The sequence below is a fragment of the Scyliorhinus canicula genome, chromosome 21 (assembly GCF_902713615.1).
Source record: "Scyliorhinus canicula chromosome 21, sScyCan1.1, whole genome shotgun sequence".
NCBI lineage: Eukaryota > Metazoa > Chordata > Chondrichthyes > Carcharhiniformes > Scyliorhinidae > Scyliorhinus > Scyliorhinus canicula.
The window spans coordinates 11,662,027-11,784,639 of NC_052166.1; the positions used below are offsets into that span (position 1 = coordinate 11,662,027).

General features: G+C 47.8%; 3 protein-coding genes across 6 annotated transcripts; 2 read left to right on the forward strand and 1 right to left on the reverse strand.

The window, feature by feature from the left end:
- Nucleotides 1–13,654: 13,654 nt before the first annotated feature.
- LOC119955653 (tubulin alpha chain-like) lies at nucleotides 13,655–17,948 on the reverse strand. The gene is made up of 5 exons (XM_038782082.1): nucleotides 17,851–17,948; nucleotides 15,954–16,176; nucleotides 15,674–15,822; nucleotides 14,549–15,229; nucleotides 13,655–14,043 (listed from the first exon to the last, which is right to left on the reverse strand). Exons 1-5 carry the CDS (start codon nucleotides 17,851–17,853, stop codon nucleotides 13,747–13,749), a joined length of 1,353 nt encoding a protein of 450 aa, XP_038638010.1. The 5' UTR covers nucleotides 17,854–17,948; the 3' UTR covers nucleotides 13,655–13,746.
- A 7,915-nt stretch (nucleotides 17,949–25,863) lies between these two features.
- Nucleotides 25,864–31,440, forward strand: LOC119955466 (tubulin alpha chain-like). The gene is made up of 5 exons (XM_038781669.1): nucleotides 25,864–25,930; nucleotides 28,096–28,318; nucleotides 28,787–28,935; nucleotides 29,862–30,542; nucleotides 31,052–31,440. The coding sequence occupies exons 1-5, from the start codon at nucleotides 25,928–25,930 to the stop codon at nucleotides 31,346–31,348; spliced, it is 1,353 nt and encodes a 450-aa protein (XP_038637597.1). The 5' UTR covers nucleotides 25,864–25,927; the 3' UTR covers nucleotides 31,349–31,440.
- A 5,055-nt stretch (nucleotides 31,441–36,495) lies between these two features.
- LOC119955465 (5-aminolevulinate synthase, erythroid-specific, mitochondrial-like) lies at nucleotides 36,496–107,569 on the forward strand. Of its 4 annotated transcripts, XM_038781665.1 has the most exons (12): nucleotides 36,576–36,633; nucleotides 38,702–38,810; nucleotides 45,799–45,978; nucleotides 48,859–49,062; nucleotides 63,324–63,452; nucleotides 64,644–64,863; nucleotides 75,404–75,588; nucleotides 85,607–85,786; nucleotides 94,317–94,481; nucleotides 102,515–102,783; nucleotides 104,011–104,173; nucleotides 107,308–107,569. In XM_038781665.1, exons 3-12 carry the CDS (start codon nucleotides 45,810–45,812, stop codon nucleotides 107,469–107,471), a joined length of 1,848 nt encoding a protein of 615 aa, XP_038637593.1. In that variant the 5' UTR covers nucleotides 36,576–36,633; nucleotides 38,702–38,810; nucleotides 45,799–45,809; the 3' UTR covers nucleotides 107,472–107,569. The 4 variants fall into 4 exon arrangements, with proteins under 4 accessions (XP_038637592.1, XP_038637594.1, XP_038637596.1 ...); XM_038781664.1 differs by lacking the exon at nucleotides 38,702–38,810 and having other exon boundaries at nucleotides 36,496–36,633; XM_038781666.1 differs by lacking the exons at nucleotides 38,702–38,810; nucleotides 94,317–94,481 and having other exon boundaries at nucleotides 36,496–36,633.
- The last annotated feature ends 15,044 nt before the right edge of the window (nucleotides 107,570–122,613 follow it).

Genomic DNA, 122,613 nt, shown 5'->3' on the forward strand with positions numbered 1-122,613 from the left:
CAATGTTTGCTATTTACCCAGTTTTTTTTTGGGAAAGAGACATTACTGGATGTTTATTATTTCTTTTTATTTCAAATGAACTAAACCACCGCCGAGTCTATCTGGACGGCCTGAAACGATCTGAAGTTATTTTAGAAAAGAATCCATTGTTAAGTTCCTAACCGTAATCTTGTTTTGACTTTGCTCCCCTTTTTTTTCATTTTGGGAGATTTGTTATCCTGATTAGATCCTGGGAGATTATATTCCTGAACAAAAACTAATGGAGTGTTTTAGCAACTTTCTAATCAAGATGGATAGCCTAACTTGGTTCTTTTCCATATGCGCATTCCGTTTTCAAGACTTGTCAATTCTATACTCAATTTTTATTCTTTATCCTGCCAGCTGGCTAACAAGGAAGCATCCTTCAATTTTGGACAATATTCCCTCCATAGAGCAACTAACTTTTTAGCAGTTGACGCCCTATTATTTTCCTAAATCACTTGTTGAGCTTCTATTACTGATGATAGGCCTTGAGTTGTTCACACAGCGTTTGCAGTACGCTGCCATTTTAAAAAGTTGTATCTAAAGTTTTACCCATTGCACACTTTGTCTGATGCCAGATGGTCCTTCCGATTACAATTTTAACAATTGATTAAGGAAATTACGTGTGTGATGTTTTATGTCAGGGTCCGCACGCTTTTTGCCCTGTTTATGTGTTATTAAGCAGAGTTATCCGCATCTGCAGGAGATTATAATTTAAATCACGGAGTAATCGCGCTCCGTACAAACCAATTAACAGCTCGAAGGTGACACTGTAAAGATTCTATGCCACTCGCCTTACAAAGTTAACGGGAACCTTTTATCGCGAAGGTTTCAGGTAATAACAAGGACCATGTTGGCATCGATATCTCTTTACCTCTTTCAAATAATCACAGCTTGAAACATAATTTTTAAAGTCAAAGTCTGAAAAATGAAATATGACTTCTTTCCCTCTCTCTCTTATCTATCTCTCTCCCTCTCTACATAACTCTGTCTGTCTTTGGAACTCTTGTTGCTCTTTCTCTTTATCTGCCTACCTCTCCATCTCTGCCTCTCCCTGACTCGCTCTCTTTCACTCTCTCTAACAGTTCCTGTCTCTTGTCGCTGGCTCTCTCTCCTTCAATCTCTTCCTCTCTCTCTCTTTCTCTCTCCTGGATTCAGCCCTTGTCCTTGCGGACAAATTTTGAACAAAAATTTTTCATTCTCCTTCGAAAACTTTATCTGTGTTATTCCATTTAAGTCAATTTGCACTGATTAATTTTAGAGGCATTAGCTATTCTTTGAGATGTATTTCTTCGTTTGTCAATTCAGAAAAGACCAACTGTCTGCTGAAATGGTTAATGTTTCCTGTAGAATCTAAGGGCGGAGAACTTGGCGTGATGCCATTTACGTCTTTTCACGCAATCTAAAAACTTATTCATATTTCAGTTACTCTTATTTGTTCATTAGAATTAGAACAGTACAGCACAGAACAGGCCCTTCGGCCCTCGATGTTGTGCCGAGCAATGATCACCCTACTTAAACCCACGTAACCCGTATACCCGTAACCCAACAATCCCCCCATTAACCTTACACTACGGGCAATTTAGCATGGCCAATCCACCTAACCCGCACATCTTTGGACTGTGGGAGGAAACCGGAGCACCCGGAGGAAACCCACGCACACACGGGGAGGACGTGCAGACTCCACACAGACAGTGACCCAGCCGGGAATCGAACCTGGGACCCTGGAGCTGTGAAGCATTGATGCTAACCACCATGCTACCGTGAGGCCCCTGTAATGTTACTTTCTTTTAAACTGATATAGTGTGAACTGAACAACTTTGGAAACATTTGCAAGAGGAATTATGAATGTTTTGCCATTAGTTTAAAAACAATTCGAATATGCATTTTGTTGTCCTTCAGAAGAACCACTTGTTATCATAATAAGGCCAGTACAACATTCCAAGCAGTAGTTAGTTAACATCATCTGATCTACTAAATTTCATTCAAAAGCAACGTTAAACTTTAGTCATTATTGCCAGCATGTTTCTAAATTGATAACTTATTAACTTCACTTCTATAATTTCCTTATTGTGGGTCTTTTAATCAATACCTTTTAGTCAATTATCATGTCTTCCGTAAAGAAGGGTTGTTCGATATTTACGGCTTGCGTCTGTGACCGAGTGCGTGTCGCTAAGGGGGATACGTTAGCAGGAGTTTCATTGGTAATGGGATCAGAAGTGGGAGTCAGGACTTGGGAAAGTGGAATTGTAAGACCGGGGAGCGCAAAATGAGGGTGGAGTCCAGGGTTCAAATTCTCCTCGTCTTCCGTATCGCTTGAATATGAGAACATCGGCATGCCAGAGCAACTGGGAGGATCCTCCTTTCCTATAATCTGATTGGCCAGTCCTACTTTTCTGCCGGCAGGAGATTTGTTATTGCCGAATTGCTTTTTTTAGTGTTTTGATTGTTTTCTATCCCAAAGCTCACATTACAATTTTAAAGTCTCCCAATTTTTCAATTTACCGTTCACACACTCATTAATGTCTCTTTTGCGGGCTTTATCTCTCCAACTCATTGTGATTGTTCGTTGCGTTAAGTGGACGTTTCTTTCCACTGTAAAATTAAACAATTTGAAACCGGCATTTTTTTTTCCAGATTGCTTTTTTTTCCTGCATAAATGCTATTGTCAAAGTTCCAAGATCCCTGTGTAACCTAGTGGCCAGATATCGTTACCTAATTTATTGTTTAAAGCAGCGCTGCAGCCAATCTTCGAATATTACATTCTTGAGAAGGGGTTTCTAAACACATGAAAAATAGAGGGGAGTTGCCGCTAGTTTTGTCTAAAGTTTGTCGCATAATGTCAGTAAAATGTGCCCCAGGCAAAAAAACGAGGGGGTCGCATGGTCAGCTGGGAACGCGGTAAGGCTCTGAAATGCTACCTCCAGAGAGGTGGCTAACATTACCGTGTTGCCTCACCTCGCCTTTTCGAGCAGGCGTTGTCTCACATAATTTGACCGGACTCCAGCCACGTAGACGTCTCGGACGGCGAGTTCCATGTGCTGAGTGGCCATAACTGCCTGGTAATTACAATTGCATGCGCGGGCTTTGAGGTCGCGTAGGTAGTCATCTAGCGACTCCCCGGGGCGCTGGCGGCGAGTGAAGATGTGTCGCGCGTAGACCTCGTTCACGGGCCGTACGTAGAGGCATTCGAGCATCGTGAGGGCATCTGCCTATGAGGAGGCCTCGTCAAGCTGAAGTATGAGGAGGTGAAAATACCCATCTTAGGTGCATATGAACTAGTGCCTGAAGTCTACAGACAAAGGTTTAGAAATTTCAGGAACGAACCTTGTCAAACATGAATAGAGTTTGAAAGGATCAAAGAGAGTAATTTTGTTAGGTGGATAAGGGTTTTGAAAATAGGCCAAACGTATGAAGCTCTGAGAGAAATACTAATTTTGGAGGAGTTTAAAAATTCAATTCCTGATGTAGTGAGAACTCACGTGGAAGAACAGAGGGTGAAAACTGTGAGATGAGCAGCAGAAATGGCAGATGATTATGAATTGGTTCAGAAATCAAAGTTTGGTTTCCGATATCAGTTTCAGCCTGTGTGTGATAGAAACTGGGGAAAAGAGAAATACTCAAGTGGTAAAGGTAAAGGTGATCTGATGGGAGACAATAAAGAGCGTGTTCCTCAAATTAAAAAAGAAATCCGGGATGATGGAAGATAAATGAAAAGTTTCAGATGTTTTTACTGGAATAAACTAGGCCATTTAAAGTCACAGCGTTGGGGGTTTAAGAAAAGCACTGGGAAGGCTGATGTAGTAAAACAGGATAAACCAGTGGGGTTTTATAAAGTGGGAAAGGAAAGCTCAAAGGAAAGCGAAGGAGCTGCAAAAGAATGTACAGCCTGATCAAGTGGTGATAGATAAGATGGTGCCAGATCTCTTCAAAGAATTTACTTGTGAGGGTAGAGTTTATTCATGTGTACCAGGAAGAGTAGGTAATGAAGTCAAAATTTGAAAAGATAGGGGAGCAAGTTGAGAGATGAGGAGTTATGTAATTTGGGAGGAATATTGACAGAAAAGGTGATGGTTGGAAAGTCCAGTGAAGAGTGGTGAAATGGTTGTAGGAGTAATAGAGAAATTATCTTGTGCAGGAATACAGTTTATCTTGGGTAATGATATAGATGGATCGCAGGTGGGAGTGATGCCTACTTTGGTTGATACACCTGAATTGTTGAAGCACGAATATCCTGGGATTTTTCCTGATTGTGTAGTGACAAGGTCACAAAGTCACATATTAAGACAAGAGGAGAAATCAAAGAGTGAAGATAAAGCTGAAGTTCAATTTTCAGAAACTGTTTTTGATCAGCTGGTTGGAAAATAACAAGAACAGGTGGAGAATGAGGTGGATATTTTTAACAATAAATTTAGAAAACCCAATTTTTTTCCAATTAATGGGCAATCCACCTATCCTACACATCTTTGAGTGTGGGGGTGAAACCCATGCAGGCACAGGAAGAATGTGCAAACTACATACGGACAGTGACACAGGACCACGATTCAAACCCGGGTCCTCAGCGCCATAGGCAGCAGTGCTAACTACGGTGCTATCGCACTGGCCTGCCACCATGCTGCCCCCGAGGAGGATATTTTTAGTTCAGGAAAGATGCCAGAGTTACAACAGAAAGATATAGAAATAAAACAGATGTATCGGAAAGCATACACGGAAGAGGAATCGGAGTGTATACCAGAAGGTTATTACCTTAAAAATGATATCTTAATGAGAAAAGATAGACTTTTACATATGCAGGCGGAGGAAAAGTGGGCAAATGTTCATCAAGCAGTATTGCCAGTAGGGTACAGAAAGCAGGTGTTGCGAGTAGAACACGAGGTACCAGTGGGAGGTCATTTGGGAGTAAGGAAAGCTCAAGCTAAAATACAAAAACATTTTTATTGGCCTGGACTACATAAAGATGTAGTTAAAGTTTGTCGATCATGTCACACATGTTAAGAGAAGAAAGAACAAAGAACAATACAGCACAGGAACAGGCCCTTTGGCCCTCCAAGCCTGCACAAACCATTATACCTGCCTCAACTAAAACTGTATGCACTTACGGAGTCAGTATTCTTCCTTTCCCACCATATTCACATATTAGTTTAGATGCCCTTAAATGCCGCTATCGTACCTGGTCCCACCACCTCCCCAGGCAGCCTGTTCCATATATTTACCACTCTCTGTGTAAAAAAACTTGCCTCGCACATCGGTTCTGAACTTTTCCCGGTGCACTTTAAAGCTATGTCCCCTAGTACTTGACTCTCCTATCCTAGGAAAGAGCATCTGACTATCCACTCTGTCCATGCCACTCATAATCCTGTAGACCTCTATCATGTCGCCTCTCAACCTCTTTCATTCCAGTGAGAACAGACCGAGTTTATTTAATCTCTCCTCATAGCTAATGCCCTCCATATCAGGCAACATCCTAGTAAACCGCTTGTGTACCCTCTCCAAAGCATCCACATCCTTTTGGCAGTTTGGTGATCAGAATTGTGCACAATTTTCCGAATGAGGCCTAACTAAGGTCCTGTAAAGCTGCAACATGACTTGCCAATTTTTATATTCAATGCCCCGGCCGATGAAGGCCACCATGCCTTCTTGACCACCTCATCCACATGCGTTGCCACTTTCAGTGATTGGTAGACATGCATGCCCAGATCTCTCTGCCTGTCAGTACTCGCAAGAGTTCTACCATTTACTGTGTAATTCTTATATGCATTGGACCTTCCAAAGTGCATTACCTCACACTTCCGTTTTAGAACATAGAACATAGGACAGTACAGCACAGTACAGGTTCTTCGGCCCATGATGTTGTGCCGACCATTTATCCTAATCTAAGATCAACCTAACCTACACCCCTTCAATTTACTGCTGTCCATGTACCTGTCCAAAAGATGCTTAAATGTCCCTAATGACGCTGGCTCCGCCACCTCTGCTGGCAGTGCATTACATGCATCCACCACCCTTTATGTCAAGAACCTCCCTTTGACATCTCCCCTGTACCTTCCTCCAATCACCTTAAAATTAAACTCCATCTGCTATTTCTCCGCCCAAGACTCCAACCAGTTTATATTCTGATGTATCATCTGACAATCCTCTTCACTATCCGCAACTCTAGCAATTTTTGTATTGTCTGCAAACTTACTAATCAGACCAGCTGCATTTTCTTCCAAATAATTTATATACACCATGAACAATAACGGCCCCAGAACTGATCCCTGTGGAATGCCGCTAGTCACGGCCTTCCATTCAGAAAAGCACCCTTCTACTGCTACTCTCCGTCTTCTGTGCCCAAGCCAGTATTGTGTCCAACTTACCAGCTTCCATTGATCCTATGTGACTTCACCTTTTGTACCAGTTTATTAGGTTTAGAAGGTTAACCCTAACCTTCTAAAAGCCTTTACTGAAGTCCATGTATACAACATCTACAGCCTTTTCCACATCTATCATATTTGTCACTTCCTCGAAAAATTCAATCAAATTAGTGAGGCACGAGCTCCCCTTCACAAAATAATGCTGGTCATCACTAATAAGTCCATTTGTTTCCAAATTCTGGCTACCCTCTTGTGCTTTACATATGTATAAAATGCTTCAGGATTATGCTTAATCCTGCTTGCCAACAACATTTCATGATCCCCTTTAGCCTTCCTAACTCCTACCTTAAGTTCCTTCCTACTTGCTTTACATTCTTCAAGGGCTTCATACGTCCTTAGCCTTTTAGACCTTACGAATGCTTCATAGAACAGTACAGCACAGAACAGGCCCTTCGGCCCTCGATGTTGTGCCGAGCAATGATCACCCTACTCAAACCCACGTATCCACCCTATACCCGTAACCCAACAACCCCCCCCCTTAACCTTACTTTTTAGGACACTGTGGGCAATTTAGCATGGCCAATCCACCTAACCCGCACATCTTTGGACTGTGGGAGGAAACCGGAGCACCCGGAGGAAACCCACGCACACACGGGGAGGACGTGCAGACTCCACACAGACAGTGACCAAGCCGGGAATCGAACCTGGGACCCTGGATCTGTGAAGCATTTATGCTAACCACCATGCTACCGTGCTTCCTTTTTCTTTTTGTCAAGGTTCATAATATCCCTTGTTATCCAGGGTTCCCGATACTTAGCACCCTTATCTTTCGCCCTCACAGGTACATGCCGGCCCTGAATTCTCATCAACTGACATTGAAAGCCTCCCACATGCCGGATGTTGATTTTCCCCTCAAACAGCCTCGCCCATTCCATTCCCTCAAACAGCCTTGCCCATTCCAACGCTCTCCAGATCCGGCCTAATGCTGTTGTAATTAGCCTTCCCCCAAGCAGCTTAAAACTTACAGAATTATGATCACTGTTTCTGAAATGATCTCCGACTGAAACTTTGACCACCTGGCTGGGCGCATTTCCCAGCACCAGGTCTAATGTGGCCTTTCCCGAGTTCTGCTATTTACATATTGTTTCAAGAAACTCTCCTGGACACTCGTTACAAATTTTGTTCCATCCATGCCTCCAGCAGTAAATGTGTCCCAGTCAATATGGGGAAAGTTATCTCAATCTCCCGCTGGCTGTTGGGAGGTAAAACCCTAACATTGTGACAGCACCCTTCCTATTCCTAAACTCTACCCATATTGCCTCGCTGCCTGAACCCTCCAATGTGTCCTCCCTCAGCTCAACTGTGATAATCTCCTAAACCAATAATGTAACTCCCGCACCCCTTTTGCATCCCCCTCTATCCTACCTGAAGCATCTAAATCCTGGAATGTTTAGTTGCCAATCCTGTCCCTCTTCAACCAATTTTCTGGAATAGCAACAATATCATAATTCCACAGACTAATCCAAGCTGTGTTGACCAACCACTCCATGCCTGTTCTTCCTCTTTATCTTAGTAGCCTTAGGCTGTAGCTCTACCTCAGTTATTTCTCACGCTGACCTACTGCTTTGTTTCCCACCCCCGCCATACTAGGCAGTTCAATCTGTTTCTCTGCCTTCCTACTTTTCTCCTTACCAGCTTTTGTTCCTGTCCCCGCTTTACTACCCTCTGACTTCCTGCATTGGTTCTCATCCCCATGCCACATTAGTTTAAACCCTCCCCAATAGCACTAGCAAACAACCCCCAGAAAACATTGGTTCCAGTCCTGCCAGGTGTAGACCATCCGATTTGTAATGGTCCCACCTCTCCCAGAACAGGTTCCAATGTCCCAAAAATCTGAATCCCTCCATTTCTCAAGCCACACATTCATCCTGTCTATTCTGTCAGTCCTACTCTGACTAGCACGTGGCACTGGTAGCAATCTCGAGATTACTACCTTTGAAGTCCTACTTTTTAGTTTATCTCCTAACTCCCTAAATTCAGAATGTAGGACCTCATCCTGTTTTTACTGATATCGTTGGTGCCTATATGCACCACAACAGCTGACTGTTCATCCCCTTCCCCCCTTTAGAATGCCCTGCAGCCGCTCTGACACACCCAGGACCATTGCACCCAGGAGGCAACATGCCTTCCTAGAGTCTCGCTTGTGTTGGCAGAAACGCCTGTCTACTTCGCTTACAATCGGGAACATAAAGACTGACACTAAGAGTTTCTATAGATTTGTGATGAGAAAGAGATTGGTAAAGACAAATGTAGGTCCCCGACAGACAGAAACAGGGGAATTCATAATAAGGGACAACGAGATGGCTGAGCAATTGAATACATACTTTGGTTCTGTCTTCACAAAAGAGGACACAAATCAGATGCCAGAAATTTTGGAGAACGAAAGGTTTAGTGAGAGGGAAGAACTGAGGGAGATAAATATTCGTAGAGAAATGGTGCTGGGAAAATTGATGGGATTCAAGGGGGATACATTTCCAGGGCCTGATAATCTGCATCCCAGAGAGCTGGCGCTGGAAATTGTGGGTGTATTGGTGGTCATCTTCCGGGATTCTATAGACTCTGGAACGGTCCCTGCAGATTGGAGGGTAGATAATGTCAATCCAATATTCAAAAGGGAGGTAGAGAGAAAACAGGGAATTATAGACCAGTAAGCCTAACATCGGTTGTGGGAAAAAATTCTTGAATCCATTCTCAAGAACTTTATAGCGGAACATTTAGAAAGCAGTGGCAGGATCAGTCAGAGTCAGCATGGATTTATGAAGTGGAAATCATGCTTGACAAATCTGTTGGAATTCTTTGATGATGTAACCAGTGCAGTTGATAAGGGGGAGCCAGTTGATGTGGTATATTTGAACTTTCAGAAGGCGGTTGACAAAGTCTTCCCGCATAAGAGATTATTGTGCAGGATTAAAGCGCATAGGATTGGGGGAAATGTATTGAGGTGGATAGAAAACTGATTGGCAGAGATGAACTAAAGTGCAGGAATTAATGTGCCCTTTTCAAATTGGCAGGCAGTAACTAGTGGGGTGCCACAGGGATCAGTGCTGGGACCCCAGCTCTTCATAATTTGTATTAATTATTTGCTTGAGAGAACAAAATGTATCATCTCAAAGTTTGCAGATGATACCAAGTTGGGTGGTAGGGTGACGAGGATGCAGGGATCCTACAGCAAGATGTGGACAGGTTGGGTGAGTGCGCAAATCAGTGGAAAATTCAGTATAATTTGGATAGCGTGAAGCTATTCACTTTGGAAGCAAAAACAGAAAGGTAGATTACTACTTGAATGAATGTAAATTGGGAGAGGGGAGTGCACAGCGGGACCTGTGTGTCCTTGTGCGCCATTCACTGAAGGTAGGCATGCAGGTGCAGCAGGCGGTAAAGAAGGCTAATGGTATGTTGGCCTTCATTGCGAGAAGTTTCAAGTACAGAAGCAGGGATGTGTTGCTGCAATTATACAGGGCCACACCTAGAATATTGTTTGCAGTTTTGGTCTCCTTTTCTGAGGAAGGATGTTGTTGCTGTCGAGGGAGTGCAGCGAAGGTTTACCAGACTGATTCCAGGGATGGTGGGACTGTCATTTGAGGAGAGATTGACTAGGTTAGGATTGTTTTCGATGGAGTTCAGAAGAATGACGGGGGATCTCATAGAGATTTATAAAATTCTAACCAGACTAGACAGGGTAGATGCAGGGAAGATGTTACCAATGATGGGTGTGTCCAGAACCAGGGGTCACAGTCTGAGGATTCAGGGCAAACCATTTCGGACAGAGATAAGGAAACACTTCTTCACACAAAGAGTGGTGAGCCTGTGGAATTCATTACCACAGGAAGTAATTGATGCTAAAACATTGAATATATTTAAGAGGTGGCTGGATATAGCATTTGGGGCGAATGGAATCAAAGGCTTTGGGGAGAAAGCAGGATCAGCCTATTGAGTTGGACGATCAGCCATGATCGTGATGAATGGTGGAGCAGGCTCGAAGGGCCAAAAGGCCTCCTCCTGCTCTTATCTTCAATGTTTCTCTGAATTCCCTATCTCTATAGCTCTACCATTCTTTTTCCTGCCCTCCTGCGCAGCACGTGCCATGAACCTGGCTACAGTTGCCTTCCCCTGGTGAGTCATCTCCCCCAACAGTATACAAAATGATATACCTGTTTTGGAGGGAGAAATGAAATGAAATGAAAATCGCTTATTGTCACAAGTAGGCTTCAAATGAGGTTACTGTGAAAAGCCCTTAGTCGTCACATTCCGGCGCCTGTTCGGGGAGGCTGGTATGAGAATTGAACCGTGCTGCTGGCCTGCCTTGGTCTGCTTTCAAAGCCAGCGATATTAACCCTGTACTAAATAGCAGGAGATCCCTGCACAGCCTTCCTACTCTTCCTCTGTCTGGTGGTCACCCATTTGCTATCTCCTTCAGTACTCTTCATCTGCGGTGTGACCAACTCACTAAACGTGTTGTTCACAACTTCCTCAGCGTCATGGATGCTCCAAAGTGCATCCATCCGCAGCTCCAGAGCCGTCAAGTGGTCGAACAGGAGTAGCAGTTGGATACACTTGTGAATGTGCCAGAGACAGTGGACAGTGAACTCTCATATTGCACAAGAGGAGCATGACATGGGTCTGGAATCTCCTGCCATGTCTAAAACCTTAAGTTAACTTACAACATCAACTACAATGCCAAGAGAAAAGGAGAAAAATGATAGGAAAAACTATTTACCAATCACTTGCTGGCTTGCTACCCCCTAGTAAGTGTGAGAGAAAAAAAATCTCAAAACAAACTCTTACCTTACAAAATTTAGGTCAGAATCTACTCTGGTGCATAGCTCAGAATCTACTCCGGTGAGCCTAGGAATGAACGGGTTCAGGGCACGATTCACCTGATTTCTAGAGAACCACTCACCTTCTCTGATTGGAATCCGGATTTCTCCTGTTCAGCTCTGCTTTCAATATGAAGGGCTTACCTGCTGGTCACCAATTAGCACTCTCCCTTGTAGTCACCTGCAGCAGGGCAAGGACACTCACTAGAAATTTGGCTGTGACAAATCAAGCACCTCCTCCGACGCAGCCTCGAATTCCCACCTTCAAATTCCCAGCTCCCAAACTCACTCTTTTGATGTGTCTGCATCTGGCTGTGTGTTCTCTAGCTGACTGGGTGTGCTCACTGGGAGAGAGTTTCACATCACTCATTTAAATAGGACTCAGATGACTCACCTACCTAGTAACGTTTGATCAAACCAGTTCCAATCAGTACCTCCTGATGGGGCTTTCCGTGACTGACAGTTAACTGCCACTCAGTTATGTGTGTTGGTGGGGCAGCCCCTTATTAACCTTTACTGCACAAGTGATAGGGAAACCTCAAGCGGTGATTAATATCTGTTCAAGCTCTTGAGGAACCTTTTACAAGAGCCTTAATTGATTGCGTAGGACCGCTTCCTAAAATGTGGTGGTTCCTTTACTAGGTTTTCAGAGGCCATCCCATGACACAATATTACAGCTAAATAAAATGTTACTTAAATTTTTTACTATGTGCTATCCACAAATACAATCGGATCAAGGATCAAATTTTACCTTGAGGTTATTCAAGGAGGTTACGGATAGCTTTGGACTAAAACAATTTAAATCAACTGTGTAACATCCAGAATTGAAGGGAGCATTAGAACGGCGGCATCAAACATTAAAGACAATGTTGAAGGCTTATTGTCAAGATTATCCAGAGGATTGGGATAAAGGAATTCCATTCATATTGTTTGTAATTAGTGATGCACCTAATGAGTCAACCAAACTCAGTCCCTTTAAAGTGATTTTTAGTCATGAGGTAAGAGGACCACTTAAATTGATTAAGGAGAAATTGGTAAATGACCATTCTGAAACTGTATTCTTGGATTACGTGTCAAATTTTAGGCAAAGGTTAAATAGAGCAGGTGAATTGGCTAGACAACATTTAAAAGTTGCACAACATGTGATAAAACATGTAGCGGACAGAAAGCAAACATTCTTGATTTTGCCAGTGGAGATAAAGTTTTAGTATTGTTACCAATAGTAGGTAAACCTTTAAAACCCAGGTTTTGTGGACCTTATCAGATTGAAAGGAAATCGAGTGAGATGTTAAGGGCAGTCACTCTCACCTCCCCTCTGGCATTCAGCTCTTTTGTCCATGTTTGAACCAAGGCTGTAATGAGGTCAGGAGCTGAATGACGCTGGAAGAATGCAAACTGAGCATCTGTGACCAGGTTATTGCTGAGTAAGTGTCACTTGATTGCACTGTTGATGACTCCTTCCAGCACTTCGCTGATGGAGAGTTGACTGATGGAGCAATAATTGGCCTGGTTGGATATATCACGTTTTTTGTGTACAGGACACACCTGGGCTATTTTCCACATTGCTGGGTACATACCAGTGTTGTAGCTGCGCTGGAAAAACTTGGTAGGGATGTGGCAAATTCTGGAGCACGTCTTCAGTACTATTGCAGGTGGTAATGTCCTCTTTTGACTCCTGCAAGCTTTGGTTAAATAGTTCAGACTAGCTTTAGATAGTGACTGTCAGAGATCTTTACATAAGGTGGGCTTGATTTAAATGATGCAGAGTAGCATTAAATAGCAAATGCTCGGTTTAAGTTGTGCAGAAAAAGGACAAGATTAATTAAATTGGGTAGGCCAACTTTAAATGGTGTATGCTAGCTTTCAATAGTACAGGTCAGATTTAAACTGTAAGGCCAGCTTTAAATTGTAGTGGCTAACTTTAATCTGCATAGGCCATATTTAAACGATATATCATATTTAAACTGTACATTTCAGCTTTAAGAGAACTGGGTAGACAGTTTTACATTCTACGGTACAGTTTTAAGTGGTGCTTACCCATGTCCTCCAGTTCGATCAATCTAAACTTTGGCTAGCAGTCTATTGATCTGTGAGGCTCTTTATCCAATTGGTGGATAATTTTCTGGTTTCCCTCTGTAACTCGTCTCCAATCTATCAAACCTCCATTTAGAAGATCCCCCTCAGAGACCCAAATTAATCAGGCTCTTACCTATTAAACCATTATCAATCAGAGACCATGATCATTGCTTTAGAAATTAAGAATTGAAATGTTCTGTGATATCTGGACCGTGATCCCGGCGACTTTGATTTACCAACTTTCAGGGTCCATGGATCCTCTTCAATCTTTTTCCTTTATGTCTGTCTTAATCCTTTGTGGCTATTAAATTGACACACACACGCAAAACCATTTAAAAATAAATTTATTGTATTAAATAAAGATTCTCAAATCAATGGGAAATAAAGTTATAATCTTTTAAAATCTGTATTAATAAATATTATTCTTCCTCCTCTGCCTTTCTGTCCAGTGACGAAGAATCGACGGCCACTTCTTCATAATCCTTCTCGAGTGAGGCCATGTCCTCACGTGCATCCTGGAACTCCCCTTCCTCCAGCCCCTCCCCCACATACCAGTGGACAAAGGCCCGCTTGGCGTACATCTTATCAAATTTGAGGTTCAGTCGGGTCCAAGCCAAGGCAATGGCAGTGGTGTTGCTCAGCATACAGAGGGCCCGTTGTACCTTTGCCAGATCACCCCCTGGCACCACCGTCGGGGGCTGGTAGTTGATGCCAACCTACAGAGGGAAAGGAAAATATATTAGAGCTTCAAAATCAGATCTGTTGGTTGCCATGGAATTGGCATAAACATTAAATTTAGGAACTGTATTGCAGTAAATGTACAGGAAGCCAGCTCTGGTTGTTGATTGGACTTTTAATCTTTGTGTCAAGCTTAGTTTCTGATGGAAGATATAGTGAAGCTGCATTCAGGAGCTAATTAAATTATTTATCACATCTTTTCCAATGTGGCTTTGATCCTCATTCTTCTTATTTTAAGTGAACATTCTCGTGGTACATTCCCAGCTACAATCGAAGATTGAAACTGAGAGACTTCAACTGAAAGCCTCAGTGGGAGCTCCTGTTTGAACCAGAATTAGGGAACATTTGTTACTCTATGTTCCAAAACGGAGTTTCAGATTTTGACCCGGATGGTAGAGATGTCCTGTGTGCATGTGAGGTGAGATTGGTACAGTCCAATATTTTCCAAAAGTTCCATGTATTGATTACAAAGGCAACACTTACCTTGAACCCAGTCGGACACCAGTCAACAAACGAGATTGAGCGCTTGGTCTTGATGGTGGCGATGGAAGCGTTGACATCCTTGGGCACCACGTCTCCTCGGTACAGCATGCAGCACGCCATGTACTTGCCCTGGCGGGGATCACATTTCACCATCTGGTTGGCTGGTTCAAAGCAGGAGTTGGTGATCTCCGACACTGAGAGTTGCTCGTGGTAAGCTTTCTCAGCTGATATAAGGGGCGCGTAGGTTAACAATGGAAAGTGAATGCGGGGATAGGGGACCAGGTTGGTTTGGAACTCAGTCAGGTCCACATTGAGGGCACCGTCGAACCGGAGTGAGGCTGTGATGGATGACACTATCTGTGCCATGAGACGGTTGAGGTTGGTGTAAGTTGGTCTCTCAATGTCAAGGTTACGCCGACAGACATCGTAAATGGCCTCATTGTCCACCATGAAGGCACAGTCAGAGTGCTCAAGGGTGCAGTGGGTGACCAGCACAGCATTATATGGCTCGACCACCGCAGTGGCAATCTGAGGAGCAGGGTAAATGGAAAACTCCAGCTTGGATTTCTTCCCATAGTCGACGGAAAGTCTCTCCATCAGGAGGGAAGTAAAACCTGAGCCAGTGCCACCCCCAAAACTGTGGAAGATGAGGAAACCCTGGAGTCCGGTGCATTGATCAGCCTGTGGGTAAACAAAGGAGAAAATATTTAAAATGGAGCAAGGAATTACAACCAGCATCAAAGAACAGTCATCAACTGTCGGCAAAGGGCAGCAAGAGGTGGTGAGGTGGATGATTGGTGTCTGGCGGGAGAGAGTATTTAGTGTCGGGGGAGGGAGAGTGGATCTCAGGGTGGAAAATCAGTGGTGGTGTCGAGAGTAAGGTTCAGTCTTGGGAAGCCATGTCCCAGCTGCCTTTTGTGCATGTTACTGATCAGGGGAATAGTGGAGTGAAATCAATATGTGATAGAGGAGAGACTGAGTGGGATTTGTACACATGGCCATGAATAAGATTTCATTTCCACCAAGGCATTGGGACAGTGTGATGGTGAAATGAGACAGTTGTAAATGATGATATGGGTATTATGTGCAGCTGGGATTTGTCAATGTCCCTGTTACACAACTTACCACCTTCCGTATGCGATCCAAGACCAGATCCACAATTTCCTTTCCGATGGAGCAGTGGCCCCGGGCGTAGTTATTCGCTGCATCCTCCTTGCCTGTGATGAGCTGCTCCGGGTGAAAGAGCTGTCGGTAGGTGCCGGTGCGGACCTCATCTGTGGACAGGAACAGAAATGAAAAAACAGGGACATCGAACCTTCCAGCACATTTGATGCCTACAGACTGTATTTCACTGAGATTTGAAGCAAAACTGGCTGACTGAAATACCAAAAAACTGTCACCTTACCAATCACGGTGGGCTCTAGATCTACAAACACAGCTCGTGGGATGTGTTTCCCCGCTCCTGTCTCACTGAAGAAGGTGTTGAAAGAGTCGTCACCACCTCCGATGGTCTTGTCACTGGGCATCTGCCCATCCGGCTGGATCCCATGTTCCAGACAATACAGTTCCCAGCAAGCGTTACCGAGCTGCACACCTGCCTGGCCAAGGTGGATTGAAAGACACTCACGCTGATGAGAGGAGAAAGAAGATGCAAATATTGTTGCAGGACAATGCTTTGTAAAGTCAATATAGCTAGAAGTAGAGAGATGTGTGCGAGGCGAGATGGTGGACTAGTAATCCAGAGACCCTGCATAATAATATGGGGACCTGGGTTCGAATGCCACCATGGCGGGTGATGGAATTTCAACTCAAGAAAATAATAGTAATTAAAAGCCCAATGATGACCATGAAGCCATTGTGGATTGTCGTAAAAACCCATCTAGTTTACTAATGTCTTTCAGGGAAGGAAATCTGCCATTCTTACCTGGTTCGGCCTACATGTGACTCCAGACCCACAGCAATGTGGTTGCCTCTTAATGCCCTCTGAAATGGCCCAGAAAGTTACAAAAACACCAATAAGGAATGAAACTGGACGGACCACCCGGCATTGAATGAAGCACCAAAAATGGCAACAGCAAACCCAGACCTTGCAAAGTCCTTACTAGCATACAGCACAAGCACTGTAGCAGTTCAAGAAGGCAACTCACCACCTTCTGTAGGGCAACTAGGATAGGGCAATAAATGCTGGCCTAACTGGTGACGTCCACATTCTGTAAATGAATAAAATAGAATAAAATGTTTTTAAAAAACACAGTACGGATTCCCTGCATTCTTACTTGGTCCTTCTGATTGGTCCCTCTACTTTCTGCAGGGTTTTATTCCTCCCTGAATTAAAGTCTTGTTTCATTGTCGATCACTCCATAATTTCTGCAGATTGTTCTCGTCTCTCCTCTGTGGAAAGAGACTTCCCCTGTGGATTTATTTTCCTCATGCATGTCCATTTCCTGTGGAGCCTTGTTTTCTCTATGGGTGCCATGTCTCCCTCCATATTCCCTCTGCCACATTTGGATGCCCCTCATGATGTTGTTTCCTTTTCTTGCGGATTACCTCTCTCCGACTCAGTTAAGATTTCTATTCACCTCCCATTGCTACTCCTCCTGTGCATTTCCCTTTTCTCCCAGCTGATTTCCCTTTTCAAATGAATTCCCATTCTCCTGACGTATCCACCATCCCAGGAACTTCTCACTCTCACATTGTGCATCTTGCCTTTCCTGTGGATTCCTTTGAACAAAGAAGAATACAGCACATGGACAGGTCTTCGGCCCTCCAAACTGTACTGTAATAATACCAACCCTGGCCAAAATCTATGTGGCACTTTCTTGTGTCATATCCCTCTGTACCTATCCTATCCATGTATTTGTCAAGATGCCCTTTGAACATCGTTAATGTATCTGCTTCCACAACCTCCCCTGGCAACGTGTTCCAGGTGCTCACCACATTCTACGTAAAAAAACCTGCCTCACACATCTCTTCTAAACTTTGCCCCATGGACCTTAAACCTATGCCCCCTGGTAACTGACCCCTCCACCCTGGGAAAGAGTGCCTGCCCATTCACTCTATCCATGCCCCTCATAATCTTGTAGACCTCTATCAGGTCACCCTTCAACCTCCATCTTTCTAATGAAAACAGTCTGAGTCTATTCAGCCTCTCCAAATAGCTAACACTCTCCAGACCAGGCAACATCCTTGTAAACCTCCGCTGGACCCTCTCCACAACTTCCACATCCTACTGATAGCGTAGTGACCACAATTGTGCACAATAAATCTCCAACAGCCAATGGGCTTCTGCTGCAATCACTCACCATGATCTCCTCCTGCTCTCACAGCTCCTGAGAATGTGCCGTGCGTTTACGTTGCCGCTATTTATACCGCGCTCATTGGAGCATTTTAATCAACCGAACTGCACTCTGATTGGTCCCTGAGAACAAAACATGATAGTTGCTCAGGGAAACCATAATAAAGAAAACTGTATGATGCTCAGCGCTGATTGGTTCTTTGCGCAAACGATGGAACAAACGGTTCGCGACATTCTGTTATTGGAGAAGTTCCAGGGTCAAGGCCATCTTTGCTGAACAAATATTTTTCAATCAAACTGCAATTAATAAAGATCCATTGATCAGAGCCAAACAAATCAAAGGCCCCAGTCAACCCCACAATAACACCCCATCAATCAGAGTCACATCAATCACACCCCATCAATCAGTCACATCAATAACACCTCGTCCAGCGACAACGGCAACATGTCCCATCTTTTAAACTCCTCCATTTGCTCCACCAGCCTTGTAAGGTTAAGTTAGTGTAGGGCCCCCCAGCTCCTGGCCACCTGGATTCCCAGGTACCTAAAGCTCCTCTCCGCCCTTTTTAGTGGGAGCCTACCAATCCCCTCCTCCTGATCCCCCGGGTGCACGACGAACAGCTCGCTCTTACCCAGGTTGAGCTTGTACCCCGCGAAGTCCCCAAATTCCCTGAGAATCTTCATCCCCTCCGGCATTCCCCCCACTGGGTCCGCCACATAAAGCAATAAATCATCCACATAAAGCGACACTCGGTGCTCCTCCCCCCCCTCCCCCCGCACCAGTCCCCTCCAGTTCCTCGACTCCCTCAACGCCATGGCCAGGGGTTCGATTGCCAACACAAAGAGCAAGGGGGACAAGGTCTCGTCCCTTGGTATAACCAAAAGTACTCCGATCTTCTCCTATTCGTGGCCACGCTCGCCATCGGGGCCTCATATAACAACCTCAACCATCTGACAAACCCCTCCCCAAACCCAAACCTTTCCAGCACCTCCCACAAGTACCCCCACTCAACCCTATCAAAGGCCTTCTCCGCGTCTGGCGCCACCACTATCTCCGCTTCCCCCGCTACCGCCGGCATCATGACAACATTCAAGAGCCTCCGTATGTTGATGTTCAGCTGCCTTCCCATCACGAACCCCGTCTGGTCCTCATGGATGACCCACGCCACACAGTCCTCTATTCCTGTGGCCAAGATCTTCGCCAACAGCTTGGCGTCCACATTTAACAGCGAGATCGGCCTGTATGACCCACACTGCAGGGGGTCCTTGTCCCGCTTAAGGATCAAGGAAATCAGCGCCCAGGACATAGTCGGGGGCAAAGCCCCCCCCCCCACCCCCCCCCCCCCCCACCCCACCCACCCCACCTCCTCCCTTTCCTCGTTAAAGGTCCGAATCAACAGGGGGCCCAACAGGTCTGCATACATTTTTTAGAATTCGACCGGGAACCCATCCGGTCCCGGCGCCTTCCCCGACTGCATGCTCTCTATCCCCTTGACCAGCTCCTCCAGCTCAATCGACGCCCCCCCCAGTCCCTCCACCTGCCCCTCCTCCACCTTGAGGAATCTCAGCCGGTCCAAGAAGCGCCCCATTCCTCCCCCCTCCGCTGGGGGTTGAGACCGATACAATTCCCCGTAGAAGTCCCTGAAGACCCCATTGATATCTACCCCACTTCGCACCACATTCCCTCCCCTATCCTTAATAGAACATAGAACAGTACAGCACAGAACAGGCCCTTCGGCCCTCAATGTTGTGCCGAGCCATGATCACCCTACCCAAACCCACGTATCCACCCTATACCCGTAACCCAACAACCCCCCCCCATTAACCTTACTTTTTTACGAATAGGAGAAACCGGAGCACCCGGAGTAAACCCACGCACACAGGGGGAGGACGTGCAGACTCCACACAGACAGTGACCCAGCCGGGAATCGAACCTGGGACCCTGGAGCTGTGAAGCATTTATGCTAACCACCATGCTACCCTGCTGCCCCGAATCGTAACTCCACCAATCTCCCTGGCTGCATCCCGCTTACGAAGCTGATGCGCCAGCATCCTACTCGCCTTCTCCCCATATTCATAGACCGCTTCCTGTGCCTTCCTCCACTGAGCTTCCGCCTTTCTGGTGGTCAGTAAGTCAAACTTGGCCTGAAGACTACGCCGCTCCCCCAGCAATCCCTCCTCCTGAGCCTCTGCGTTTCTCCTATCCACCCTCACCAACTCCCCCACCAGCCTCTCCCTCTCTCTCTGCTCTCTCCTCTCCCTATGGGCTCGGATGGAGATCAACTCCCCTCTAATCACCGCCTTCAATGCCTCCCAGACTGTCCCCACTCAGACCACCCCATTATCATTGGCCTCAGGTACCTCTCGATACAACCACGAACCCGCCCGCCCACCTCCTCGTCTGCCAGCAGCCCCACTTCCAAGCGCCAGAACGGGCGCTGGTCTCTCTCCTCCCCCAGCTCGAGGTCCACCCAATGCGGGGCATGATCCAAAATGACAATCGCCGAATATTCGGCATCCTCCACCCTCAAAACCAGCCCCCTGCTCATAATAAAAAAGTCGATCCGGGAATAGGCCTTATGCACATGGGAGAAGAATGAAAACTCCCTGGCCCTCGGCCTCGCAAACCTCCAAGGATCCACCTCTCCCATCTGATCCATAAACCCCCTCAACACCTTAGCTGCCGCTGGCCTCCTACCCGAACTGGACGTGTGAGATACGCGCAATCACGACACAGGAGAGAATGATTCAAAGGATTTAATCATCTGAGAACTGTACAGCAGCCGAGAAGTGTGCTCATCACATTTTGCCTGAGTGAGCCTTATCTTATATATCATTTCCTGGGTGCGGAGCCGGAGGCGGAGTCCCCCAGGGTTCCAAGCCCGGTCTTAAAGGGCCAATGCATTAAAGGTAAGGTACCATTAAATCAGCTACTGATAACATTCATCACATTCACCCCCTGTTTAAAAAAACCACATAGTCCGTCGGGGGTGAAGTGGAGTTACAAGTTCAGTCTTGCAGGTGGTTTGACCGTCCGTGCTGACTTTTCCTGCTCCGGTGATGGTGCTGTGGATACGGTCGGTATTGATGATGGTATATCCAGGAGCACGGTTGACTGAGCCTTTGCCCACCTTGGAGCAGGGTGGGGGGGGGGGGGGGGGAGGTATCCGGGATGACTAGGGTGATCGGTGCCGGCGACGGCTGGGGAGTCAGGGGGCGCTATGGGGGGGGGGGGCGCTGTCGAGGTTGGCGGTCGGTGCAGGGAGGGGAGCGTCAGTAGGAGGGGGGGGTCGATGAGGATAGCGTCGGGGTCGGTGGGTGAGCTGGCGGGGTCGGTGGGAGAGCCAGCGGGTGCCAGGTCTCGCAGGGAGACGGTGTCCTGCCTGCCGTCGGGGTACTCGACGTAGGCGTATTGAGGGTTTGCGTGTAGCAGTTGGACCCTCTCGACTACGGGATCGGATTTATGGCTCCTCACGTGCCTCCGGAGTAGAACTGGTCCCGGAGACGTAGCCAATGTGGAAGCGAGACCCCAGAGGTGGACTTCCTGGGGAAGACAAACAAACGATTGTGAGGGGTCTCGTTCGTGGCCGTACAGAGGAGCGACCTAATGGAATGTAGGGCATCGGGTAGGACCTCCTGCCAGCGGGCAATTGGGAGACTCCTTGACCGTAGTGCTAGGAGGACGGCCTTCCAAACTGTCGCGTTCTCCCTCTCCACTTGCTATAACCCCACGGGTTTTAGCTCGTCATTCTGCTCGAGACGATGCCCTTGCCGAGCAGGTATCGACGCAGCTCATCGCTCATGAACGATGTACCCCGGTCGCTGTGGATATAGGCAGAGAAACCAAACAGTGTGAAGATACTGTGCAGTGCCTTGATCATGGAGGCCGAGGTCATATCGTGACAGGGGACAGCAAAAGGGAAGCGGGAGAACTTATCGATCACGGTGAGGAAATAGATGTTGCGGTTGGTGGACGGGAGGGGCCCTTTGAAGTCCACACTTAGTCGCTCAAAGAGCCCAGAGGCCTTTATCAGGCGGGCCCTGTCTGGGCGATAGAATTGCGGATTGCATTCCGCACAGATCTGGCATGCCTTAGTCATGGCCTTGACCTCCTCTGTGGAGTAGGGACGGTTGCGGGACTTGATGAAGTGGGCAAGCTGGGTGACCCCCGGGTGGCAGAGGTCATCTTGGATGGCTCTCAGGCGGTCTTTGGGCGCGTTGGCGCACGTGCCGCGGGACAGGGCAGCTGAGTGCTCGTTGAGCTTCCCCGGGCGATATTTAATATCGTACGTGTAGGTGGAGTGCTCTATCCTCCACCTCAGAATCTTGTCGTTCTTTATTTTGCCCCATTGTGCGTTATCGAACATAAAGGCGACCGACCGTTGGTCGGTGACGAGGGTGAACCTCCTACCGGCTAGGTAGTGCCTCCAGTGCCGCACGACCTCCACTATGGCTTGTGCTTCCTTCTCAACTGCAGAGTGCCGAATTTCCGAGGCGGTGAGGGTTCGGGAGAAGAACGCTTCTCTCTCTCCTTATTTTTCACTTCGCTAGCACATGGCATGGGTAACAACCCAGAGATAACAACTCTGTTTGTTCTAGCTCTCAGCTTACACCCTAGCTCCCTGAATTTCTGTCTCAAATCCCCATCTCTCTTCCTACCTATGTCGTTGGTACCTATGTGGACCACGACTTGGGGCTGCTCCCCCTCCCCCTTAAGGATCCCAAAAACACGATCATGTAACACAGTCGAATGGAGGTCCTTGAATGTACGTTCCCTTGGCTGCAGAAAAATACTTTTCACAGTACTTCGGTATGCGTGACAATGAATCAAATCAAATTAAATCAAATCAAATCATTGAGGTACTGGAGCGGTTTGGACTGGGGATAGCGTTCATCTCATGGGTGAAACTCCTGTACAATGCCCACAAGGCAAGCATTCAGACCAAGCCCACCAGCTGTTCCAGTTACACAGAGGCACAAGGCAGTTATGCCTGCTGTCCCCGCTCCTGTTCGCCCTGGCAATTGAGCTGCTGGTGATCGCCCTGCAAGACGCGAGAGGCTGGGGCGGAATTCGGAGGAGGCAGAGAGCACAGAGTCTCACTCCATGTGGATGAACTGCTCCTCCACATCTCAGACCTTCAAAACTGCATGAACGAAATCACAAAGCTTCTGGGAGAGTTCGGAGCCTTCTCAGGCTACAAACTCAACCTGTGCAAAAGTGAAATTTTCCCGGTGAACCCCAGGGGAGGAGGGGCAGAGATGGAGGGTCGACCATTTAAAATAGCCTGAAACAAATTCCGCTACCTGGGGATCCAGATAGCCCATGACTGGACATGGATCCACAAGAAAACCTGTCCAGTCTGGCAGCGGAAGTTAAAAAGGACCTACAAATGGGATGCACTCCCACTTTTCCTGGCAGGGAGGGTGCAGACAATCAAGATGAGTGTTCCTCTTCCTGTTCAGATCCAGACCGATCTACATCCCCAAGGCCTTTTTCCAAGCAATAGACAAAATGATTATGGCGTTTGTGTTTCGGGGCGCAGGTGGGTGGGGGGTGGGGAGAGAAGAATCCAAGAACCTCTAAAACAACACTGCAAAGTAGAACAAAGAACAAAGAAAGATATAGCACAGGAACAGGCTCTGCGGCCCTCCACGCCCGTGACGATTATGATGCCCGAACTAAAAAATATCCTTCTACCCATAGTTGATCCGTGTCCCTCTATTTCCTCCTTATTCATGTATCCATCCAGATGCCTCTTAAATGTTGCTATTGTGAAAGAACAAAAAAAAGAACGAAGATGATTGAGGTCTGGCCCTCCCAAACTTGCAACATTACCACTGGGAAGCTGTGGCCAAGAGAGGGAGAGTATGGGTGAAGGAACCAAATACGGAATGGATGAGGATGGAGGAGTCCTCCTGTACAGGAACGACCCTCCGAGCCCTCGCCATAACAGTACTCCCATCCCCACCAACAAACATTCATCCAGCCCAGTGGTAGTAGCAACACTGAGAATCTGGAACCAGATGAGGCAGCACTTCGGTCTGACCGAGGCGTCTGCTATGGCCCCCATCTCTGGCAACCACAGGTTTCCACCAGCCATGCTAGACGCCACCTGTAAGAGATGGGGACAGGAGGGGGGGGGGACACTGACGGTTTGGACTTTTACACGGGGGGGACAGACTAGAGAAGCTGAAAGGGAGATTGGAACTACTGAACAGACAGGAACTCCGACATCTGTAAATGAAAAACTAGGTTGGGAACTCTGGAACAAAGCACTGAACAAGTTCAACTGCACCTCCTCCTGTGCAAGGCTAAGCCCAATGCAGCTAAAAGTGGTGCACAGAGCACACCTGACAAGAACCCGAATGAGCAGGTTCTTCCCGAGGTGGAGGACAAATGTCAATGGTGCCAAGGAGGTCCAGCCAACTACACCCACATGTTCTGGGCATGCCATAGACGTGTTGGGTTCTGGACAGCCTTCTTCGAGGCAATATCCAAAGTTGTGGGGTTGAGGATGGAGCTGTGTCTGAGAGTGGCAGTCTTCGGGGTATCGGACCAGTCAGAACTATAGATGGGGAATGACACCTTTGGCTTTGCTTCCCTAATCGCTTGCCGGAGAATCCTGCTCGGCCAGCGATAAGCAGCACCACCCACAGCTGCAGACTGGCTGGCAGACCTATCGGAATTTATTCACCTGGAGAAGATCAAGAACATCTGAGGGTCTGAAGATGGCTTTCATTTAGTGTGGGGGCCATTCACCAACCTGTTACAAGACCTATTCAAAGCCAACAACTGGTAGAGCTGGGGGCAGGGAAGCGGGGATTCCGAGTGGATGCACGGGGGCCACCAGGACCACAGAAAGCAGACAGGAACGAGAGGGGGGGGAGGAAACAGCGGGAGAAACACTGAAGGAAGCACCAAGGGGGAGGCCAAGGAGAGACCACATGGGAACCAGAGGGCTTAACACAAGGCCACACGAAAAAGAACCCTCAAAAAGCAAGCAGACAACAACTAGGGAAGAGCGGAAAAGAAAGTAGGGGACGCCAAGCGACATGGAAGAAGGGAAAAAGACTGCCCACAGACAAACACCGAACTACCCACGGTGAAGCAAAGGGCCTAGGATAAGACCCAGAAACAGCAGCAGGTGGAAAGAGTGGGAGGGATGGGGGGGGATGGGGAGGGGATGGGGAGAGGATGGGGTGGGTGCCGAAAAGGAACATGTAAACTGCAACTGTCTCATTTATCTTTACTTGCAGTGTAAAAATGTAAAATTTTAATAAACAATATTTCAAAAAATAAGCTAACCACCAGTTTTGAAAGCTAGCCTGCAGTGTTTAAAGATGGTCTGCTCATGGCGCTGAGGTCCCAGGTTCAATCCCGGCTCTGGATCACTGTCCATGTGGAGTTTACACATTCTCCCCATGTTTGCATGGGTCTCACTTCCACAACCCAAAGATGTGTCGGGTAGGTGGATTGGCCATGCTAAATTGCCCCTTAATTGGAAAAAATTAATTGGGTACTCTAAATTTATTTTTAAAAAGATGGTCTGCAGTATTTAAAAATGGTCTGCAGTATTTAAAACTAACCTGCATTATTCAAATCTAGCCTGTACACTGTAACACTAGTCTGTACGATATATTTGTGATTTTTAAGTCTCGCATCAATTTAACAGTAACAACAATAGATTCAATGTAGAGGATGAGAGGATGCTTGAAAGAAGAATGTAATTGTTGGGAAGCCTGATGGAGTGTGATTGATCAATAGGGTTGACTTAGTTTGATAAATGTTTTACTAATTGCAGGTTGATTGCAGGACATTCGATGAAGAAAGATGGCGTCGTTGCCTAGATCTTCGCTGATAACAGAATGTCTTGAAACATTTGTTCCACCATTTGCGCAAAGAACCAATCAGCGCTGAGCATCATCCAGCCTTCGTTATTATGGTTTCCCTAAGCAACCATCGTGTTTTGTTCTCAGGAACCAATCAGAGTGCGGTTCAGTTGATTGGAATGCTCCAAGTGCGCAGTATAAATAGCGACAATGTCAACACGGCACATTCTCAGGAGCTACAAAAGAAGGAGATCATGGTGAGTGGCTGCAGGGGAACTCCATTGGTTAACGGATTTTTATCAAGACAAAGGAATCCACAGGGATGGCTAGATACACAGAATGAAATGAAAATCGCTTATTGTCACGAGTAGGCTTCAATGAAGTTACTGTGAAAAGCCCCTAATCGCCACATTCTGGCGCCTGTCCAGGGAGGCTGGTACGGGAATCGAACCGTGCTGCTGGCCTGCTTGGTCTGCTTTAAAAGCCAGCGATTTAGCCTGGTGAGCTAAACCAGTGAGAAGTTGCTGGAATGGTGGATAGATCAAGAGGTTGGGAATTCACTGGGAAATGAAAATCAGCTGGGAGAAAAGGGAAATTCACAGAAAGAATAGCAATGAGAGTTTTGTAAGGGCCATGCAGAATCCAGCACATGTTTGTAATGTCAAAAGTAGCTTTATTTACAACTATATATACACAGCAGCAGTAGTACACCACTGCTTCCTACTTTAGCCAGTACCACACTGGTCAGCTCTATTTCTACAGGTATAAGTGATAATGATTTCCCCCACCCCTCATTGTGGGAGCTCACACTCCACCCAAGTAGTTCACACTCTGAGGTGTTGGAGGGGAATCTGCCTCTGCGCTCCAACTGCTTCTGTCTGTAACCCTCCTCCCTGACCTGGTGTGTTATTCTGTGTACTGGCTGCCTTTTCTGGATCTTGAAGCCTGGACTATGGCATGGGTGAATGGTGCTACAACCAGTAGGATGGAGGAGAAGTTGCTTGCAGGGGAAAGAAAGGATGGCGTTGCCTGCCTGCAGTTGCCACGCCTGAGACTCGTACCTGTTGCTAGCTGCCTTTCTGCTTACCGGCAGAGAGTGGAGCATGGGATGGATTTTGGTTGGCCTGCTACTGGGTTGAAAGTGGAGGAAAACAGACTTGTTTTTGCAGTTTTGGACTGGATGGTATCGAGAGACTGGATACCAGAACTGTGAGAGCAGCAGGGCAGTGGCCCAATTTGGTATGTGTACTGTCTGTACTGATGTTGGTTGTGTTTTTTTGTTGGGGAATGTATGGTTATCATTGTATTTTTGTTGTGTCTTGTTACTTTGGGCCTAGCAGCTGGGTGCTCACCAGTTGCGGTCCTCCTGCTTCTGTGAACTGGTGTTGAGGGGTCCTTCCTGGTGCTAGTGAGGGGAGAGGTGTTTTCTCTCTCTCTCTCCTCCACCGCACACTGCCTGTCCTTTTCCAGTGGATTGAGCTGCTTGCAGGCTCCTCTTCACTGACGTGGGGCTGTTGCTAGAGTGTTGGGGGCTTTGCCTTGTGCTTAATTGTTTGTGGAGTTTCTTGTGGTTGCTCTGTCTTTTGTCTTGTTTTGTTTTTGTAAAGAGAGTTCTCTTCCTCTGTCTTCTGCCATGCCCCGTATCGGTGTGACCTTTTCCAGTGGGTCTGCGCTGCTCATTTGGGAGCCTTTCCACAAATGTGGGGCTACCTTTGGGGCCGGGGAGTGGGGGCGGAGTGAGAGCTGGTGAGTTTGCAATTTTGTTTGGTGCCTTTTCGCATATTACTGATTTTCGGGATTGTTGTTGATTCTTTTGTATTCTTGAATTGTTAATAAACTTCAAATATTTCATGAGATAATGAATAGTCCCCAGCCAATAGGATTCAGGCAGGTTAACAGAGAGGTGAAGGAGAAACCATAACTCACTAGTAATCCGCAAGCAAAGAAAACTCACCATCACGAGGGATATCCTAATGTGGGAGAGGGAATATGCAAGGAGATATGACACCCATAGGCAAAACAAGGCTCCACAGGGAAAGTATATGCATGAGGAAAAGGGATCCACAGAGAAGAGACCAGGACAATCTGTGGAAGTTTTGGAGAGCTTTCATTGAGTGTGGCCTTCTCAATCTTGTTTCTCGCGTGAGATGTGGGGAGCCCCAGTTAAATCATCACCAGTCAGTTCTCTCTCTGAAATGGGAGAGCAGCCTGTAGTCCGAAGGGACAATGGCAACTTTCATTTTCATTGAAGTTGTGCAAAAAGTACAGGGACCAATCAATTACTAGGTTGGATTCACAGTGAATGCAGGGAATCCATACTGTGTGACTTTATTACCTCACACACCTCTCTCCTACCAGCTATATTGACTCCAGCAAACATTGTCTTCATAAAATAATTGGATCTCCTTTCTTCTCTCTTTAGCGTGAGTGTCTTTCAATCCACCTTGGCCAGGCAGGTGTGCAGCTCGGTAACGCTTGCTGGGAGCTGTATTGTCTGGAGCATGGAATCCAGCCGGATGGGCAGATGCCCAGTGACAAGACCATCGGAGGTGGTGACGACTCCTTCAACACCTTCTTCAGTGAGACAGGGGCGGGGAAACACATTCCCCGGGCCGTGTTCGTAGATCTAGAGCCCACCGTGATTGGTAAGGTGATAGATTTTTGGTATTTCAGTCAGCTAATCTTCTTTCAAAACTCAGTGAAATGCGGCCTAAAGGCATCAAATGTGCTGGAAAGGTCTGTGTCCCTGTTCATAGAATCATATAATTCACAGTGCAGAAGGAGGCCATTCGGCCCACTGAGCCTGTGCGGGCCCTTGGAAAGGGCATCCCACTTAAGCCCACGCTCTACCCTATCCCTGTAGCCCAGTAACCTTTTGGACACGAAGAGGCAATTTAGCATGGCCAATTCACCTAACCCGCACATATTTGGACTGTGGGAGGAAACCAGAGCACCTAGAGGAAACCCATGCAGACACGAGGAGGAAGTGCAAACTCCACACAGTAACCGCTCCACACGGAGCTGAAACCGGGTCCCTGGACTGTGATGGAGCAGTGATACCCACTGTACCACTGTGTAACCCTGTGTTGTTTATCTCTGTTGCCTCTTCACAGATGAGGTTCGCACAGGCACCTACCGACAGCTCTTTCACCCGGAGCAGCTCATCACTGGTAAGGAGGATGCGGCGAATAACTATGCACGGGGCCACTGCTCCATCGGAAAGGAAATTGTGGATCTGGTCTTGGATCGCATACGGAAGGTGGTAAGTTGTGTGACAGGGACATTGACAAATCCCAGCTGCACAGAATACCCATATCATCATTTTGGGAGTAGTGGATGAGGTGGAGCGCTGTTGTAGGCTGCAAAGAGGCAGAGCTGGGCCGAAAAATGGCAGATGGAGTTTAACCCTGATAAGTGCGAGGTGATTCATTTTGGTAGGAATAATTTGAATGCGGATTACAGGGTCAATGGCAGGGTTCTGAGGAATCTGGTGGAACAGAGATCTTGGGGTTTGTGTCCACAGATCTCTGAAGGTTGCCACTCAATTGGATAGAGCCGTGAAGAAGGCCTATCGTGTGTTAGCGTTTATTAACAGGGGGCTTGAGTTTAAGAGCCGTGTGGTTATGCTGCAACTGTATATGACCCTGGTGAGACCACATTTGGAGCATTGTGTGCAGTTCTGGTCACCTCACTATCGGAAGGATGTGGAAGCATTGGAAAGGGTGCAAAGGAGATTTACCAGGATGCTGCCTGTTTTGGAGGATAGGTCATATGAGAAAAGGTTGAGGGATCTAGGGCTTTTCTCTTTGGAGCGGAGGAGGATGAGAGGCGACTTAATAGAGGTTTATAAGATGATGAGGGGGATAGATAGAGTGGACGTTCAGAGACTATTTCCTCGGGTGGATGTAGCTGTTACAAGGGGCATAAGTATAAGGTTCAGGGTGGGAGATATAGAAGGGATATCTGAGGTAGGTTCTTTACTCAGAGAGTGGTTAGGGTGTAGAATGGACTGCCTGCTGTGATAGTAGAGTCGGACACTTTAGGAACTTTCAAGCGGTTATTGGATAGGCACATTGAGCACACCAGAATGACAGGGAGTGGGACAGCTTGATCTTGGTTTCGGACAAGGCTTGGCACAACATCAATTCCTTGCTCCATTTTAATCTTTTCTCCTTTGTTTTCCCACAGGCTGATCAATGCACCGGACTCCAGGGTTTCCTCATCTTCCACAGTTTTGGGGGGGGCACAGGCTCAGGTTTTACTTCCCTCCTGATGGAGAGACTCTCTGTCGACTATGGGAAGAAATCCAAGCTGGAGTTTTCCATTTATCCTGCTCCCCAGATTGCCACTGCGGTGGTCGAGCCATATAATGCTGTGCTGGTCACCCACTGCACCCTTGAGCACTCTGACTGTGCCTTCATGGTGGACAATGAGGCTATTTACGATGTCTGTCGGCGTAACCTTGACATCGAGAGACCAACTTACACCAACCTCAACCGTCTCATGGCACAGATAGTGTCATCCATCACGGCCTCACTCCGGTTCGACGGTGCCCTCAATGTGGACTTGACTGAGTTTCAAACCAACCTGGTCCCCTATCCCCGCATTCACTTTCCATTGTTAACCTATGCGCCCCTTATATCAGCTGAGAAAGCTTACCACGAGCAACTCTCGGTGTCGGAGATCACCAACTCCTGCTTTGAACCAGCCAACCAGATGGTGAAATGTGATCCCCGCCAGGGCAAGTACATGGCGTGCTGCATGCTGTACCGAGGAGACGTGGTGCCAAAGGATGTCAACGCTTCCATCGCCACCATCAAGACCAAGCGCTCAATCTCGTTTGTTGACTGGTGTCCGACTGGGTTCAAGGTAAGTGTTGCCTTTGTAATCAATACATGACATTTTTGGAAAACATTGGATTGTACCAATCTCACCTCACATGCACACAGGACATCTCTACCATCCGGGTCAAAATCTGAATCTCCGTTTTGGAACATAAAGTAACAAAGGTTCCCTAATTCTGGTTCAAACGGGAGCTCCCACTGCGGCTTTTAGTTGAAGTCTCTCAGTTTTCAATCTTCGATTGTTGCTGGGAATGTACCACGAGAATGTTCCCTTAAAACAAGAAGAATGAGAATCAAAGCCACATTGGAAAAGATGTGAGAAATAATTTAATTAGCTCCTGAATGTAGCTTCACTATATCTTCCATCAGAAACTAAGCTTGACACAAAGATTAAAAGTCCAATCAACAACCAGAGCTGGCTTCCTGTACATTTACAGGCTCAATACAGTTCCTAAATTTAATGTTTATGCCAATTCCATGGCAACCAACAGATCTGATTTTGAAGCTCTAATATATTTTCCTTTCCCTCTGTAGGTTGGCATCAACTACCAGCCCCCGACGGTGGTGCCAGGGGGTGACCTGGCAAAGGTACAACGGGCCCTCTGTATGCTGAGCAACACCACTGCCATTGCCTTGGCTTGGACCCGACTGAACCTCAAATTTGATAAGATGTACGCCAAGCGGGCCTTTGTCCACTGGTATGTGGGGGAGGGGCTGGAGGAAGGGGAGTTCCAGGATGCACGTGAGGACATGGCCTCACTCGAGAAGGATTATGAAGAAGTGGCCGTCGATTCTTCGTCACTGGACAGAAAGGCAGAGGAGGAAGAATAATATTTATTAATACAGATTTTAAAAGATTATAACTTTATTTCCCATTGATTTGAGAATCTTTATTTAATACAATAAATTTATTTTTAAATGGTTTTGTGTGTGTGTGTCAATTTAATAGCCACAAGGGACTAAAACAGACATAAAGGAAGAAGATTGAAGATCTATGGCCCCTGAAAGTGGGTTAATCAAACTTGACAGGATTACAGTCTCGATATCGCAGAGCATTTAAACTTTAAACTCGAAAACAATGATCATGGTCTCTCTGATTGATAATGGTTTGATGGGTAAGAAACTGATTAATTTGGGTCTCACAGAGAGGAGTCTGATGGATTGGAGGCGAGTGATAGAAGGAAACCAGAGAATTATCCACCAGATGTAAAAGTCCCTCACAATAGACTGAGCTAAAATTTAGGTTGGTGAAATTGGAGGACATGGGCAAGCAGCACTTAAAGCTAAACTGCCGAATGTAAAACTATCCAGTTCTCTTAAAGCTAGACTGTACATTTTAAAATCTGGCCTGTACAGTGGAAAGTTTAAAGTTAGCCTGTACAGTTTAGCTGGTGCATGCTAGCTTTAAATACTACAGGCCAGATTTAAAGTAGTTTTAAATAACACTGCACTATTTAACTCGAGAATGTGCTATTTATTGCTACCCTGCATGAGGTTATACATGAAGGCCCCACCTCGCAACCTTGCCCCTTGCCTGATGTGTGGCGACCCTCAGGTTAAATCACCACCAGTCAGCTCTCCGCCACCCCCCCCCCCCCCCCCCACCCCCTCCGCCCCCAAGGGGAAAGCAGCCTATGGTCATCTGGGACTGGAGACATATAGCATGATTCAGTGACCTTGTTGTGCTCTCGCTCGAGGGGGGGTGGTGTGGGGTGGGATGGGGTGGGGTGGGGGGGATTTAACCGCACACGGGTCCTCCATGCCAAAACCTGGATCATGTGTATCCGTTCCAGGGAAAACCCTAGTCCCTGCCTGTCTACCCCACCAACAACCCATTACGCCCACTGAATGCGGAGGGCTCTAGCTGTGTGGCTGAAGGCAATTGCCAATAGGGAATTGGCAATCTCAGTTCAGTGAGCATTCACACATCCCAAGTGAATTCCCATGAGTAGGCGTGCCATGTAGCATGTGGGAATTATTGCCTAGCATTCCAATAGACTATGATGCCTGGACACTGTGCCTGAACAGTGAGCGAGGCAAAGCCACACACACAGCAGCCAACATCCAAACTCCTGGAGGATGGGTGAGTGCAAGGGGGAGGGGACATGCTACCGATCCAGGAAACATTATGTTCGAGTTTCTGGGGTGCAAGGTGTGGGGACAGTGAGCAGAGGGTGATCATTGCTCGGCACAACATCGAGGGCCGAAGGGCCTGTTCTGTGCTGTACTGTTCTATGATCTATGATCTATGCAGCCAGGTGTGTTTGGGCAGGGCATGCCAGATGGGGAGGGGGGGGGAAGAGCAGCAATGGGGGAATGGAGGGTCCCAAGGTGTAAGGCAACACTCTTCAGTCTGAGACTCTGTCAGTCTCACACCCTCTCCCAATTCCTTACAGATGTTGAACAGTTTGGACGATATTTCGGCCCCATGGTGCTGCTGGTAGGCTGGGTGACCAGGCACCGGACACGGTGGCAGCAGCAGCATCATCAGAGACTCGAGGTGGTGGCCCATGTGCAGGGCCCCGTTCCACACCCTGAGTCCCAGCCACTCATCAGGACAGGGCGAGACCCAGAGCAGGAGGCCCGCGATGGCCCAAGGTGTATAAACATCACTGATCTTTCGAATAGATGACAGACAACACCACTCTGGATGGGCCAACATCATCAGCTGTAGGTCCTGTGGGTGAATGGACATGTGGTCAGTGGAAAGGATGGATCAGTCTAGATGGTATTAACAACTCATGTTTGATAGTCCATCTGGTCGGGGTCCGGTGGATCCTCACCTCTGCGACTTGTTGATTGACTGCTCTATCTTCGCGCCTCCCCCCCGGTAACTTCCAGGGCCCATTCCTTGAAGGTGGTGAGGATTCTGATGTCCACCTGTCTGGCCCTCTTCTAATGTGGGGCAACTTCTCCTGCAGAGTCATAGAGAAGGCATCGTTAGCCGCACGTGTGGTTCACTGCGGGAGTGGTGGAATGTTTTGGGGTGGGTAGTTATCGGGGGGGGAGCGAAGAGAAGATTTCAGTGGGGGGCGGGGTTGTGTTGGGGCATTGTGGACAGCATGGATGGGCAAGGGCACAGCTCGGTGCTGGGTAGGGGCAGTTCCAGGCGTATTCCCTCCCCCTTGCACTCACCCATCCTCCAGGAATTTGGATGTTGGCTGCTGTGTCTGTGGCTTTGCCTCCCTCAGTGTTCAGGCACAGTGTCCAGGCATCGTAGTCTATAGGAATGCCTACTCACCCACCTGGCCCGGCGTAGGTCATTAACCCTCTTGTGGAACTGGGTGGCGGACCTCCTGGTCACGCTGCGCGAGCTGATGGCCACTGCAATTTCCTCCCAGGCGGCACTGTTGCCCTGTGGCTTACCCTCCAGGACCGTCGGGATACCAAGACATCTTTTCTGGCATTGACCACTTCTAGGGGCCTCCCAAGGTTAGCATCCCTGAATCGTGGGGCCAGTCATCATGGCACCATGGCTGCAAGCTGTGTGGGGTTGGCTATGCAAGAGCAGTTTAAGAGGGGGGCTGGCAAGCATGGTCCTGGCGAATCCCCTGACGACTCTCGATTTGTGACGTGAAGCCCATGGGACCTCCTATTTATAAAATAACTTTTAAGTACCCAATTCTTTTTTTTTTCCAATTAAGGGCCAAGTTAGCGTGACCAATCCACCTACTCTGCACACCTTTGGTTGTGGGGTTGAGACCCATGCAGACACGGGGTAAATCTGCAAACTCCACAATCACTATCAGCAGCTTCTTTACACAGAGAATGACTGAAACAGGGAATGAACTCCATGGCAGAGGGTGGAAAAGGAAAAAGCATCGGGTCATTTTGGATAGAAGAACCAAGATGGACCGAATGGCCTTTCGAAGCGGTAATTCTAGCGGGAAAGTGAGCTTATCCATTTTGGTAGAAAGAATAGAAAAATAGAACAGTTTTTCAAATTTGAGAGACAAGTAAATGTCAGTATTCTGATGGGTTCGGCTGCTCTTTCACATGAATTGGGGTAAGTTAGCACACAGGTACAACAAGCAATTAGAAAGGCAAATCGAGTATGAGACACTGTTGCAAGGAAATTGGGGTGTAACTGCAGCAACACTTGCTTACATCAAAGGCTTTAATGAGACTGTAGTTTTGGTCTTGCTACCTAAGGAAGGAAAAACTTAGAGGATTTAATGAGGACTTGTTAGATTTTTAAAAAATTAATTTAGTGTGCCCAATTAATTTTTTTTCCAATTAGGGGGCAATTTAGCGTGTTCAATCCACCAACCCTGCACATCTTTGAGTTGTGGGGGCAAAACCCATGCAAACACGGGGAGAGTATGCAAATTCCACACGGACAGTGACACAGAGCCGGGATCGAACCTGGGATCTCGGTGCCATGAGAGGACAGTGCTATGAGGAGAAATTGATTAGAATGGATCTATATTTTGTGGACTTAATAGAACAAGAGGCAATCTCATTGAAACAAATACATTTCTCGCTGGGTATGACAGGGCAGATGCTGAGAGATTGTTTCACCTGATTACAGAGTCTAAAACTAGAAGTCATACCTCAGTTTAAGGCCATTTAGAAGCACTGTGAATCTTAGGAAGTCAATGCCACAGAGAGCTCTGGACGCACAGTACTTCAAGAGTCAGTACATTAGGTTTTTAGACATTAAGGGAATTGGGTAATACTGTCTTTTTGTGGTATATATTGTCAACTTGAATGTAAATATGGGGGGTAGGAATGATCATGAGGTTTGCAGACAACACAGAAATTGACCACAAGATTGATAGCGAGGAGGATAGTTGCAGACTGCAGGAAGATATCAATGGACTGGTTGGGGGGAGCAGAAAAGTAGCAAGTCAAAATCAACCCAGAGAAGGGCAAGGTGAGGATTGGGGAGGTCAGACAAGGGAAAGGATTATACAAAGGAGAGAATACTGGGAGGTGTAGAGGACATGAGGAACCTTGGAGTGAATGTACACAGATCCCTGAAGGTAGCAGGACAGGTCAATAAGGAGAAGTATGGAATCCTTTATTATCCGAGGTATAGAATATAAGAGCAAGGAGGTGATGCTGGGACTGGACAAATCATTCATTCAGCTACAACTTGAGTAGTGAGCACAGTTCTGGTCACCAATCTTTTCTCATTGCTGCAACTTTTCAGTCCTCACAACATCCTCATAAATATTCTTTGTACCCTCTCTAACATCCTATGTATAATGGACTGAAATTCTGCCCGCAGATTTTATTTTCTTACTTTCTCATAGAATGTGGGTGCTGTTGGCTCGGTCAGCATTTTTTGCCCATCTCTAATTGTCTTTAAGAAAGTGGTGAGCACCACAGACTAGCTGAGGGGTTTGCTAGGCTTTTTCAGAGAGCAGTTAAGGCATTGCTGAGGACTGGACTCACATGTTGAACACTAACCAATTAAGGACGGCTGGTTTCTTTCCCTAAAGGACATTAGTGAAAGAGATGAAAACAGAAAATGCTGGAAATATCAGCAGATCTGACAGTATGTGTGGAGAGAGAACGGAGCTGACATTTCAAGTCTCAATGTCTCTTTGTCAAAGCCGAAAGCTTTGAAAGAGATGGCTATTTGTGACAATGGTAGTTTCATGGCCACCGTCACCAGAGACTAATTTTCAATCCCAGATATATTAATTAATTGAACTGATTAACCAATTGAATTTACATTTAACCAGCTACCATTGTGCAATTGAACCCGTTTCTGCAAGGCATTATCCTGGTTCAGTGACTAACACTACACCTCTATCTCCCCACCTTCTTGAGCAGTGATGTTCTCCCCACCATTTTAGAATTTGTTCATAAAGCACTGCTCCCAACCAGTCCCCACTCCCCAGTCTTATCCACTTTCTAGCAGGTCCCTGTCGGCTTCTATCAGGCACCCCGTGCATGCACCCAACTCCTTATCTGGGCTGCCCCAGCACTTTGCAGGGAACCAATCCCTGCCCAAGCAAGAAACCACACCCCATGCCCCAGCAATAGCTTGTCGGTTTAAAAAGTTTTGTTCCTAATTCCCTGAGCGTTCAATGTTCGTTCTCAGTGCAGGACAACAGGTAACTGACTGGAAGTGATCGGAACTGAATCTGTGAATCTTGTGACAGGTAGGAGTCTAAATTATTCAAGGTTTCTGTATAATGTTATAAAGATGAATTGAGAATGGTTATTGAAATCAGACGGTCATCATACCCTTTATAACCAGTGGCATAGTGGTATAGTCAGTAGACTAGTAATCCAGAAGCCCAGGTTAATCTGGACATTATCGATTCCCGGCTGGGTCACTGTCTGTGCGGAGTCTGCACATCCTCCCCGTGTGTGCGTGGGTTTCCTCCGGGTGCTCCGGTTTCCTCCCACAGTCCAAAGATGTGCGGGTGAGGTGGATTGGCCAGGCTAAATTGCCCTTAGTGTCCTAAAAAAAAATAAGGTTAATGGGGGTTGTTGGGTTACTGGGATAGGTATACGTGGGTTTGAGTAGGGTGATCATTGCTCGGCACAACATCGAGGGCCGAAGGGCCTGTTCTGTGCTGTACTGTTCTAATTCTAATTTTTATTTTTAAACAGTACAGCACAGAACAGGCCCTTCGGCCCTCGATGTTGTGCCGAGCAATGATCACCCTACTCAAACCCACGTATCCACCCTATACCCGTAACCCAACAACCCCCCCTTAACCTTACTTTTTAGGACACTACGGGCAATTTAGCATGGCCAATCCACCTAACCTGCACATCTTTGGACTGTGGGAGGAAACCGGAGCACCCGGACGAAACCCACGCACACACGGGGAGGACGTGCAGACTCCGCACAGACAGTGACCCAGCCGGGAATCGAACCTGGGACCCTGGAGCTGTGAAGCATTTATGCTAACCACCATGCTACCGTGCTACCAATAATCCTAATGGAGACACAGGTTCAAATCCTGCCAGGCAACTGGTGGGGTTTAAATTCCACGAATAATTCCATAAATTCCGTGAGTAATGAAAAACTAGTTTCAGTAATGGTGACCATGAAGCCATTATCGATTGTCTGCTTCACTAATGTCCTTTAAAGAAAGAAATCTGCCGTCCTCACCTGGTCTCAACCTACCTATGACTCCAGAATCACCGCAATCCGGTTGGCTGTTAACTGTTCTCTGAAATAGCATGGCAAGCCACTCAGTTCAAGGGCAATTAGGGATGGGCAACAAATGTGGATTGCCATATCCCATGAGTCTACCAGGAAAATTAGATTTTGTCTATTAAATATTCACAAGTACAGTAAGTGTCTCCAGCTTGTCCTGACGGGGTGGACATGGTTGTATGAAAGCCTTCTCTCACTGCTGGGCAGGAACTTGCTCAGCGTTCAGTAAAACTCAGAAGCTGGGTAAAGGTCCCGTCACGCTGCAGTGAATAAACTGCAGGAGCACAGGACTCGGAAAAAGACAGCTTTCTGAGTGGCCACTTGTTGTGGCATTTAAATTATTGTGGCAGGATGACGCTGAGATACCAGACAAACAGGCTTTAATTTAATAAAAGCAAAAAGGATGGTGGATGCTCAAAATCTGAAATACAAACAGAGAATCCTGGAAAAGCTGAGCACTTATGGTTGCGTCTGTGGAGAGAGAAGCAAAGCTAACAATTTGAGTTTGTGATACTCTTCTTCTCAGCATTTTCAGGTTTACATTTAAGCCAGGAAAAGAATTGGGACTCTCACTGAGATGGTATAGGGCTGAATCCCTTTGTGGTCTACACTAAGGATTGGTATATAGTAGAACCAGTTCTCACTCACTCAGATGACAAAGGACTAATCCTCATTTATTTACATGGAGCAGCACTAGTCCTTCCTCACTGCTATGTATTATCCTATCCAGTACACACTAGCACGAGTATGCATTCACTGTCCCTGGCTGGTGCACTTTTGTTGCACCCACACTAAAACTGGAGTTCCGTTCTTGTAGTCTTACCTCTCGGGCAGGATTCTCCAGTCTTCTCCATGGCAGGACCTGCTGCCAGTGAGAATGGAAAATTAGGCTTTCCAACCAAAATTCCATTCACTGTCAGTGGCACGGGAGAATCCCAGCCACAAATACGCATGGAAAGTTTCAGCCCCACTTTCATTACATGTTCATGAGTAATTTCTGAACCCTCGCTCAGATTTAGATTGTGCTCCCTCACTGCACGCTCTGTCTTATTCAGGACTTGAATGTGTGAGAAGGATGACATGTCAGTGCTGGAGCCTGTCTAAAATGGTTTACAGCTTCTGGGGATGAGTGTGCACGAGCTGGTTTTAGCTACCTCCATACAGGTAATTTTTTTAAAAATGGCTAATAGGATGTGGATGTCGCTGACTAGACCATAATTTGTTGCCAATCCCTAATTGACCTTGAAGGTGACAGTGAGCCACCTTCTTGAATAGTTGCAGCCCATGTGACGTAGGAACATCCTCATAAGACCACAAGAAATAGGAGAGGGATTAAATCATACAGCCTATCTAACATTCTCTGCCATTCAATATCAGGCAAGGCTGATCCCTGGCTTCATCTCTAGTCTCCTGTCCCCTCATATCCCCCCCCCCCACATGTCCCTTGATTCCCCAAGACCCTAAAAATCTGGCTATCTCAGCCTTAAATACATTCAACGATGGAGCATCCACAACCTCCTGGGTAGAGGATTCCAAAGATTCGCACCCTTGTGGTGAAGGAATTTTCCCTCATTGTAACATGGTTAGGAAGGAAGCCCAAATGTTAGTAAAGGGATGATGTGGGACTTTGAGGGGGGCATTCAGGTGATGCGCCCATGTGTCTGATACCCTTGTTCTTCGTTGTGGCAGAGGTCACAGGTTTAAAGGCTGTTCCCTCACCAACTAGCTTATCAGGGACTGCATAGAAACCCTGAGGTTGAGGTAGGAGTGGGGCTCAAAGGGAAAGGTGGTGGGAATTGTGGAACCTGGTGTCACACAAACCTTGGGCACGGAAATCACTTGCAAGCATCGTATAGCCACAGAGAAGCCCAGGACTCCAGCAAACAGTGAGGGTTCCTCTACATGTTGTGGCGGATTGAGAATGTCTGGAGGCAGGGTCCCAAATAGCTGAGTATTCTGCAGCAACTGATTCATTTCCCAGAGTCTTTCCGCCATTCATAAAAATACAAGTCATGGGGAAGGTGATGGCTAACAACCAGATGCCCTCGGCACAACATCGAAGGCCGAAGGGCCTGTTCTGTGCTGTACTGTTCTATGTTCTATGCCCAGGTTAATGCTCTAGAGAGATAACCTAACCATCTCCCCATGACATTCAATGGCATTACCGCCATTGAATTCCCCTGCTATCAACATGCTTGGGGCTACCATTGACCAGAAACTGAACTGAACTAGCATATAAATACTTTGACTACAAGAGCAGGTCAAAGGCTGGGAATTCTGCTAAAAGTAACTCACCTCCTGACTCACCAAAGTCTGTACACCATCGTCAAGCCTCAAGCCAGGAGCATAATGGAATATTCTCCACTTGACTGGATGAGTACAGCGCCAACACTCAAGAAGCTTGACATCATCCACTTGATCGACATTCCATCCATGTTAAACATTCACTCACCCCACCACTGTTTAACAATGGCAGCCATGTGTACCATCTACAAGATGCACTGCGGGAACTCACCAAGGCTCTTTCGAGAATACCTTCCAAACCTCTACTTTTGCCAGCGAGGCCCACATACAGAGGCATAAGCAAAAAGAAAAATCACAGCTCATGGACAAGCAGGCACCACAAAGCCAACAATTAATCACAACTTATTTTCCTTAGAGATGCCTTATCTTTCCGAAACCCTACTATCCTCTCAATAGTAGCTTAGAACCTCACTCAAATGCCCGTTCCTCACTCACTGATGTTCATTCTCTTCTTTCTCTCATTGACTCAAATATTCAGCATATTGTGGGTGTGATCAAACTGGTGCTCTGGGTGTTGCAGTACCTCCCTAGCTTATCTGAACAATACACATTCAACATTCAAGGGCAGACTGGGACCCGGACCGTTTATTAACAACATTGCTCAATGCAGCAAGTTCATCTAGTCAGTCTGGGACCAACACAAACCAGGCAAACTGCAGTTAGATTAATTGGATTTAGACAAACGACAGTCAGAAAGATCAGGTATAAACTAATGGGAGTTGGGTAATTAAGTCTTTATTAACTGGAATAAAGTCAGAAAATGCAGGAAAAACTCAGCAGGTCTGGCAGGGTCTGTGGGGAGGGAATCGGAGTGAATATTTTGCTATCAAAACATTGTCATTGGGCACAGTTCTCCGGCCTCGTTACGCTCTCGCTCAACCGAAACGAGGCCGGTGAATAGCAGGAGACGCATGTGTGATGTTGCCTCCCGCAGTGTTCAGGCACAGTGTCCAGGCATCAAGGTTCGATTGGGATGTTAGGCAATGACTCCCACATGCTGCATGGCCCGCCCACCCACGGGAATCCACTTGGGTTGTGTGAAGAGCTCACTTAACTATGATTGCCAATTCCCTATTAGCAATAGCCTTCAGCCGCACGGCCAGAGGCCAGAGGCCTTGGTAATCGGTGGGGGATTATGGGTGGTCAGTGGGGCAGACAGGCAGGGACAAAGGTTGCCCACGATCCAGGGGTTAGCATGGTGATGTTGGGAATAGTTGCTCCCCCCAACCCCTCCTCAACCTCCCATGGTGGCCCACCCCCACCAAGCACTGGGGCAGCAAGCCCAGCACCCCCGGGCTCTTTGCCTGTGAATAAAGCTGGCTACTCCCCTCCTCAGCTCCTCATAGAAGCCCTTCCGCCAGGTTCACGTGTTTCGAAAGGGTTGCTAATTGGCGCCAGTGTGACGACTCGCTGGGGAGGCCGCTGAATTCGAGAGTCCGGTGATGTGGGGTGGCTCTTGTTAAGTGTATGGAAATGGGGCTTAAGTGTGATAACTGGTTCATCACCACGCTACGGCGAGATCCTTATTTTGCCTGTGGGAGCAGGCCAGTTGCATCGCAAACTGTTTGGCACCTGCCCTGGTTCCCCATGGTCCGCACCATCACGTTGACACCCTCGGTGAATCTCCTCAGTGACTGGGATATGCTCTGCAGCGCCTCAACAATGCCCACCTACTACTGGGACAAGCACTGCAGCCACTGAGTGTGGGACATGCCCTGCAGAACCTTATCGAGGTCAGCCTGGTACTGGGTGACGTCCGCCAGTGAGGCGGTGATTCTGACGAGACCCTCAGCCACGGCCGTCACCAACAGGGTGCTGCCTTGGACACCTTCACTAATGGTGCCTACATAATGCACCATGCTCCCAAAGCAGTCACCACCCTAGCAGTGTTGGCCTCAGTGCCACACGTTGCCGGTGACATCTCCTGCACCCATTGCCTCTGGGATTCCTCCTAGCGGCTATGGACCTGCTGGGGTGTCATTGACATTTCCCTCCCAACCGCTCTCTAACGTCTCCATCTGCTCCAGGTCACCTTGTTCCACAGGCTCAGCATCATGCTAGGACCCAACTGGGTCCTGAGATCCAGCAGACCTCCGGCTGCTGACTTACCCGTGACTTCCTGCCTCCACCTGATGTACATCAGCTGCAGTGTGGTGCACACCAGGTTGCGCCCCAGAATCCTGACCACTAACATTTCCCACCGAGGTATGTGTCTCTGCGCTGGTGGAGGGTGGGGATGACAGCTGGGCTGTGACTATTACGGAGTCTTCCTCAGAGCTCTCCTCCAAGGTGGTATCCTGGGTGGCTGGTGAGGGTGTCACCTGGGGTGGGCCGGCGCTGTTGGCTGCAGCACCTGCAGGAGAATGGACATGCGGACAGTGGGAGTGTTGCTTAGGTCAGTAAGGCAATAACTCACATTTGGCAGGTCCTTTGGGTGAGACCCAGTGGTTCTTCACCTCTGCGGCATCCGCCAGCCTTCACGTTGGTGACTGCCCTGTCCTCGGCCACACTGGTCACCTCCAGGGCACACTCCTCGAAGGTGGTGAGGATTCTTATGTCTGGCGCGCCACCAACAGTGGCCTCTCACGGCGATTGTGGGAGAACTTTCCCTGAGGAGACACACGTGTGATCACAGTGGTGGGGAGGGGGCGAAGGAGGGATTCGGGTGGGACTGAAGGGGGAAGGGGTGGAAGAAGGGTTGGGGTATTGAAGGGGAGGGGGGTAGTCGCTCCTGTGGGGTGGAAAGGTCTCGGGGGGGGGGGGGGGGGGGGGGGTTGGTGTTGCTGTCTATTCACTCCTGCTGCCCGGTTTAGGTTATCGAACTTCTTTCTGTACTGGAGGCCAGTCCTTCTGGTCACGCTCCCTGAGCTCACTGCTGCCGCCATCCCGTCCCAGGCACTACTGGCTACCCTATGGCTAACCCTTCTGGAACCTCAGGAGAATAGAGCATTCCTCCTGGCCTCCATTGCGTCTAGCACCCTCCCCAGGTCAGCGCCCCCGAATCTTGGAGCTGATCTCCTCGGTGCCGTTGTTGCGAGCTGCCTGGGGTTGGCTGAGCAAGTGGTGCTTTACGTGCTGCTCGACCTGGTTAGCGGGGGGGGCGAGCACGGTGGCAGCAAATCAGCTGGTGAGCCTTTATTTGCAGTGAGATGCCCGTGAGGCCTTCTTAAGTCGACGAATTAACGTTGAATAGCGTTGCCAGCCTCGCTAGGCCAAGCGGCAGGTAGCTTGTGGCAATTCCTGCTCGCTACAGCACTTATATCGGCTTCTCTTTCCAAAGGTGAACAGGCCTGCTGAGATTTTCCAGCATTTGCAGTTTTTATTTCAAATTTCCAGCATTCGCAGCATTGTATTACAGGAATTTGAGAATATGACAAACTACAGAGATTCATTAAGGGAAATGGGCTTAACTGCAGTTAAATTAACTGGAGTTAGGCAAATCTTTGTTATTTGCCTTTCCTCATCCTTTTCTATTTAGTCCATGTTATTTCGTCCTGGATTTCTGACAGATGGCCTCTATCTCTCTCCCCTGGATTCCTACACCCAGCTTCCCTCCCTCTCCCTCCCTGGGTTTCTGCACCCGGCCTCCCTCCCTCTCCCTCCCTGGATTCCTGCACCTGGCCTCTGTCCCTCTCTCTCTCTCTGGATTCCTACACCTGGTCTATCTCCCTGGATTTCTACACCCGGCCTCTCCCTCTCGCTCCCTGGATTTCTACATCTGGCCTCTCTCTCGCTCCCTGGATTCCTCCACCAGGCCTCTCTCTCTCTCTCTCTCTCTCTCTCTTTTTCGCCCCCTGGATTTCTACACCCAGCCTCTCTCCTTCGCCCTCCCTGGATTCTTACACCAGGCCTCTCGCCCTGGATTCCTACACCAGGTCTCTCGCCCTGGATTCTTACATCAGTCCGCTCGCCCTGGATTCTTACACCAGGCCTCTCACCCTGGATTCTTAGACAGGCCGCCCGCCCTGGATTTCTACACCCAGCCTCTCTCTCACCCTCGATTTCTACACACGGCCTCTATCTCGATCCCTGGATTCCTACACCAGACCTCTCTCTCTCTCCCTCTCTGGATTTCTACACCCGGCCGCTCTCTCTCTCTCTCCCTGGATTTCTACACCTGGTCTCTCTCTCTCTCTTTGTCCCTGGATTCCCACAAGAGGCCTCTCACCCTGGATTCTTACAGCAGGCCTCTCTCCCTGGATTTCTACACCCAGCCTCTCTCTCTCTCTCTCTCTCTCTCCCCCTGGATTCCTACACCAGACCTCTCTCTCCCTGGATTTCTCCACCAGGCTTCTCTCTCTCTCTCTGTCCCTGGATTCTTACACTTGGCCTCTCTCCCTCAATTCCTACACCAGGCCTCTCTCCCTGGATTCCTACACTAGGCCTTTCGCCTTGGATTCCTACACCAGACCTCTCTCTCTCTCCCTGGTTTCCTACACCAGACCTCTCTCTCTCCCTGGATTTCTCCACCTGGCCTCTCTCTCTCTCTCTGTCCCTGGATTCTCACACCAGGCCTCTCGCCCTGGATTCCTACACCAGGCCTCTCGCCCTGGATTCTTACACCAGGCCTCTCGCCCTGGATTCCTACACCAGGCCTCTCTCCCTGGATTCCTACACCAGGCCTCTCTCCCTAGATTTCTACACCAGGCCTCTCGCCCTGGATTCTTACACCAGGCCTCTCGCCCTGGATTCTTACACCAGGCCTCGCTCCCTGGATTCCTGCATCAGGCCTCTCGCCCTGGATTCTTACACCAGGCCTCGCTCCCTGGATTCCTGCATCAGGCCTCTCGCCCTGGATTCTTACACCAGGCCTCGCTCCCTGGATTCCTGCATCAGACCTCTCTCTCTCTCCCTGAATTTCTACACCTGGCCTCTCTCTCTCTCTGTTCCTGGATTCCCACACCAGGCCTATCACCCTGGATTCTTACACCAGGCCTCTCGCCCTGGATTCCTACACGTCCTATCTCCCTGAATTCCTGTACCCTTCTTCTCTCTATCACTCCCTGGATTCTTACATCAGGCCTCTCTCCCTTGATTCCTACACCAGACCTCTCGCCCTGGATTCCTGTACCCAGCCTCTCTCTCTCCCCTTGGTTTCCTACACCCGGTCTCTCTCTCTCTGCCTGGATTCCTGCATCCGGTTTCTTTCTCTTTCTCTCCACGGCTTCCTATACCCGGCCTCTCCCCCTCTCTCTCTCTGGATTCCTGCACCGGGTTTCTTTCTATCTCACTCTCTTTGGGTTCTTGCACCAGACCTCACTCCCTGGATTCCTGTACCCAGCCTCTCTCTCTCTCTCCCCTTGGATTCCTACACCCGGCCTCTCTCTCTCTGCCTGGATGCCTGCACCCGGTTTCTTTCTATCTCACTCTCTTTGGGTTCCAAAACCGGGCCTCTCTCTCTCTCCCTCTCACACACAGTGAATTCCTACACCGGCCTCTCTCTCTCTTTGGATTCCTACATCCTGCCGCTCACTCTCACCCCTTGGATTCCTGCAGCCAGCCTCTTTCAAGTGGGTTTTTGAGCAAAGAGATTGTTCCAAATATAAAAGCAAATTACTGCAGATGCTGGAATCTGAAACAAAAATACAAAATACTGGACAATCTCAGCAGGACTAACAGCATCTGTGGAGAGAAAAGGGAGTTACCATTTCGAGCTTTGATGACTCATTGCCGAAGCTAGGGGGAGTGGAAGTGGGGTCAGATTTATACTGCAGGCAGGGAGGGGGCTATATCGGGCTGGAATGGGGGGGGCAGCGATATGTGGACATTGACAAAGATGTCGAGGACTGAAGACAAAAGGAATGTATGAGGTTAAGAAAGGTTCCAAATATACTGTTTTCTTTTGCAGAGGAAAGGAAAATGGGAATCTTTATGCACAGCTGTCCATTTCTGTTGCGAGTCCCTCATATCTTCATTCAGAAAGCAGGTCCTTCGCTGGCCATCTATGCTCAGCGCTGCCCCGTGATTTCCCGCAGTCTGGTAACCAGTGGCATCAACTTGCAGTGGGTGAAGAAGAAAGGTCCATCTGGTAAGTTGGGTGCAAAGGACCATCTGGCTACTGTACTGGGTGTATATAATATGGTGATCTATTTCTTGCCAATTCTTAATCTAATTGATTTCTGCAGATTGATTAAACCACAAACACTCCCAGGACAGGTACAGAATGGGGTTAGATACAAAGCTCTCTCTACATTGTCCCCATCAAACACTCCCAGGACTGGTACAGCATGGGGTTAGATACAGAGCAAAGCTCCCAACACACGGCTCCCATTAAACACTCTGAGGAAGATACAGCACGGGATTAGATACAGACTACAAACTGATTTTTAAACTTTTTTTCCCAGGACTCACTTTTGCCAACTGGCCGACATCTGCGACCCATGCCAGCTGACCTTTGCGACACCTTTAATGCAAAAGGGGAACCAGCCTGGTCCTCATGATCTCACTCCAATCAGGTTCACATGAGGAGGGCAATAACAGATGCAGACTTCAGCCAGTTCCTTTGTGCTGACATCAGTTTTGTGATAATGGAAAATCCAACCTCGCATATGTAGGCCATAGTGAAGTGCAAAGCAACAAAATACTTGTTTACTCAGCACTGGATAATCTTTGGAGATGCTACTCCAGAATGCTGACAGCCTTATAGATATTTGGCATGTTTTAATGTGCTGTCACAAGTCGTACGGCAGTTTAGTCTTTTCATTTGGAGTCAGCTGTAAGTTAATAACAGAATCTGGCGTCTCAACCTCTAAATGAAGCTTTCACCGAACACTTCTCTTTCAAAATCCGTAACTTCTCCTCTCATTTGTCAGAACTTCCCTGCATAAAACACACATGGGCTTTGCATCCTTATTTGCATTGACAAACCCATACTTCAATAAATGATCTTTATACTGCTTTGTTCCCGGTTAGGCTTCTTATTCCTCGGCTGTTCACCAGAAGCCCGGGAGCTCTGGACACAGCTAACACTAGCACTGCTCTGTCCTGTCGTGGGCTCTCCTGAACAGCTCTCTCAGTTGTGACTCAGCAGATTCAGATGCGAGATCCTGGACAGTCGGTACACGGCCTATGCGTGTCTATGGCCGTCTCTTACTTGAAAGAAAACAATCCATCTTCACAGTTCTCTTGCCTCGCTTGTTAGCAGCTGGAAAATAGATGAAGCTCTCTTCTATGATTTAGCGCCAAAAGCATGTACATTTGGGTCTTGATATCAAATGCATGTGCAGGACGTGTGACCTGCTAACTGCTGCTGCTTATGATCAGAAGACTGCACGCCATTTTTCGGTTCGAACAGGAAACCATTAAACGTTGGCAATTGGCCCAGCAACATCCGGCACACCCATACATATCTTCACAGCTTCCAGAGTTATATCAGCCTTCTTGAAAGTGAACCCTCGAGTGAAGCGACGGGTCCTGATGGGGTGCCTGGTCGTGCATTCAGGTCCTGGCAGATGTGTACGCGGACCTTTTACCTCTCCCTACTCCGTTTCGAGCTTCTCACCTGCTTCAAGAAGACCAGTGTCAAAAAAGAACCAGGCAACGTGCTTCAATGACTATCATCCGGTGGCCTTGACATCGATCATTATGAAATGCTTCGAGAGGTTGGTCATGATGCACATCAACTCCAGACTCCCAGAATGCCTAGATCCATTGCAATTCGCAAACCGCCACAACCGGTCCACAGCAGACGGCAACTCCCTGGCCCTACACTCATTCCTGGAGCATCTCAACAACAAGGACTCCTACGTCAGACTACATTCATTGACTACAGTTTAGCCTTCAACACTATAATCCCAGCCAAGCTCATATCAAAGCTCGAAAACCTAGGGCTTGGCTCCTCACTCTGCAATTGCACACTTTCTGACCCATAGACCACAATCAGTCATAATAAACAACACCTCCTCCACGATAGTCCTCAATACCGGGGTCCTGCAAGGCTGCATACTTAGTCCCCTACCACACTCCCAATATACACTGGACTGTGTGGCAACATTTGGCTCCAACTCCATCTACAAGTTTGCTGAGGAGACGACTGTAGTGGATCTGATCTTGAACAATGATACTGCAGAATACAGGAGGTAGTTAGACAACATAGTGGAGCAGTGTAATGACAATAATCTCTCCCTCAATATCAGAAAAATTAAAGAGCTGGTCATTGACTTCAGGAAGCAAAGTATTGTACACACACCTGTCTGCATCAATGGTGCCGAGGTGGAGATGAAATGAGCAGATTTGATCTCTTCACACATCTTATCCACTGAGTAGTACAGTACTACACTCCTGTATTCTTCACCCGATGCCTGTGTCTATTTAGTTCCATAGTATATTTATATTTGCCCTATGTTCTTTTTTTCATGTATGGAATGATCTGTCTGGGTTGTACGCAAAGCAACACTTTTCACTATACCTTGGTACATGTGACAATAAACAAATCCAAATCCAGCGCTTCTGTTGCGATCGGAACTAGTCCAGTGGGAATGCCATGATCGATCACTCCAAGATTCACCCGACACCCACCCACTACTCAACTGCAGGTCACACTTGAAAACTTTGAAAACTACACTGTCTTCATCAAGGACTCCAAGGACTGGTACAGCATGGGGTTAGATACGGAGTAATATCCCTTTTTCATTGTGCAATTCACCACTTTTTATTGTGGAGTACAACAAAGAATTCTCATTTTGCACTAACTGTAGGTAGCTTCTATTACCTTTTCACAGCGCTACAACTTAAAAGTTGTGCTGCGTGAACCAGCAATGATTGTGTTCAATATTGTGTTCTGTAAAATCAGACAATGCTGATAAACTCTGTGCTCTAAAGCTGCGATGAAATATGAAGTAAGAGTCTTGCCCTGTCCCTGTTCAACATGCATACAGTCCCTGGCTGTCCATTTGTGTTTGTCTTTCAGGTCCAGCTGCCTTGATCTCAGCATGGCTTTCCCCGATTACAGCAATGGTTCAACCTTTCAGCCAGGCTGCTGCACCCATTACTGCGAACTTTAATGCCGACTGCCCTTTTGTGGAATCTGAGATGAAAAAGGGTATCAGCACAGTCATTCTCAAAGCAAGTTTGTCGGTGCAAGAGGATGTGGCATATATGAGTCCTCAGCAAGGTGAGAGTGGCGGTGGTAGCCGATGAAAGTGGGAATCAGAGGGTTCAAAATTAATTATTGCACTCGTGCAACTTCACGGTGCCCTAAAGCACTTCACAGTTGATGAATGTTCTGAAAATATAATATATTTCAGTGAGGTGGGGGGAGGAAAGAGTGGCAGCTGATTTACGCACAGCAAGACTTCATAAATATGATCATGATTAGATATTCAGATTTATTTGCCAGGGCGAGTTACCCGAGTCCTCTTCAAATTATTCCATGTGAAGCACTATCAATTACGACGAAGTCCCCTCCTCAATCTCCTCCCCCAGCTCCTCTTCCCTCTTCCCCTTCAGTTCCTCCACCGAGGCCTCGTCTACCTCCTGCATTACCCGATATATGTCCGAGATCCTCCCTCCTCCGACCCACACCCCCGAGAGCACCCTATCCCGCACCTCACGTGGGGGCAGCAAGGGGAACCCCTCCACCTGCTGCCTGGCAAACGCCCTCACCTGGATGTACCTAAACATGTTCCCCGAGGGAGCCCAAACTTCCCCTCTAACTCCCCCAAGCTCGCGAACCTCCCCTCCACAAACAGGTTCCTCAACCGCCTAACCCCTGCCCTGTGCCAGCCCAGAAATCCGGCATCAATGCTCCCTGGGACGAACCGATGGTTCCCCCATATCGGGGCCTCCATCAAGCCCCCCATTTCTCCCCTGTGCCGTCTCCATTGCCCCCAAATTTTGAGGGTAGCCGCCACCACCGGGCTCGTGGTATACCTCGTTGGAGGGAGCGTCAACGGCGCCGTTACTAGCGCTTCCAGGCTCGTGCCCACACAAGACGCCGCCTCCATCCTCTTCCACGCTGCCCCCTCCTCGTCCATTACCCACTTACGCACCATCGCTGCATTGGCCGCCCAGTAGTACCCACAGAGGTTGGGCAACGCCAGCCCCCCCCCCATCCCTGCCTCGTTCCAGGAACACTCTTCGAACCCTTGGAGTCCCATGCGCTCACACAAAACCCATGATATTGCTGTTGACCCTCCTGAAAAAGGCCTTTGGGATAAAGATGGGGAGGCACTGGAACAAGAACAAAAACCTCGGGAGCACCGTCATCTTAACGGACTGCATCCTCCCCGCCAGTGACAGCGGTAACATATCCCAGCTCTTAAACTCCTCCTCCACCTGCTCCACCAACCTTGTGAGGTTGAGCTTGTGCAGGGCCCCCCAACTCCCAGCCACCTGGGCCCCTAGGTACCTGAAGCTCTTCCCTACCTGCTTCAGTGGGAGCCTACCAATCCCCTCCTCTTGATCCCCCGGATGCACCACAAACACCTCGCTCTTGTCCAGGTTCAGCTTATACCCCGAGAAACCCCCAAATTCCCCAAGGATCCTCATCACCTCCGGCATCCCCCCCACCGGGTCCGCCACATACAGCAGCAGGTCGTCCGCGTACAGTGACACTCAATGCTCCTCCCCACCACGCATCATGCCCCTCCAGTTCCCTGACTCCCTCAATGCCATGGCCAGGGGCTCAATTGCCAACGCGAAGAGCAAGGGGGACAGGGGGCACCCCTGTCTCGTCCCCCGATGCAGCCAAAAGTACTCCGACCTCCTCCTATTCGTGGCTACACTTGCCATCGGGGCCTCGTAGAGCAGCCTCACCCACCGAATAAACCCCTCCCCAAACCCAACCTCTCCAACACCTCCCACAAGTACTCCCACTCCACCCTATCGAAGGCCTTCTCCGCGTCCAACGCCACCACTATCTCCGCCTCCCCTTCCACCGCCGGCATCATAATGACATTGAGGAGTCTTCGCACATTTGTGTTCAGCTGCTTTTCCTTCACAAACCCCGTCTGGTCCTCATGTATGACCCCCGGCACACAATCCTCTATTCTAGTGGCCAGGATCTTTGCCAGCAGCTTGGCATCGGCGTTCAGCAACGAAATCGGCCTATATGATCCACACTGCAGAGGGTCCTTGTCCCGCTTCAGGATCAAGGAAATCAGAGCCCGCGACATAATTGGGGGCAAAGCCCCCCCCCTCCCATGCCTCGTTAAAGGTCCGAACCAACAGGGGACCCAACAGGTCCAAATACTTTTTATAAAATTCCGCCGGAAACCCGTCCGGCACCGGCGCCTTCCCCGACTGCATGCTCCCTATCCCTTTGACAACCTCCTCCAACTCAATCGGTGCCCCTAGTCCCTCCACCCGCTCCTCTTCCACCCTCGGGAAACGCAACCTGTCCAGGAAGCGCCCCATTCCCCCCTCCTCCACCGGGGGCCAGAGCGGTACAGTTCCCCATAAAAGTCCCTGAAGACCCCATTGACCTCTACCCCCCTCCGCACCACCTTCCCAGCGCTATCCCTCACTCCCCCAATCTCCCTGGCCGCGTCTCGCTTCCGGAGCTGGTGCGCCAGCATCCTGCTCGCCTTCTCCCCATGTTCATACACGGCCCCCTGTGCTTTCCTCCACTGGGCTTCCGCCTTTCTGGTCGTCAGTAGGTCAAATCTGGCCTGTAGGCTACGCCTCTCCCCCAGCAATCCCTCCTCCGGGGCCTCCGCATATCTCCTATCCACCTGCACCATCTCCCCTATCAGTCTTTCCCTTTCCCTCTGCTCCCCCCTCTCCCTATGGGCTCGGATGGAGATCAATTCCCCCCTCATCACCGCCGTCAATGCCTCCCAGACCGTCCCCACCCGAACCTCCCCATTATCATTGGCCTCGAGGTATCTCAATACACCCCCGGACCCACCCGGCCACCTCGTCCTCTGCCAGCAGCCCCACCTCCATGCGCCAGAGCGGACGTTGGTCCCTCTCTTCCCCCAGCCCGAGGTCCATCCAGTGCGGGGCATGGTCCGAAATGGCAATGGCGGAGTATTCCACTTCCTCCACCCTCGGCACCAGCCCCCTGCTCAGGACAAAAAAGTCAATCCTCGAGTAGGCCTTATGTACATGCGAGAAAAATGGGTATTCCCTGGCCCTTGGCCTCTCAAACCTCCAAGGGTCCACCCCCCCATCTGGTCCATAAATCCCCTCAGCACCTTAGCCGCCGCCGACCTCCTACCCGTCCGGAACTTGGATCGATCCAATGGGGATCCAGCACAGTGTTAAAGTCTCCCCCCATGATCAGGCCCCCCACCTCCAGGTCCGGAATGCGGCCCAGCATACGCCGCATGAACCCCGCATCGTCCCAATTTGGGGCATAAACATTCACCAACACTACCCGCTCCCCCTGCAGCTTGCCACTCACCATCACGTACCTCCCGCCACTGTCAGCCACCACCTTCAACGCCTCAAACGACACCTTCTTCCCCACCAGGATCGCCACCCCTTTACTCTTCTCGTCCAGCACTGAGTGGAATACCTGGCCCACCCACCCCTTTCTCAGCCGGACCTGGTCCACCACTCTCAGGTGTGTCTCCTGGAGCATGGCCACATCCGCCTTCAGTCCCTTCAGGTGCGCAACTACTCGGGCCTTTTTGACCGGCCCATTCAGCCCCCTCACATTCCAGGTTATCAGCCGGATCCGAGGGCTCCCTGCCCCCTTCCCCTGCCGATTAGCCATACCCCATCCCTTGCCCACCCCCGGCCAGCGTCCCACGCTCTGCCAGTGTCCCACAGCGGCACCTCCCCCCCTCCAGCACTCCCTGCGTCCTCCAGCTCCTTCCTGACCGTTTCAGCAGCAACCCGGTAACCCTCCCCCCCTCCCCAGGCTAGGACCCCTCCTAGCCGCGCCCCTCCCCCACAGCACTCCCGTGAGCCAGCTATCTTGTGCTGACCCCGGCGGCTCCCGCCCTACTTTCGGCTCCTCCCAACGTGGGACTGCCCCTCCCCCATAGTGCCCATCAACCAGTCCACCCTCCCCCGCTCCTGCGCGGGAAAAGAAAACCCCGCCCCTCCCTCTCCCAGGGCTGGGACCCTGCAGAAAGCCCGCGCTTTCGCCCTGCCGGGCCCCGCCTCCTCCAGGGCCACTCCCATTGTCAGTCCCCCCCACCAGCTCCCCAAACACCCCGTTTACCCCTCAGTCCAAACCCGTCCACCCAACTCCTGCTAGAAAACCCATAAAGAAAACACCCGTACGGCATCACCCCACCCACCCTACGGCCACCCCACATCATACCCTAAACCCCGCAGATACACATACAGTATAAATAAATACAGTATTCCACAGCATCCCCCATCCGGGGGACCCTCAGTTTGTGTCCAGTTTCTCGGCTTGCACGAAGGCCCACGCCTCCTCCGGGGACTCAAAATAGTGGTGCCGATCCTGGTAGGTGACCCACAGACACGCCGGCTGCAGCATTCCAAACTTTACCTTCCGTCTGTGGAGCACCGCCTTCGTCCGGTTAAACCCGGCCCTCCGCCTCGCCACCTCTGCACTCCAGTCCTGGAAGATCCGCACCTCCGTGTTCTCCCATTTGCTGCTCCGCTCCTTCTTGGCCCACCGGAGCACACACTCACGATCCACAAACCGGTGGAACCTTACCAACACCGCCCGCAGCGGCTCGTTCGGCTTGGGCCTCTTAGCCAGAATTCTGTGGGCCTCCTCCAACTCCAGGGGCCCCTGGAAGGACCCAGCCCCCATCAGCGTGTTCAGCATCATCACCACATAGGCCGCTAGGTCCGACCCCTCCAGCCCCTCCGTGAGGCCCAGGATCCGTAAATTCTTCCTCCTCGACTGGTTGTCCAACTCCTCGAACCGCTCCTGCCATCTTTTATGGAGCGCCTCGTGTACCTCCACCTTCCCCACCACGGCCACGACCTCGTCCTCCCTCTCGGCGGCTTGCTGCTGCAGCTCCCGGATCGCAGCCCCCTGGGCTGTCTGGGTCTCCATCAGTTCCCTGTTGGTTACCTTGATGGACTCCACTTTCAGCTCCTGGAAGAGGCTCAGCAGAGTCGTCTGGACCCACTTCTTCAGTTCTTCAAAACTTTCGCCGGCCGCCATTTCGTCCTGCGGGTCCCGATTTTTTTCAGAAGTTTTTCCTTCCGATTCTCTCCCTGCTCCGCTCCTGGTCTGCACCATGGGACCTCTGGGGAAACTCCTGGCCTCTACCCCCGTCGGGATTTGCCTCTTAAGCTCCGTTGGGGGCCTTTAAAAAAGCCCCGAAGTCCGTTTTTTTTCGGGAGCCTCCGAACGTGCGGCTCAGCTGGTCATTGCCGCTACTGGAAGTGGTTCTTTACAATTTTTACAGGTGCACCATAGAAAGCATCCTATCTGGCTGCATCACAGCTTAGTACGGCAAATGCTCGGCCCAAGAACGGAAAAAACTACAGAGAGTCCTGGACACAACTCAGTCCATCACACAAACCCGGCTCCCATCCATTGGATGGGTCTGCACCACCCACAGCCTTGGGAAAGTGGGCAGCGTAATCAAAGACCCCCTCCCACCCAGGTTATTCCCTCTTCCATCGGACAAAAGATACAAAAGTCTGAAAACATGCACTAACAGATTCAAAAACAAACATGTTGGACTTTAACCTGGTGTTGTAAGACTTCTTACTGTCCACACTGGGTTGACCTGCAGGTTAGTATGGATAGAAAGCAGCGCCCACAATGGAGGTAGATGTAGGGCGATTGGCAGACGAAGCGGTGTGCGAGAGGCTGAGGAATTGCATGTTGAACTACCTGCAGGTGAATGATACGGGGGAGGTCTCAGCAGCGGTAGTCTGGGAAGCGCTGAAGGCAGTGGTGAGAGGAGAGCTTATTTTGATCCGTACTCACAGGGACAGGATGGATTGGGCAGAGACGGACCGACTGGTAAAAGAGATTCTACAAGTTGACAGGAGGTATGCAGAGACTCCAGAGGCAGGACTTTTAAGGGAACATCGGAGGCGACAGGCAGAATTTGGCTTGTTAACCACAGGGAGGCAGTGGATAGATAGATAGAGAAATACAGCACAGAACAGGCCCTTCGGCCCACAATGTTGCGCCGAACTTTTGTCCTAGCTTAATCATAGAATTTTGGACAATTTTTCATGGCCAATCCACCCAACCTGCACATCTTTGGACTGTGGAAGGAAACCGGAGTACCCGGAGGAAACCCACGCACACACGGGGAGGATGTGCAGACTCCACACAGACAGCGACCCAAGTCGAAATCGAACTTGGAACCCTGGAGCTGTGAAGCAATTGTGCTATCCACAATGCTACCGTGCTGCCCTTAAGAAGTTAACCTACACTCCATTATTCTACCCTAATCCATGTACCTATCCAATAGCCGCTTGAAGGTCCCTAACTTTTCCGACTCAACTACTTCCACAGGCAGTGCATTCCATGCCCCCACTACTCTGGGTAAAGAACCTACCTCTGACATCCCCTCTATATCTTCCACCATTTATCTTAAATTTATGTCCCCTTGTAATGGTGTGTTCCACCCGGGGAAAAAGTCTCTGACTGTCTACTCTATCTATTCCCCTAATCATCTTATAAACCTCTATCAAGTCGCCCCTCATCCTTCTCTGTTCTAATGAGAAAAGGCCTAGCACCCTCAACCTTTCCTCGTATGACCTACTCTCCATTCCAGGCAACATCCTGGTAAATCTCCTTTGCACCTTTTCCAAAGCTTCCACATCCTTCCTAAAATGAGGTGACCAGAACTGCACACAGTACTCCAAATGTGGCCTGACCAAGGTTTTGTACAGCTGCATCATCACCTCACGGCTCTTAAATTCAATCCCTCTGCTAATGAACGCTAGCACACCATCGGCCTTCTTCACAGCTCTATCCACTTGAGTGGCAACTTTCAAAGATCTATGAACATAGACCCCAAGATCTCTCTGCTCCTCCACATTGCCAAGAACCCTACCATTAACCCTGGATTCCGCATTCATATTTGTCCTTCCAAAATGGACAACCTCACACTTGTCAGGGTTAAACTCCATCTGCCACTTCTCAGCCCAGCTCTGCATTCTATCTATGTCTCTTTGAAGCCGACAACAGCCCTCCTCACTACCCACAACTCCACCAATCTTCGTATCATCTGCAAATTTACTGACCCACACTTCAACTCCCTCATCCAAGTCGTTAATGAAAATCACAAACAGCAGAGGACCCAGAACTGATCCCTGCGGTACACCACTGATAACTGGGCTCCAGGCTGAATATTTGCCATCCACCACCACTCTCTGTCTTCTATCGGTTAGCCAGTTTGTTATCCAACTGGCCAAATTTCCCACTATCCCATGCCTCCTTACTTTCTGCATAAGCCTACCATGGGGAACCTTATCAAATGCCTTACTAAAATCCATGTACACTACATCCACTGCTTTACCTTCATCCACATGCTTGGTCACCTCCTCAAAGAAGTCAATAAGACTTGTAAAGCAAGACCTACCCCTTACAAATCCGTGCTGACTATCCTAATCAAGCAGTGTCTTTCCAGATGCTCAGAAATCCTATCCCTCAGTACCCTTTCCATTACTTTGCCTACCACCGAAGTAAGACTAACTGGCCTGTAATTCCCAGGGTTATCCCTATTCCCTTTTTTGAACAGGGGCACGACATTCGCCACTCTCCAATCCTCTGGTACCACCCCTGTTGACAGCGAGGACGAAAAGATCATTGCCAACGGCTCTGCAATTTCATTTCTTGCTTCCCATAGAATCCTTGGATATATCCCGTCATGCCCGGGGGACTTGTCTATCCTCAAGTTTTTCAAAACGCGCAACACATCTTCCTTCCTGACAAGTATCTCCTCAAGCTTATCAGTCGGCTTCACGCTGTCCTCTCCAACAATATGGCCCCTCTCGTTTGTAAATACTGAAGAAAAATACTTGTTCAAGACCTCTCCTATCTCTTCAGACTCAATACACAATCTCTCGCTACTGTCCTTAATCGGACCTACCCTCGCTCTAGTCATTCTCATATTTCTCACATATGTGTAAAAGGCCTTGGGGTTTTCCTTGATCCTACCCGCCAAAGATTTTTCATGCCCTCTCTTAGCTCTCCTAATCCCTTTCTTCAGTTCCCTTCTGGCTATCTTGTATCCCTCCAGCGCCCTGTCTGAACCTTGTTTCTTCAGCCTTACATAAGTCTCCTTCTTCCTCTTAACAAGACATTCAACCTCTCTTGTCAACCATGGTTCCCTCACTCGACCATCTCTTCCCTGCCTGACAGGGACATACATATCAAAGACACGCAGTACCTGTTCCTTGAACAAGTTCCACATTTCACTTGTGTCCTTCCCTGACAGCCTATGTTCCCAACTTCTGCACTTCAATTCTTGTCTGACAGCATTGTATTTACCCTTCCCCCAATTATAAACCTTGCCCTGTTGCACGCACCTATCCCTCTCCATAACTAAAGTGAAAGTCACAGAATTGTGGTCACTACCTCTAAAATGCTCCCCCACTAACAAATCTATCACCTGCCCTGGTTCATTACCAAGTACTAAATCCAATATGGCCTCCCCTCTGGTCGGACAATCTACATACTGTGTTAGAAAAGCTTCCTGGACACACTGCACAAACACCACCCCATCCAAACTATTTGATCTAAAGAGTTTCCACTCAATGTTTGGGAAGTTGAAGTCACCCATGACTACTACTCTGTGACTTCTGCACCTTTCCAAAATCTGTTTCCCAATCTGTTCCTCCACATCTCTGCTGCTATTGGGGGGCCTATAGAAAACTCCCAACAAGGTGACTGCTCCTTTCCTATTTCTAACTTCAACCCATATTACCTCAGTAGGCAGATCCCCCTCGAACTGCCTTTCTGCGGCGGTTATACTATCTCTAATTAACAATGCCACCCCCCCCCCCCCCACCTCTTTTACCATCCTCCCTAATCTTGTTGAAACATCTATAACCAGGGACCTCCAACAACCATTTCTTCTATCCAAGTTTCCGTGATGGCCACCACATCGTAGTCCCAAGTACCGATCCATGCCTTATGTTCACCCACCTTATTCCTGATGCTTCTTGCATTAAAGTGTACACACTTCAATCCATCTCCTTGCCTGCAAGTACTCTCCTTTGTCATTGTTACCTTCCCCACTGCATCACTACGTGCTTTGGCGTCCTGACTATCGTCTTCCTTAGTTGCTGGACTACAGATCCGGTTCCCATTCCCCTGCCAAATTAGTTTAAACCCTCCCGAAGAGTACTAGAAAACCTCCCCCCCCCAGGATATTGGTGCCCCTCTGGTTCAGATGCAACCCGTACTGCTTGTACAGGTCCCACCTTCCCCAGAATGCGCTCCAATTATCCAAATACCTGAAGCCCTCCCTCCTACACCATTCCTGCAGCCACGTGTTCAACTGCACTCTCTCCCTATTCCTAGCCTCGCTATCACGTGGCACCGGCAACAAACCAGAGATGACAACTCTGTCTGTCCTGGCCTTTAACTTCCAGCCTAACTCCCTAAACTTGTTTATTACCTCCACACCCTTTTTCCTACCTACATCGTTGGTACCAATGTGCACCACGACTTCTGGCTGCTCACCCTCCCCCTTCAGGATCCTGAAGACACGATCCGAGACATCTCAGAAAGATGAGGGGGGCGATATATGAGCACGGTGAGAAGGCCTGCAGGATGCTTGCACAGCAGCTCAGAAAGAGGGAGGCAGATAGAGAAACAGGGAAAGTTATTGACGGGGATGGGCCTTACTCGGCACGGGTGAGTAAAGCCTTCTGGGACTTTTACAGCAGGTTGTATAAGTCGGAAGCCCCTGCAAGACCGGAGGGGATGAGGCACTTCCTGGAGGGGCTGACGTTCCCGAAGGTGGGCGGGGAGCTGGTAGAAGGGTTGAGGGCCCCCGATCGGGTGGGAAGAGATAGTGGAGGGTTTGAAGGCCATGCAATCGTGTAAGGACCAGATGGGTACCCAGTTGAGTTCCATAAAAAGTTCTCCGGGATGTTGGGACCGGTGCTGTTGAAGGTATTTAATGAGGCTAGGGAAAGAGGGGTTCTCCCCCACGCGGTGGAACAGGCCACGATTTAGCTTATCCTGAAACGGGACAAGGCCCCGGAGTTATGTGGGTTTTACAGGCCGATTTCCCTTTTGAACGTAGACACCAAACTGTTGGCCAAAATGTTATCCCCCAGGATTGACGACTGTACACCGGACGTTATTGTGGAGGATCAGATGGGGTTCGTTCAGGGCAGGCAGCTGGTGGCCAATGTAAGGCGGCTGTTAAATGTGATTATGACGCCCCCCGGAGAGTAGGGAGGTGGAGATAGTGGTCGCGATGGATGTGGGGAAAGCTTTTGACCGGGTTGAGTGGGGTTATTTATGGGAGATGGTGGAGCGGTTTGGATTTGGGAGGGGCTTTATTGACTGGGCTAGGTTGCTGTATCAGGCTCCTATGGCAAGTGTGCGGACGAAAAGGACACCTTCAGACTATTTTAGACTGCACCGGGGGGCCAAGACAGGGATGCCACCTCTCCCCACTGCTGTTTGCGCTGGCAATAGAGCCGCTGGCAATTGCTCGGAGGGCCTCGAGTGGCTGGTCCGGGAGGGGTGGAGCACAGAGTCTCGCTGTATGCTGATGACCTGCTTTTGTACTTTTCAGATCCAATGGAGGGGCTGGAAGTAATTATGGGAATTCGGCTGGTTTTCAGGGTACAAGCTTAATATGGGGAAGAGCGAAATGTTTGTGGTCCAGGGGAGGGGTCAGGAGAGGCGACTGGGGGAACTGTCATTCAGAGTGGTAGGGGACAGTTTCAGGTACCTAAATATCCAAGTGGCGAGGGACTGGGACAGGCTACATAAATTAAACTTGGCCCGGTTGGTGGATCAGCAGAAGGAGGATTTCCAGAGATGGGATGCGCTCCCGTTGTCTCTGGCGGGCAGAGTTCAAACGGTAAAAATTACCGTTGTCCCGAGATTCCTATTTGTTTTCCAATGTCTCCCCATCTCAATAAAGTTATTGCGGGCTTTGTGTGTGTGTGTGTGTGTGTGTGTGTGTGGGGGGGGGGGGGCACGTCACCGCGAGTGAAGAGGGCAATGCTCGAGTGGAGTCAGGTGGATAGTGGGCTGGTGCTGCCGAATTTCAGCAATTATTACTGGGCAGCTAATATAGCCATGGTTAGGAGGTGGTTGAGTAGGGTCAACGCGACCGCAACATGTGCCAGGCTCAGCCTGATCCAATTTAAGATAGTTCACTGGGCTCACTTGACAGTGGCCCCAGATTCTTTGGGGTGGAGGACAGGTGTGCAAAATGTGTGGGGGGCCAGCGAACCATGTCCACATGTTCTGGGCATGTCCAAAGCTGAGGGGATTTTGGCAGGGGTTTGCCGATGTCATGTAGTAGCTGCAGGGTAGCATGGTGGTTAGCATAAATGCTTCACAGCTCCAGGGTCCCAGGTTCGATTCCCGGCTGGTTCACTGTCTGTGTGGAGTCTGCACGTCCTCCCCCTGTGTGCGTGGGTTTCCTCCGGGTGCTCCGGTTTCCTCCCACAGTCCAAAGATGTGCGGGTTAGGTGGATTGGCCATGCTAAATTGCCCGTAGTGTCCTAATAAAAGTAAGGTTAAGGGGGGGGGGTTGTTGGGTTACGGGTATAGGGTGGATACGTGGGTTTGAGTAGGGTGATCATGGCTCGGCACAACATTGAGGGCCTAAGGGCCTGTTCTGTGCTGTACTGTTCTATGTTCTATGTCCAAGGTATTAAATACAAGGGTGGCATTGAATGTAGAAGTGGCGATTTTTGGGGTGCCGCAGGATCCGGGAATCCAGGAGAAAGAGGCAGATGTTCTGGCCTTTGCTTCCCTGCTAGCCCGGAGGCGGATATTACTAGCATGGAGGGACTCGAAGCTCCCGAAATCGGAGATCTGGCTCTCAGACATGGCTGGCTTCCTCTGCCTGGAGAAAATTAAGTTCGCCATGGGAGGGTCATTGTTAGGGTTCGCCCGGAGGCGGCAACCATTCATCAACTTTTTAGCAGAGAATTAATCGTCAGCAGAAGGGGGGGGGGGGGGGGGGGGGTAAGGCTGGCGTACATTAGGGGGTTAAGTAATGGTGGGACCTGTGAGAGAGGGAGGCGGTATATGCACTATGTTAATGTTTTTTTTAATGTACATTGTTTATCTTGTTGCTGTAACAATGCCAAAGAAATACCTCAATAAAAGGTTCATTAAAAAAAAAGAAACTCAAATGGACCAGCAACATTAATAGCGATTTGCGCAGAACAAGAAGCAATTAACCGCAATGTGCTCATGATCAGATTATCTGTTTTAGTGATACAGGTTCAATATAAATTAGCTAGAATTACCAGATCGAAATCAATTGTTTGTCAACTTCTGGCATCTTTTCCACCAATCTGAGATGTTGGATGTAGGCTTTGATTTAATGTCTCATCTGAAAGACAGTTCCGCACTCGCTCAGTACTACATTGTCAAAGAACAAACAAAGAAAATGACAGCACAGGAACAGGCCCTACAGCCCTCAAAACCTGCGTCGACCATGATGCCTGTCTGATCTAAAACCCCCTACCCTTCCAGGGACCATATCCCTTTATTCTCATCCTATTTTTTTATTTGTAAAGACACCGTTTAGAACAAAGAGCAAAGAACAATACAGCACAGGAAGAGGCCCTTCGGCCCTCCAAGCCTGTACCGGTCATGATACCGACCTTTGGCAGCACGGTGGCTCAGTGGGTTAGCCCTGTTGCCTCACGGCGCTGCGGTCCCAGGTTCGATCCCGGCTCTGGGTCACTGTCCGTGTGGAGTTTGCACATTCTCCCCGTGTTTGCGTGGGTTTCGCCCCCACAACCCAAAGATGTGCAGGGTAGGTGGATTGGCCACTCTAAATTGCCCCTTAATTGGAAAAAATGAATTTTTTTTTTTTAAATGAGACCGACCTTTGCCAAAACCCTTAATACTGCCTTGTGCCGTGTGCCTCTATAATCCATCCTATCCATGCGTTTGTCAAGATGCCTTTTGAATGCCGTTAATGTATCCTTCCACAACCTCCCCTGGCAACGCATTCCAGGCACTCACCACCCTCTGCGTAAAAAAATCTGCCTCGCACATCTCCTCTAAACTTTGCCCCACGGGTGGCCTAGTGGTTAGCACAACCGCCTCACGGCGCTGAGGTCCCAGGTTCGATCCCGGCTCTGGGTCACTGTCCGTGTGGAGTTTGCACGTTCTCCCCGTGTCTGCGTGGGTTTCGCCCCCACAACCCAAAAATGTGCAAAGTAGGTGGATTGGCCACGCTAAATTGCCCCTTAATTGGAAAAAAATAATTGGCTAATCTAAATTTATAAAAAAAAAAAAACTTTGCCCCACGGACCTTAAACCTATGCCCCCTGGTGACTGACCCCTCCACCCTGGGAAAGTGTGTCTGCCCATCCACTCTATCCATGCCCCTCATAATCTTATAGACCTATCATCAGGTTACCCCTCAACCTTTGCTAATGAAATCAGTTCGACTCTATTCAGCCTCTCCACATAGCTAACACCCTCCAGACCAGGCAACATCCTGGTAAACCTCCTCTGCACCCTTTCCAAAGCCTCCACATAGTGTGGCTACCAGAGCTGTGCGCAATATTCCAAGTGCGGCCTTACCAAGATTCTATACAACTGTAGTATGACTTGCCAGTTTTTATACTCGATGCCCCGTCCAATGAAGGCAAGCATTCCGTATGCTTTCTTGATTACCTTGTCCACTTGTGTTGCCACCTTCAAAGATCTGTGGACCTGCACTCCCGGATCTCTCTGACTTTCTATATTCCTTAGAGTTTTACCATTTATGGTATATTTCTCCACTTTGTTAGACCTACCAAAATACATTAACTCACATTTGTCTCCATAATGGATTAAACTCCATTTGCCATTTCTCTGTCCAAGTCTCCAACCTATGTCTACTGCTAACTATTGCTGAGAGGGATCAGTTAGCTCAGCTGGCTGGGCAGTTGATTCATGATGCAGAGTGCCACCAACAGCACTGGTTCAATTCCTGTACCAGTTGAGGTTATTCATGAAGGCCTTCTCAAACTCGCTCCTGGTGAGCCTCAGTTTAAAGCACCACCAGTCAGTACTCAAAGGGGAGAACAGCCTCTGGATCTCTGGGACTGTTGCGACATTTGCACTGAGAAGTGTTGCCGTAGATTATAGGTTCTTGTCTCTTGGAGTGGGCTTGAACCTGCAACCTGCTAATTCAAAGATACTAACAACAGAGCAACAATTGAGGAAATGAGAAGATAAAACCATCTGAGAGTGTAAGAATGCTGGAATGAATACAGGCGGATGTGAGTATGCAGAGCTAGTGGTTTAGTTGAGATGAAATGATTTATTGTTGTCAGCTATTATATTATGTAATTTAACTGTTATTTTCGCAGAGTCTGCCGAGTACCCAGCCATTTCTGGCTGGTCGTCTGGTCTGGTTCAGATGTTCCAAGATAGTCTGTCTTCAGTTGGCAATGACAAGTTGACTGTTACCCACCTCCTCCAAGACAATATGACCAAGGGTATGTGTTGGGCTTGTGAATTTTATCGGTTAGATCACACTCAAATTACATTGTTATGAACACGTTAGGAGTGAAACAACTCTCTTATTCTCCCATTCCAGGTCTGACTGTAACATGATTTTTCTTTTGTGAATTTGGAGCTGATGTGCTTTGCCAATGCTTCATCATCCCACTAATTGCATGTTCAGTTTGTAAAGATTAAGTTAGTTTGTAAAGTCAGGCAAGTTAAACAAAGATCTGGACAGGTTTACCAAGAGTTTTGTGTGTTTATTTCAGGGGTGGGATTCTCCGAGCCTCCGTGCCGAAATTGCGATTGGCGCGGGGCGGAGAATGGGCATCAGACCCGAAATCTGGCGCAACACCGTTCCGCAATTCCCGCGCACAGTCTACACAGGTCGGGGGCCATTGACAGAAGCCCCTACAATGATTCTCCAAATGTGACTGGCCGAGTTCCCAATGGCGTGGGTTTCTCATGGTTCCACCCATCGTGAACGCAGCTGGCCGGCTTCAGACTCCATCCGCGTCCGGCTTGGTAGGGGGAGGGGGGATCCTTCACCGGGGGAGGGGGGGCCTCGCAGACAGCCAGGCTATCGATTGAGGGCCACCGATCCGCCACTAATCTGCAGATTTTTGTCTCTGCTCAGCTTGCCTATCTTTTGGTGGGTCTATCTTTTTGGTGCCGGTCTGAGGAGATCCCCGACCGGAAGTGCAGGGACCCATATTGGCAGCCGGAGCTGCGAGACTACTCCGGGGCCCTGCTAGCCCCTCCAGATAGTAGAATCACTCTGGACTTTGTTCAGGAACATCCAGAGTGATTCGCCCACGTTTTGACACTGGAGTGGGTACCATTATTGGAGAATCCCACCCCAGATTTCCCATATCCAGTATTTTGGTTGCAAGGTTAGTTTGATTATGGATCCCAGGTTATACTGTTGGGCATTTAATGGCTTGTTAACTTAGCTGTTTGATTTCTTCATTGTAGTTACTGTAGTTGGTTTGTTTAGTTAGCTGCTTTAGGAGTTTAGTTAGCTGGCTGGATAGTATGATTGATTGGCCAATTCAGTTTACCTTATTGCTTAATTTGGATGCCCGCCACTAGTTTGCTTGGTTAGGTCGGTTGATTGCTAATTAATTTTCCTCACTCTTTGGTTGATTATCTTTTAACAAGTGCTTCGAATTTCTTGTTGGCAGAGCTTCCCATTTTTGATTACGATGAATTCTTCACCCAGAAGATTGAGGAAAAGAAGAATGACCATACTTATCGTGTGTTTAAAACTGTGAACAGAAAAGCAGAGGAGTACCCATTAGCGGAGTACTACGAGCCATTGGCCGAAAAGAAGAATGTATCAGTTTGGTGTAGTAATGATTACCTGGGGATGGGCAGTCACCCCCGTGTCCTGAAAGCCATCATGTAAGTAGATCCATTGGCGTCTTCATACATTTGCACATGCACAGTTCTGCACAGACCCAGGACTGCAAAGAGGGGAATATGGTGAGCCTGTGCTGTAGTGGGTAGCCCACACACCCCCAGCAGGCTATTTCAGAAAGTGCTGGCTATATTGAAAATGGCAAACTCTGCAGACAATTCGTCTTTGGGTTGAAGTTACCATCAGATCAACCACAATCTTATTGAATGGTGGAGCAGGCTTGAGGGTCCGAGTAGTCTCCTCCTGCTCCTAATTCATGTGAATAAGGAAGGTTCAGCCAGAATTGGCTGCCTGGTGTTAGGGAGGGAAATGAGCTGGGACGGTTTGTCTCTGCTCAGCTAGCTTAAAAATAAGCATGAATACAGGAAAGAGTAACATTGGGATTTATTTTTATATAACATGTATATAACTGAACTGACACAATGGCATCCTGTGTGACAGTGGCAAAGGGAAGCTCTGCCAACAAGAAATGCGAAGCGCTTGTTAAAAGATAATCAACCAAACAGTGAGTTACAAGTTAGCCAAATTATCAAAAACAAGTATACCGCTTTGGATACTGTTGGGGGGGACGACTTACCAGGGGTAAGCAATGGGGCACAGGTCTCTGGCACAGAGTCTGCCCCTGTTGCTCAGAAGGGGAGAAGAGGAACAGAGCACTTGTCACTGGGGACTCCATAGTTAGAGGAACAGACAGGAGGTTCTGTGGGAACGAAAAAGACTCACGGCTGGTATATTGCCTCACAGGTGCCAGGGGTCGTGATGTCTCTGATCGTGTTTTTGGGATCCTTAAGGGGGAGGGGGAGCAGCCCCAAGTCGTGGCCCACATAGTTACCAACGACATAGGTAGGAAGAGATATGGGGATTTGAGACAGAAATTCAGGGAGCTAGGGTGGAAGCTGAGAGCTAGAACAAACAGAGTTTTTATCTCTGGGTTGTTACCCATGCCACGTGCTAACGAAGTGAGAAATAAGGAGAGAGAGGTGTTGAACACGTGGCTACAGGGATGGTGCAGGAGGGAGGGTTTTGGTTTCCTGGATAATTGGGGCTCATTCTGGGGTAGGTGGGACCTCTACAAACAGGATGGTCTTCACCTGCACCGGAGAGGTACTAATATCCGGGGGGGGGGGGGGGGGGAAAGAGATATGCTAGTGCTCTTCGGGGGGATTTAAACTAATTCAGCAGGGGGATGGGAACCTAAATTGCAGTCCCAGTGTACAGGATGTTGAGAGCAGCGAGGTCAGGGATAGGGTTAAAAGTTCGAAAGAGGGCACCGGCAAGCAAGATGCTGGTTTGAAGTGTGTCTACTTCAACGCCAGTAGCATCCGGAATAAGGTGGGTGAGCTTGCAGCATGGGTTGGTACCTGGGATCTCGATGTTGTGGCGATTTCGGAGACATGGGTAGAGCAGGGACAGGAATGGTTGTTGCAGGTTCCAGGATTTAGATGTTTCTGTAAGAACAGAGAAGATGGTAAAAGAGGGGGGGGTGTGGCATTGTTAATCAAGGAAAGTATTACGGCGGCAGAAAGGACTTTTGAGGACCCGTCTACTGAGGTAGTATGGGCCGAGGTTAGGAACAGGAGAGGAGAGGTCACCCTGTTGGGAGTTGTCTATAGACCTCCGAATAGTTCCAGAGATGTAGAGGAAAGGATTGCAAACATGATTCTCGACAGGAGCGAGAGTAACAGGGTAGTTGTTATGGGGGACTTTAACTTTCCAAATATTGACTGGAAATACTATAGTTCGAGTACTATAGATGGGTCAGTTTTTGTGCAGTGTGTGCAGGAGGGTTTTCTGACAGTATGTAGACAGGCCAACAAGGGGCGATGCCACGTTGGATTTGGTACTGGGTAATGAACCCGGCCAGGTGTTAGATTTAGATGTAGGTGAGCACTTTGGTGATAGTGATCACAATTCGGTTATGTTTACTTTAGCGATGGGTAGGGATAGGTATATACCGCAAGGCAAGAATTATAGCTTGGGGAAAGGCAATTATGATGCTATTCGGCAAGATTTAGGGATGTATAGGATGGGGAAGGAAACTGCAGGGGATGGGTACAATTGAAATGTGGAGCTTTTTTAAGGAACAGCTACTGCGTGTCCTTGATAAGTATGTACCTGACAGGCAGGGAGGAAGTTGTTGAGCAAGGGAACCGTGGTTTACTAAGGAAGTTGAAGCACTTGTCAAGAGGAAGAAGGCGGCTTATGTTAGGATGAGACATGAAGGCTCCGTTAGGGCACTTGAGAGTTACAAGTTAGCCAGGAAGGACCTAAAGGGAGAGTTAAGAGCGAGGAGAGGACACGAAAAGTCATTGGCGGATAGGATCAAGGAAAACCCGAAGGCTTTCTATAGGTATATCAGGAACAAAAGAATGACTAGAGTAAGATTAGGGCCAATCAAGTATAGTAGGGGAAAGTTGTGTGTGGAATCAGAGGAGATAGGGGAAGCGTTAAATGGATATTTTTCGTCAGTGTTTACACTGGAGAAAGACAATGTTGTCGAGGAGAATACTCAGGTACAGTCGACCAGGCTAGATTGGATTGAGGTTCACAAGGAGGAGGTGTTAACAATTTTGGAAAGTGTAAAAATAGATAAGTCCCCTGGGCCAGATGGGATTTATCCTAGGATTCTCTGGGAAGCCAGGGAGGAGATTGCAGAGCCTTTGTCCTTGATCTTTATGTCGTCTTTGTCAACAGGAATAGTGCCGGAAGACTGGAGGATAGCAAATGTTGTCCCCTTGTTCAAGAAGGGGACTAGAGACAACCCTGGTAATTATAGACCTGTGAGCCTTACTTCGGTTGTGGGTAAAATGTTGGAAAAGGTTATAAGAGATAGGGTTTATAATCATCTTGAAAAGAACAAGTTGATTAGCGATACTCAACACGGTTTTGTGAAGGGTAGGTCATGCCTCACAAACCTTATTGAGTTTTTTGAGAAGGTGACCAAACAGGTGGATGAGGGTAAAGCGGTTGATGTGGTGTATATGGATTTCAGTAAGGCGTTTGATAAGGTTCCCGACGGTAGGCTATTGCAGAAAATACGGAAGTATGGGATTGAAGGTGATTTAGCGGTTTGGATCAGTAATTGGCTAGCTGAAAGAAGACAGAGGGTGGTGGTTGATGGCAAATGTTCATCCTGGAGTTCAGTTACTAGTGGTGCACCGCAAGGATCTGTTTTGGGGCCACTGCTGTTTGTCATTTTTATAAATGACCTGGAAGAACATAGAACATAGAACGTTACAGCGCAGTACGGGCCCTTCGGCCCTCGATGTTGCGCCGACCTGTGAAACCATCTGAAGCCTATCTGACCTACACTATTCCATTTTCATTCATATGTCTATCCAGTGACCACTTAAATGCCCTTAAAGTTGGCGAGTCTACTACTGTTGCAGGCAGGGCTTTCCACACCCCTACTACTACTCTCTGAGTAAAGAAACTGCCTCTGACATCTGTCCTATATCTACCACCCCTCAATTTAAAGCTATGTCCCCTCGTGTTGGTCATCACCATCCAAGGAAAAAGACTCTCACTGTCCACCCTATCTAACCCTCTGACTATCTTATATGTCTCTATTAAATCACCTCTCAGCCTTCTCCTCTCTAACGAAAATAACTTCAAGTCCCTGAGCCTTTCCTCGTAAGACCTTCCCTCCATACCAGGCAACATCCTAGTAAATCTCCTCTGAACCTTTTCCAAAGCTTCCACATCCTTCCTATAATGTGGTGACCAGAACTGCACACAGTACTCCAGGTGCGGCCGCACCAGAGTTATATACAGCTGCAGCATGACCTTGTGGCTCCGAAACTCAATCCCCCTGCTGATAAAGGCTAGCACACCATATGCCTTCTTAACAGCCCTATTAACCTGGGTGGCAATTTTCAGGGATTTATATACATGGATGCCGAGATCTCTCTGTTCATCTACACTACCAAGAATCTTGCCATTAGCCCAGTACTCTGCATTCCTGTTATGCCTTCCAAAGTGAACCACCTCACACTTTTCCCAATTAAACTCCATCTGCCACCTCTCAGCCCAGCTCTGCAGCTTATCTATGTCCCTTTGTAATCTATAACATCCTTCAGCACTATCCACAACTCCACTGACCTTCGTGTCATCTGCAAATTTACTAACCCATCCTTCTACACCCTCTTCCAGGTCATTTATAAAAATGACAAACAGCAGTGGCCCCAAAACAGATCCTTGCGGTACACCACTAGTAACTGAACTCCAGGTTGAACATTTGCCATCAACCACCACCCTCTGTCTTCTTTCAGCTAGCCAATTACTGATCCAAACCGCTAAATCACCTTCAATCCCATACTTCCTTATTTTCTGCAATAGCCTACCGTGGGGAACCTTTTCAAACGCCTTACTGAAATCCATATACACCACATCAACCGCTTTACCCTCATCCACCTGTTTGGTCACCTTCTCAAAAAACTCAATAAGGTTTGTGAGGCATGACCTGCCCTTCACAAAACCGTGTTGACTATCGCTAATCAACTTGTTCTTTTCAAGATGATCATAAACCCTATCTCTTATAACCTTTTCCAACATTTTACCCACAACCGAAGTAAGGCTTACAGGTCTATAATTACCAGGGTTGTCTCTACTCCCCTTCTTGAACAAGGGGACAACATTTGCTATCCTCCAGTCTTCCGGCACTATTCCTGTCGACAAAGACGACATAAAGATCAAGGACAAAGGCTCTGCAATCCCCACCCTGGCTTCCCAGAGAATCCTAGGATAAATCCCATCTGGCCCAGGGGACTTATCTATTTTGACATTTTCCAAAATTGCTAACACCTCCTCCTTTTGAACCCCAATTCCATCTAGCCTGGTCGACTGAACCTGAGTATTCTCCTCGACAACATTGTCTTTCTCCAGTGTAAACACTGACGAAAAATATCCATTTAACGCTTCCCCTATCTCCTCTGATTCCACACACAACTTTCCCCTACTATACTTGATTGGCCCTAATCTTACTCTAGTCATTCTTTTGTTCTTGATATACCTATAGAAAGCCTTAGGGTTTTCCTTGATCCTATCCGCCAACGACTTTTCGTGTCCTCTCCTCGCTCTTCTTAACTCTCCCTTTAGGTCATTCCCTGGCTAACTTGTAACTCTCAAGTGCCCTAACTGAGCCTTCATGTTTCATCCTAACATAAGCCTTCTTCTTCCTCTTGACAAGTGCTTCAACTTCCTTAGTAAACCACGGTTCCCTTGCTCGACAACTTCCTCCCGGCCTGACAGGTACATACATATCAAGGACACGCAGTAGCTGTTCCTTGAAAAAGCTCCACATTTCGATTGTACCCATCCCCTGCAGTTTCCTTCCCCATCCTATACATCCTAAATCTTGCCGAATAGCATCATAATTGCCTTTCCCCAAGCTATAATTCTTGCCTTGCGGTATATACCTATCCCTGCCCATTGCTAAAGTAAACATAACCGAGTTGTGATCACTATCACCAAAGTGCTCACCTACATCTAAATCTAACACCTGGCCGGGTTCATTACCCAGTACCAAATCCAATGTGGCCTCGCCCCTTGTTGGCCTGTCTACATAGTGTGTCAGAAAACCCTCCTGCACACACTGTACAAAAACTGACCCATCTATAGTACTCGAACTATAGTATTTCCAGTCAATATTTGGAAAGTTAAAGTCCCCCATAACAACTACCCTGTTACTCTCGCTCCTGTCGAGAATCATGTTTGCAATCCTTTCCTCTACATCTCTGGAACTATTCGGAGGTCTATAGACAACTCCCAACAGGGTGACCTCTCCTCTCCTGTTCCTAACCTCGGCCCATACTACCTCAGTAGACGAATCCTCAAACGTCCTTTCTACTGAAGTAATACTTTCCTTGATTAACAAAGCCACACCCCCCCCCCCCCCCCCCCCCCTCTTTTACCATCTTCTCTGTTCTTACAGAAACATCTAAATCCTGGAACCTGCAACAACCATTCCTGTCCCTGCTCTACCCATGTCTCCGAAATCGCCACAACATCGAGATCCCAGGTACCAACCCATGCTGCAAGCTCACCCACCTTATTCCGGATGCCCCTGGCGTTGAAGTAGACACACTTCAAACCAGCGTCTTGCTTGCCGGTGCCCTCTTTCGAACTTTTAACCCTATCCCTGACCTCAGTACTCTCAACATCCTGTACACTGGGACTACAATTTAGGTTCCCATCCCCCTGCTGAATTAGTTTAAACCCCCCCGAAGAGCACTAGCAAATCTCCCCCCCAGGATATTGGTACCCCTCTGGTTCAGGTGAAGACCATCCTGTTTGTAGAGGTCCCACCTGCCCCAGAATGAGCCCCAATTATCCAGGAAACCAAAACCCTCCCTCCTGCACCATCCCTGTAGCCACATGTTCAACTCCTCTCTCTCCTTATTTCTCACTTCGCTTGCACGTGGCACGGGTAACAACCCAGAGATAAAAACTCTGTTTGTTCTAGCTCTCAGCTTCCACCCTAGCTCCCTGAATTTCTGTCTCAAATCCCCATCTCTCTTCCTACCTATGTTGTTGGTACCTATGTGGACCACGACTTGGGGCTGCTCCCCCTCCCCCTTAAGGATCTCAAAAACACGATCTGAGACATCACGAACCCTGGCACCTGGGAGGCAACACACCAACCGTGGGTCTCGTTCGTTCCCACAGAACCTCCTGTTTGTTCCTCTAACTATGGAGTCCCCAATGACAAGTGCTCTGTTCCTCTTCTCCCTTCCCTTCTGAGCAACAGGGACAGACTGTGCCAGAGACCTGTGCCCTATTGCTTACCCCTGGTAAGTCGTCCCCCGCAACAGTATCCAAAACGGTATACTTGTTATAGAGGGGAACGACCACAGGGGATCCCTGCACTGCCTGCCGGTTCCCTCTCCCTCCCCTGACGGTAACCCATCTACCTTCTTCTTTTACCCGAGGTGTGACTACCTCCCTCTAACTCCTCTCAATAACCTCCTCCGCCTCCCGAATGATCCGAAGTTCATCCAGCTCCAGGTCCCTAACGCGGTTCTCGAGGAGCTGGAGTTGGGTGCACTTCACGCAGATGTAGTCAGCAGGGACACTAGAGGTGACCCTTTCCTCCCACATTCTGCAGGAGGAACATTCAACTGCCCTAGCCTCCATTCCCACTGAACTAACTTCCCAACTACTGAAAACTAAAAAAAAAAACTTGTTAGTTTAGCAATCCAATGGACAGAACTTTTTTTTGGTTAGAGGAGGAGGAAGGGTGGGAGACACTACGTAAGTAGTGTTTCGGGTAAAGCTGTCACTCGAGAACAGCCCCTTCACAAACCACCTTCAACTTACGCTGACCGCACTGCACGTATGCAAATCTCCCCGGAACAGCCAATCAGAAGCTCTGCTCTGCTGCCCTCTGCTGGATGCTTGCCTTCCGTCGAACTCCTCGGGTCACTTGTGCAGGTACACCTTCAACTTGCGCTGACCGCACTGCACGTATGCAAATCTCCCCAGAACAGCCAATCAGAAGCTCTGCTCTGCTGCCCTCTGCTGGATGCTTTCCTTCCGTCAAACTCCTTTGGTCACTTGTGCAGGTACACCTTCAACTTACGCTGACCGCACTGCACGTATGCAAATCTCCCCGGAACAGCCAATCAGAAGCTCTGCTCTGCTGCCCTCTGCTGCAGAGCAGTGTAGAAGGATGGGTTAGTAAATTTGCAGATGACACAAAGGTCGGTGGATAGTGCTGAAGGATGTTATAGGTTACAGAGGGACATAGATAAGCTGCAGAGCTGGGCTGAGAGGTGGCAGATGGAGTTTAATGCGGAAAAGTGTGAGGTGGTTCACTTTCGAAGGAGTAACAGGAATGCAGAGTACTCGGCTAATGGCAAGATTCTTGGTAGTGTAGATGAACAGAGAGATCTCAGCATCCAGGTACATAAATCTCTGAAAGTTGCCACCCAGGTTAATAGGGCTGTTCAGAAGGCATATGGTGTGCTAGCCTTCATCAGTAGGTGGATTGATTTTCGGAGCTCCGAGGTCATGCTGCAGCTGTACAAAACTCTGGTGCGGCCGCACCTGGAGTACTGCGTGCAGTTCTGGTCACCACATTATAGGAAGGATGTGGAATCTTTGGAAAGGGTTCAGAGGAGATTTACTAGGATGTTGCCTGGTATGGAGGGAAGGTCTTACGAGGAAAGGCTCAGGGACTTGAGGTTGTTTTCATTAGAGAGGAGAAGGCTGAGAAGTGACTTAATAGAGACATAAGATAGTCAGAGGGTTAGATAGGGTGGACAGTGAAAGTCTTTTTCCTTGGATGGTGATGACCAACACGAGGGGACATTGCTTTAAATGGAGGGGTGGTAGATATAGGACAGATGTCAGAGGCAGTTTCTTTACTCAGAGAGTAGTAGTAGGGGTGTGGAACGCCCTGCCTGCAACAGTAGTAGACTCGCCAAATTTAAGGGCATTTAAGTGGTCACTGGATAGACATATGGATGAAAATGGAATAGTGTAGGTTAGATAGGCTTCAGATTGTTTCACGGGTCGGCGCAACATCGAGGGCCGAAGGGCCCGTACTGCGCTGTAATGTTCTATGTTCTATGCCCCCGGGTGCTCTGCAGTTTCAACAGTGAATCTCACAGAGTGCCAGAAAGTACAAAGTGGTTCTTTTCCAGAATCAGTGCTGGGACCACGGTTATTCACAAATTAAAACCACGATTTATACATTGGAATCAAAAGAAAATGTCTGAATTTACACATTACGCCAAATTGCAGGAAATGGTCAACACTGTGGAGGAGTGCAACAAATTATCTGACAAACCTGCTAAATCGTGAAATAACTTGCAACGCAGATAAATATGAAACGTGATGTTTGGGGGAGGGGAGTGATGTGTGTGTGTGTGTGTGTGTGTGTGTGTGGGTGGAGGGGATGCGACATGGAGCTATTCAGTGTCAGAAGGTGCAAAGTGCTGCTTTATCAGTTTCAGTGCTGGGGCCACTATTATTCACAATTTACATTGACAATTTATACATTTGAATCAAAAGAAAATATCTGAATTTACACAGAGGACAGTCAACACTGTGGAGTGCAACAAACAAATAAACTTGTGAACTTGGCCAATAACTTGCAACGCAGATAAATGTGAACTGTTGTATTATCGCAAGAAAAAATGAGAAGGTCACACTACACAGAGAAATTATAACAATCTAAACATAGGGCAGAGAATCTAAGGGATCTGCGAGTACAAAGATACGAAAAGTGACATGCATCAACAAGATGATCACTAAAAGGTAGTCGAACATGAGGGTTCATTTTCAGAGAAATAGAATTGAAAACTAAAGAATGTTTGGCAAACTTGAACAACAAATATTTGTTAAAACTACACCTGGAATGCGCGTACAAGTGTGATCACCATATTATGAGATACAGACTGGAGAGGAACGATTTACAAGATTGAGACTAGGACTGTGGGGTCATATCAATCAGATGAAGAGGTAGGGTCTTTAAGATGGCTGAGGGGCGATCTAAGAGAAAGGTCTGTAAACAATGAAAAGTTTTGAAAGAGTAAATGGCAAAGCACATTTTCCACTTGTAAATAGATCACAACCAGAAATTATCTGTGTAAAATAGTCACCAAGAATTCAAATAGGGAATTGTGAAGCCTTTACCGAGAGAATTTGAAACTCATTGCCAAGATGAGCTATGGAGCCAACAGTAGATTTATTTCCGGGAAGACTAAAGCAACATCGGAGAAGGGAGTTCAGAGTTCAGCTGATGGAGAGCTAGATGGAAAATATGATGGAGGGGGTTTGGAGAGCATCAACACCAACATAGGCTTGGTGGGTTGAATGGATATAAAGCACATAAACCAATTGCATAACTCAGAAGGTGAATCAATTAGACTGAAATATAGATCATTCTTAAAGAGGTTGTGTACACAAATTTAGCAAGTCCAAGGTGAGGGAGGTCTTAGTCTCAGAATTCAGGGGACCAGGGTGAGGAGAAATATGGATCTCTGGATTCAGAGTCATTTTGTATGTTTAAGACAGGAATTGATACATTTTTAGATACTGCGGAATACAGGAATAGTAGAGGAAGGTACATTTGAGGTAGAATTTCAGCCTTGGTTGTATTGGATAGCAGAATAGAACAGGCTAGAGAGGGTGATTGGCCACCTCCAACTTCTAAAGTTCTTATGCCTACAGCCTCATTTCAAGTGTCCCCCCTCCAGCCTCAAATAGTATTTACCAGAATTATGTTCTTGCTCCTGGAAAACCATGGAAAATCAGCTGACACAGCAGAAATGTGAAAATAGCTAGCTGATTACAGGAAGAGTGGGGGTGGGGATGGTGGACCTGTTGTGGCACCACCATCTCCCTCTCAGCCAATTATGTCAAACGAGCTGCTCATCTTGCCGTGATGTTGCCTTTACCATTTGCTCTGTAACAGCGACTCTGCTTCATTGGTTGCAAAGAAGTTAAGCGCATGAGACAGCCACATTGAAATGCAGCTTCTTCATGCCATGTTAACATGACTCACTCTGTTGTCTGCAGGGAAACAGTGCAAGAGTACGGTGCAGGAGCTGGCGGGACGCGGAACATCTCCGGAACCAGCAAATTCCACGTGGATCTGGAATCGGAGTTGGCTAGCCTCCACCAAAAGGACGCGGCACTCCTCTTCACATCCTGTTACGTGGCGAATGACTCAACTCTCTTCACTCTTGCCAAACTGCTCCCAGGTATAGGATAGAGATCACAGAAAATTAACCATTACTTGGTGAGGAAAGGATCTAGGTGTGGGAGAGAGAGATAGAACATAGAACAGTACAGCACAGAACAGGCCCTTCGGCCCTCCATAATGTGCATTGTCCGAAACCAAGATCAAGCTATCCCACTCCCTGTCATTCTGGTGTGCTCCATGTGCCTATCCAATAACCACTTGAAAATTCCTAAAGTGTCCGACTCCAATATCACAGCAGGCAGTCCATTCCACACCCTAACCACTCTCTGAGTAAAGAACCTACCTGGGACATCCCTTCTATATCTCCCACCCCGAACCTTATAGTTATGCCCCCTTGTAACAGCTACATCCGCTGAAAGAAATAGTCTCCGAATGTCAATTCTACCTATCCCCCTCATCATCTTATAAACCTCTATTAAGTTGCCTCTCATCTTCCTCCCCTCCAAAGAGAAAAACCCTAGCTCCCTCAACCTTTCCTCATATGACCTATCCTCCAAACCAGGCAGCATCCTGGTAAATCTCCTTTACACCCTTTCCAATGCTTCCACATCCTTCCTATAGTGAGGTGACCAGAACTGCACACAATACTCCTAATGTGGTCTCACCAGGGTCATGTACAGCTGCAGCATAACCGCAGGGCTCTTGAACTCAAGCCCCCTGTTAATAAACGCTAACACACTATAGGCTTTCTTCATGGCTCTACCACTTCAGTGGCAACCTTCAGAGATCTGTGAACATGAACCCCAAGATCTCTCTGTTCCTCCACATTCCTCAGAACCCTGCAGTTGACTCTGTAATCCGCATTCAAATTATTCCTACCAAGATGAACCACCTCGCACTTATCAGGGTTAAACTACATCTGCCTTTTCGGCCCAGCTCTACATCCTATCAATGTCTCTTTGCAGCCTACAACAGCCCTCCACCTCATCCACTACTCCACCAATCAGCAAATTTACTGACCCACCCTTCAGTCCCCTCCTCCAAGTCATTAATAAAAATCACAAATAGCAGAGGACCCAGCACTGATCCCCGTGATCCCCGTGGTCCACCGCTGGTAACTGGTCTCCAGTCTGAAAATTTTCCATCCACCACCACCTTCTATGTGATAGCCAGTTACTGATCCAATTGGCCAAATTTCCCTCTATCCCACACCTCCTTACTTTCTTCATGAGCCGACCATGGGGAACCTTATCAAACGCCTTACTAAAATCCATGTATACACATCAACTGCTCTACCTTCATCTACATACTTAGTTGCCTCCTTCAGTCAAATGTGTGAGGCAAGACTTACTCTTCACGAATCCATGTTGACTATCCCGGATTAAGCTGCATCTTTCCAAATGGTCATAAATCCTATCCTTCAGGATCTTTTCCGGCTATAATCACCAGGGTCATTCCTATTCCCTTGCTTGAACAGAGCAACAACATTCACCACTCTCCAGTCCTCTGGCACTATCCCCGTGGACAGTGAGGACCCAAAGATCAAAGCCAAAGGCTCTGCAATTTCATCCCTTGCCTCCCAAAGAATCCTAGGATATATGCCATCTGGCCTAGGGGACTTGTCGACCCTAAAGTTTTTCCAAAAATTGCTAATACATCCTCCCTCAGAACATCTACCTCCTCCAGCCTAGCCACCTGTATCACACTCTCATCCTCAAACATGGCCCCTCTCCTTGGTGCACACTGAAGGAAAGTATTCATTCAACGCCTCTCCTATCTCTTCTGACTCCATGCACAAGTTCCCACTACTTTCCTTGACCGGCCCTACCCTCACCCTGGTCATTCTTTTATTTCTCACATAAGAGTAAAAAGCTTTGGGGTTTTCCTTGATCCGACCCGCCAAGGACTTCTCATGATCCCTCCTAGCACTCCTAAGCCCTTTTCTTGAAGCTCATTCCTTGCTACCTTGTAACCCTAAAGCGACCCAACTGAACCTTGTTTTATCATCCTTATAAACGCTTCCTTTTTCCTCTTGACAAGACATTCAACCTCTTTTGTGAACCATGGTTCCCTCACACGGCCATTTCCTCCCTGCCTGACAGGGACATGCCAATCAAGGACCCGCAGTATTTATTCCTTGAACAAGCTCCACTTTTCATTTGTGCCTTTCCCTGACAGTTTCTGTTCCCATCTTATTCTCCCTAATTCCTCCTAATCACATCATAATTACCCCTCCCCCAATTATAAACCTTGCCCTGCCGTATGGCCCTATCCCTGTCCACTGCAATAGTGAAAGACACCAAATTCTGGGCACTATCTCCAAAGTGCTATCAAACAAACAAATCTAACACTTGGCCCGGTTCATTACCCAGTACCAAATCCAATGTGCCCCACCTCTTGTCGGCCTATCCACATATTGTGTCAGGAAACCGTCCTGAACACACTGTACAAAAACTGCCCCATCCGAACTGTTTGACCTGTAGAGGTTCCAATCAATATTTGTAAAGTCAACCATGGCAACTACCCAGAGACCTCCACACCTATCCATAATCTGTTTTGCAATTTCTTCCTCCACATCTCGATTACTATTTGGGGGCCTATAGAAAACTCTGAACAATGTGACCGCTCCTTTCCTGTTTCTAACTTCAGCCCACATTACCTCAGAGGGCAGATCCCCCTCGAACTGCCTTTCTGCAGCCGTTAAACTATCCTTGATTAACAATGCTACTCCTCCACCTCTTTTACCACCTTCCCTACTCTTACTGAAACATCTATGCCCCGGAACGTCCAACAACCATTTCTGTCCCCGTTCTAACCATGTCTCCGTCATGCCCACAACATCGTAGTGCCAGGCACCAATCCACGCTCCAAGTTCACCTACCTTATTCCGGCTGCTCCTTGCATTGAAATAGACACACTTCAACCCACCTTCCTGTCTGCCGGTACATTCCTGCGACCTTGATACCCTCCTCAGGACCTCACAACTCTCAACACTGGCTTCTGGACTACAGCTCGTTTTCCCATCCCCCTGACAAATTAGTTTAAACTCCCCCCGAAGAGCCGTAGCAAATTTCCCTCCCAGGATATTGGTGCCCCTCTGGTTCAGATGCAAACCGTCCTGTCTGTACAGGTCCCACCTTCCCCAGAATGTGCTCCAATTATCCACGTAACTGAAACCCTCCCTCCTACACCATCCCTGCAGCCACGTGTTTATCTGCACTCTCTCCCTGTTCCTCAACTCGGTAGCACGTAGCACTGGCAACAAACCAGAGATGACAACATGGTTTATCCTGGTTCTCAGCTTCCACCTAGATCCCTAAATTACTGTTTTCAATCCCCGTCCCTTCTCTTACCTATGTCGTTGGTACCGATGTGTACCACAACTTGTGACTGTTCCCCCTCCCCCTTAAGGATCCTGAAAACACGGTCCGAGATGTCACAAACCCTGGCACCCAGGAGGCAACATACCATCCGTGAGCCTCTTTCGTTGCCACAGAACCGTCTATCTGTCCCTCTAACTATCGAGTCCCCAAAAACTATTGTTCTCCTGCTCACCCTCCTTCACTTCTGAGCCACAGGGACAGACTCAGTGCTGGAGATCCGTTCACTGTGGCTTACCCCTGGCAGGTCGCCCCCCCCCCCCCCCCCCCCCCCCCCCCCCCCCTCAACAGTATCCAAAGCGGTATACTTGTTACTGAGGGGAACGGCCACAGAGGATCCCTACACTGGCCGTTTCCTCCCAGCCCCTACCCGTCTATCTTGATTCTTCGGAGTAACTACATCCCTGAAGCTACGATCTATGACTACCTCTGCCTCCCAAATGATCCGAAGTTCATCCAGCTCCAGTTCCCTGACGCGGTTTCGGAGGAGCTGGAGATGGGTGCACTTCCCACAGGTGAAATCAGCAGTGACACTGACAGCGTCCCTCACCTCAAACATTCTGCAGGAGGAACATTGCACTGCCTTCCCTGCCATCCCCCCTTGATAACTTGCGGATAAAAACAAAACAAAGAGCTCACCTGATATAGAACATAGAACAGTACAGCACAGAACAGGCCCTTCGGCCCTCAATGTTGTGCCGAGCCATGATCACCCTACTCAAATCCACGTATCCACCCTATACCCATAACCCAACAACCCCCCCCCCCCTTAACCTTACTTTTATTAGGACACTACGAGCAATTTAGCATGGCCAATCCACCTAACCCGCACATCTTTGGACTGTGGGAGGAAACCGGAGCACCCGGAGGAAACCCACGCACACAGGGGGAGGACGTGCAGACTCCACACAGACAGTGACCCAGCCGGGAATCGAACCTGGGACCCTGGAGCTGTGAAGCATTTATGCTAACCACCATGCTACCCTGCTGCCCATGTTACCCTGCTGCCCAAGCCCTTCGGTTAGAGGAGTTGGAAGGGTGGGGGACACTATAAGTGTAGTGTCTCGGGTTTAGGAACCGCCCAACTTACATACAGGTAAAAATAAATCACTTAACCAGCAACCATTGCGCCCCACACGATAACAACAATCAGCTGTTATGGGCCCGCGAAAACAATTTAAATCTTTGCTGCTTACCCAGCAGTCACTCTACTCTCACTCTGACCGGATTCAGCTGGAAACCCTCAACAGTACATTTCTTTAAAAATTTACTCCCCTTCTCAGTAAGCACTCACTCAGATAGAGGGAAAGGGAGAGAAAGAGGACACAGACATGCAGCAAGGCATGTGTTTCTTTTTAAAAAAAATATTTTTATTCGATTGATTCTCACAGTACAAAAACAACCCCAAACAAACAAAAAAAAAAACAACCACCACCCCCCTCAACAGACAACGATAACCAACTCCCAAGAAGTGCATGATGAACAAACCCCAACAATTATGGAACCCTTCCTTTATCCCCCTTTCAGCTTGAACTTCACCTTCTACAGGGTCAAAAACTCCAACAGGTCCCCCGCCATTCCAAGCACAGGGTGGAGAAGCTGACTTCCATCACAACAAGACCCACCTATGAGCGATTGGCTAGGCGAAGGCTAATACATCTGCCCCTGCACCCACAGCTCAGGCTGGTTCAGCACCCAGAATATGGCGTCTCAACCTCACTCAATATCCATAAGCAAGACCCCCTGGGTTGTACTTAACACTGTCCTCCAAAACCTTTCCAGCTTCGGTCAGGAGCAAAACATATCAACATGGTTCACGGGGCCCCTCCCACATCGCTCACAGCCCACACCCACGAACAGCCGGCTCATTCTTGATTTTGTTGAGGTGCGCCCTGTACGCTACCTTCAGCCATATCAGCCCCAACCTCGCACATGAAGTTGAGGCATTCACCCTCTGCAGCACCTCACCCCATAGTCCTCTTCCGGCTCTTCCTCCCATGTCGCCTTAATCCCCTCCATGGACTTCCTACCATCCTCCAGGATCTCCTCTCGTAGATCTCTGTGACAACCTCCCTCTCCATCGGGCTGAGGCAAACCTTCCTTTGCAAAGTTCCGCACCAGCATGTACCTGAACCCTTCTTCCTGCGCCAACCCACACTTTCTCTAAACTCGCTCATCTAACACCCCACCCCCCCCCCCCCCCCCCCCCCCCCCCCCCCCCCCCCCCCCCCCCCCCCACCTCCCAAAAGAAACAAATCCTTCATTTCCTGAATCTTCCTCTTATCCCATCCACCCCTGCTTGAACCCTCGCATCCATCCTCCCTTGCTCGAACTTATGATTCCCCCTAATCGGCATTCCCCCCTGACCCAGCTCCCAGCTTAAAGTGTTGCCTAAACTACTTCCGAATCTTCAGCATGGTCACCACCACCAGACTCACCGAGTACTTTCTGGGGCCACTGGGGTGGCGCCAATGCCAGCATCTGCAACCCCGACCTGAGCCCATCTCGAACGTCCCTCACAGAGCTCCCCCCTGCTTCCTCCAGTTCCGGACCTTCTCGGCATTCGCGCCGCCCAATAATAATACCCAATCCCTCTCCTCTCCCCCCCCCCCCCCCCCCCCCCCCCCCCCCGACTTTCCGGTCCCTCTGCAATAGCCCCACGTAGTCCTCGCCACCTTCTCTACTCCTCCCCCCAAAATGAACGAGATGAACTTGTCCACCTCCATCAAGGACCTGGGTAAAAAGACCGACAGTATTTGAAAAAAAACAGGAATCACGGCAAAACATTCAATTATAGTAATAATAATCTTTGTCACAAGTAGGCTCACATTAACACTGCAATGAAGTTACTGTTAAAAGCCCCTAGGGCAGCACGGTAGCAAGTGGTTAACACTGTTGCCTCACAGCACCAGAGTCTCCGGTTCGTTTCCCTGCTTGGGTCCTATGGAACAAAGAACATTACAGCGCAGTACAGTCCCTTCGGCCCTCGATGTTGCGCCGACCAGCGAAACCCCTCTAAAGCCCATCTACACTATTCCCTTATCGTCCATATGCTTAGCCAATGACGAATGCGTTTAATGTTGGCGAGTCCACTACTGTTGCAGGCAGGGCATTCCACGCCCTTACTACTCTAAGCAAAGAACCTACCTCTGACACCTGTCCAATATCTATCTCCCCTCAATTTAAAGCTATGTCCCCTTGTGCTGGACATCACAATCCGAGGAAAAAGGCTCTCAATGTCCACCCTATCTAATCCTCTGATCATCTTGTATGCCTCAATTTAGTCACCTCCTAACCTTCTTCTAACGAAAACAGCCTAAAGTCCTTCAGCATTTCCTCGTAAGAGCTTCCCTCCATACCAGGCAACATCCTTGTAAATCTCCTCTGTACCCTTTCCAATGCTTCCACATCCTTCCTATAACGCGGCGACCAGAACTGCACGCAATACTCCAAATGCAGCCGCACCAGAGTTTTGTACAACTGTAACATGGCCTCATGGCTCCGAAACTCAATTCCTCTACCAACAAAAGCTAAAACACCGTACACCTTCTTAACAACCCTCTCAACCTGGGTGGCAACTTTCAGGGACCTATGGACATGGACACCGAGATCTCTCTGCTCGTCCACACTACCAAGAATCTTACCATTAGCCCAGTACTCTGTCTTCCTGTTATTCCTTCCAAAATGAATCACCTCAAATTTTTCTGCATTAAACTCCATTTGCCACCTCTCAGCCCAGCTCTGCAGCTTATCTACGTCCCTCTGTAACTTATAGGGGCAGCACGGTAGCATTGTGGATAGCACATATGCTTCACAGCTCCAGGGTCCCAGGTTCGATTCCGGCTTGGGTCACTGTCTGTGTGGAGTCTGCACATCCTCCCCGTGTGTGCGTGTGTTTCCTCCCACAATCCAAGGATGTGCAGGTTATGTGGATTGGCCATGATAAATTGCCCTTAGTGTCCAAAATTGCCCTCAGTGTGGAGTGGGGTTACTGGGTTATGGGGATAGGGTGGAGGTGTTGACCTTGGGTAGGGTGCTCTTTCCAAGAGCAGGTGCAGACTCGATGGGCCGAATGGCCTCCTCTTGCACTGTAAATTCTATGTAATCTATGTAACATCCTTCTGCACTGTCCACAACTCCACCGACTTGTGTCATCTGCAAATTTACTCACCCATCCTTCTACGCCCTCCTCCAGGTCATTTATAAAAATGACAAACAGCAGCGGCCCCAAAACAGATCCTTGTGGTACACCACTAGTAACTGGACACCAGTCTGAATATTTCCCATCAACCACCACCCTTTGTCTTCTATCAGCTAGCCAATTTCTGATCCAAACTGCTAAATCACCCCGAATCCCATGCCTCTGCATTTTCTGCAATAGCCTACCATGGGGAACCTTATCAAACGCTTTACTGAAATCCATATACACCACATCAACTGCTTTACCCTCATCCACCTGTTTGGTCACCTTCTCGAAGAACTCAATAAGGTTTGTGAGGCACAACCTACCCTTCACAAAACCATGTTGACTATCTCGAATCAAATTATTCCTTTCCAGATGATTATACATCCTATCTCTTATAAACCTTTCCAAGACTTTTCCCACAACAGAACTAAGGCTCACTGGTCTATAGTTACCGGGGTTATCTCTACTCCCCTTCTTGTACAAGGGGACAACATTTGCTGTCCTCCAGTCTTCTGGCACTCTTCCTTAGACAAAGATGACTTAAAGATCAAAACCAAAGGCTCAGCAATCTCCTCCCTAGCTTCCCAGAGAATCCTAGGATAAATCCCATCCAGCGCAGGGGACTTATCTATTTTCACACTTTCCAGAATCGCTAACACCTCCTCCTTATGAACCTCAAGCCCTTCTAGTCTAGTCGCCTGTATCTCAGTATTCTCAACAACATTGTCTTTTTCCTGTGTGAATATGGACGGAAAATACTCATTTAGCACCTCTCCTATCTCCTCGGACTCCACACACAACTTCCCACTACTGTCCTTGACTGGCCCTACTCTTACCCTAGTCATTCTTTTATTCCTGACGTATCTATAGAAAGCTTTAGGGTTATCCTTGATCCTACCTGCCAAAGACTTCTCATGTCCTCTCCTGGCTCTTCTCAGCTCTCTTTTTAGAGCCTTCCCAGCTAACTTTCAACTCTCAAGCGTCCTAACTGAACCATCACGTCTTATCTTTACATAAGCCTCCTTCCTCTTGACAAGTGTTTCAACTGCTTTAGTAACCCATGGTTCCCTCGCTCGACCACTTCCTCCCTGCCTAACAGGTACATACTTATCAAGGACACGCAGTAGCTGTTCCTTCAACATTCCCTACATTTCCATTGTGCCCATCCCCTGCAGTTTTCCTCTCCAGCCGGTGCATCCTAAGTCTTGCCTCATCGGATCATAATTGCCTTTCCCCCAGATATGACTCTTGCCTTGCGGTATATACTTATCCCATTCCATCGCTAAAAGTAAACGTAATCGAATTGCGGTCACTATCACCAACCTCCAAATCTAACACCTGTCCTGGTTCATTACCCAGTACCAAATCCAATATGGCCTCGCCTCTCGTTGGCCTATCTACATACTCTGTCAGGAAACCCTCCTGCACACAATGGACAAAAACTGACCCATCTAAAGTACTCGAACTATAGTGTTTCCAGTCAATATTTGGAAAGTTAAAGTCCCCCATAACAACTGCCCTGTTACTTTCACTCCGATCCAGAATCATCTTTGCAATCCTTTCCTCTACATCTCTGGAACTTTTCAGAGGCCTATAGAAAACCTCTAATAGGGTGACCTCTCCTTCCCTGTTTCTTAACTCAGCCCATACTATCCCAGTATTCGAGACCTCATCAAATGTCCTCTCAGCCACCGTAATACTATCCTTGACTATGCCACCCCTCCCCCTCTCTTACCACCTGCCCTGAGCTTACTGAAATATCTAAACCCCGGCACGTGCAACAACCATTCCTCGCCCTGCTCTATCCATGTCTCCGAAATGGCCACAACATCGAAGTCCCAGGTACCGCAAGCTCACCCACCTTATTTCGGATGCTCATGGCATTGAAGTAGACGCACGTTAAACCACCTTCCTTCCTGTTGGTACACTCCTGCAACTTTGAAACCTTACTCATGAACTGTAGAGCCTGTGCAGAGTCTGCACGTTCTCCTTGCATCTGCGTGGGTTTCCTCCGGGTGCTCCGGTTTCCTCCCACAAGTCCCAAAAGACGTGCTCTTAGGTGAATTGGACATTCTGAAGTTCATCGCAGCCATCATCTCCGTCCGCAGTATCTCCATGTGCCCCTCAAATTCTTCGGCCATCACCTCGGTCAGAGTTTCAACAGTGAGGGTGCCGCCCACTCAGCAACTCAACCTCCATCTTTCCTCCCGCCAGACTAATCAACTCACTCGACGGCGGGTTTTCACTCGCCCCCTTCTTTCCAGTGCCCTTCTTCTGGGTCTCCGACATCTCCCATCTGGCTTATCACTTCCTGCACCAGCTCATTAAAAAACTCTCTCTAAAACAGGCATTGAAGTCCAAAAACCAGAGCCTCGAGCAGGAGCCACCTACATGCCGTCACCAGAAGTCCGCGAGAGCGGGTGTTTCTGATCAGCCTAGATTTCCTGTGTGAAATAACACAGCTAATTCCAGAACAAGAAAATGGTTAAAAAACTGTTTGATTCCCACAGGCTGTGAGATTTACTCAGATGCTGGGAACCATGCATCCATGATTCAGGGGATCAGGAACAGCGGAATCCCCAAATTTGTTTTCCGGCACAATGACGTTGAACATCTGGAGCAACTCCTGAGAGAGTCAGACCCAAGGGCCCCCAAAATTGTTGCATTTGAGACAGTGCATTCGATGGATGGTAAGAAATTAGATGAAATATTGCTGTACCAGTCAGAGGGATCATACTACAAGGAGAGGGAGAAGGGAAGAGTGCTCGGTGTAAATTTGTAGCAGCTTTTCATGGTATTATATTTCTTTCAGAATGTAAATGTCTCGTATTTGAGACATGATTTGGTAGCTGTAGTATGCTGGGATGTTGAGGTGACTTTGGGCTCACAGTTCCCAAAATTCCTCATCACTGCGGTTTTCCACAACTCATGATGGCACGGTGGCACAATGGTTACCACTGCTGCACCACCATACCAGGGACCCGGGTTTGATTCCAACCTTGGATAACTGTGTAGAGTTTACATTTTTTCCCAGTGGCTGCGTGGGTTTCCTTCAGGGCTGCAGTTTACTCCTACAGTCAAACGATGTGCAGATTAGGTGTTTTGGCGAATCTAAATTGCCCCTCAGTGTATTATCCACAAGATGTGTAGGGGGTGGACCTAGGTAGGCTTCTCTCTCAGAGACTCGATGCACTCAATGAACCAAACAGCCTCCTTCTGCACGGATTGTAGGTCTGGGTTTGTTGCAGACTAAATGATGAAAATAGATTGGTGCGAATAGTTATCAGCCCCAGTCTCTGATGGAAGTCCCATGGTTCAACCTTCCATGGAAAATCTGTACAACGCTCAATCATTTGAAGAGTACCGGGAAGGTGTGGCTGCTTGCTCCACAAGTGAAACACGAGAAACAGTTCAAACTGTAACTGGCCATCCATGACAGGACATCACTCACACATTGAACCTCTGCCCCAAGAGATTCATTCCTGGTGGCATCACAACCATTTACAAACCGCTGAATAGATTGTTAACCTCAAACACCATCATACCCAAAACCATTCAAATGCAAAAAAACCTCTTATCATCTAGCAATTTGCGTATGTTACAACCAACATAGAACATAGAACAGTACAGCACAGAACAGGCCCTTCAGCCCTCGATGTTGTGCCGAGCAATGATCACCCTACTCAAACCCACGTATCCACCCTATACCCGTAACCCAACAAACCCCCCTTAACCTTACTTTTATTAGGACACTACGGGCAATTTAGCATGGCCAATCCATCTAACCCGCACATCTTTGGACTGTGGGGGGAAACCGGAGCACCCGGAGGAAACCCACGCACACAGGGGGAGGACGTGCAGACTCCACACAGACAGTGACCCAGCTGGGAATCGAACCTGGGACCCTGGAGCTGTGAAGCATTTATGCTAACCACCATGCTACCCTGCTGCCCCTTTAAGGGGCAATTAGGGATGAGCAACAAATGCTCGCCCAGCCAGCGACGCCCACATCCAAAAGAATGACATGTATTCATGATCTCGTCTTGGGTATACAGTATGACTTTCGAAGTTTGCAATATAGTCTGAAATATTATTAACAGTATGGCGTATAGTGACAGACTTCAGGTCAAAACAGACCAGTGAAATGGACAAGACAGAATTAGAACTGCAGAATCCCTGGAGCCGAAGGAGGCCATTCAGCCCATCAAGTCAGCACCAACCCTCTTGACAGTACACCCTAACCTAGGCCCATCTCCCCACCCTATACCCCACAACCCCACCTAACCTGAAAATCTTTGGGCACAAAGGGGCAATTTAGCATGGCCAATCCACCTAATCTTCACATCTTTAGATCTTGGAAGGAAAACCGGAGTAGCCGGAGGAAACCCACCCAAACACAGGGAGAAAGTGTAAACTCCACACAGTCACCCAAAGCTGGAATTGAACTAGGGTTCCTGGCGTTGAGGTTGTAGTGCCACCCATATTGCAGATTAATTTTTAAATATGATTAAAACCTTTTAATAATTTTGATACAAAACCTACAAAAACACAAAACAACAATTAAGCAGTAAGAATCCCCTTCCCTTACAACAGTACAACAGTAAAACTTAGTTTCTAAGTCACCATCCCCCCCACCTCAACAGCGAACAGCTCTTTAATCTACAATATAAACAGCCGCCAGCTGGGGTAAAACCATTCCACTAACCCTCTCACGGTAAACTTAACCTTCTCGAGATGCAAGAACTCCATCAAGTCACCCAGCCAAGCAAAGGGGTGGTGTCATCGACCTCCAGCCCAATAGGATCTGCCTCCTTACCACCAGTGAGGCAATGGTCAGCACTTCTTCCTGCATCCCCTGTTCGGAGTTCTAGCACAACCTTTCACCTTCATTTTGGAGGGGTACAATTTTACAGATCACCTAGCTCAGTGATGGCAAAAGCCGAAGATGTTGGCAGGTTGCTCCTCACCATTCTTCTGAGCTGAAAGTTGTGACACATTTCCTTAATAGGTCGCAGAGCGTTCCAAAACTAATTGGCCCCTTGAGAATCACAAGGAAAAGGAAGAACTTGTATTTCTGTAAAACCTTTTGTGACACTCAACGTGCCAAGGAGTTTCACAGCCAATTAGTTTACGTCAAAGTGCCTCCTAGTCTGGGAACTCCACTAGATTGCAAACGGGTATCATGGAGGATGATGCCGTGACAAAGCATCACACGCACACACACGCACACACAATACAGGAGAATTTGGCTGTCTACATACAGAATTGGCTGGTCAAAAGAAGACAGCGAGTGGTAGTGGATAGAAAGTATTCCGCCTGGAGGTTCGTGACCAGTGGTGTCCCGCAGGGATCTGTTCTAGGACCTCTGCTCTTCGTGGCTTTTATAAATGACTTGGATCATCTCGCTGATACCCAAGAAAGACAAAGACCCAACGGAATGTGGGTCATACAGACCCATATCTCTGCTGAACGCAGACACCAAAATACTGGCCAAAAGGCTAGAAGACTGTGTACCTGAGGTGGTCACAGAGGACCAGACGGGCTTCGTCAAAGGTCGACAGCTCACCTCGAACATCAGGCGCCTGCTGAACGTGATAATGACCGCCTCCGGGGAGAGAACACAAGAGGTGATCGTCTCCCTGGACGCAGAAAAGGCCTTCGACAGAGTCGAATGGAAATACCTCAGAGGTACTGGAGCGGTTCGGGCTTGGAACTGGGTTCACCGCTTGGGTAAAGCTCCTATACAACGCTCCCATGGCGAGTGTACGGACCAACAATACCAACTCCCAATACTTCCAGCTGCACAGGGGCACCAGACAAGGATGCCCACTGTCCCCGCTGCTGTTCGCACTAGCAATCGAACCGCTAGCAATCGCGCCCAGGGCAGCAAAAAATTGGAGGGGGGATCCGAAGGGGAGGCAGAGAGCACAGAGTCTCACTCTATGCAGATGATCTGCTCCTCTATATCTCGGACCCACAAAGCAGCATGGACGGAATAATCGCGCTCCTGAAAGAGTTTGGAGCCTTCTCGGGCTACAAACTCAACATGAGCAAAAGCGAGATCTTCCCAGTACACCCGCAAGGGGGGGTGGGGGGTGGGGGGGGCAGCACTAAAGGGGCTGCCGTTCAAACAAGCCCGACACAAATTCCGCTACCTGGGGATCCAAATAGCCCATGACTGGAAAGGGATCCACAAATGGAACCTCACCAGCCTGACGGAGGAAGTAAAAAAGGACCTGCAAAGATGGAACACACTCCCACTCTCCCTCGCGGGGAGAGTCCAGATGATCAAAATGAACGTACTGCCCAGGTTCTTCTTCCTGTTTAGATCCATTCCGATCTACATCCCCAAGACCTTTTTCAAAGTGCTGGACAAACTTATCATGGCGTTCGTATGGGGGGGGGGGGGGGGGGGGGGGGGGGGAGTAAAAATGCTAGGATCCCAAAGAAGGTCCTACAAAAAACAAAATCCAGGGGGGGCTAGCCCTCCCGAATCTACAATTCTACCACTGGGCGGCAACAGCCGAGCGAGTAAGGGGATGGATCCAGGAGCCAGAAGCCGAGTGGGTGCGTGCGGAGGTGGCCTCCTGCATGGGGACCTCCCTCCGGGCCCTCGCCACGGCAGCACTCCCATCCCCACCCAAAAAACACTCCAGCAGCCCAGTGGTGACAGCCACCCTCCAATCCTGGAACCAACTGCGGCAGCAATTTGGCCTGACCAAAATGTCGGACAAGGCTCCCATCTGCAACAACCATAGGTTCACACCAGCACTGACTGACGCCACCTTCAAAAGGTGGAGGCAGGACGGGGGGGACACTGACAGTCAGGGACCTATACACGGACGACAGGATCGCAACACTGGACGAACTGACAGAGAAATATCGACTAGCTGGGGGGAACGAGCTACGGTACCTGCAACTCAAAAACTTCCTACGAAAGGAGACAAGGACGTACCCACAACCGCCACGACAGACACTACTGGAAGACCTACTGGACGCAAATATCCTAGAGAAGGGAACTGTAGCGACATGTATGACTGACTGGTAGAAAGGGACGACACCGTACTGGACGCAACAAGAATGAAATGGGAGGACGACCTGGGGATGGAGATAGGGTGGGGACTCTGGAGCGAAGCACTGCATAGGGTCAACTCCACCTCCACGTGCGCAAGGCTCGGCCTGACGCAACTAAAAGTGGTACATAGAGCCCACTTAACAAGAAACCGTATGAGTAGGTTCTTCCCGGAGGTGGAGGACAGATGTGAACGGTGCCAAAGAGGCCCAGCCAATCACGCCCATATGTTCTGGTCTTGCCCCAGACTTGTGGAGTACTGGACAGCCTTCTTCGAGGCTATGTCCAAAGTGGTGGGGGTGAGGGTACAGCCATGCCCGATAGTGGCGGTCTTCGGGGTTTCAGACCAGCCAGATCTATTCCTGGGGAGGAGGGCAGACGCCCTTGCCTCCCTGATCGCCCGCCGTAGAATCCTGTTTGGCTGGCGGTCAGCAGCACCGCCCAGAGCTGCAGACTGGCTGTCCGACCTCTCGGAATCTCTCCAAATGGAGAAAATCAAATTCGCCATCAGAGGGTCAGACGACGGCTTCCACAGAACGTGGGAGCCATTCATGCAATTGTTCCGGGACCTGTTTGTGGCCAACGAACAAGAGGAAGAATAGTCGGGTGCCCAAGAATCAGGGGAAAATGGACGGGAATCGGGGGAAGGTAGTCGGGGGGGGTTCGTTATGGGGGTTTGATGGCAAGCTAAGGCCCAAAACCAAACTATAAATAAATGCCTATAAACATGTGCCTCGGCCATATTGGGGAATGTAAAATATGTATGCCGGCTAAAGGGGGCGGCCACAATTGTTATTATGAAGATGCTTACCTGTAAATATACATGTTAATTTTTGCATGTGTTTTTTTTTCTCTAATAATTTGTAATATGTTGTATATAAAATATGAAAACTCAATAAAAAAACATTAAAAAAAAATAAATGACTTGGATGAGGAAGTGGAAGGGTGGGTTCGTAATTTTGCCGATGACATGAAGGTTGGGGGAGTTGTAGATAATGTTGAGGGTTGTTGCAGGTTACAACAGGACATTGACAGGTTGCAGAGCTGGGCTGAGAAGTGGCAGATGGAGTTCAACCTTGATAAACGTGAAATGATTCATTTTGGAAGGTCGAATTTGAATGCTGAATACATGGTTAAAGGCAGGATTCTTGGAAGTGCGGAGGGACAGAGGGAGTTTGCGGTCCATGTATATAGATACCTCAAAGTTGCCACCCAGGTTGATCGGGTTGTTCAGAAGGCATATGGTGTGTTGGCTTTCATTAACAGGGAGATTGAGTTTAAGAGCCGTTAGGTTTTGCTGCAGCATTCTAAAACTCTAGTTAGACCACATTTGGAATATGTGTCCAGTTCTGGTCACTTTATTATAGGAAGAATGTGGATGCGTTGGAGAGGGTACTGAGGAGATCTACCAGGATGCTGCCTGGACTGGAGGGCATGTCTTATGAAGAAAGGGTGAGGAAGGCTTTTCTCACTGGAGCAAAGAAGGAAGAGAGGTGACTTGATAGAGGTGTACAAGGTGATGAGAGGTACAGATAAGAGTGGATGGCCAGAGACTTTTCCCCAGAGTGGAAATGACTGTCACGAGGGGACATAATTTTAAGGTGATTGGAGGAAGGTATAGTGGATATGTCAGAGGTAGGTTCTTTACACAGAAGTGGTGGGTGTGTGAAATGCACTGCCAGCAGAGGTGGTGGAGTCAGAGTCATAAGAACATAAGAACTAGGAGCAGGAGTAGGCCATCTGGCCCCTCGAGCCTGCTCCGCCATTCAATGAGATCATGGCTGATCTTTTGTGGACTCAGCTCCACTTTCCGGCCCGAACACCATAACCCTTAATCCCTTTATTCTTCAAAAAACTATCTATCTTTACCTTAAAAACATGTAATGAAGGAGCCTCAACTGCTTCACTGGGCAAGGAATTCCATAGATTCACAACCCTTTGGGTGAAGAAGTTCCTCCTAAACTCAGTCCTAAATCTACTTCCCCTTATTTTGAGGCTATGCCCCCTAGTTCTGCTGTCACCCGCCAGTGGAAACAACCTGCCCACATCTATCCTATCTATTCCCTTCATAATTTTAAATGTTTCTATAAGATCCCCCCTCATCCTTCTAAATTCCAACGAGTACAGTCCCAGTCTACTCAACCTCTCCTCATAATCCAACCCCTTCAGCTCTGGGATTAACCTAGTGAATCTCCTCTGCACACCCTCCAGCGCCAGTACGTCCTTTCTCAAGTAAGGAGACCAAAACTGAACACAATACTCCAGGTGTGGCCGCACTAACACCTTATACAATTGCAACATAACCTCCCTAGTCTTAAACTCCATCCCTCTAGCAATGAAGGACAAAATTCCATTTGCCTTCTTAATCACCTGTTGCACTTGTAAACCAACCTTCTGAGACTCATGCACTAGCACACCCAAGTCTCTCTGAACAGCGGCATGCTTTAATATTTTATCGTTTAAATAATAATCCCGTTTGCTGTTATTCCTACCAAAATGGATAACCTCACATTTGTCAACATTGTATTCCATCTGCCAGACCCGAGCCCATTCACTTAACCTATCCAAATCCCTCTGCAGACTTCCAGTATCCTCTGCACTTTTCGCTTTACCACTCATCTTAGTGTCATCTGCAAACTTGGACACATTGCCCTTGGTCCCCAACTCCAAATCATCAATGTAAATTGTGAACAATTGTGGGCCCAACACGGATCCCTGAGGGACACCACTAGCTACTGATTGCCAACCAGAGAAACACCCATTTATCCCAACTCTTTGCTTTCTATTAAAGAGTTCATTTCTATTAAAGAGACATTTAAGCGACTCTTAGACAGGCACATGGACCGCAGTAAATTGAAGGGTGTAGGTTCGGTTGATCTCAATTAGGATAAATGGTCAGCACAACATCGTGGGCCAAAGGACCTGTACTGTGCTGTACTGTTCTATGTTCTATGAATGTCAATGGAATTGAAATCATGGAATAGAATCATAGAATCCGACAATGCAGAATGAGGCCATTCGGCTCATTGAGTCTGCACTGACCCTGCGAATTACATTGTGGATCTTGTGTTGCCTTACTACGTATTTTCTTTTCATGTACTAAATTATCCGTTTGAGCTGCATGCAGAAAAATACTTTCCACTGCATCTCGGTACACATGACAATAAACAAATCCAAATACAAATGAGCACTCTGCCTATTTGCAATTGTCCACCTCGCCCTATCCCTGTTATTCCATCAACTAACCTGAACATCCCTGGACATTAACGGGCTATTTAGTAAGGCCAATCCCACACATCTTTTGGACTGTGGTAGGAAACCCATGTAGACATGGAGAGAACGTACAAACTCCACACAGTCACCCAAAGCCGGATTTGAACCTGGGTCCCTGGTGCTGTGATGCAGCAGTGCTAACCACTGTGCTACCCTTTTGTGCTGTTGATTATTCATGTGGAAAGTCATTCACTGGGATGGCACAGTGGTTAGAAATGCTGACTTTGGCACCAAGGACCTGGGTTCGATCCTGGCTCCAGGTCACTGTCCATGTGGAGTTTGCATATTTTCCCCGTGTCTGCATAGGTCTCACCCAACAACCCAAAGGTGTGTAGGGTGGCTTGGCCATGCTAAATTGCCCCTTAAATGGAAAAAAAATGGGTAATTTCAATTTTTAAAAAAGTAATTTCACTGCAACTGTGCAGACCTACTATTCATAATAGGGTTAGATTAGATCTTTTCTTGTAGGAAATGGTCATTGCCTGGCACTTGTGTGGTGTGAATATCACTTGATACTTGTCAGCCCATGCCTGGATATTGTCCAGCTCTTGATGCATTTGGACATGGATTGTCCTGCACATCTTGAACTGTGGGACGAAACCAGAGCACCCGGAGGTAACCCACACAGGCATGGGAGAAGGTGCAAACGCCACACGGTCATCTGAAGCTGGAATCAAAACTGGGTCCCTGGCACTGTGAGGCAGCAGTGCTAACTACTGTGCCACAGTGCCGCCCATTTGTGCTGCCATTTATTCATGCTAAATATCATTCACTGCAACTGCACAGAACTACTATTCATATAAATAGGGGTAATTTACTGTGTGACTGTAGAGTTTTTGAAACCAGCCATTAAATGGTCACTCCCTGTAACCCAGGTGGTATCTGTCCATTGGAGGAGCTGTGTGATGTTGCTCACAAATATGGAGCCATCACCTTTGTCGACGAGGTGCACGCGGTCGGTCTGTATGGAACTCACGGAGCTGGGATTGGAGAGCGGGATGACATCATGCACAAAATAGACATCCTATCAGGAACACTCGGTGAGTCAGCATCACACTTGCATTTGAGGCTCAGGGCTTGTTTTTTAGGTCGGGCAAGAACAAAGCAGATGAAAGGAAGTTTGGTATGTATCTGCTAAAGGCACAGTGCAGTGAATAAGGTTGGCGATGGAACTATGATACGGTAGCACTCATGAACACCTGGCACAAACAAGGAAAGGATTGGGAATTTAATATTCTTGGCTCAAAGTGTTCAGGAAAGGAAGGAAAGAAATGATTTAAGTTGCATTGGAAAGGCAACATATACTTGAAGGTTTAAATTCAGAATCTAACAGTCGTGGGATTATTGCACTGACCAGTGATGGTCATTAAATAGTGAGAAAAATACAGATGTGAAAATCCACAGGAAAATGAAAAGATGATTAGAGCAGTGATGAAATTATTCTAATGGAATAGAAAGTAACATAGGGAAAACAACAGTACAAAAATAAGGAGAGGAATTTATGAAATGTATACAAAATAAGTTTATTGATCAGTATGTTTCCAGCCCAACAATGAAGGAAGAAGCACTGGCGGATTGGAGGATATTTCAGTGGGGGAGTACTTGGGCTAAAGTGATCAAAACATAGTTACATTTCAAATAGTCATGGAAAAGAATATGGTAAAATAATATGAAAACACAACTGCAGAAGCAGTCCAAAGATGTGCAGGTAAGGTGGAGTGGCCATGATCAATGCATGGGGTTACATGCATTGAGCGGGAGAGTCGCCTTCGCTGGAGTACTCTTTCAGAGGGTCGGTGCAATGGCCTCCTTCTGCACTCTAGCGATTCAAAGATTGGTAGGCGAAAGGCAAGATTTCCTTTTTTGAATTTAAACAAAAGCTTGGTGAAATTCCCAGATTCATTTCCCCATGGCAATGCCTCAACTACAGTCCGCTTGCTTTTCTTATGCAATAGAAATTGTATCTTTGAAATCTTGTATTTGTCCTAATAAGCGGAGGACAGAAAGTATCAACAGCCTGACTCTCTCTCTCAGCAATAAAAAGGACAGGAAGCAGAGTGGAGTGATGAATAGTTTGATTGTGTAAAGGACTGGAAGCAGAATGTAGTGATGAATAGTTTGATTGACTAAAGAACAGGAAAGCAGCGTGTTGTGGTGAATAGTTTGATTGACCAAAGGACAGGAAGCAGAGTTTAGTGATGAATAGTTTGATTGTGCAAAGGACTGGAAGCAGAGTGTAGTGGCGAATAGATTGATTGTGTAAAGGACAGGAAGCAGAGTGTAGTGGTGAATAGATTGATTGTGTAAAGGACAGGAAGCAGAGTGTAGTGGTGAATAGTTTGTCTAAAGGACAGATCGTAGAGTATCATGGTGAATAGTTTGATTGTGGGGGCCGGTTTCGCTCATTTTGCTCGGCAGCTGGTTTGTGACGAAGAGTGAGGCTAGCAGTACGGGTTCATATCCCATACCGGCTAAGGTTATTCATGAAGGCCAGTCTTCTCAACCTTGCCCCTCACCTGAGGTGTGGTGATCCTCAGGTTAAATGACCACCAGTCAGCTCTCCCTCCCAAAGGGGAAAGCAGCCTATGCTCATCTGGGACTATGGCAACTACCTTTACCTGGTTTCAAAGCTTGTTTTCAGGCTTTTGGTGGGAGTGGGAGTAATGCAGTGGTGTTTCCCTGGGTGCAGTGTTAGGACCACAGGGTAGGAGGTGATGTTGTGGTATTGTCACTAGACTAGTAATGCAGAGATCCCAGTTAATGCTCTGGGGTCCCGGGTTCGGAATCTTGCCAATGCAGATGGTGAAATTTGAATTCAACAAAAATATGGAATGAAACCATTGTCGTAAAATCAATCTAGTTCACTAATGTACTTCCAAAGAAGGAAATCTGCTGTCCTCACCCGGGTCTGGCTTATGTGACTTCAGACTCACACAGCGATGACCCTCTCTGAAATGGCCTGGTAAGCTAATCAGTTAACATAGAACATAGAACAGTACAGCACAGAACAGGCCCTTCGGCCCTCAATGTTGTGCCGAGCCATGATCACCCTACTCAAACCCACGTATCCACCCTATACCCTTAACCCAACAAACCCCCCTTAACCTTACTTTTATTAGGACACTACGGGCAATTTAGCATGGCCAATCCATCTAACCCGCACATCTTTGGACTGTGGGGGGAAACCGGAGCACCCGGAGGAAACCCACGCACACAGGGGGAGGACGTGCAGACTCCACACAGACAGTGACCCAGCTGGGAATCGAACCTGGGACCCTGGAGCTGTGAAGCATTTATGCTAACCACCATGCTACCCTGCTGCCCCTTTAAGGGGCAATTAGGGATGAGCAACAAATGCTCGCCCAGCCAGCGACGCCCACATCCAAAAGAATGACATGTATTCATGATCTCGTCTTGGGTATACAGTATGACTTTCGAAGTTTGCAATATAGTCTGAAATATTATTAACAGTATGGCGTATAGTGACAGACTTCAGGTCAAAACAGACCAGTGAAATGGACAAGACAGAATTAGAACTGCAGAATCCCTGGAGCCGAAGGAGGCCATTCAGCCCATCAAGTCAGCACCAACCCTCTTGACAGTACACCCTAACCTAGGCCCATCTCCCCACCCTATACCCCACAACCCCACCTAACCTGAAAATCTTTGGGCACAAAGGGGCAATTTAGCATGGCCAATCCACCTAATCTTCACATCTTTAGATCTTGGAAGGAAAACCGGAGTAGCCGGAGGAAACCCACCCAAACACAGGGAGAAAGTGTAAACTCCACACAGTCACCCAAAGCTGGAATTGAACTAGGGTTCCTGGCGTTGAGGTTGTAGTGCCACCCATATTGCAGATTAATTTTTAAATATGATTAAAACCTTTTAATAATTTTGATACAAAACCTACAAAAACACAAAACAACAATTAAGCAGTAAGAATCCCCTTCTCTTACAACAGTACAACAGTAAAACTTAGTTTCTAAGTCACCATCCCCCCCACCTCAACAGCGAACAGCTCTTTAATCTACAATATAAACAGCCGCCAGCTGGGGTAAAACCATTCCACTAACCCTCTCACGGTAAACTTAACCTTCTCGAGATGCAAGAACTCCATCAAGTCACCCAGCCAAGCAAAGGGGTGGTGTCATCGACCTCCAGCCCAATAGGATCTGCCTCCTTACCACCAGTGAGGCAATGGTCAGCACTTCTTCCTGCATCCCCTGTTCGGAGTTCTAGCACAACCGAAACCCCACAAATCACCACCAATGGGAAAGGCTCCAACCCAATGTTCAGGATTGGCGAGAAGAGGGACCCAGAGGTCTGCCAGTTTTGAGCATGACCAGAACATGTGCGCATTGTGTGCCAGGCCCCCAGACACCGATCACATCCACAATCCACCCCTTCAAAAAAATCGACTCATTCTAGCCTTTGTAAGGTGTGCTCGGAACACCACTTTCAGCTGGATGAAACGCAGCCTAGCACAGGATGAGGTTGAATTCACCCTCCTCAATGCCTCACTCCAAACATCCTCCTCCAAGAGCAGACCCTAGCTCCACCATCCACTTTGCCTTCACAACAGAGCCAATCTCATCATCCGGTGGTATATATGCGATGTGCAGGCCACCTCTTAACTGGATCCTCTCGAGCAACGTGGAAAGGATGGAAAGTACTTTTTGACATAGCTGCATGATCTGAACCCATCTGCATCTGTGAGCCCTTATTTTTCTTTCAGTTCCCCTAAGCTAGCGAACTGAGCTTCCAACAATTAATCTCCCACTTCTCTAAACTTTTATCCTTCCATTCCCTAAATTTTTACCATGGCTACGTGGGCAGCACGGTAGCACAAGTGGATAGCACCGTGGCTTCACAGGGCCAGAGTCCCAGGTTCAATTCCCCGCTGGGTCACTGTCTACACGTTCTCCCAGTGTCTGCGTGGGTTTCCTCCGGGTGCTCTGGTTTCCTCCCTCAGTCCAAAGACGTGCGGGTTAGGTGGATTGGCCATGCTAAATTGCCCTTAGTGTCCAAAAAGGTTAGGAGGGGTTATTGGGTTACGAGGATAGGGTGGAAGTGAGGGCTTAATGTGGGTCGGTGCAAACTCAAAGGCCTCCTTCTTCGCTGTATGTTCTATGTTACTACTATCAAGTTAGATGAGTATTTCCTTGGTACCACTGGTAATGGAGCTGATACCAGCACCACTAGGCCTGCTCCCCTCACAGACTCTGCTTCCGTCCGAACCCAAATCTCATCTGAATCTCCAAACCACTCTGGCGTCCACTTTTCAGCTACTAAATAAGGGGAAGTAGATTTAGGACTGAGTTTAGGAGGAACTTCTTCACCCAAAGGGTTGTGAATCTATGGAATTCCTTGCCCAGTGAAGCAGTACAGGCTGCTTCATTAAATGTTTTTAAGATAAAGATAGATAGTTTTTTGAATAATAAAGGGATTAAGGGTTATAGTGTTCAGGCCGGAAAGTGGAGCTGAATCCACAAATGATTAGCCATGATCTCATTGAATGGCGGAGCAGGCTCGAGGGTCCAGATGGCCTACTCCTGCTCCTAGTTCTTATGTTCTTATGTTGTTCTCCACCTGTGTTGCCCCTTTCAGTGACCTGTGGACCTGTACACCTAGATCTCTCTGACTTTCAATACTGTGGAGGGTTCTACCATTCACTGTACATTGCCTACCTGCAATGCAATGACCTTCCAAAATGCATTACCTCACATTTGTCCGGATTAAACTCCATCTGCCATCTCTCCGCCCAAGTCTCCAAACGATCTAAATCCTGCTGTATCCTCTGACAGTCCTCATCGCTATCCGCAGTTCCACCAACCTTTGTGTCGTCTGCAAACTTACTCATCAGACCAGTTATATTTTCCTCCAAATCATTTATACACAATGCGAACAGCAAAACAGCACTGATCCCTGCGGAATACCACTAGTCACAGCCCTCCAATTAGAAAAGCACCCTTGCATTGCTCTCTCTGCCTTCTATGACCTAGCCAGCTCTGTATCCACCTTGCCAGCTCACCCCTGATCCCGTGTGACTTCACCTTTTGTACCAGTCTACCATGAGGGACCTTGTCAAAGGCCTTACTGAAGTCCATATAGACAACATCCACTGCCCTACCTGCATCAATCATTTTTGTGACCTCTTCGAAAAATTCTATCAAGTTAGTGAGACACGACCTCCCCTTCACAAAACCATGCTGCCTCTCATTGATACGTCCATTTAGAACATAGAACATAGAACGATACAGCGCAGTACAGGCCCTTCGGCCTTCGATGTTGCACCGACATGGAAAAAAAAACTAAAGGCCATCTAACCTACACTATGCCCTTATCATCCATATGCTTATCCAATAAACTTTTAAATGCCCTCAATGTTGGCGAGTTCACTACTGTTGCAAGTAGGGCATTCCACGGCCTCACCACTCTTTGCGTAAAAAACCCACCTCTGACCTCTGTCCTATATCTATTACCCCTCAATTTAAGGCTATGTCCCCTCGTGCTAGCCACCCCCATCCGTGGGAGAAGGCTCTCGCTGTCCACCCTATCTAACCCTCTGATCATTTTGTATGCCTCTATTAAGTCACCTCTTAACCTTCTTCTCTCTAACGAAAACAACCTCAAGTCCATCAGCCTTTCCTCATAAGATTTTCCCTCCATACCAGGCAACATCCTGGTAAATCTCCTCTGCACCCGTTCCATTTGCTTACAAATGGGAGTAGATTCTGTCTCGAAGAATTCTCTCCAGTAATTTCCCTACCACTGACGTAAGGCTCACCAGCCTGTAGTTCCCTGGATTATCCTTGCTACCCTTCTTAAACAAAGGAACATCATTGGCTATTCTCCAGTCCTCCAGGACATTACCTGAAGACAATGAGGATCCAAAGATTTCTGTCAAGGCCACAGCAATTTCCTCACTAGCCTCCTTCAGTATTCTGGGGTCAATCCCATCAGGCCCTGGGGACTTATCTACCTTAATCCTTTTCAAGCCGCCCTCGTATTTTTGGATCTCAATGTGACCCAGGCTATCTACACACCCTTCTCCAGACTCAATATCCACAAATTCCTTCTCTTTGGTGAATACTGATGCAAAGTATTCATTTAGTACCTCGTCCATTTCCTCTGGCTCCACACATAGATTCCCTTGCCCAGCCTTCAGTGGGCCAACCCTTTACCTGGCTACCCTCTTGATTTTTATGTACGTGTAAAAAGCCTTGGGGTTTTCCTTAACTCTATTTGCCAATTACTTTTCGTGACCCCTTTTCACCCACCCTCCTGACTCCTTGCTTATGTTCCTTCCTACGTTCCTTATATTCCACACAGGCTTTGTCTGTTCTCAGCCTTCTGGCCCTGACAAATGCCTCCTTTTTCTTTTTGACGAGGCCAACAATATCTCTCGTTATCTAAGGTTCCCGAAATTTGCCGTCTCCTTCTTCCGCACAGGAACATGCCGGTCCTGAATGCCTTTCAACTGACATTTGAAAGCCCCCCACATGTCGGATGTTGATGTACCCTCAAACATCCGCCCCCAATCTAGGTTCTTCAGTTCCCGCCTAATATTGTTATAATTAGCCTTCCCCCGATTTAGCACATTCACCCTCGGACCACTCTTAGCCTTGTCCACCAGCATTTTAAAACTTACTGAATTGTGGTCACTGTTCCCAAAATGCTCCCCTCCTGAAACTTCTACCACCTGGCTGGGCTCATTCCCCAATACCAGGTCCAGTACAGCCCCTTCCCTAGTTGGACTATCTACATATTGTTTTAAGAAGCCCTCCTGGATGCTCCTTACAAACTCTGGCACGTCTAAGCCCCTAGCATAAGTGAATCCCAGTCAATATTGGGAAAATTGAAGTCTCCCATCACAAGAACCCTGTTATTTTTACTCGTTTCCAAAATCTGTCTACCTATCTGCTCCTCTATCTCCCACTGGCTGTTGCGAGGCCTGTAAGCAATATTGAAGGCACTGGAATAAGAATAAGACCATAAGATATAGGAGCACAATTAGGCCACTCGGCCCATCGAGTCTGCTCCGACATGGCTGATATTTTTCTCTTCCCCATTCTCCTGCCTTCTGCCCATAACCCCTGATCCCCTTCTTGATCAAAAAACCTATCTATCTCCGTCTTAAACACAGTGATTTGGCCTCCACAACTTTCTGCTGTTGATCCACAGATTCACCACCCTCTGCATGAAGAAATTCCTCCTCATCTGTGTTTTAAAGGATCGTCCCTTCAGTCTGAAATTGTGTCCTCTGCTTCTAGTTTTTCCTACAAGTGGAAACATCCTCTCCATGTTTCCTGTTTCTTCAGTTGATATGCCAGGAGCCGACTTGATGGAAGATTAAATTTAATGCAGAGCTGTGAAGGGATGCATGTCAATATGAAAAGTGAGTGCCAATAGAAGCTAAATCATGAAATTTTGAAGTAGATACAGGAATATAAATCTTTCTAGGCGACAGAATGAGTTGAGAAGTAAGTTATCAAGGCATACGGGTTCTTTGGTTTTATAAATCAAGGCACAATATAGCAAAGCAAAGTGTTTAGGCTAAACTTTGATACCACACTGGTTTGGACCTATTGAGGTATTGTGCTGCCAGAAAAAGTCTCATGGTTTTGGAAACCGAGTAGAATTGGACCAGGGATACGAGACTTCAGTTACAGGGAATAACTAAAAATGCTGGGATTGTTCTCCTTATAGCAGAGAAAGTAACTCTGACTTGGAAGGGTGGTCAGGTTTCTGTGCCCGATTTTCCCTTGGTTGATGCCTGCTACATGGCCACCAAGGAAAGAACAAAAGCAGTTTGGATGCAATATGATTGAATAGGTTGCTGACGCTCACTGTCCAGACTCACTCATGGTGGTTCACTCCTGGAAACAATATTAATGGGCACTACCCCTACCCACGCACACCCCACAAACATGGCTAAAACTGAGTGTGGAAGGGACGGAACAGTCGCTGAGAAGGGAAGATTGGCTCCAGAGAAAGTAAGTCGAGATGGAAGCTGCTCTCCAGGTCATGTAGGACTGATATTGAATGGTAAATGTTTCATCCTTTCTAGGGAAAGCCTTTGGCTGTGTGGGTGGTTATATTGCCAGCACAGCTGCACTCACTGACACAATACGATCCTATGCGGCTGGCTTCATCTTCACCACAGCACTGCCGCCAATGGTACTGGCTGGCGCCTTGGAGTCTGTACGTACTTTAAAGAGCGAAGAAGGTCAGGCGCTGCGCCGTTCTCACCAACGCAATGTCAAGTACATGCGACAGCTGCTGATGGATGCAGGCCTGCCAGTCATCAATTGCCCCAGCCACATCATCCCCATACGGGTAAGTGATCAATGTGCTGGGCAGCACCACCTGACACTGTATAACCAGTGATACAAAACTGCAACAAGGTAATCTCACTGCATAACATGTATTCTCGGTTTGCCAGGAAAGAAAACTAAATTGTTATATCTAGGAAGCTCGACAGAGTTTACAACTCAGCATGTCGACAACAAATGAATTAAGCGCAGACAAATGCAACATGCTGTGTACTGACAACAGCAGCATGGGGCACATGTACTCCAAGGGTGGGAGCAGAAAGACATCCAAGGTGCTCAGGGTTTTAACTGACTTCTCGTTCACCATTTCCCAACAGTACAAGGCAAAGTGATTCTGGGGCCTACTGATAAGATAGTAAAGTTTGATTCCGACACCGGAAATATCCTTGAATGTCAGGGAAAGTTTCACTTGCCAGAACACAGGGAAACATGACAGGGCAATGAATCCCAGCATGGGAAGGAAGAGCAAGGTTAGAGGGAAAATACTAGAGAAAGATAACATATAAGCAGGGCACACAGGGCGGCACAGTGGCACACTGGTTAGCACTGCTGCCTCAAAGCGCCGAGGACCCGGGTTCGATCCCGGCGCAGGGTCACTATCCATGTGGGGTTTGCACATTCTCCCCATGTCTGCATGTGTCTTGCGCCACAACCCAAATGTGAAAGGTAGGTGGATTGACCACACTAAACTGCCCCTTGATTGGACATATTAAAGGACATGAAAGGACATATTAAAACTGGGAACTACTCCTGTACAGCTCACAGCAGCAAGGAGAAAAGGTTCAAGTATAAAGAGCAATTTTAGGATCGATGGTCTGGTAACTGAGCAAGCGAAAAGTCATCTGGATGGGTATTTTTTCCAAATAAAAACTGTATTCTTTCACAGGATATGACACCCTAGCATTTTTTCCCCATCCCTATTTGCTCTTCAGCGGGGAAATGGCAGATTTCCTTCGCTAAATTGCCTTAGTGAATTTGATGGGTTTGTATGAAAATTGATGATAAGTTTCATGGCCACGAGCCTTGTATCCCAGACCAATTGTTGTGGAGGGACCTGAACCAGTGGACCTCCAATTACCAGCCTGGTGATATTAGCACCACCCACTGGCAGTGGTCTAGAGGCTGGAAAAACACCAAATAGTGTAAATTATGGAAGGGTCACATTGTTGGAAGGATAAGATTCAAGAAAGACATATGAATCAGGTTTGACTGGCTGCTGCTTCTCCTGAAGGTATGCGATGCTGCGAGGAACACGGAGATCAGCAACATCATGATGAGTCGACATGACATCTATGTGCAGGCCATCAACTACCCGACTGTCCCCAGGGGAGAGGAGCTCCTCCGCCTTGCCCCCTCCCCACATCACGAACCCCGGATGATGGAATACTTTGTGGGTGAGTAACAGTGGAGTGGGGAAAGGGAAACCCCTGGGTTGCTTTCTAGTGTCTGATGAGGCACTGACCTCTATGGGAAGTTCAGTAATTAAACTGATGGCAGCGTCCCCAGGCTCCTTTGACGTTCAAATTCCCGGCCACTTTCTCGGGGCTTCTCTGCAGGAGGGCTTGTAACCCTCGGCCATTTACTATGTAGACACGCGTCTCCATTCAGGTAGCCAGAACAGGAATCAGGAGAGCTGGGGCAAGGGAGCCTGAGGAACAAGACCAGACTCCAGCCCTCAAGCATGTTATTAATAAATCAATGCTTGAGATTTTACGGTGCAAGAGGTTGCCTTCTCTGCAAGATCACATTGTCTACCAAAATAGAAAGGGCAATACCATTTGATGCATTTGTTGGCAACTGATGTCATCAGCTGCAGCTCCAGGTCAGGGCTGTACTTCAGACCTGAGAACTTCAATGCACACCTATCGGAGCACTGCACTGTCTCAGGATGTGGATGAGAGGAGGTCCTGCCTGCATATTCAGTTGGATGTCGAAGGTCCCATGGCTGCTATTGGAAGAGGACAGGACAGCTCTGGTGGTGTCAGAGGGCTGGAATTCTTTCCTCAACCATCAGAATACAAGCAGATTGTGTTGCCGGTTATACTCTCCATGGGATCTTGCTGTGCACAAATGGATTGCCTGATTTTCCTGCACCAGCAGTGACTTAAACAATTTGGCAAGTGCTCAGCAGGTGACATGTTCCTGCATTTTTCCACTTTTACTTTAAATGTAACCCTGGCTTTTCCTTTCTTACATCTGGTCAACAATTTCAGTTTAAAAACTGTCAAATAATGCTCTTTTTTGTGATGATCTCAAACTGATCCGAGTTACATACCCACAACAGGGGAAATATTATATTCCAAATTCTGCACGTAAAGAATCCCCATCAGCTCTAAGCCCCCCACCCCCAACTACCCAATCTCCTGTTTGCTGTCACTGTTAGACTGAAAATAGCTCCAGTCTCTCTCACCTCTCCTAATGACAAAAGAGGGAATTTATGCATGGAGTCAGAGGAAATGGGTGAGATTCTTAATGAGTACTTTGCATCTGTATTCACCAAGGAGAGGGACATAACAGATGTTGAGGCTGGGGATGGATGTTTAAATACTCTAGGTCAAGTCGGTATAAGGAAGGTGGAAGCTTTGGGTATTCTAAAAGGCATTAAGGTGGACAAGTCCCCCAGGTTCGGATGGGATCTATCCCAGGTTACTGAGGGAAGCGAGGGATGAAATAGCTGGGGCCTTAACAGATATCTTTGCAGCATCCTTGAGCACGGGTGATGTCCCGGAGGTCCCGGGTGGGCAGCACGGTAACATTGTGGATAGCACAATCGCTTCACAGCTCCAGGGTCCCAGGTTCGATTCCCGGCTTGGGTCACTGTCTGTGCAGAGTCTGCACATCCTCCCCGTGTGTGCATGGATTTCCTCCGGGTGTTCCGATTTCCTCCCACAGTCCAAAGATGTGCAGGTTAGGTGGATTGGCCATGCTAAATTGCCCTTAGTGTCCAAAATTGCCCTTCGTGTTGGGTGGGGTTACTGGGTTATGGGGATAGGGTGGAGGTGTTAACCTTGGGTAGGGTGCTCTTTCCAAGAGCTGGGGCAGACTCGATGGGCCGAATGGCCTCCTTCTGCACTGTAAGATTCTATGATCTATGACTGGAGAATTGCTAATGTTGTCCCTTTGTTTAAAAAAGGGTAGCAGGGATAATCCAGGGAATTATAGACCTGCGAGCTTGACGTCAGTGGTAGGCAAATTGTTGGAGAAGATACTGAGGGATAGGATCTATTCACATTTGGAAGAAAATACACTTATCAGTGATAGGCAGCATGGTTTTGTGCAGGGAAGGTCATGTCTTTGAGGAAGTGACAAAGTTAATTGATGAGGGAAGGGCTGTAGATGTCATATACGTGGACTTCAGTGAGGCGTTTGATAAAGTTTCCCACGGCAGGTTGATGGAAAAAGTGAAGTCGTATGGGGTTCAGGGTGTACTAGCTGGATGGATAAAGAACTGGCGGGGCAACAGGAGACAGAGTAGCGGTGGAAGGGAGTGTCTCAAATTGGAGAAAGGTGGTGTTCCACAGGGATCCGTGCTCGGACCACTGTTGTTTGTGATATACATAAATGATCTGGAGGAAGGTAAGATGGTCTGATTGGCAAGTTTGCAGGTGATACTAAGATTGGTGGAGTTGCAGATAGCAAGGAGGACTGTCAGAGAATACAAGAATACAAGAAAATATAGATAGATTGGAGAGTTGGGCAGAGAAATGGCAGATAGAGTTCAATCCAGGCAAATGCGAGGTGATGCATTTTGGAATTCAAGAGTGGACGATACGGTCAATGGAAGAGTCCTGGGGAAAATTGATGTACTGAGAGATCTGGGAGTTCAGGTCCATTGTACCCTGAAGGTGGCAACGCAGGTCGATAGAGTGGTCAAGAAGGCATATAGCATGCTTGCCCTCATCGGACAGGGTATTGAGTACAAGAGTCAGCAGGTCATGTTACAGTTGCATCGGACTTCGGTTAGACCACATTTGGAATACTGGGTGCAGTTCTGGTCGCCACATTACCAGAAGGATGTGGATACTTTAGAGAGGGTGCAGAGGAGGTTCACCAGGATGTTGCCTGGTATGGAGGGTGTGAGATATGAAGAAAGGTTGAGTAGGTTAGGATTGTTTTCGTTGGAAAGACGGAGGTCGAGGGAAAAACTAATTGAGGTCTACAAAATTATGAAAGGTATGGACAGGGTGGATAGCAACAAGCTTTTTCCAAGAGTGGGGGTGTCAATTACAAGGGGTCAAAATTTCAAGCTGAGAGGGGGAAAGTTTAAGGGAGACGTGCGTGGGAAGTTTTTTTACACAGAGGGTGGTGAGTGCCTGGAGCGCTTTGCCAGCGGAGGTGGTAGAGGCGGGCACGATAGCATCATTAAGATGCATCTGGACAGATAAATGAATGGGCAGGGAACAGAGGGAAGTAGATCCTTGGAAAATAGGCGACAGGTTTAGATAAAGGATCTGGATCGGCGCAGGCTGGGAGGGCCGAAGGGCCTCTTCCTGTGCTTTAATTTTCTTTGTTCTTTGTTTATTCCCAGATTGCCTGGTTGAGGCTTGGAAGGAGGTGGGGCTTTCCATGCAGTCCCTCTCCTCAGCAACTTGCAGCTTCTGTCAACGACCCCTGCATTTCGAGCTGATGAGCGAATGGGAACGCTCCTACTTTGGTGGGATGGAGGGACGATACCTCACTGTGTGTGCCTGAACCGACAGCTGACTGAGCTCGACTAAGGAAAGCATCTAAACACAATTAAATTACAAGCAGTGAATGAGCAATCAGTTATATAAAATCCTCAACCATAACACTGTCTCATCAATGCCAACCGTCACAGTAACACATATATCCCACACCCCTCACTGTAACACTGATATACTCCACACCCCTCATTCTAACACTGACATACCCCATAAGTGCGGAACGGTGGCACAGTGATTAGCATTGTTGCTTCACAGGGCCAAGGACCCGGGTTCGATTCCCGGCTTGGGTCACTGTCTGTGTGGAGTCTGCACATTCCCCTGGTGTCTGCGTGGGTTTCCTCCAGATGCTCTGGTTTCCTCCCACGAATCCCGAGAAAATTGCTTGTTAGGTGAATTAGACATTCTGAATTCTCCCTCAGCATACCTGAACAGGCGGCGGAATGTGGCAACTGGGGGCTTTTCACAGTAACTTCATTGCAGTGTTAATTTAAGTCTACTTGTGACACTAATAAAGATTATAATGTAATAATAATCTTTATCGTCTCAAGTAGGCTTACAAAGTTGTTGCTGTGAAAAGCCCCTAGTTTCCACATTCTGTTCGGGTACACAGAGGGAGAATTCAGAATGTCCAAATTACCTAACAGCATGTTTTTCAGGACTTGTGGGAGGAAACTGAAGCACTGAGATGAAACCCACTCCGCACAGGGAGAACGTGCAGACTCCACAGACAGTGACCCAAGCCGGGAATCAAACCCGAAACCCTGGCGCTGTGAAGCAACAGTGCTTTCCATCCCATACCTCTCACTATAACACTGATATAGCCCACACTCCTCACTGCAAAACTGATATATACCACACCCCTCACTATAACACTGATATATGTATAAACAGAAAATAGGAGCAGGTAGAGGCCATTTGGCCCTCCGCCATTCATTATGATCGTGCCTGATCATCCAACTCATTAGCCTATTCCCGCTTTCCCACCATATCCTTTGATCCCCTTCGCCCCAAGTGCTGTATCTAACTACTTCTTGAAAACATTCAATGTTTTGGCCTCAACTATAAGGAGACCAAAACTGCACACGATATTCCAGGTGTGGCCTCACCAAGGCCTTGTATAACTGCAGCAATAGATCCCTGCTCCTGTACTCAAATCTTATCGCTATCAAGGCTAGCATACAATTTGCTTTCCTTACCGCCTGTTGTACCTGCACACTTCCCTTCAGTGACTGGTGTATGAGGACATTCAGATCTAGCTGCACATTCCATTTTCCCAATTTATGGCCATTTAGATAATAGTTTGCCTTCTCGATTTTGCTACCAAAGTGGATAACCTCACAATTCCCCAAATTATACTGCATCTGTCATTCATTTGCCCACTCACACAACTTGTCCAAACCACACTGAAGGATTTCTCCATCCTCCTCACAGCTCACCCTCCCATCCAACTTGGTGTCATGTGCAAATTTGGAGATATTACATTTTGTGCTCTCATCTAAATCATTAATATATGTGAAGAGTGGGGTCCCAGCACCGACCAGTGGTACCCCACTAGTCACCGCCTGCCAATTTAAAATGACCTGTTAATTCCTACTCTTCATTTCCTGTCTGTCAACCAGTTTTGTATCCATCTCAATACACTTCCCCTAATTCCATGCGCTTTAATATTACACACTAATCTCCTAACCAGGACTGTCAAAAGCCTTCTGAAAATCCAAATATATCACATCCACTGGTTCCCCTCGTCAACTCTACTAGTTACATCCTCAAAGAATTCCAGTAGATTTGTCAAGCTGGAATTCCCATTCATGAATCCATGCTGACTCTGTCCAATTCTGCCACTATTTTCCAAGTTTTCTGCTTAAAATCTTTGGTAATGAATTCTCGAATTTTCCCGAATACCGACATCCAGTTTACTGGTCTATAATTCCGTTTTCCCTCTACCTCCATTTCTAAATAGTGGAGCTACATTAGTTATTCTCCAATCTGCAGGAACTGTTCCAGAGTCTATAGAATCCTGGAACATGACCACCAAGGCATCCACTATTTCCAGAGCAACTTCCTTAGGTACTCTGGGATGTAGATTATCAGGCCCTGGGGATTTATCAGCTTTCAATCCCATAAATTTCCCCAACACCATTTCTCCATGAATATTGATCGCCTCTCACTAAATCCTGCATTTCCCAATATTTCCGGTATCTGATTTGTGAAGATAGAAGCAAAGCATGTGTTTAGTTGCTCAGCCATTTCTTTGTTCCCACTTAAACATTCACCTGTTTCTGACTGCAAGTGACCTACATTTGTCATCACCTATCTTTTTCTCTTCACGTACCTATAGAAACCTTTACAGTCAGTCTTTAAGTTCCCTGCAAGCTTACTCTCGTACTCTATTGTCTCCTTCCTTTTTAAAAAAAATAGTATTTATATTCAACAAATTTTCAACAATATAACACCCAGGCAACCCCCAAACAAATGAACAAGACATCCCCCCACCTTCCCCCCCAACAGTCAACAGTAACCAATTCCCGAAATTGCATCATAAAAAAACCCCAACAACTGTAGAATCCCTCCTTCATCCCCCTCAGCTCGCTCTTTGCTCTCGGGTCATAAACTCCAGTAAATCTCCCCCGCCACACTGAGGTGCAGGGTGAAAAGCCTGATCACCCCAACAAGATCCGCCTTTGAGCGATCAACGAGGCAAAGATTAAGACATCTGCCCTCCTGCAGCTCGAGCTGGTCCGATACCCCGAATATGGCTTCTAGAAGGTCCGGGCTTTACATCCCGGAGGACCCCTGAAATTGTCCTGAATATCGATCTCCAAAGATTTTCTAGTCTTGGACAAGACAAAAACGTGAATATAATTTGCAGGGCCCCTCCCACATCACTCAAGGTATCCACCCCCTCGAACAGCCGGCTCATCCTTGATTTAGTGAGGTGGACCCTATACACTACTTTCATCTGTATCAGCCCCAACCTCGCACATTCACCCAGGCATTCACCCTTAACACCTCACACCACAGTTCACCATCTCCAGCTCCTCTTCCCATTTCATCTTAATACCCTCCATGGACACCCCACTCTTCTCCAGGATCCTCCTGTAAATTGGCGAGACAACTTCCTCCAACAACAAAGGAGCTGCGCTATCGGGAAGGTCGAGAACACTTTCCTTGTGAAGTCCAAACCTGCATATGCCTAAACCCCACCCTCGGTGTCAATCCATATTTCTCTTTCAACTCTCCTAGAATTGCAACTCGTCCACCAAGGAACAAATCCTTCACTTTACTGATACCCTTCTGCTCCCAACCCCCAAACTTTGCATCCATCCTTCCTGGCCCGAACCACTGATTCCCCAATCTGTATCCTCCCTGACCCGCCCTCAATTTCAAGTGCAGCCTGAACTGGTGTGGCTACCACTACCTGACTCCCCGAAAACTTTTCTGTACCATTCGGAGCAGTGCCGTTGCCAACACCCGCAACCCTGACCCCCTACGGGAGCCTGCCTCCATCCTTACCCACAGAGCTGTCCCCTCTTTACCCTATCCTCTCACCTTCTCAGCATTTGCCGCCCAAGAACAGTAAAGCAAGTTTGGGAGGCCTAGTAATATTACCTTTCTAATCCTGTTATCTATATGACCCACACTCTACCGGGTCCTTATCTTTCTTTAGTAGTAACGAGATGGAAACCTCCCCATCATTTGTGGCAAGACACCTCTGTCCATTGCGTCTTCTCATATGCCCACCATCAGTGTAGCCAGTTTGTCTTTAAATTTTTTATAAAATTCAGCTGGGAATCCGTCGGGACCCACCTCCTTTCCTGCCTGCAACCTCCCAAGAACCTCCTTCTCCCTCGTCGACTCCTCCAAGCCAGACCCATCCTCCTCATTCGCTTTCGGCTTCGGCCTTAGCGACCGATGTGCCCTGTCTAGCTCAAATCGGGAGGGTTCTTCTCCCTCCTCCATCAACTCCGGCAGCACCGTTGCCAAGTAGTTGGTCGACCTCGGGCTCTCCACCCACTCCGGCAGATCCACGCTCCGAAGGTTTTGCCTCCTTGACCTGTTCTCCAGGTCCTCAACCTTCGCTTTGAGCCCTTTATTCGCCTTCGCCACTGGAGCAACGCCTCCCCCGTCAAAATGATCCGAACGCTGTGCTGCAACATAGCCTCCTCCCTTTCAACTTATCTCCTTGCTCTCTTACCTTGGCCGCATTCTTCGACACAGCTGCCTTTACCGGAGCCATCACCTCCTCCACCCAAGTTTTCATCGCAGCCATCATTTCCCTTTGTCTAACCTCCATATGCTTGGTGAACAGCCTTGCAAATTCACCTGACATCACTTTGATCAAAGAATCCACCATGAGGTGAGCGGAGCCACGCTGTGCTCCTTCCCCCGTGATCTCTTTTCCCGCCTGAGACATCGACTCATTCAACGATGGATATTCGGTCATGCCCTTCTTTCTGCCATTCTTCTTCTGGGCCTTTGACATCACATGGCTATCTAAAATCTTCCAACACCAATTTATACAAAAATCGCCCGAGATCGGGCGTAAAGATCAAGAAACCAAAACTTCAGGTAGGAGCTTCCTCACATGCGACTTCCGCTTACATCAGAACATAAGAACTAACAGCAGGAGTAGACCATCTCGCCCATCGAGCCTGCTCCACCATTCAATCAGATCATGGCTGATCTTTTGTGGACTCAGCTCCACTTTCGGGCCTGAACACCATAACTCTTAATCCCTTTATTATTCAAAAAACTATCTATCTTTATCTAAAAACATTTAATGAAGGAGCCTCAACTGCTTCACTGGGCAATGAATTCCATAGATTCACAACCCTTTGGGTGAAGAAGTTCCGCCTAAGCTCAGTCTTAAATCTAATTCCCCTTATCTTGAGGCTATGCCCCCTCGTTCTGCTTTCACCCACCAGTGGAAACAACCTGCCCGCATCTATCCTATCTATTCCCTTCATAGTTTTATGCTTCTGTAAGATTCCCCGCACCCTTCTAAATTCCAACAAGTACAATCCCTCTCTACCCAACCTCTCCTTGTAATCCAACCCCTTAACCTCTGGGATTAACCGAGTGAATCTCCTCTGCACTACCTCCAGCGCCAGTACGTCCTCTCTCAGGTAACCTCCCAGCATTGTGGGCCCAACACTGATCCCTGAGGGACACCATTAGCTACTGATTGCCAACCAGAGAAACACCCATGAATCCCCACTCTTTGCTTTCTATTAATTAACCAATCCTCTACCCATGCTACAACTTTACCCATAATGCCATGCATCTTTATCGTTATGCAGCAACCTTTTGTGTGGCATCTTGTTAAAAGCTTTCTGGAAATCCAGATATACCACATCCATTGGCTCCCCGTTACCTATCGCACTGGCAATGTCCTCAAAATATTTCACTAAATTAGTTAGGCATGACATGCCCTTTATGAACCCATGCCTCGCTATTTCTTCCTTGATGATTGATTCCAGCATCTTCCCTACTACCGAAGTTAATCTCACTGGCCTATAATTACCCGCTTTCTGCCGACCTCCTTTTTTAAAGTGGTGTCACGTTTTCTCATTTCCAATCCGCCGGGACCACCCGAGTCTAATGAATTTTGGTAAATTATCACAAGTTCATTTGCAATTTTCCTAGCCATCTCTTTTCGCACTCTGGGATGTATTCCATCAGGGCCAGGAGACTTGTCTACCTTTAGCACCATTAGCTTGCCCATCACTGCCTCCTGAGTGATAACAATCATCACAAGGTCCTCACCTGTCATAGCCTCATTTCCCTCAGTCACTGGCATGTTATTTGTGTCTTCCACGGTGAAGACCGACCCAAAAAACCTGTTCAGTTCCTCAGCCATTTCCTCATTTCCCATTATTAAATCTCCCTTCTCATCCTCTGAAGGACCAATATTTACCTTAGCCACTCTTTTTGGTTTTATATATTTGTAGAAACTTCTACTATCTGTTTTTATATTCTGAGCAAGTTTACTCTCATAATCTATCTTTCTCTTCTTTATAGCCTTTTTAGTAGCTTTCTGTTGCCCCCTAAAATTCCCCAGTCCTCTAGTCTCCCACTAATCTTTGCCACTTTGTATGCTTTTTCCTTCAATTTGATACTCTCCCTTATTTCCCAAGATATCCATGGTTGATTTTCCCTCTTTCTACCGTCCTTCTTTTTTGTTTGTATAAACCTTTGCTGAGCACTGAAAAATCGTTTGGAAGGTTCTCCACTGTTCCGCCATCAAGTCTTTGCTCCCAGTCGACCTTAGCTAGTTCTTCTCTCATCCCATTGTAATCCCCTTTTTGTTTCAGCACAAAACATTAGTGTTTGATTTTACGATCTCACCCGCCATCTGTATTTTAAATTGTACCATATTGTGATCGCTCCTTCCGAGAGGATTCAAACTATGAGATCATTAATCAATCCTGTCTCATTACACAGGACAAGATCTAGGACCGCTTGTTCCCTCATAGGTTCCATGACATACTGTTCTGGGAAACTATCGCAGATACATTCTATAAACTCCTCCTCAAGGCTGCCTTGACCGACCTGGTTAAACCAATCGACATGTAGATTAAAATCCTCCATGATAACTGCTGTACCATTTCTACATGCATCAGTTATTTCTTTGTTTATTGCCTGCCCCACCATATTGTTACTATTTGGTGGCCTATAGACTACTCCTATCAGTGACTTTTTCGCCTTACTATTCCTGATTTCCACCCAAATGGATTCAACCTCACCGATGTATCCCTTACTATTGCCCGGATGTCATCTTTAAATAACAGAGCGACACCACCTCCCTTACCATCCACTCTGTCCTTCTGAACAGTCTGATTCCCTTGGATATTTAACTCCCAGTCGTGACCATCCTTTAACCATGTTTCAGTAATGGCCACTAAATCAGTCATTCACAATGATTTGTGCCATCAACTCATTTACCTTATTCCGAATACTACAAGCATTCATGTTGACTTATGTTGCTTATGTACCTTTATGTTGGCTTTTATACCTCTGTTTTGAATCTTAACACCTTGCTCAGTAACCTCGCCCAAGTTATTTTTCTTCTTAACTTTTCTCCTAATTTTCCTTGTCGTTGAACCCATATTGTCGTCATGTAACAACCTGCTGCATCGCTTTCCATTTATGTCTTTACTTCCTGTTTTATTCCTTTTAGTATTACTGGGCCTATTCACTGAGCTCCCCTCAGTCACTGCACCTTGTATGTCGCCCTTTTTGATTTTTGACTATGGCTTTTCTGCCTTTCGTTTCTGTCCCTGTTTTGACTTCCGACTTCCTGCATCGGTTCCCATCCCCCTGCCACATTAGTTTAAACACTTAAATGACGTCACCACACGTCCTATTTTCTCCTTAATCAATCCTTTGGTCTTCTTTGCTGAATTCTAAACCGATCCCAATTCTCAGACCTGCTATTTTTCTTGGCGAATTTGTATGCTTCTTCCTTGGATCGAATTTCCCTTGTAAGTCATGGACTGGCCTTCTTTCCCATTTTATTATAACTGCAATAAACAATCGTTGCAGTTCCACAATGCGCTCCTCGAATGTTTGTCATTACCTCCCCAATGTGACCCCTTGAAGTAACGTTCTCCAACTTATCAAAGGTAACACAGCACAGTGGTTAGCGCAGTTAACCCATTAGTTAAATTGCCCTTAGTATTTCAAAACCTTTGGTGGGGTTACTAGGTTGTGGGGATAGGGTGAAGGTGTGGGCTTAGATGGATTGGTCTTTCCGGTGCGGACTCAATGGGCCAAATGGCCTCCCTCTGCTCTGTAAATTCTATATCTATGTGATCTTAGTTTCCTTTATTAAAATTCAGGACTCTAGTCTCAGAATCAACTACTTCACTCACCACCTTGATGAAAAATTCTATCATATTATGGTCGGTTATCCCCAAGGGGTCTTCCACACGAGATTGCCAATGTCAGTATGCAGTCTGCGTTCCTCAACATATTGGAAAATAATTAGAAAACCATCCCATTTACACTCCCGGAATTCCTCCTCCACAGTATTGTGGCTAATTTGATTTGCCAATCCAAATGCAGTTTAAAATCACCCATATTCACACCTGTCCTTTATCGCATGCGTCTCCAATTTCCTATTTAATGCCATTTCCAACATCGCCATTGTGTTTGGGGATCTATATACAACGCCCACTAATGTTTTTGCCCTTGGTGTTTCTCAGCTCTACCCATAAAGATTCTACATTGTCAGAGCTAATATCCTTCCTGACCATTGCGTTAACTTCTTCTTTGACCAGCACTGCCACTCCACATCCTTTTTGTCTGTCCTTCCTAAATACGGAATATCCCATGTCACCCTGCAGCCATGTGTCCGCAACCCCGATTACATCATACCCAATTATGTCTATTTTTGCGATTAGCTTTACTGCAAATGCACAGCGCATTAAGACACAAAGCTAAAATTCCACAAATACCTCTCCTGTCCCACCAGGGGCCTCAACATGAACACTGCTACACAAACATCAAGGGCACCTACCAATCCATCCCCCGACCACACTTGCCAAAATCAGACAACAAGATGGTGCTCCTTCTCCCGATCTATAAGCAGAAGCTTAAGCAGGAGAATCCGGTTAAGAAGGTCATGCAATGCTTGCCTGAGGCAACAGAAGAGCTCCTACACGACTGCTTGGGAGTCAGTGGACTGGTCCATATTCAAGAATTTAGCGGCCAATCTCAACGACTATGCCACCACCGCCACAGACATCATCACTTAAGTGTGCTCATGATCGCATGCCAAAGAAGGTAGTACGTGCGCTCCACAACCAGAATACATGGTTTAACCAAGAGATCCACACCCTACTGAAGTCCAGGTCGGAGGATTTCAAGACAGGCAAACCTGACCTATACAGGAAATTTGGGTACGACCTTGCAAAGCCATCAGGGACACAAAGAGGCAATACCAGACTAAGCTAGAGTCACAGACTAACGACACAAACTCTGGTCGGTTGTGTAAAGGCTTAAACATTATAATGGGCTCAAGGAAAAGCAGAGTAGAAACTCCGGCAATAACACACCCCTCTCCAATGAACTCAATGCATTCTGTGCTCATTTTGAGCAGGAAGCCAACAAACCGTTGTCAACTGCCCCAACAGCCTTGGACACGCCCATACCTACCGTCACAGCCTCAGAAGCCTTATGAAAGTGAACCCCACAGAAAGCAACAGGACCTGATGGAGTCCCTCGTCGTGCACTCAGATCCTGCATGGACCAACTGCCGGGTGTGTTTGCTGACATCTTTAACCTCTCCCAACTCCTTACATGGTTCTCACCTGCTTCAGGAAGACCATCAACATAAATCAAAGAAAAACCAGGCAACGTGCCTCTACTACTGTCATCCGGTGGCCTTGACATCTATCATAATCAAGTGCTTTGAAAGGTTGGTCATGAGACAAATCAACTCCATACTTCCAGAATGCCTTGATCCACTGCAATTCGCAAACCGCCAAAATCAGTCCACGGACACCATCTCCCTGACCCTACACTCATCCCCAGGGCATCTCGACAACAAGGACTCCTATTCATTAGACTCCTACTCCGTGTTCAACACTGTAATCCCAGCCAAACTCATATCCAAACTCCAAAACCTAGGTCGTGATTCCTCCCTCTGCAACTGGATCCTCGACTTCCTGATCCATAGACCACAATCAGGAAGGATAAATAACAGCACCTCCTCTATGATAATACTCAATAGTGGAGCCCCGTAAAGCGGTGTACATAGCCTCCTACTATACCCCTTATATACACACGACTGTGTGGCAAAATTCGGCTCCAACTCCATCTGGGTCGGATCTCGAACAATGATGAGTCACAATACAGGAGGGAGATAGAGAATCTAGCAGCATGGAGCAATGACAACAATCTCTCCCTCAATTTTAACAAAACTAAGGAGCTGGTCACTGGCTTCAGGAAGAGAAGTGTTGCACATACCTCTTTCTGCATCAATGGTGCCGAGGTCGAGATGGTTGACAGCTTAAAATTCCTAGATGTACACATCATCTATCCTAGTCCATGCACGTCGACGCTATGACCAACAATGCACAACAGCGCCTGCAACCCTCAGGAAACCAAGGAAATTCAGCATGTCCAAATTGACTTTTACCAATTTTTACAGATGCACCACAGAAAGCATCCCATCTAGCTGCATCACAGGTATAGCAGGGCGGCACGATAGCAAAGTGGTTAGAACTATTGCTTCACAGAGCCAGGGCCCCAGACTCGATTCCCGGTTTGGGTCATTGTCTGTCCAGAACCGAAAGTGAAAATGCTGGAAAATCTCAACAGGTCTGGCGGCATCTGTAGGCAGAGAAAAGAGCAACCATTTCAAGTCCAGATGACTCTTTGTCAAAGCTTTGAGGAAGGAAAAAGAGAGAGTTCGGGTGTAGGAGCGAGAGAGCGCGCGAGAGAGAGCGAGCGCGAGCGAGAGGGAGAGGGAGAGCGAGAGGGAGCGAGAGATGCCGGGTATAGGGGAGCGAGAGATGCCGGGTATAGGAGAGCGAGGGGGAGCGGGAGGAAGCGAGAGAGTGGGCGAGTGAGCGAGAGAGAGAGACCGGGTGTAGGAGAGAGAGAGAGGGAGAGCATTCAACCGCATGTAGGAGGGAGGGAGAGGGAGGGAGAGGGAGGGAGGGAGGGAGGGAGAGACAGAGAGGGGTGTGTGGGTGTAGGAATCCTGGGAACAAGCGAGAGACTGGGTGCAGGAATCCAAGGAGAGAGACCACAAGACACAGGAGCAGAATTAGGCCACTCGGCCCATCGAGCCTGCTCTGACATTCAATCACGGCTGATATTTTCTCATCCCCATTCTCCTGCCTTCTCCCCATAACCCCTGATACCCTTATTAATCAAGAACCTATCTATCTCTGTCTTAAAGACACTGATTTGGCCTCCACAGCCTTCTGTGGCAAAGAAATCCGCAGATTCACCTCCCTCTGGCTGAAGAAATTCCTCCTCATCTGTTTTAAAGGATCGTCCCTTTAGTCGGAGATGGTGTCTTCTGGTTCTAGTTTTTCATACAAGTGGAAACATCCTCTCCATGTCCACTCCATCCAGGCCTCGCAGTATCTTGTAAGTTTCAATAAGATCCTCCCCTCATCCATCTAAACTCCGAATACAGACCCAGAATCCTCAACTGTGAGAGAGAGAGAACAGGAGAGGCTGGATGCAATCCAGGGAGAGAGAGAAAGGTCGGGAGGAGGAACCCAGGGAGAGAGGGAGAAGTAGGAAAATCCAGAGAGAGAGAGAACAGTCATATTCCAGGGAGAGAGAGCAATAGGAATCCAGGGAGCGAGAGAGGCCAGGTGTAGGAATCTAGTGAGAGGGAAAGAATAAATAGAGGCTTGGTATAGGAATTCAGGGAGAGCGAGAGGCTGTGTAGCAATCCAGGGTGAGAAAGAGAAAGGCCGGGAACAGGAATTCAAGGAAAGACAGAAGCCGGGAGCAGGAACCCAACCTTCCCAGTGGGAGATAGAGCAAAAGAGAGGTCGGTTGTAGGAATTCAGAGACAGACCAGATGTAAGAGTTCAAGATAGAGAGAAAGGCCGGGTGCAGGAATCACGGGAGGGAGGGAGGCCAGGAGCAGGAATCCAGGGAGAGCGAGCGGCTCGATGTCGGTGAAAGAGAGGGAGAGACAGAGAGCAGAAGAGAAAATGCTGGAAAATCTGAGCAGGTCTGGCAGCATCTGTAGGGAGAGAAAAGAGCTGGCATTCAAGTCCAGATGACCCTTTATCAAAGATGTACCCGAACGAGTGCCGGAATGGGAAGACTAGGAACTTTTCACAGTAATTTCATTGCAGTGTTAATGTAAGCCTACTTGTGACATTAAAGATCATTATTAAATTGCTCGGCCCAAGACCATAAGAAATTAGAGTCGTGAACACAGACCAGTCCATCACATGAACCCACCTCCCATCCATTGACTCGGCCTACATCTCCCGCTGCCTTGGGAAAGAGGGCAGTATAATCAAAGACCCCTGAGGCGGCATGGCGGGACAGTGGTTAGCACTGCTGCCTCACAGCTCCTGGGACCCAGGTTCAATTCCAGCCTCACGTGACTTGTCTGTGCAAAGTTTGCACTTTCTCCACGTGTCTACATGGGTTTACTCCGGGTGCTCCAGTTTACTCCCACAGCCCAAAGATGTGCAGGGTATACATAATAATAACAAGTAGGCTTCAATGAAGTTACCGTGAAATTACCTCTCAAAATTGCCTCTCAAGTGTCCAAAACGTTAGGGTAGGTGGAGTTACTGGGATAGAGTGGAGGTGTGGGCTTAGGTAGTGTGCTCTTTCCAAGGGCTGGTGCAGACTCGATGGGCCAAATGGTCTCCTTCTGTACTGTAAATTCTATGGTTCCCACCTGGGTTATTCTCTCTTCCAACTTCTTCAATTGGGCAGAAGATACAGAAGTCAGAGAACACACACTAACAGTTTCAAAAACAGCTTCTCCCCCGCTGTTACCAGACTCCTGAATGACCCTCTTGTGGACTGAACTAATCTCTCCACACATATTCTCTGCTGTGTGGCACTGCATGCTTCACCCAATGTCTATGTATTTACATTGTGCATATATTGTATGTCTTATGTTTTTTCATGCAAACTGGAACAATCTGCCTGGATTGTACGCAGAACAATACTTTTCACTGTACCTCGTTACACGTCACAATAAATTTAAATCTAATTTGAATCTAAATCGTTTAAGTTCGTCTTTTTAACATTACTTGTCTCACTCAATATTTTTCACTGTGACACTTTTTGAATCTCTGCCCATCACTTTTCTTATTCCCCTTTCTGTCTTTTATGAGGCCATAAGACATAGAACATAGAACAGTACAGCACAGAATAGGCCCTTCGGCCCTCAATGTTGTGCCGAGCCATGATCACCCTACTCAAACCCACGTATCCACCCTATGCCCGTAACCCAACAACCCCCCCTTAACCTTACTTTTATTAGGACACTACGGGCAATTTAGCATGGCCAATCCACCTATCCCGCACATCTTTGGACTGTGGGAGGAAACCGGAGCACCCGGAGGAAACCCACGCACACAGGGGGAGGACGTGCAGACTCCACACAGACAGTGGAGACATAGAAGCAGAAGTAGGCCACTCGGCCTGTCGAGTCTGCTCCACCATTCAATCATGGCTGATATTTTTCACATTCCCATTTTCCTGCCTTCTCCCCATAACCCCTGAATCAAGAAGCTCCCGGATCCCCTTAATCAAGAACCGATCTATCTCTGTCTTGAAGATACTCAGTGATTTGTCCTCCACAGCCTTCTGCGGAAAAGAGTTCCAGATTCACCACCCTCTGGCTGAAGAAATTCCTCCTTATCTCTCTCTGTGTTAAAGGATCGTCCCTTTAGTCTAAGATTGTGTCCTCTGCTTCTAGCTTTTCCTACAAGTGGAAGCATCCTCTCCACGCCCACTCTATCCAGGCCTCACAGCATCCTGTAAGTTTCAATAAGATCCCCCTCATCCTTCTAAACTCCCAATGAGTACAGACCCAGAATCCTCAACTGTTCCTCATTCGACAAACTTTTCATTCCAGGGATCATTCTTGTGAACCTCCTCTGGACCCTTTCCAAAGCCAACCTTCCTTAGATACAGGGTCCAAAATTGCTCACAATCCTCCAAATTGAGTCTGACCAGAGCTTTATACAGCCTCAGAAGTACATCCCTGGTCTTGTACTCCACTCCTCTCGATATGAATGCTGACATTGCATTGCCTTCTTAACTGCCGACTGAACCCGCACGTTAACCTTAAAAGAATTGTGAACAAAGACTCCCAGGTCCCTTTGTACTTCTGATTTACTCAGCATTTCCCCATTTCGAAAATTGTCTATGCCTCCATTCCTCCTTCCAAAGTGCATAACCTCATACTTTTTCCACCTTTTATTCTATCTGCCACTTCTTTGCCCATTCTCCTAGCCTGTCCAAGTCCTTTGTTTCCTCCTCCTGATTTCTTGCACAGGTTCCCATCCTCCTGCCATTTTAGATTAAACCCTTCCCAAATGTTTCTTGCAGATACTCCCCCTAGGTCACAAGTCCTGCACCTGTCAAGGTGTAACCAGTATTTTTGTACAGGTCCCACCTTCCGCAGAACTGGTTCCAATTCCCCAGGAATATGAAAACCCTCGCCCTCACAGCATTTCTTCAGCCATCTCTTCATCGGATATATCTTGCTATTTCTATTCTGACTAGCATCTGGCACAGGTAGTAATTCTGAGATCACTACCTTTGAGGTCTGACTTCTCAACTTTCATCCAAACTCTCTACATACTGCTTTTAGGACCTCAGCCATTATTTTTTTTAAACCTCTGTCGTTGGCACCAATGTGTACCACAACTACTGGATATTCACTCTCCCCCTCCAAATGTCCTGCAACCACTCAGACCCTAGTACCAGGGAGGAAACATATCATCCCAGAGTCTCATTTGCGACCACAGAAACACCGATGTATTCCCCTTACAATTGAATCCCCTATAACTATTGTTTTTCCCCATTTTTTACTTCTCCCTCTGCAGAACCAACTGTGGTGCAATGAATTTGGTTGTTGCTGCTTTCTTCTGAGAGGTAATTCTTCTCAACAGTATATCTGTTTTGCAGGGGAATGGCCACAGGAGACTCTTGCACTGCCTGCCCAGCTCTCTAACTCTACCTGGTGCTCATCCATTTCTTTCGTGCCTGCGGTGTGAGCACCTCTCCATACGTCATTTCCACGACACTCTGCCTCACGGATGCTCCAGTGTCCCCACCACCGCTCCAGCTCCGAAATCTGGGCGTCCAGGAGCTGCAGCTGGAGACACTTCCTGCACACATGCTGGTCCCAGGTACTGGAAATGTTCTCAGCTTCCCACATGGAGCAAATCAAGGCTTTGCGCTCTCCTGCCATGAATTACCTACCCCTTTAAATTAAACCTTTGGAAGATGCTTGATATTAGATTAAATCCAATTATCGTTCCTTGTTACTACCAATCATAACCCTTACAGTTTATAAACCAAAAAACATATTTTCAACTGTAAGTAATTAAAGTTGAAAAGACTTACTGACCTTGCCCACTACTTACAATTAGCTCTCTCCCTTATAGCCTCAGCTGCAGCAGGATAAGAAC

Coding starts and splice junctions, on each gene's coding strand:
- LOC119955465 (XM_038781664.1), top strand. CDS start 45,810: ATGGGAATCTTTATGCACAGCTGTCCATTTCTGTTGCGAGTCCCTCAT. Junction 64,864..75,403: donor CGTGTCCTGAAAGCCATCAT/GTAAGTAGATCC, acceptor TGTTGTCTGCAG/GGAAACAGTGCAAGAGTACG. Junction 94,482..102,514: donor CATCCTATCAGGAACACTCG/GTGAGTCAGCAT, acceptor CATCCTTTCTAG/GGAAAGCCTTTGGCTGTGTG.
- LOC119955466 (XM_038781669.1), top strand. Junction 28,319..28,786: donor TCTAGAGCCCACCGTGATTG/GTAAGGTGATAG, acceptor GCCTCTTCACAG/ATGAGGTTCGCACAGGCACC. Junction 30,543..31,051: donor GGTGTCCGACTGGGTTCAAG/GTAAGTGTTGCC, acceptor TTCCCTCTGTAG/GTTGGCATCAACTACCAGCC.
- LOC119955653 (XM_038782082.1), bottom strand. Junction 15,230..15,673: donor TGGATCGCATACGGAAGGTG/GTAAGTTGTGTA, acceptor GTTTACCCACAG/GCTGATCAATGCACCGGACT. Junction 14,044..14,548: donor GGTGTCCGACTGGGTTCAAG/GTAAGTGTTGCC, acceptor TTCCCTCTGTAG/GTTGGCATCAACTACCAGCC.